This window comes from Schistocerca cancellata, chromosome 7 (genome assembly GCF_023864275.1).
Source record: "Schistocerca cancellata isolate TAMUIC-IGC-003103 chromosome 7, iqSchCanc2.1, whole genome shotgun sequence".
Classification (NCBI taxonomy): domain Eukaryota; kingdom Metazoa; phylum Arthropoda; class Insecta; order Orthoptera; family Acrididae; genus Schistocerca; species Schistocerca cancellata.
Window position 1 is genome coordinate 493,289,997 of NC_064632.1, and position 144,179 is coordinate 493,434,175.

At 43.7% G+C, this 144,179-nt stretch overlaps 1 protein-coding gene across 1 annotated transcript; it reads left to right on the forward strand.

Annotated features, from left to right (window-relative positions):
- The first annotated feature begins 3,762 nt into the window (after window positions 1-3,762).
- On the forward strand, window positions 3,763-96,852 carry LOC126092007 (tubulin beta-1 chain-like). The gene is made up of 5 exons (XM_049907383.1): window positions 3,763-3,819; window positions 35,700-36,037; window positions 54,823-55,149; window positions 59,946-60,413; window positions 96,699-96,852. The coding sequence occupies exons 1-5, from the start codon at window positions 3,763-3,765 to the stop codon at window positions 96,850-96,852; spliced, it is 1,344 nt and encodes a 447-aa protein (XP_049763340.1).
- Window positions 96,853-144,179: the final 47,327 nt, after the last annotated feature.

The following is a 144,179-nucleotide window of genomic DNA, read 5'->3' on the forward strand; positions in this document are numbered from 1 at the left end:
TGAGTTGTCGCACGAGAGACTTCAGCCTCTTACTATAATCACCGTACTGATTTGTTGCACTCCACAACATGAAGTCCGAAAGTCAATCAACATTCTGTTGCCGACCGCTGGTGGCCGAGCGGTTCTAGGCGCTTCAGTCTGGAACCGCGCGATCGCTACGGTCGCAGGTTCGAATCCTGCCTCGAGCATGGATGTGTGTGATGCCCTTATGTTAGTTAGGTTTAAGTAGCTCTAACTTCTAGGGGACTAGTCTGGAACCGCGCGATCGCTACGGTCGCAGGTTCGAATCCTGCCTCGGGCATGGATGTATCTGATGTCCTTAGGTTAGTTAGGTTTAAGTAGCTCTAACTTCTAGGGGACTAGTCTGGAACCGCACGATCGCTACGGTCGCAGGTTCGAATCCTGCCTCGAGCATGGATGTGTGTGATGTCCTTATGTTAGTTAGGTTTAAGTAGCTCTAACTTCTAGGGGACTGATGACCTCAGATATTAAATCCCATAGTGCTCAGAGCCAATTTGAACATCCTGTTCTGCAAGATTTGTGGGTCTATCCGTTCGTGCTGCATCAAGAACTCAACTGTTTAGAATTTCCGAGTCTACGTAGAGTATTACGATGTGGACTCCTCAAAGCAGGAAAATGCAGTCTAAATTGCCGCCTCATACGCTTCGTAAAATTTCCTCCTGCACGAAAAATGTATTCCACTAAAAACGCTCTCTTTGCAACAGCAAGCGTTCTCACCACACTCAGCTTACGCACACAAGAACTGGACACCCACAACAACTAGAAAATAACACAAATAATAGCTGCAATGCACACACAACACTACTACCCCCAACCTACCGCTGCTTGTTCACAGAACACGTGCAGGTGAGACTTACTCGAATGTGCTGCCATCCTTTGCGCTCTGCTGGGCGAGACACGCGTGGCTCACCGCTGCGGAGAGACTTCCACGGACGCATGGTATGAGAAGCGTTGAAACCAGGCGCACAAACCCGCTGTCTCTAATAAACCGTTCATCCTCTTCATCGTTAATATTGTGTTGAAGCCATTACCCAACTTGGGAACCATCACCTTGAAACCTTCCCGTCTCCTCTACATCTCTTTTGTTACGCAACCTTCCCTTCTACAATAACCTATGAAACCTTCCCTAAGGGTTTCTATCGCTTGCTCAATGATAACCAACGAAATATTCCCTTTGAAATTAATTCTCTTTCTCAACAAGTGCAATCTTCGCATACAAATTTAAATGCTGCTTATTAAAAGTGATTTGCTGATTATTTCGACGAAACATAGAATGTGTCGTCGTCGTGGCCCTCAGTCGTTACCTGCAATAACCCAAAACTGTTATGACACTTCCCCTTAGAACTATTATATAAGACTGTGCTTAAACTGACACACAATATTGTTTAGCGCAACGCAATCTGACTTTCAAAAATCCCTACAAAAGAATGGCCCTGACTAACATTAACCAATACGTTTCACAAATCACTTACCTCACCAAAAATCTTCGTTACTCGAACTACTGCAATACAGCGAGCGCCACTACTGCCAGCTAAATAAAAGATTCAAACTACTGAAGGCACTAACTACTAGTAGGCATAGTTAGCAAATGAAAGATTTTAATAGAGAACAAACAATGTATTTACCTTAATAGTCATCAAAAGTCATAATATATACAGCAGTTCATGACATCCATTTTTACACATTTCAAAACTCCGCCATTTCTCTCCCCACATCCACCACTGCTGGCGACTCACCTCCAACTGCGCAACGCTACGCGCTGTTCACGTTCAGCTGCCCAACACTACAATGACAGACAACAATGCAAACTAGCCACAGACTGCACACAGCACAGCCAGTGATTTTCATACAGAGCGCTACGTAACATTGCCAATAAGAAAACATAAACAGCCTAGTTACACTGTTCCTTACCTTTTTTACTGTTACTGGATCGCCATCTGGCTGCTACATCGAACTGCGACATGAATATACTTACTCTGTTTTACTATACTCTATTAGCTGATGGTCGGCTGTCATAACAAGTGGCTGTATTTATTATCAAATCTGACGTTATTCTTTAATTAATTTGACTGAAGTTACGTAATTCATAGTTAAACTTTTTCTTGATAACAATCAAATTTTGCATAGTTTTACGTTGATGGTTTTTGGGATGGATTATAATCAGTAATGCAATATTGCTGGCAAAAATTAATTATATTCTGAAAACGATTCTTCAAATATTTACTGTTGTTAGTAAATGATTTCACAAACGTTCAAATGGGACTTACTTTTTACAATAATCTGACAATCAGCACTGAGCAAACATACCTTCAGTAGTGTTGAGTTTCTCAAAAAAAAAAAAAAAAAAAAAAAAAAAATTCAATAATATTAGTTCCTCTTATGATAATAGTTAGCTGATGTCTCTGTACATCCGTTTATAATCTTTTGTAAATCATAGCTGGTGGCTGGCAGGCACACAACTTCTCTCAACCTCTCGCTTCAGACCTGCTACCGACTCGCTTCACATCTCGCTTACTACTGACTTCCTACGAACGCTAAAGTGCGGTCTCTCCCGCCAACAATGCTTCCTGGTGCAGACAGTCCATGATACCATTACAAAATGTATCAATGCGCGATCTTTCCCGCTCTTTTCTTAAAATGTATCCATACGCGGTCTCCCCGGCCGTTTTTCAAATTATATCAATGTACGATCTCTCCCGCCAACATTATTTTGGTGCAGACATTCCCTGCTACCACAATTATTTCCAAAATGACAAATATTAATTACTCCTACTTAATCCTGTTAATAAAATATAAACATCTTTCATAAATAGACAATAGATAATAGCCAATAGAAATATACAAGTTCTCCAAGCTGACAGTAAAAGCTCTTTGAAACGATCTCAATTTAGCACATGTAGACAAGTGATTACACTACTGAATATGGCTTTGTAGATATTATGGATTTTAGTTTACATATGAGACAGTGAGGGTACCATTTCCAACTGATTTCTTCCTTTATTGGTCGTTTCATTTGTCACTCGTCGGAAATCTTTTGAATTACTTAGTGGTAACTTGTAAAGATCTCTGCCTGCCGTCTCCACTTCAAAAGCGGTGGTACAGCTTTGCAGATGTTGATGACAATGCCTGTAGCTCTTTCCAAACTCAAGTACTAACGATGGATGTGGCACATCAGATTTTCATTCTGTAGAAGCGCTTTCTGAGCGTTCTCGGAGATCTGATATCTGTGCAAATGCATTAGCAGTTCCTGCTGGGGAAATCATTGATAATTGCACTCCTCGGGCAGTTCTTCCGTCTGCACATAGCCACTTCCTCGGTTTCTTCCCCTTCGGCGAGCTTCGTTAATGGCGGTGATAGCGGGAGCTCTTCTTTTGTTTCTCAAGGAAGTTCCAGTTGCTGGAGGTTTAATTTGGCGTGCCCCAAGGCCGGCATTCGGCTACTCCCTCGCTTCGGTCTTTGCATGCTTCCGACTCGCTAATTCGAATGATGACGGAAGGGTAGCCTCTGCCGTTGCCCTTACGCAGGTGATAACAGCTCACTCTGCGGGACACCGACCAATGGCAGCACGCCATTTCGGCGCGCATGAGCACTGGGTCCGCGCCGTGGCAGCTTGGGTATAAACCCAGTCGAGGGCGTCCTTGAGCCTCAATCGCGTCCTGCAGTCCGGTGTCTTCCCACAAGACGAAAGACGTTGTATACTGCTTCCACTTGTTCGTGAGACGGAACCTCTGACACCCGAAAATGAGGGAGATAGTACACATCCAGGCGGGCCAATGTGGAAACCAAATCGGCGCCAAGGTGAGTGCGAAACTGCAGTAGTACAGCGGCGCTGTCTCCTTTGTTCATCCTAATACGTGCCACGTACTTCTACAGATAGCGTAGAGAACAGCCATCCGCTACGGACTTCATGTTGTTGCATTCAACCATACGAAACGCCGCTCCCTCTTCGCGTGTCTCGATGGCGAATGAGACCATTCCTCTACTTTAGCTTTGTTAAGTCGGCCTCCCGACCCCTTCTTCGTTCCTTCAGCAACTTGTGACGTCTAACAACGGGATCGTACGAGACTTGCCCTCACCGATCTGCTTCATACTGACAGGCTGCGTAGGGCGCGACTTGAACATACGTAAATAGTAAGACGAAACACTCAACTGTTTTCGAGAATTTCGAGTTTGAACATTTTAAGTTCGCTTTCGTACTTCGTACGGTCGCTGGTAACTAAGGATTTCGCAGAAAAGGGAGAAAGCACTTAATCGGTAGATACGGCCGAGCGGTTCTAGGCGCTTCAGTCCGGTAGTGCGCTTCTGCTATGGTCGCAGGTTCGAATCCTGCTTCGGGCATGGATGTGTCTGATGTCCTTAATTTAGTTAGGTTTAAGTAATTATAAGTCTAGGGGACTGATGGCCTCAGATGTTAAGTCCCATTGTGCTTCGGGCCATTTGAATCACTTTTAATTTTTTTAATTTTATTTTTTTGTGAGTAAGCACTTAGTTTCATAAGCGCGAGTTCTGTTGATCGAATCTCGCTTCGGTACTCTTTTTTTCATTCCCTCTTAATTCTGACAACAGATATTCGTGGTACGCCGCAAAATTGTGTGATGACGGTGAACCGCTTACGAGTGTAACCCAAGAGTATTTTACAACAGACACGTTAAAAATCCACGCACATGGAAAGATTCGGCGTACATTACAAGTGATGCACGTCGCAATAATTATTGATTTACATGTTTCTATGATCAATATCGGCCTCATTCGTACAGTGCTCCATGTGTTACAAATTGTACTTCCTACGCATGTTTGTGTATGCCGCCTGGAAGGCGGCGCGTGAGTTGGATCAGAAAAAGGTAAAACACGTCGGTACTGCTGTATGAATTTGAATCCCCTTTACTCAAGTAATGAGAATACATAATTTTCAAGGTGGTGCGAAGTTGAAGCGATGTTTGCTGGCTAGCTGCACCTGATGAAATGCGCAGAATCTGTAGGGGAGCTCGTAGAGCTGCACAGCACCAGCTAGAGGGCGCTGCCGTCGGTGTCTCGTGGTAGTGCCAAACTTTGAAACTATGTGGCATCCTTACCATCGATACCACACATGTAGATGAAACAGTATAAATAAAATGGCTATACTGATTTGATTGAAACTTATTACGATCCTTTTTTTCAGTCTCACTGTGAAAATTTTTTTCTCTTTTTTTTCCGGATAAAGATTACGGAAACAATAAATGAGTCATTCAATAATGAAATTGTGCGCAGTCGTAATAATTAGGTGGGAAGAGAAATACAAGGAAGTGCAGGCAGGGATGCTTGGCTATGCACCTCACACCCCTGAAACTAAACGCTTAGTTCTACAGACAATGCCAAACATATATACAAATTAGCATAAAATTTTGAAACTAGGTTTTCTCGTAAACGACTGCGAGTTGCGTCAGCCTATTTACTTATATTGAAGTCGAAGTCGTGCTCTACACAATCTGTGAATATGAATCGAATCGGTGTCCGGTCCCCTAGTTAGCACGCTTCTCACCTACCTGTATCTCGTACTCCCGCCGCCCTTCATGCGAAGCCATTGAGAAGCACTTACGCCGGCAAAGCATTGGCTTAAATGGGCGCCTTTTGACGTGCAGCGCCACAGCGCTTCAGTGGCGGACTATTGACACCGCTGAGGGAATATTGCTTTCAAAAGCAGCCTTCACACGCCGCCACTTGGAGGCGCTGTTGATCAGCCAAGCAGCGTGTCGCCGCATATGAACAACCGGCACGTGACGTCAGCGCAGCAGTAGCAGTAGCAGTAGCAGTAGCGGCACCATCAAAGCTGCTCTTAGCAACAGCCGCTGAAGTAGTCAGTGGCGGCGTTCCGTGCCGCGCCATTTGAAGGCTCTGGCGCTGCAGAGAAGCACTTCAAATGGTTCAAATGGCTCTAAGCACTTTGGGACTTATGTCTGAGGTCAGCAGTCCCCTGGAACTTAACAAGCGGAGGCCACGATGTTTGGCACGCTGATTTACTGCAAACATCGTACACTCGTAGTACTCCACGATGACAACAAAATGTGTAAGCTGTAGCGCGTACTTCTCAAGCGTTACTGAGAAAATTGCAAGGTAATTTCGGTCGTCAAATATATACCTGTGCGTGGACATTTTTACCATGAAGCGCCGGCAGCCGAGTGGATGTTCGGTCAGAGGGTTAGCTGCCCTCTGTAATAAAAAAACTGAATGGATCAACGACGAAATAAAACGGGTGTCTTGCGGCGTCGGCCCCGAACAGATACAACGAACGAAAACGAGCAAAATGAGATAAAAAAAAGTGGTTAGCGTTAAAGCCCCGTTATCGCAGGGTCGCTGGATAGAGTCCCGCTCATCAGTTTTTTTTTTTATTTCTAACACAGTAATTTTCTTTACTATTTATATTACAACTGATGTAATGGGAAAAACACCTGTAATCGGACTAACTTTTATTAAATTTACCATGTTATTTGGCAGTCTACAAACTTTTGTTATCCCAAATAATATAATATTCATAACTACTGACTATTAAACGGCCAAACGCATAAAGTAATACTGAAAATGACTGCTTGTCCGTGATTTGAGAAATCCCTTATCCCTGGAAGGAGCCTGAAACTAATTATTACCTCCAACTTTTTACCGGCACAGATGTCTTTCGAAAAATGAACAGTTAATCGTCGCATTCGACATTACGAGTACAATTTGCGGGATGGTATTTTTCGTAAAAGCATGAAAAACAAAACGAAGGTTCCTGGCAGATTAAAACTGTGTGCCCGACCGAGACTCGAAGGCAAAGGTCCCGGGTTAGAGTCTCGGTCGGGCACACAGTTTTAATCTGCCAGGAAGTTTCATATCAGCGCACACTCCGCTGCAGAGTGAAAATCTCATTCTGGAAACATCCCCCACGCTGTGGCTAAGCCATGTCTCCGCAATATCCCTTCTTTCAGGAGTGTTCTTTCAGGAGTTCTGCAAGGTTCGCAGGAGAGCTTCTGTAAAGTTAGGAAGGTAGGAGACGAGGTAGTGGCAGGAGTAAAGCTGTGAGTACGGGGCGTGAGTCGTACTTCAGTAGCTCAGATGGTAGAGCACTTGCCCGCGAAAGGCAAAGGTCCCGGCTTCGAGTCTCGGTCGGGCACACAGTTTTAATCTGCCAGGAAGTTTCATATCAGCGCATACTCCGCTGCAGAGTGAAAATCTCATTCATGAAAAACAAAGTTAAACATCACCAGCTGCATTGAATAAATGCTGTTTCCGCACACGCAAGGTTTTCCATGGAAACACAAACCTCGTTAACGTTTTCAAAAACCTCTCTTTCAGCCGATAATTTGGGAGGAAACCATGCATAACGCAGCATTTCCTTAAATATCGGCACTGATCATTGGTCATGCAGTATCGAGTGTATTTTAATAGCGTCTTCACGAGAAGCAATTTCTCGTTCTCTTTCGATTAAATACGACCAATTTTGAAGACACAGACAAGCATACATTTTCAGTATCAGTTTATGCGTTTGGTCGTTTACCAGTCAGCAGTTATGAATATTATATTGTTTATGATAATAAAAAATTGTAGACAGCAAAATAACGTTGTAAATTTAACAAACGTTTATCCGATTACACGTATTTTTCCCATTACATCAATTGCAATATAATTAGTAAAGAAAATGACTGTTAGATATAAAAAAAACTGACGAGCGGGACTCGTTCCAGTGACCCAGCGATTACGGGGCTTCAACGCTAACCACTTTTTTTACCACTTTTTTTTATTCCACAAAAACAGTAACAAAAATTTCTACAATGAAATGACATAAATAAGGTGACAAATAATTGCAGCCATAAATTACAGCATTCAAAGAATGAGTCTTTAGCAGTAGCACAATTAAGCACCTTCACTGTCACCTTCAACTGGTGGCAGTACAGCATGCACATTTTCTTCTTCAGCCTGAGGTTCCTCATCATCATTTACCAGACCCAAATTAATCATTCAGTAAATCCTTTATGTGTGTTCCTTCCAGGGTAAATTCCGTGGACAAAAGAGCAGTCCCGAACAGCAACATCGCAAAATCATTCTTCACTGCCTTGTTATTTTTGTCAGTTACAGTCTTCTAAACGCATCCATAGGCAGTTCAAGATCTCACTCGGCAGCCGGCGCTTCATGTTAAAAATGGCACCCGCTACTGGTTACACATTTTGTTGTCCTAATGTAGTACTACGAGTGTACGAAGTTCGCAGTAAATCCGCGTTCCAAACATCGTGGCCTCCCCTTGTTAGAACTACTGTAAGTAGGCTGTTTAGGTTTTTATATTGGTAACGCCACGGAACTCTCTGTATGAAAATCACTGGCTGTGCTGTGTGCAGTCTGTGGCTGGTTTGCATTGTTGTAATATTCGCTATTGTAGTGTTGGGTAGTTGGATGTGAACAGTGCATAGCGTTGCGCAGTTGGAGGTGAGCCGCCAGCAGTGGTGGATGTGGGGGGAGAGATGGCGCACTTTTGAGAGCGGATGATATGGGCGTGTGTCCATCAGAGACAGTAAATTTTTAAGATCGGATGTCATGAACTTTTGAACACTATTAGGGTAAATACATTGATTGTTGTCTATCAAAATCTTTCATTTGCTAAGTATGCCTATCAGTAGTTAGTGCCTTCAGTAGTTAGAATCTTTTATTTTGCTGGCAGTATTGCAGTAGTTCGAGTAACGAAGATTTTTGTGAGGTAAGTGAGGTATTGTTAGGCAGGGCCATTCTTTTGTAGGGATTATTGAAAGTCAGATTGCGTTGTGCTAAAAATATTGTGTGTCACTTTATTGATGATCTGAATAAGAAAGAGAGAAATGTCTGAGTACGTTCAGTTTTGCTCAGCTGTTTGAAAATCAAATAACGTAAGGGGTTTATCAGCACAATCATTCATGAATTTTTCTAAGGGGAGGTTTCACTACTTAAACCTAACTAACCTAAGGACATTTCACACCTCCATGCCCAAGGCAGGATTCGGACCTGCGACCGCAGCGACAGCACGGTTCCGGATTGAAGGAGAAGCACTTCTCGGTGTCATCGTATGAAGGGGCCCTAATAGGCTTTACTTCTGATCGTACAGAGGGATAGGGACAACACAGTATAACTTGGAGCAGGGTTGTCCATTCCTTGGCCTGCAGACCGCATGCGGCCCAGAGCAAGTTTCAGTGCGGCCCCAGAAGCTGGAATCCATCACTCGAACGTTTTTCTTTCTTTTTTTCTCTTCTTTTTTTTTTTAAAAAAAAGAAAAGAAATTCCATAAAATTCCGTTTGTGTAAGGTACGATAAATTGATTATTTTCAGTCTGAAATTCCCGTCATACGATGCTGTTCTCTCTTCTTAACATTGCCATCTACGCTATACTGAACCCTCAGTCTCGTTCTTATAATCGGCCAATTCGTCAGACGCGTTGATCTGTTATCTTACGGCTACTTCAGTTGCAACTACGAAACCAGAGATGTAGTGACGTATAAGGTACCTAATTTGTGGAAATACATGGCAGTTCTCTGTTACTTCTACAGTAGAATTTAGAAATTTTCATGTGGATTGCAATTACTGCCAATGTTTGCTCTCTGATAGTACTGTAATTCTGTCACTATCGTAATTCAAATGTCACATCAATTCCACGATTTGTAATTACTTTTACCACGTGTGCGAAATGAAAAAAAAAAAACAGCGACAAACTTTAGCGGCAGGTTCCTTATACCAAAAGAAGAAGGTAAGTCTGGTAAACAATGGCTCTAAAACGTATACCAGTACCTCAAGAGATATGAGATCGGTACTATGAAACAAATCTTCTCTACTGCAAGCTCTTAGCTTTTCTTAATTTGGGAGAAGGTAGTAGTGACCAAAACAAGAAAAAATGTCCAGTAAACAGGCTCTTTAAGATGCATACCTTATGCGCTATGAGCACTTGTTCAGCAAAAGAGACATGTTTTACACTAGCGAAGATGAACGAGAGCCCATGTTAATTGGACATTTTTTCTTATTTCTGTATAAGGAACCTGTCCCTAAAGTTATTCGGCTTTTTTGAGGACCCCATGCAAATAAAATTACTAATCAAATCTCAGGAATATAATAACAAATTAATTCCAGCTTGTTTTTTAGAATAAAGCATCGTTAATAGTTAATAATTACCTACATGTGTTAATTATACATTCTCATCGGACACAACCCTTTTTTGCCTCAACATGTATTGTTAGTGCTAGGTGTATTATGTGCGACCAGAAATACTCGTTTTCTTCCGATGTGGCCCAGGTAAGCTAAAAGGTTGGACACCCCTACGTGGAGTGTACATTGTACATACAACGCCATTTTATTCCCGGATAGCTATTACTGGAATAGCGTTCCCATCCATTTAAGTTGGGATAACAATAGAGCATAATGGATATTCTCGCGTATGTAATTTCCATATTTATTAGTCACCGTCTGCAGAAATAGCGTCTTCAACATGGGCGACAAGGGTTCCAGGTCGCAAAACTACTCGCCTGAATTATACTCTGAAGCTAGTAGATGCTAAAATGAGTTTAAGAGCGTAGCACAAAACGCGAAAACTGCTGAGGTCTCAAGCAATGAAAATGTTAATGCAAAATATATATTTAAATAAGCTTGTAAGATACCTGTATGTATAAAACAGCGATCTGTGTTAAAATTAGTTAAAGGTAGATTTATTGTTTGACCAATAAGAGACCTTTCTAATAAACTATGGAAAAAGTAAGCAACAACTGTTGTTGTTTAAATGTACACAGATATACAGTTTCTTGCAAATAATATAATCTTTCGAAAAATTTCGAAAGGTTGTGGAACCAAACATGACAAAACTGTAAGTAGTATCTTTAGAAAATAGGTAGTTGGGGTTAGAAAGGCGTTGTTTTTCTCGTTCTTTTCTTTTTCTTAATGCAGGGCGTCCCAACGTGTGGTCCGCGGACCCCTTAGGGGTCCGCCGGCACTTTCTAAGAGGTCCGCGGCCATCCTTCACCAAATTATGTAAAATAATGAGTAAAATTATTGAATAAAAATGTGAAAATCAAATTCATCACTATTTTTTTTCGTGTGAAAAACATGTGTACTTTTACTTCAGGTCGTATTCCCAAGCAGCCTTTGCGGTTCCTAAGTGAGACCGCATTCATAGTTTAGTGTCGGAGAATGTGGCTTCTCTGATCGACTGTTTCGCAACAATATGGGGGTCACTTGTGGGACGGCTCACAGCGGTAGATGCGCTGAAACCTTTTACGCATGCGCGGAGCGAGCTTTGTCGACCAATCACAGCGCTCACTGGCACGTATGCTTGCTTCGTCAGTGCACTACCTATTTCATAAGTCGATTTTTGACCTTCAAGTTGTTTTCATTCATCTCTAAGCTTTGGGGGGGGGGGGGGTGTCATTGGGCACATGGAACTAGCATTAAGACACTTTCAGTTTCCATGGGTTTCGCTCTGAAATTTAAAGTTACTGTGCTCTTGACTGACTAGGGCTCCGCCATGGATTTTCGACTGAAAAAGGGGTCCACCAGCTGAAAAGGTTGGGAAGCCCTGTCTTAATGTATGAAGTCCCATCATGTGCGGGCACAAACTCCACACATATAAAATGGTAAGAGTTTCAGGTGTGCTAGAACTTATAGGAGGTAAGGCTTCACTTGTTTATTACTCACTTTTTGTTTATATATTCATAGCTTATTGGTCATCCATTTCTCAGAATTATCGATGCACATCCGATCATTATAATGTTTACTACTTTTTATATATATTCACTTACATAAATGTTTTTCTTGATAACTGTGTCTATTTCCCAAAACTTGTGAATATTGTTTAAGACGTGTTAGGAAACGACCAACAAGCCAAAGTTGTAAATTTCACTTTACTTATTCACTCAATGACTCGTTTCGGTCCACGACCCATCGTAACAGATATTCAAAATGGTATTTTCGAAAATGCAAAAACCATGACAAAAATGAGCAAAGAAGCAGTTACGCCGTGTAATGATTTACAATTATATCAGTATGCTGGAAGTTCATCAACGATCAACCAGTTGAAAGAGTAAGAAACCACTGGATTATTTGATGATCTGTTTGGTACACTCCCTATTTTAATATGAGCATAGTAGGTCGCAATTCTCAGTCGTCATACCATTACAAGCAACATCATAACTGTCATGAATGGTGCTCTAGTCAAAGATCAACACATTAAGCATATTCCCCCCACGTATTCGAAATAATGCACCGTCGTTGAACTGTGTTATTGCATTTTTCTTCTGTACAATCTAGATTTTACGGCTTTTACACCATTATCGAGTGCAGTGCTAAAAGTTCTTAAACCGTTAACACGTCATATCTGGTAAAGTCAACCAAAGTATGTAAACAAGATTAGCAAATGCCTTTATGATGTGGCTATTAAGGTGATGGATGTTTCTATGCCGCAAACAATTTAAGGCACCCAACAATGTTCTCGCCAAATCAGTACTAACGCAAAATTAAGCAGTTTGAATCTGTGGCGGAGACTTGATTTTTGTTTCGAATTAGATCAAAATATTCTGTGTCTCATTTACATTCTAATTTATTTTAAATTGTTAACTGGTTGCGGATTTGCAGTCCGGATACTGCTCATTGTCTGATTGACTTTTATAAAGTTAATACTAGTAACAAAATGCTCTTGAAGGGCTGTTCGTTCATTTCTGCAAACATGTTAATATTTACGAGACAGCTGATTTACGAAGACAGTCATGCATCAGATTTATTACACAGTTACATAAAATCTCAGAGAAAACACATGGGGGAGGAGCGCAGTGAAAATTCTCTTGTAGATTTCTCTTGAATCTCTCCAAAGGAAAGCCGGTGTAATTGTTTACACAAAGTCAACACCAGACCCACACTCTTTTTTCGTGCGGTCGAAACGATACTTAAATCTAACAGGTACGAAATCCATGGGACTTAGAGGGCAAGTACGTTGTAGAAATATGAAATATTTTCATACTTATAGATCAGCTACAATCGATATTCAACAATAATTTAACAACTCGGAAAGAATGTAATCAGTCTGCCCATTCCTGGGGCTCCGCTGTTTCCGATTCAGCTGGTGAATTTTTCTGTCAAACCTATCCCGAAACATAAATATAACTTGGAAATATTTTCATAGAAATTGCGAGGACAGAAATTGTTACCTGTTTAGTGGTAAATGTAGACGTCTTTGTAAGTAGGCTGTTTAGGTTTTTATATTGGTAACGCCACGTAACGCTCTGTACGAAAATCACTGGCTGTGCTGTGTGCAGTCTGTGGCTGATTGGCATTGTTGTAATATTCGCTACTGTGGTGCTGGACAGTTGGATGTGAACAGCGCGTAGCGTTGCGTAGTTGGAGGTGAACCGCGAGCAGTGGTGGATGTGGGGAGAGAGATAGCGGAGTTTTGAGAGCGGATGATCTGGACGTGTGTCCATCAGAGACAGTAAATTTGTAAGACTGGGTGTCATGAATTGATATATATATATATATATATATATATATATATATATATAAAATGACTTTTGAACACTATTAAAGTAGATACATTGTTTGTTCTTTATCAAAATATTTCATTTGCTAACTATGCCTATCAGTAGTTAGTGACTTAAGTAGTTAGAATCTTCTGGCAGTATTGGCACTCGCTGTATTGCAGTAGTTTGAATAACGAAGATTTTTGTGAGGTAAGTGATTCATGAAAGGTATAGGTTATTGTTAGTCGGGGCCATTCTTTTGTAGGGATTATTAAAAGTCAGATTGAGTTGCGCTAAAAATATTGTGTGTCAGTTTGGTGTTGATCAGAATAAGTAAAGAGAGTAATGTCTGAGTACGTTAAGTTTTGCTCAGCTGTTTGAAAAACAAATAATGGAAGAGGTTTATCAGCACAGTCATTCATAAATTTTTCTAAGCGGCCGTGTTTTATCTTGTAACACGATCTTCGATCTTTGGTTATGTGGGTTATGTTTTTCGTGAAACTTCGTGGAAGATTAAACGTCGGACCGAGACTCGAACTCGGGACCTTTACCTTTCGCGGACAGGTGCTCCCCCTTCTGAGCTACCCAAGCACGACTCACGCCCCGTCCTCACAGCTTTACTTCTGCCAGTACCAAGCCTCCAACCTTCCAAACTCAGAAGCTCTCCTGCGAACCTTGCAGAACTAGCACTCCTGAAATAAAGGAGATGGGGGATGGGGGATGTTTCCAGAATGAGATTTTCACTCTGCAGCGGAGTGTGCGCTGATACGAAACTTCCTGGCAGATTAAAACCGTGTGCGAGGTACTGGCAGAAGTAAGTGAGGACGGGGCATGAGTCGTGCTTGGGTAGCTCAGTGGTAGAGCACTTACCCGCGAAAGGCAAACGTGTCGAGTTCGACTCACGGTCCTGCGATATATCAAGCTTAGTATTCGTGTTAGTTTCTGGGATATATGGCTTCGTGTTGTACTAGATGAGACACAAACTGCAAGTGTTTTGGTTTCCCCACTTCAGTTAATCGTTACCTCTAACATCAAACGTGACTTCTAATTCATTCTGTCTTTGGGTTATCGGAAAATGATGTCTCCCATCATATGTGTACATTACTTGTTGCTCTGTGTGCGGATATGGAGTACTCTTTCTCCTCAGTAACATCTCCTGTTTGGCTGAGGATCTTCACTTTACTCGCACATTGCCCCACAACTTTCCAGAGTGCTAATTAAGTAAGGTCCTCTAGCAAGCCAACCGGTAATTCTGAAATATAATATTAATAAATTAACTGTTGAATGAGAGGGTCGTCGCTAGCTGAATTTAATGTCAAGGACTGATCACTAAAGTTGCGCACCTATTATGGCATTATGACGGTCGTTCTACAGTGAGATACAATAAAAATTTCGTTACTCGTGAATAAAATGTGTATTTATTACTTCCAGACCACAGAAAACGTAGGAAAGTGCTGTGATAACAAGCGGATCTAGGCGCTTCAGTCTGAAACCGCGCGACCGCTACGGTCGCAGGTTCGAATCCTGCCTCGGGTATGGATGTGTGTGATGTCCTTTGGTTAGTTAGGTTAAAGTACTTTTAAGTTATAGGGGACTGGTGACCTCAGATGTTAAGTCCCATAGTGCTTAGAGCCATTTGAGCTCTGCTAAAATTATCCAAATAAGTTCATATTGACTCCTGTAACGAAATATATAGTGGCAAAAACATCGAATGAGTGTTAGGTTCGTGCATAAATTCGTATTGATTTTGTTTCGTATGTTGGTATTCCGGTTGCTCTAGGTTTATTTACAGATTGCCACTTTCTTATTTGTACTTCTGTTGCTATTTGAGTTTACATATTGTCATATTGTCATTTGGAGATAGTGAGTGTAGTTGTGAATGCTAGAAAATGGAGTGAGAAGTGGAGAAATCGGAACATTTCCGACGCATTCTTCGGTTTGAGGGGTGGCAGCAGATTATTCGGCCAGAAACGTTTGCGCCGTGTATCAGGATAATGCCACTGGACAGAACACGTCAAGAAAATGTTTTCCTCGTTTTAAGGAGGATCGTTTTGATATTAAACCGTTTTGCCATTAAAGACTCACCACGTTCAGGAAGACCTTCGGGGTTTGATGGAGATCGTTTAAACACTTTCATCCACAATGATCTACGTCACTGCACTCGAGGGCTGGAAAACGTGATGAGCTTTGATCACTACACCATCGTGCGGCATTTTCATGCAGTGGGAAAGGTTAAAAACTCGAGTGTATGGGTACCACATGCTGTAAGCCAAAATAACAAAAATCAGCAGGTGGCCATATTTGTATCTCTGCTTGTTCGCCATCAGTTGGCATCTGAAAAACACCGACCATTTCTATCATGTATCGTAGTGCCTTTATGCTAATATAAGGAAAAGAAAGGAATTGCTGAGCCCAAACAAAGCGGCGATACCCGTTCTAAGACCTGCACTCGTCCACAAAAGATAATGCTAAAAATTTGGTGGAACAGTGACGGTGTGGTTTTCCCCGAGGTATAACCATAACTGCTGACATTCACAACTGAGACGCCTTGCAGATGCAGTCTAAGAACAACGACCAGGAAGACTTCATGACATAATGCTCTCCAAGCATTAATCCCAATTTGGGGGTCTGCTGTTATGGTTAAAAGGACGTGGCATGTTAATTTTAAGGGGTGGCCAGATGCCCTCCCTGTCGCACCCCGTACCCCCAGGGACGGAAGCAGTGTACCCCAGCTGTCTGCATCTCGTGTAAGCCATGGAATAGTGTGAACGTTTTCAAATATATGCGAGTAATGTAACTGAGGCTGGACGTGGGGACCAGCCCGGTATTCACCTAGCGCGATGTGGAAAACCGCCTAAAAACAACCTCCAGGTTGGCCTGCACACTGGCCCTCATCGCTAGTCCGCCGGGCGGATTCGAACCAGGGCCGGCGAGCCTATCTGAGTCCAGGAAGCAGCGCGTTAGCGCTCTTTTTTTTTTAATTTTTTTGGCAGATTTAAACTATATGCCCGACCGAGACTCGAACTCGGGACCTTTGCCTTTTGCGGGGAAGTGCTCTACCAACTTTTTTTTCCTTTTTTTTTTAAATTTTCCTCTGCAAACCTTTTTTTTAAATATATAGATGGAAAAAGGCGTCTTTCTGTTACGACAAACAAAATTAGAATGTACATCCGTAGCAACAAGAGTTCCTTCTAAACTATGAAATAGAATTTGAAACCAATAGTGGGATGATAGATAATAAAGAAAGAAAAATGTAACCAAATCCCGCACGCCATTCCATGTGCATGGCCAATCTGCGGACAGATTCCATGTTCCAAATTGGTACAACAGTTCGCAGCGTGTGGAGCCCCATGAAGGCGGTCATCCTCTGCCCGGTACTCCCCAACTGTGAGTCGGGTTATCGAAGACACTGCGCAAATAGTATCGGGGTGTACACTCAAGTGTGCTATGACTGTCCTGGAGGAATTGCCAGTAATCAAGCACCATCTTCCCATCATCTCGAAAGAGGTAATATATGGACATGCCTTTAAACCATGTGAGAGCGTGAGTCTTCGCAGGTGGGAAATAAGTATCCTCTGGACAAAGGAGGAGCCGTGGCTCAATTGTGCGAGGCGCGATACGTAGGTAGCAGGCGAGGATCTTCTGCACTAGCAGCCATACCTCTAACGCCGATCAACATGTTAAACGGTGTTCGTCAGTATCCACGAGGTGACAACGTGGGCAAAGGGGAGAATCCGCCATCAGCAATAGCGTGCAGCCTTTGTCGTGTTACAACCTTCCTGTTCACCACCTGGTACCACGCGGCTCGTACCCGCGTGGGGAGGAACGACTTCTGGACCGCTCTCCACACTGCAGGCCATAGGGTCGTAGGGCTCTTCCTCTCAATCACATTGCGAGGGATGGACCTTAGCAGCAGTCTGTAAAAGTCTCTCGCTTTGGGAGTGCGAGTGTTGGGAAGGTCAGGGTGCAAGTAACTATACTTAAGAATAAATGCCGAGAGGTGCGAGAGTGAGGGTGTAATGTGCGCAACCGTGTCAGGTGGCAGAAGAGACGCCGGCAGCAATTCCTCTAACAGACGACCCGTAAGGGAAGCATCTTTGTGGGTCCACAATTTCATCATTGTGCACAAGTATAATGCTGTAGCCCTCGCTCGTACATTTTTAAGTCCCAGTCCGCCATCAAGCGGAGGGAGGGTGAATGTTTCGTAGTGGACTTCGAATAGGTGTCCAGCGGTAAGGTAATATCCAAACGCTGCTTGCAGTCTTTGTGCCATCGCTGTCGATATCGGTAGGACCTGGGCCATGTGGATCATCTTAGTTGCCACGTGAAGGTTGAGGTATTCCACACGCTGTAGGAGGTCCATCCGTCGAAGTAAGTTCCGGCGAACTTCTGTGCGTATTGCCTGTAGTAATCGTGCATAGTTCATGGCAGCCGTGCGGCGCCCATCCTGTGTAAATGTTATGCCCAAGAACCGTATCTTGTTAACTAGTGGGAGTGGGGCTAAAGCGTCCTCCTGTAGACCTCTCCCAATGGGCATCGCTGCCGACTTGGCCACATTCATGAGGCTGCCCGCTGCCAAACCATAGCGATTGATCCATTGTATCACCGAGCGCACCTCGTCACCAGATCGAACAAGTAATAGACGGTCATCAGCATATATCCTGCAGTGAACGGTGTGATCCCTCAATGACATGGCCGAGAGCCTGTTTTTCAACCCTCCGACAAGTGGTTCGAGTGCGATCGCGTAAAGGATCATGGAGAGTGGGCATCCTTGGCGAACGGACCGTTGGATCGGAAAGGGACCCGCAATCCGTCCGTTCACCAGTACACGGGATGCAGCTCCACGGAAAAGGCGCTGAAGGATGTCGAGAAAGTCAGGCGGGAAGCCCATGCGGGCCATAACGGACAGGAGGAACTTGTGGTGAACTCTGTCAAAGGCGTGGTCGAAATCAGTGGAGATCAGAGCAGCTCGAAGGCGACACGATGTGGCGATGGCTATTAAATCCCTGCATTCACTGGTTGCCGTTTCCATGTTAGTCACTCCGCCCTATGGCGTTTGCTCCATTGAGAGGAGTAGGGGCAGAACCTTCTTTATGCGGCTGGCGAGTAGTCGGCCGACGATTTTATAGTCCGAGTTGAGCATTGTAATTGGCCTGTAATCCTCGACCGTCCGACCTCTGGAAGGTTTGTGTAACGGTATAAGGAGACCTTCCACGAATGGAGGTGGCACGTGAGAACCGGGGGTCATCAGTTCTTGGTACATGACGATCCATCGGGGCATCATGAGATCGCGGAAAGTACGATAAAACTCGAGCGGCAGTCCGTCTGGCCCGGGAGATTTGTTGAGTGCTCCCTTGATAAGCGCGTCCTCGATGTCGTCTCGTGTAATCCCACCTAACAGCGTCGCCGCTGCTGCATTGTCGGGGGTGTGCGACACGTGCTGCAGTATGTCGTGATCGTCCGCGTCCTCGTCCTCTGTATTCACCTCGTCGTAAAACCGGCGATAGTGATCTGCGAAGGCTTCTGTTACCGCCGCCTGAGTCATTACGACCCTATCACTTGGCAATACGAGGTCCGTGATCAGCTGCTGTCGGCGTCGGCGGCTGTCGAGCACGATGTGATGCACAGACGGGTTTTCTCCTTCCACTCTGTCTTGACGTCGCGATCGCACTACGACCCCCCTCCAAACGTTTCCTCGTAAGAGACAATATTTTACCTTTAATTCGGCGGCTTTCCAATTGTCGGTTTGGAGATGAGGGTTGGCTGTCGAGTTCGCGAAGCATCGTGTAATAAAAGTCCAATGTGTGACGATGCCAAGCTGCGATATCTTTTCCGAATTGTGTTAGCACACGTCGAAAAGCTGGTTTTGCACAGTCCACCCACCATGCTAGAGTCGATGGGTATCGGGAAAGACGACGTTCGCAATCCAGCTATGTGTTGGCGATAATCTGACAGCATTCCGGGGCTTGAAAATGTGCCACATTCAGCTTCCAGGGTCCTCGGCTGCGCCATATCCGCTGCTGTTGTAGAGTGAGTGTGCATATGAAAGCGGCCAACGTTCGGCGTCCAATACTCACGGTGCTAGAGCTCGTGAGACATAAAAGCGGTCTAGGCAACTGGCTGAGTGACTAGTAAGGTATGTCAGCCCGGGACGGTCACCGTGCACTGTCTCCCACGTGTCGGCGAGAACCAGATCTCGAACCAGGAGCCGAAGTTCTTGACAAGTCGAGAAATGTGGGACTTGGTCTTTGGGATGGAGCACACAGTTAAAATCGCCGCCGAAGATATATTGCTCGAAGCGGCTGATAAAGAGGGGGGCGATATTCTCCGAGTAGAACAGCGATCGTTCGCGGCGTTGGTCGGTTCCTGATGGAGCGTAAATGTTAATGATGCGCGTGCCCAGTGCTGTGATCGCCAGCCCCCTTCCTGACGGAAGGTAAGTCACTTCTTCGATGGCAATTCCGTCGCGCACTAGTATTGCCGAACCGCTGCCATTCCGGTCCGCCGGTGACACATATGTCACATAACCGTAGAAAACGGGGAGGACCGCTATATACACTTCTTGCAACAGAGCAATGTCAACATCCGAAGAACGAAGCATCTCACGCAGCAACTGGATCTTCACTGCCGTTCGTATCGTGTTGAGGTTAATCGTGGCGATACGATAAGCTTGTTGCCGAACCGCAGGTGTGAAGTTATCCATTAAGACTGGAATTACCTATGACGCTTCTGACTGTATTGACACCTCCGCATCCCCCCAAACCTCACCTGCAGTCCTTTCTAGAGAGCCGGCGCCAATGCCGTGGGCCCTGTTGGCGTAACTTGCATGGTTCCGTTGTCGTGGTCATCCGCCCACGTCGGGGAACTGAAAGCAAGATCGGCCTCCCTAGATTCCTCAGGACACGGCATGGGTGCTTGCACTCCAGAAGGTGGTGGGCAGCATCTGTCCTGCATCTCGGCATCCGATTTTGTCCCTGTAGATGTATGTGGTTTGTCCTCAGTTTCGTTCGACGGTTCCACACTGCAGCAAATGGCGGCTGCCTCTGTGGTAGCGTCGTCGTTGAAGGTGGAATCGTCATCCTCTGGAGGCTGTGTCGCATCCCGTTCGGAAGTTGCTCTACGCCTCCGCTTCCGCCGCTTCGGAGAGCGTTGCTTCCTGGTGTGTCCTTCTGTGTCAGACGATGGCAAAGATTCACGACGTTCCGGCACAAAGGCAGCCGTAGTCACAATAAGGGAGTCTACGGCCATGCTATCGTCATGTATGTTGTTATCCGTCGACGGGGGTGGCGGCATCGGAGTTGAATCCGTAGCTTGTGGAACGGGTGTGTGCGGTCTCGGCTAACCTGGCGGATCGCGTGAGGGAATGCTGCTTCACGACAAGGCTCGCCCACAATCTGCTAGTCTGACAAAAATCAGTGTAGAGTGGTTCGGTTCTGAAGTTATTCAGCACCCACCTTATTCACCTGAGCTTCCGCACTCAGATTTTGAGCTCTTCCGCACTTAATCAAACAACCTTCAAGGAACTTCTTTGGCCGGCCGCGGTGGCCGTGCGGTTCTAGGCGCTCCAGTCCGGAGCCGCGCTGCTGCAACGGTCGCAGGTTCGAATCCTGCCTCGGGCATGGATGTGTGTGATGTCCTTAGGTTAGGTAGGTTTAAGTAGTTCTAAGTTCTAGGGGACTGATTACCACAGCAGTTGAGTCCCATAGTGTTCAGAGCCATTTTTGAAGGAACTTGTTTCCGGGTGAAAATGCGCTGCGAACATAGTACGACGAGTTCTTCGCCTCAAAACCAGATGCGTTCTACAATCGCGGAATCGTTGGCAGACTGTTGTAAACAGTGAAGGACAATATGTTAATGCAGACTAAAGTCTCTGTTATGAGTATCTGTTATGTTTACTAAACTAATGAAAACCGCTACAAAGTTATGCTCGAGCACAATAATTTACATGCTATCAAAGACCATTAGGATACGTAAGTATTGGCTTTGTAATATTTTTCATGGAGGTACGGTAGCACACATGGATGAGTAACTACGACAAGTAATGGTAGTTGCTCATCCTTGTGTGGTACCGCAGTTTCATGAAACGTATTACGTAGCTGAGACACAGCAATCATCTGTCAAGCTGCAGTCAAGGGTGAAGTACTTGTTGCATAGGTTTCAGCAGCCTTATTTCGAAATGAGGAAACAGCTAATCGCCATATTCCCCGCCATAAGCCAGGGCTCTTCCTCTTGTTACAAAACAATAACATTTTATTATTTTTAGCTCCAGAACTCTATAGCTGTATTTGTTTTGCATTTTCGTACTACTGTAAATAACTTTCTGTGCTAATTATTTGTTACTTTAGGGACTCGCAATTTCATGCCATGTTCTAGTAACATGGTTGCCCTCTCTCTCTCTTTGAAAACCTCCATCCCCTCGACTGTGGCGGCCGGGAGAAATTACTTGCCAGTCCCGCAACGGCTTTCTACAGAAAAACATTTCTGGAATGCGGTGCCTGGGGTTGGCCGGAAATTGTTCCCGCCTTGCTGATCCTATAGCTCGTTATGTATACCGCAAGCACATACCGTGATCTCATTATCTCGCAAAACCCGTTCTTCACGAAGAATTATCAGTGTATCAGTCTAGCGAAGTGTGCAGTTAGACTCTTACTGTGTACTTAACACTAATAAGAAACCACAAGCAGACCACAATCAGCATTTACAAGTACGTCTCAACATGAAGTTCGAATGAGCTACTCCAGTACCAAATAAGATGCTAGAGATGACTACCAACTTTAGGGTACAATGACATAATTCGCTGACACCTTAAACAAGACGAAAGTTCTCTTAGTACACTCCGTTAGGTGATACAAGGGCTACGACAGCTGGCAGCACAGTCGCTATTGTTGGAGTCACAAACAATGGCGGTCGCTTTTAGGCTTGTTCTGAGCACATACGTCACACATTCTCCGAAAGCCAACGGGCGTCAAGTAAACATTGTGAGCACTCTGCTGTTAATGCCGTAACTATTACGAGCATTAAACGTGATCGTAGCGAGTTATTTAGTGAATCTCTATTCTATTTGTTGTGAGCTGTCATCTCTGATAGTGGTGGTATGTGGTAAATTCTGCAGAAGCAAGCGAGAGACATAATGTGCAGCATATACGCTTTCTTCGAGCGAAGCACGCGCATGTGCTTACCGCAACTGTCGTTTGGAATCGTCAGTAATGCAGTACGCGTCTATGCATCGACGCGTGCGAACCGTCATCGCCGGCCGGGGTGGCCGAGGGGTTCTAGGCGCTTCAGCCTTCGGTCGCAGGTTCGAATCCTGCCTCGGGCATGGTTGTGTGTGATGTCCTTAGGTTAGTTAGGTTTAAGTAGTTCTAAGTTCTAGGGGCCTGATGACCTCAGATGTTAAGTCCCTTACTGCTCAGAGCCATTTGAACCATTTGAACCGCCATCGTTCGTGGATGATACTATAGTATTCGCTGTGGAAACGCAGTGGGCCACCGAGTGGCGTGGCGGGGAGTGTGGTGACAGACCTTCCCCTCCCACTCTTCTGCCCCGCAATAGCCAGGTCTACAAAGTCTAATCATACCGCATTATTCATTGCAGCATTTATCCTGGCAGCGTTCTACTGAATTTCCCGATTAAATGGTTCAAATGGCTCTGATCACTATGGGACTCAACATCTGAGGTCAGCAGACCCCTAGAACTTAGAACTACTTAAACCTAACTAACCTAAGGACGTCACACACATCCATGCCCGAACCAGAATTCGAACCTGCGACCGTAGCGGTCACGCGGTTCCAAACTGAAGCGCTTAGAACCGCACGGCCACAACGGCCGGCTCTCGATTAAATGTTTCCTCTCATGTACTAGCACTGTTCACCTCTTTACACAAACGCACACCAATAGATTTTCGACACTGACAACGTACAGGAAAATGTACAAATATTACATGTACAATAGCGAATAAAGACATTAATTTTATTTTTCGTACGGGAGAACAGACCACACAGGCTTAGCTTTCTTCACTGCACCTATCGTCATCGTCTCCTAAGGAAATTACGATATTTTGTACGGAATATTATCTTACGCCTTCTTCTATGTGCGACCTTGTAATCTCTTTCCATACGTGGTTCACGACGTTCTTCCAATTTTCTGGCGTTGTTCATTTCCAGTCTCTCCGTGGCTCACACCGTGAAGATTTTATTTCACTACGCGAAATCTGCTATTATTTTACCCTAGATTGATTTCTGATGGCACTAGTACGGTGGAATACGTATAATTTTGTGGCCGTTTTTCTCTGCTAACGTATCAATTACATAGTGCATCTTCTGTGGCTTGTATCACTTCACTAATTCCACAAGTTACGCTTCTCACATGTTCTGTTCAAAGCCTCCTTTATTATTTTTCAATCAAGTATCAATTTTTCTTTCCTTGCAGTAGCCGTTGGTGCTATATTTAATTGTACAGAATGGTACGACGCGTTTTCCATTACAAAAACACTATGAGAAATAGCATTTGGTAGCAAACGAGTAACTAATTAGTCTTTAAATGTATCTGCATTCGGCTGCTGGTGGCCGAGCGGTTCTAGGCGCTTCACTCTGGAACCGCGCGACCGCTACGGTCGCAGGTTCGAATCCTGCCTCGGGCATGGATGTGTGTTATGTCCTTAGGTTAGTTAGGTTTAAGTAGTTCTAAGTTCTAGGGGACTGATGACCTGAGATGTTAAGTCCCATAGTGCTCAAAGCCATTTGAACCATTTTGTATCTGCATTCATTTCCTCGTGGTAATCAATTTCTCTTTTCTGAACCAGCGTGAACACTAATTAGTCGCCTTTTCTTACCAGATGGTACACTCACAGTTTCATGGCGCATGTCGTCTGCTAGCAACTCAAGCTGGAGACGACATCTTCATGCCACAATGCCTCCGCGTTCCATTAGTGCCTTTCTTCCTGAGAATTTTTTACACCGGAAACCATTTTTTTAAACATTGAAGTGACTTGTCGTTTTGCCTGTGAACAGACCACTGTCCGATAGTGACGCCATCAGTTATGTAGGTGTCGGGTATTCCTTTCTGCTGTAGGATGTGTATATATGTTGCCTGGTAGCACTATCGTCGAAGTAGTCTGTTCCAGTTACACGACACGATCTCGTCCATGACTTTCCGGGTGTCACAATAACAGAGCTTTCAGCTGAATTGGCATCCTCTTAGTAATTTATGACCCTCTCCACTATCGCTGTACAGATGTTCAAATGGTTCCAATGACTCTGAGCACTATGGGACTTAACATCTGAGGTCACCAGGCCCATACAATTTAGTACTTAAACCTAACTAACCTAAGGACATCACCCACATCCATGCACGAGGCAGGATTCGAACCTGCGAACGTAGAGGTCGCGCGGTTCCAGCCTGAAGCGCCTAGAACCGCTCGGCCACAACAGCCGGCACAGATCTTCAATGTTTCTGCCACCCTGTCAATCATTGTACTTACTAGGGTCAGAGTTTCACCATTGCCCCTTTCACTTTCAAAGTAAACATGTAACCTTATGCAAATTGGCGTTTTTGAGATTTCAGCGTAGTTCGTATTCCATAAGACCTCTTCTCTGCACTACAGGAAGCCATTTTCCACACACACTGTAAGAAACTCACAGAATTAGTGGACTGCACACGTTCACACGCAAATTTGGATGAAGCACGTGGAACAGATGACTGAAAGCAGTGGTCGCCTAGCACTAACGCAACACCGGGCTGCCGGCCGGAGTGGCCGAGCGCTTCAGTCTGGAACCGCGCGGCCGCTACGGTCGCAGGTTCGAATCCTGCCTCGGGCATGGATGTGTGTGTTGTCCTTAGGTTAGTTAGGTTCAAGTAGTTCTAAGTTCTAGGGGACTGATGACCTCAGATGTTGAGTCCCATACTGCTCAGAACCATTTGAACCAAACACCGGGCCGTTGGCGCGGTAACGTAAACAAAATCTCATGATTCGCGTCTTCGACGAGCAAAGCAAGAGCGCCAAGGCCACTTCAACTGGCATAGTTCTTCTCTCGCTGGACGGAGTATAGCATACATAGGCAGTTATCTTCTCGAAAATAAAACAGGTATCTTTATGTAGTGTCACGCCCCTGCTGTTCAATCTGTACTTCGAAGAAGCAAATATGGAAATATAATAAACGTACAGTAGTGGAATTAAAATTCAAAGTGAAAGGACATCAGTGTTTCGATTCGATGATGACATGGCTATCCTGAGTGAAATTGAAGAATAATTACATGATCTGCTTAATGGAATGAACAGCCTAATAAGTACAGAGTATGGATTGAAAGAATTCGAAGAAAGATGAACGTAATGAGAAGTAGCAGAAATGAGAGCAGCGAAAAACTTAACATCAGGATTGGCATTCATGGCCAAGAGAAGGCTATTAGTACCAAACATAGGCCTTAATTTGAGGATGAAATTTTCTAGAATGTATTTTTGGGGCACAGCATTGTGTGGTAGTGAAACTTGAACTGTGGGAAAACCGGAACAGGAGAGAGTCGAGGCATTTGACATGTGGTGTTACAGACGAGTTTTGAAAATCAGATGGACTGGTAAGATAAGGCATGAGAAGGCTCTGCGCAGAATCGGAAACAAAAGGAATATGTGGAAAATACTCATAAAGAAAAGGGACAGGATGATAGGACATCTTTTAAGACATCAGGGAATGACTTCCATGGTACTAGAGGGAGCTGTAGAGGATAAAAACTGTAGAAGAAGACAGAGATTGGAATACATCCAGCAAATAACTGAGGACGTAGGTAGCAAGTGCTACTCTGAGATGAAGAGGTTGGCACAGGAGAGGATTTCGCGGCGGGCCGCATCAAACCAGTTAGAAGACCGATGACTCAAACAAACAAAATAAAAAAAAAATCATCTCACCCTGAAGAATTGCCCAAGATGTTTGTCAACAGGTATCTTGTCATTGCCATCATAAATGTTCCCTAAATGGTATCCACATTCAGTCTTCAAAACCAGCTCTACTATTACCAGTGTGTACAAAAAAATGGCTCTGAGTACTATGGGACTCAACATCTTAGGTCATAAGTCCCCTAGAACTTAGAACTACTTAAACCTAACTAACCTAAGGACATCACACACACCCATGCCCGAAGCAGGATTCGAACCTGCGACCGTAGCAGTCCCGCGGTTCCGGACTGCAGCGCCAGAACCGCTAGACCACCGCGGCCGGCCATACTGGAGCACAAATACGTCCTTGTTCACCTCAACATATTTTAAAATGACAATTTTTCGGCAAGTGTACCAAGCATTTATTTGCTCCAAAATGAGCTTATCTGATCTGAACATAACAGGTAAGTTTGTTTACAGTTACATTATGCACGCATATCTTCCATCGCCCTTGCCCATGATTATGCCTGTGAAATAGTGTTTCATTCCACATCAAATACAATTGTCTTAGGCAGTTACAGCCTCTAACTTTGGATCTGTCGAATATGTTTTGCCGCACAGAATCTTGTCTCTTCCTCCACGAAGTTGCCAGATGAGATTCCTCAAGAAATTTTCGTAAGGAACACGCCATCTATGTACAGTAGCCTTACTTTATACCCATAGTACTGTAAGTGCAGTACCCCTTCTTCCACAACCAGTAGCTTTGATAGGGAATCGACCATCACATTCTCCGTGTCTTGAAGATGGTGAACTGAAACAGCGAACTTCTGGAAGGTCATTACCCATCACATTAGGAGTCCATGAGTGCGTTTGGCTTTCATCAAGAATTCAGCGCCTTATGATCATTCTGTAACTGTAGGTGTGCGACCTAGAAAAAAAAAACTGGACTTTTGAAACTCCGGACTTCAAGATCAGGTGGAGAATAATTCCTCTAGCTCTTATTGAGCATCTGAATCTCGAATGCTGTTATCTTGTGTTCCCATCCATTTGCGTATTTTTCTACATCATACAGTAGAGCAACGTTTCCGCAATAGAAATGGTTAGTCGCAAGATCAAATGGTGGAGTAAGATTAGGTTGAGCTAAAAGTCTTGCATTTACCAACTATTCCTTGAACCTGTCTACCTCATATTCGCATTGCTTCCATCATTTCCGAGATATATTCTTCCTTGTAACCGCTAAAATCAGTGGCGCCCTGGATGATTCTTCCTATAGAATTCTACCAATTTATAATATTAGGTGCCAAGATCATTTCATATGAAATAGTTCATTTCATGACCAGTTTCGACAGCAACTAGCTGCAATCGTCAGATTCTCAGATCTGCCACAAATACAATCACGCATCAGTCTTGTCAACATACTGGGAAGTGCGATATGATATGTCTTAGTGAAGGAACGTAGCTTGGGTTTCACTTTAAACTCTTATTCTAACTGTGTAATTTCATCCAGATGCAGCATAAACACATGGTAGTAGTGGTACAGCTACTGGCTTTACTATTTTCTTTTCGCCTGGAGTGGTTCAAAATGGTTCAAATGGCTCTGAGCACTATGGGACTTAACATCTGTGGTCATCAGTCCCCTAGAACTTAGAACTACTTAAACCTAACTAACCTAAGGACATCACACACATCCATGCCCGAGGCAGGATTCGAACCTGCGACCGTAGCAGTCCCGCGGTTCCGGACTGAGCGCCTAGAACCGCTAGACCACCACGGCCGGCGCCTGGAGTGGTATCTCCATTAGTTCCACGATATCTGCTTCCGTTTTCTGGCCTGATTCATTTATGAGACTGCTATGAATTACTGCCTCTTCTGCTACCAATTTTGCTCTTACATTTTCTATTATCGAGTACTCTTTTTCGTATGTTGCACACACGTTTAGTACTTCGGAATTCATTGCACTGTCGGACAACAACCTCTCTCCCTCTCTTTTAGTGCCAGTTTCACCTGTTTCCCATCAGATATAGCCTTGCATAGCTGCTTCTCTACATCTATTTGCAGTTGTGCACTTCTTAGCCTGTCTCACCGCAGTAGAATTGGTATGCGTACCTGCGGAAAAACAATCATGTTGTGTCTAAACACGCTGTTTCCCATCGTAAACTCCAGCCAGAAGGTAACGTCGAAGGTTTACTTCTCTTTCCGAACACACCTGCAATTCTGGCACCTGGTAGTAGTAACGTCGGTAGCTGACCCTTTTCTACCAGAGATTTCTAAACAAGTTCTGAGAAAGCGAACACATCCCTCCCTGAATCCAGAACAGCAAGTATTTCTCTATCTTGAACCACAATTGGCACCACTGGTTGTAACTTCTCTGTTGCTTCCGTCTCGTTTTCCGACAACAGGACTTCAAACATCTCTTTGTGATAACTCAGCATTTGAATTCTATTTGACCCCTTCCATCTTTATATGTTGCTGACATGGTCAGTCTGGGTGCGATGTGTAATATGTGATAACTTGAGAAAACTTCACAAGCCTAGATCGCTGAAAAGGGACTTTATTGGATGACCGGCTTCGACAGAGTTATACTGTCATCACCGGATCTTATGGTTTAAAATTTTTGCATAATATCCGTTGATGAGAGTGCGGCTCTATCACAACCGATCATCCAATAAAATGGCTTGTGAAGTTTTCTTCAGTTATCCGCCATTCGCCTGGTCATTCCTGATTGCCCACTCTAGAAACAAATCTCTGTTTCCTCTAGACTGTGGTGCGGGCTCTTGTTCTGCTCCTGACCTTCTAGACGGCTTGTTTGCCCTGACTCTTCTATCCAGTTCGATATCGTGAACACGGTTGTTATCCGGTTTATCTTGGCCCCTCGCCCGTCATCTTGACGGGAAAAAGACAGTGGTCTTGGCCTCCACCTTTGCACTTGACACCTTCTGTGCATGGTCCACGTCCTCTCATCTCGACTAGGTGCTGTCTTCTTACCTCAAGCCCCTGGAAGGCATTACAGGTTCGTTATCAATATGAAGGGAGAGACGACATTTTCCCGAAAATAATTTTTTTCTCCATGCGTTGCCTCAGTTAGAGTAACTTCGGGTGCAGACGAACGCACTTAACTGCTCGATTGACCCAAATTTCCGGCCTTAGAATAGGAAGCATACGAACTAAATGGAGCACTGGCGAATACGATGAACAAATGCCAGCCAGAGACAATACTTCATTCCAGAATCTCTTACTTGATGTCTCACGTAATATTTAATCGACAATATGTGAACGAAAAGTGCTGTTGTATGGATACTGTCGGTGTACTTTCAAACAAACAGTTACCGATTCGCGAACTAAAAGGAGTTCGCTTTTTTTTCAGACTTCAGGTAACAAAATATTTCTGTCCAGAATAGCGTGCAGGACCTCGATGGAGATGTGGTAGAGGGGAATGTTTTTCCAATTAAAGTTTTCCGTTTCAAATATATCAGAAACTGAATGGGAAAACTATTTCATTTATAAAAAGTAATCCGGACATTTTTGCGAATCTGTTTATTTATTTCTTTTGCTGTCCATCTAATATTTGTCTGCAACTATCCTAAATTGTGCAATTCGACCTATATACTAACAATAGTGTTTGCTTCAGTTAAGACTTCCTGGCTAAGAAGTCATGGTCGATTTACAAACCTATTTGTCGCTTCTTGCTGGTTTTTATCAGAGAACGTCTTCCCAAACAGGGGCTGGTACATTAATAAATAGTTTTATATATGACCACAGCTCATCTTCCCGATAGTTTTAACTGACGTAACTTGAGAAATTTTATTTCGATTCATTTCTGATATCACTCTTACATTTTTTAATTCATTTCGTTTCTCGATGCCTGTTTGCTCAATGGGCAAACATGTTCTCAGAAACACGGAGGTTGTTCTGATATTTACCACTAATATTATTCATCCTTTATTTTCATAGTTCAAGGATCTGCAAGCTTCTTGTAAGGCTGTTCATAAAAGTTCCAGTGATACTGACCACTTTGTCAGGTTCCTTTCTCAGTTTTGAATCTCCCTCTATGCTGATTCCGTCACATGAAATCTGTATAAGTAAATTGTTTGTAGAGGACGGTCAGTATGTATTTTCTTCATTATTCCTGTGCAGGAATTTTTAGCATATTGCAGCCCCGTCAGCTACTGTGATTGACTAATATTTTGAAGAATCACTCTCAGTTGTGCAAATTTTGTGATCTTGACCAGGTTTCGGCTAAATTAATCTAGCCTTCTTCAGAAGCATAAAATTACTATAACATGCCAGAGTAAGGCACAGTCAACATTAAAATTAAAACCTATAGTACCGTGGTAGCATGTCGAATTCTTCAAAATATTAAAATATTAATTTGGAAAGAGTTGTAGTAATGGTCTAATAGTACTTCCTGACATTGAAACTGTGTGCTAGTGCGTGAATCGAACCCGGGACCTTACCCTTTGCATGCGACGCTCATACCGACTGCTCCGTCCGGCCACGACTCTGGATCCCTCCTCAAAGCTTTGTTATCACACTACGTCTGTTTTTCTTTCGAAATTTCACATTTCACCTGCGTACCTTACTTCTCTAACACTCCTGAAAGACGTGATATAGCTGAGAAATAGCTTAGTGTTAGGCCACGATAAAACAATCGGGAAACCATCCCCTACGCTGTGGCTAAGCCGTTTCCCCGCAACGTATTTCTTTCCAGGAGTGCTCGTCCCACAAGGACTGCAGAACAGATTTTGTAAAGTTTGGAAATAGAGCTATGAGGACGAGACGTGAGTCGCTCCATAATAGCCTGGACGGTAAGAGCGTTCCCCTCGATAAGCGATTTTCAAGATTCGAGTTCCGATCCGGCAAACTGTTTGAGCTGCCAGGAATTTCTCATAACAGTGTATACTCCGCTGCAGAGTGAAAGATTAATTCTAAATGTCTAATGCTTTACAAGGATGATCCCTTCGCGTTCAGTTAGTTACTTTTGCAGACACAGTGTGGTGTGGCGCTTGACTCTAGCTTCGTTGTCATTATGTATTGTCCACCATGCAGCAGGGCCTGTGTGTTACTCGGGTAGGTAACATTACAATAGCAGGCGTCTGGCGTCTGCATTCCATTTGTTCACATTTCCAGTTGTCCGAAAACTCTTACTTCATACTGTGAGGTTGCGACGAAGTACCTCCTGAAACCACGTAACTCATTTGTCACGAAGAAATCAGTGTATTCAAATTTTCCTTACATAATACGCACAAAATCTAATACTTCAGCAAAACTGTTTCCTGCCGTCAGCACCGTACCACAGTTCGGAATCAATATGCTATTCACAGCTCTACAAACTCTGTGTCTGCTCAACATAAACTCGCCTTAAAAGCGGAGAGCTCAATGCCTACTCGCCACGCGGATTTCAATACGAGTGGGTTACAAAAGCTCGCGAAACCGGAACGGACGAGGCAAATGCTTGCCTAACGTTCACACAAAAGTTAATTTCTATACAATGCGAATGAAGTACGATTCGCATTCAAGTTTGCAGCTATCGTTACACACACAGGCTCGTATTTAGGACTCATGGCGCACCTGAAAAAAAAAAGAAATAAAATTTCTGCTGCTAACCCCCAAAACCCTTCCGCCACACTTGAAATACAGATAATATTATAGTTTGTCAAGTATGTGGGTACGTTTTTTGTCTGTGAAATATTTAACTATGAGTTTGCAAACCTAAAGCAGTGCTTTTATGAGTATTACAAATGTAGAAACTTAATATAGCGTCGTACAAGGAATTTAAATCTAAATTCTATAATCCAGCTTTCATTACAATTACCCAGAAATAATACAGACAACTTACATTACACTTAGAAAGGTATCTGGGACAAAACAGGTATTATTTAAATAATGAGGGTTTTTTTCCTTGCCCTGTCACTTGCAAACAAGTTTACATATTGTTCACAGTCCAGTTTCACTGTCAAGTCTGATTCAATAGCATGGACATCAAGGTAGCTAAGACGATCCTGTTTTATGATGCCCTTGAATAATTATTTGTACGTCTTACAGCAGAAAATTATCTTACTCTTGAGCAAGCCGAAGCGGGAGTACTCAAGTATATTTGTGAAGCTGTGTGTTATAACTTGCTACCTTTTAGCATCTGTCACGATTTTGGAAGAAAGTATGACTTTTTCATTCTTTTCGTAAGGCTTGTAGCTTTCGAAATCTAAACATTCAGATACATATGCTGAGTGTTCAAGATCTTGGCATGGAAACTGATAAGAACTACTGATATATATCACTTCTTCACTGTGAGCGGGAGATTCAAATTTTAGGAACTTGTTTCATGCCAATGGTTTTCGTGATGTTTTCCGCAAATATTGCCACCCCGTAAAAACTTCAGATTTGGAGCAGTTGCCCAGTTTGCTCCCACCCGTCCCCACCCTTACTTACGGTCATGCACACACGAATACATTTCGAGTCTCCGATAGACTGATATTTGCACCGTGACCGACTGCAACACACTGTGCGGACAACGAGCGAACCGCTCGGAGCCGGCCGGGGTGGCCGAGCGGTTCTAGGCGCTACAGTCTGGAACCGCGAGACCGCTACGGTCGCCGGTTCGAATCCTGCCTCGGGAATGGATGTGTGTGATGTCCTTTGGTTAGTTAGGTTTAAGTAGTTCTAAGTTCTAGGGGACTGATGACCTCAGAAGTTAAGTCCCATAGTGCTCAGAGCCATTTTTGAACCACTCGGTTTTAGATGGTCAGTGCATCTAACTACATGCTTGGAATGCACCCTCCTTGCCAAATTATATTTTAAGTATCTGTCGCACTCATTACTGTATCTACTTTCTATTTTTCCAATAGATAAATGCTTGAGGAACATCCTGTTTAAATTTCGATTCTCTATTCCAGTAAATGTAGCTTGCACGATTTTTAAGTAGAATATTTCGGGTAGACATTCTCCTCTCAACTGCGCTTTCTGTCATCGCTGTACCCTTTATTAGCACTTTGATTTCTTTGGAACTTTGTACATCTCTATCACTTCAAAGTCAGAATATTGTGCTGTAGTACCTAGAACTTAATGCTGAAGAGTAGATGATCTGTTACACTCTACTAAATTCTGTATTTTTAATTCATAGCTTCTTTGATAATATTAAAAATGACAGTATAAAAACTTCCATTCACTGTTTTTGTGGTATACACATCTAGTATAATTATTTCAAGTCTGTAGATTCAAATTTGAGTGGATGTGACATTTCGAAAAATCTTGATCATTTGCGAAGTATTTAATTCCACAGAAAAATGTACGCAACCGTTTTACACAGGATGTACGAAAATTCCGTTACAGACTTCAACGACTTGTAGATGGGAGTGAGAACACAATATTTTGAACAGAAACCCATGTCCGGAAAGGTACCGTTTAAGTTTTACGACGGTTTCCATTCAGAGGTGTAACTCATCCACTTCTGGTTGAGAAAATGAATTAGGTGTTATGTAGTGAAATTGTTACACAACATTTCGAAAGGAAACATAACGAAACATCCATTTATCACACAAGCACATTTGTTTATATTAACAATTGAAGATTACATGTTACATTACTCCAGAACAAAAAAGAACCCAACATTCCGTACGTATCGAATAGTACTGGTGCATTACAACATCAGGTGGTCGCCTTATGTCTTACACGTCGTCCTGTCTACCCTACTGCGTACCGGAACAAGCCACTGTGAGACGTAACTCTTTCTCTGACCATACGTGGAAGCGTTACACATCTGAATTGAAGCCGTCTTGGAACGGAAACGGTACGTTTCCGGACATGGGTTCCTATTCGGAATATTGTCACGTAGAAGAAGGTATAATTAGATGAATGACGAACACTAACTTCACTTAACGAAGGTTTATTCAGCACTTGCACATACAAGAGGGCGGAGCGAACTGCCTCCGGCCAGAAACACATACAGCATATATACGGCTACAAAACATTCCTATCCAATGATTCTTGACATTCGTAGATACTTCTAGTATGACTCGAATCGAATATAGAAATTAAAATTCTACAGTCCACATGAGTTTTGAACTCACGACACTCCATGCAATAGTGTACTATCGCAACCACTACATCACTGTGCTATTCGGCGCCACCTGCGATAGTATTATATACTCACTCCCTTTTACAAACCCTACAAGTTTGTAACAGAACTTTCCGAACACACTGTAGGAAACTTCGTATGCTATTAAAATGTCACCTTAGCATTTTCAAACATATCGGACGTGAAACTTGCGTAAAAAATCGATTTTTCTGGAAACTAGTTGCCTGAAGAGGCTCAAACATAATATTAATTATGAGGTTCTGAACCATTTTGGTAAACTAAATCAACTGACGTCAGAGTAGGAATTTTCTTCGGGAGGCTGTTGCACAAAAATATGGCTACGCGCAGAGACCAGTCCGCGTGCTCGTCTCAAAAGAGTACAGCAAAGGAAGGGTTGTGGTTGAAACATCCTGGCCGATTACAACTGTGTGCCGGACCGAGACTCGAACTCGAGACCTTTGCCTATCGCGGGCAAGTGCTCTACCATCTGCGCTACCCAAGCACGACTCACGCCCCATCCTTACAGCTTTACTTCTGCCAGTACCTCGTCTCCTAAATTCCAAACTTCACAGAAGCTCTCCTGCGAACCTTGCAGAACTAGCGCTCCTGAATGAAAGGATTTTGCGGAGACATGGCTTAGCCACAGCCTAGGGATGTTTCCAGAATGAGATTTTCACTCTGCAGCGGAGTGTTCGCCGATATGAAACTTCCTGGCAGATTCAAACTGTGTGCCGGACCGAAAGTCGAACTTGGGACCTTTGCCTATCGCGGGCAAGTGCTCTACCATCTGAGCTACCCAAGCACGACTCACGCCCTTCCTCACAGCTTTACTTCTGCCAGTACCGCGTCTCCTACCTTCCAAACTTTACAGAAGCTCTCCTGCGAACCTTGCAGAACTTGCGCTCCTGAAAGAAAGGATATTGCGGAAACATGACTTAGCCACAGCCTGGGGGATGTTTCCAGAATGAGATTTTCGCTCTGCAGTGGAGTGTGCGCCGATATGAAACTTCCTAGCAGATTAAAACTGTGCGCCGGACCGAGACTCTAACTCGAGACATTTGCCTTCCGCAGGCAAGAGCTCTACCACGAAGTTCGAGTCTCGGTCCGGCACACAGTTTTAATCTGCCAGGAAGTTTCATATCAGCACACACTCCGCTGCAGAGTGAAAATCTCATTCAGGTGCGTGATTGTCCCGCTCTCGCACCTGCCGACAGCTGTCCACTGTGCTAGCTTCCCCCGTGGCAGGTCTTTTAAAGAGCAACTTGTCTCGCTGTTTCAGTTCTGGGAAATCATCTCCGACGAGCACGGCATCGATGCGACGGGCGCCTACCACGGCGACTCGGACCTGCAACTGGACCGGATAAACGTGTACTACAACGACGTGTCGGGCGGCAAGTACGTGCCGCGCGCCATCCTGGTGGACCTGGAGCCGGGCACCATGGACTCGGTGCGCTCCGGACCATTCGGCCAGATCTTCCGGCCGGACAACTTCGTGTTCGGCCAGAATGGCGCCGGCAACAACTGGGCTAAGGGCCACTACACCGAGGGCGCCGAACTCGTGGACTCGGTGCTGGACGTCGTGCGCAAGGAGGCCGAGAGCTGCGACTGTCTCCAGGGGTGAGTACTCCGTGGCGGCGCCTCTTCCAAATCTGGTGACATCGAGGCCGTACCGAGATCTCGCACTTTGGGGATCGGGGCGACAACGACTCACGATATTTTCGCGGTGAATGACGAAATACACTATGCAACAAAATGAAAAGCCGATTTTCTTGCTGGCCGTTGGTGCCGAGTGGTTCTAGGTGCATCAGTCTGGAACCGCGCGACCGCTACGGTCGCAGGTTCGAATCCTGCCTCGGTCATGCATGTGTGTGATGTCCTTAGGTTAGTTAGGTTTAATTTGTTCTAAGTTCTAAGGGACTGATGACCGCAGATGTTAAGTCCCGTAATGTTCAGAGCCATTTCAACCGATTTTCTTCTTTTTTTAAATCTTGCCATTTTCTGCCAGAACGAAATATGAGTGGGAGGTGCTTACAACCTACCTCTGTAGTACTTGGATACTGATGAGAAAACTAGCGGCTGTATCCGAACCCAAGTCGTTTATTCTCTTTAAAACATGCTACCAGTTTCGACACCAAATGCTGTCATCTTCAGGCCCCTGCATATGGAAACACACATAACAAGACATTTTTTATTCTGTAATTTTATGATGTGATTTATCTCGTTTTGGTTATGAACTATGGTTTACGTTGTCTGTGCTCTCACACTCTTCAGTCCTGTTATGCATATTTCCATATGCAGGGGCCTGAAGATGATACCACTTGGTGTCGAAACTGCTAACATGTCTTAAAAAGAATAAACGACGTTGGATTGAAATACAACCGCAGGTTTTGTTATCAGTATCGGGTCCGGCTGCAGTCCTTTCCTTGATGGATTTACAGAGTTTCTCTGTAGTGGTGCAAAAGCGTGACACCCAGCAAAATCACCCACACGCTCGGCGACTGTTCAAAAAGCAAGGTGTCGGCACACGTACAAAATATACGACAGTACTCTGAAGTTAATATAAGGTATAAGGTGGGCTAGTGTTCTCACATTGGCGCCAAAAATTCTGCCCAACGCCACCATCTACGAATCACAATGTGGAACGATTGTCTAATGACTCTCATCTCACCCCTTTCTTGCCGGCCGCAGTGGCCGAGCGGTTCTAGGCCCGTCAGTCTGGAACCGCGCGATCGCTACGGTCGCAGTTTCGAATCCTGCCTCGATCATGGATGTGTGTGATGTCCGCAGGGTAGTTAGGTTTAAGTTGTTCTAAGTTCTAGGCGACGGATGACCCCAAATGTTAAGTTCCATAGTGTTCAGAGCCATTTGAACCATTTTTGAACCGATTTTCTTCTTTTTTTCTAAATATTGCCATTTTCTGACATTGTGACGCAGAACAAAATATGGTTCGGAGGTGCCTACAACCTACCTCTGTAGTACTTGGACACTGATGACAAAACCAGTGGCTGTATCCGTAATCAAGTCGTTTATTCTCTTTAAAATATGCTATCAGTTTCGACACTTAATGATGTGATCTTCAGGCCTCTGCATATGGAAACACACATAACATGTGTAAGTAGGCTATATAGGTTTTTAGGTTGGTAAAGCCACGCAACGCTCTATATGAAAATCACTGACTGTATTGTGTGAAGTCTGTGGCTGGTTCGAATTGTTGGAATAGTCGGTATTGTAGTGTTGGGCAGTTGGATGTGAACAGCACGTAGCGTTGCGCACTTCGAGGTGAGCCGCCAGCAGTGGTGGACGTGGGGAGTGAGATGGCGGAGTTTTGAGAGCGGATGATCTGGACGTGTGTCCACCAGAGAGAGTAAATGTGTAAGAATGGATGTCATGAAGTGATTTATATATTATGACTTTTGAGCGCTATTAAGGTAAATACATTTGTTTGTTCTCTATCAAAATCTTTCATTTGCTAACTATGCCTATCAGTAGTTAGTACCTTCAGTAGTTAGAATCTTTTATTTAGGTGGCAGTATTGGCGCTCGCTGTATTGCAGTAGTTCGAGAAACGAAGAATTTTGTGAGGTACGTGATTCATAAAAGGTAGAGGTTTTTGTTAGTCAGGGCCATTCTTTTGTAGGGATTTTTGAGTCAGATTGCGTTGCGCTAGAAATACTGTGTGTCAGTTTAGTGTTGATCAGAATAAGTAAAGAGAGAAATGTATGAGTACGTTCATAAATTTTTCTAAGGGGACGTTTCATATGCATATGAAACGTCCCCTTGGAAAAATTTATGAATTACTGTGCTGATAAACCTCTTACGTTATTTGATTTTCAAAGAGCTGTGGCGTTACCAACATAAAAACCTAAACAGCCTACTTACACATGACATATTTTAGTCTGTAATTTTACGATGCGCCGGCCGAAGTGGCCGTGCGGTTAAAGGCGCTGCAGTCTGGAACCGCAAGACCGCTACGGCCGCAGGTTCGAATCCTGCCTCGGGCATGGATGTTTGTGATGTCCTTAGGTTAGTTCGGTTTAACTAGTTCTAAGTTCTAGGGGACTAATGACCTCAGCAGTTGAGTCCCATAGTGCTCAGAGCCATTTGAACCATTTTTTATGATGCGATTTATCCCGTTTTGGTTATGAACTATGGTTTACGTTGTCTGTGCTCTCATACTCTTTAATCCTGTTATGTATTTTTTCATATGCAGGGGTCTGAAGATGATACCACTTGGTGTCGAAACTGGTAGCATGTTTTACAAAGGATAAACGACGTTGGATTGAAGTACAGCCGCAGGTTTTGTAATCATTACCGTGTCCGGCTGCAGTACTTTTCTTGATGGATTCCCAGAGCATCTCTGTAGTGGTGCAAAGGTGTGACACCCAGCGACGTCACCCACACGCTCGGCAACTGTTCAAAAAGCAAGGTGTCGACACACGTAAAAAATATGCCAGTACTCTGAAGTTCATGTACGGTGTAAGGTGGGTTAGTGTTCCCTCATTGGCACCAACAATTCTGCCCAACGCCACCATCTACGTATCACGATGTGGAACGGTCTTCTAATGACCGCATCTCACCCATTTCTTGACACTGTAATGTAGCAGGTTATTTTGTGTAACCATAGGTGCAGTAAAGTATGAATCTGTGAGGGCCTCTGGTACGGTAGCTGTAGGAGATCCGTTCGTTTTTTTAGAAAGCAGCTTACGCACCTATGTCAGTCGCCCCTAGTGGCACTGACAGACTGCCAGTAACATTTACCAATATTTAAAGTCCCCATAAATCTAAGTGAACTACATTACTTATTCTCCGATTTAGTTCAAACTTTATACACTGCTATTTCTTACTGCTGAAATGATACCGTCGAAATTTCATTTCCTTATTTATCATAGTTTAGAAGATAGAAAATTTTATCTAAAATCACAAAAAACCCTTCTGGTATTTCAAAAATGATCTAGTAACGGTTAATAGATTAACTTTCAACACCATATGGAGCTATTACGAAAAGTTCAGCTCCTGAAAATCAATAAATTCGAATATTTCATTTTATAACATTTGGAGTTTTTATTTGATGGAATAGTGGAACCTTTTAAAATTTATATTCAGTTATACATTTTTACATGAGTCCGTGGGTGTAATTGAGAAACTGAATTAGGGACATATGAAAACTCGAAATTTTTTGTTTTGTAAAGGTCTATGTGAAATCCAAGTAGTGGGAAAAATTTCTGGGGAGAACCACGGGTCATGTGACATATGTCTGAGTGAGCATGCTTTTCTAACAGGCAGCCAGAAAAGAAGCTAGTAACTGAATAAGTTTGTTATTTAATTTGGGAATTATTCGGTTTATAATTAAATCTAGTGTAATAAATTGAAGTTTTGCTTACGTAAAATTGCTTTCTAAATTGCGACTGGATAAGAGAGGATTTTGCCGCGAGAATAATCTAGAAATAATGTTCTGATTGGTCATTCAGATCAACAGCAAATCAGAACTGACAGCTTCCGGCACGAAGAGAGGGATGCCATCTGTACGAAGACATGGCATAGGGAAGTCGCTTTCGAACCGTTGTACTGAGCGCATCATGTTAGATCGCTTTTGGCAAATAATATGTAAAATGGAGAATTAGAGACGTAAATTCGGTTCGGTTATCGCAAACAGAAAGCGAATTGAGTAGGAAGCATTTTAGTGAATGTTTGTTAACATTATGTGTTTCCGTGTGAAAGATACCCGAGTGTGAAATATTCTAGTGAACTAAGAAAGTTCGTAATGGCAGGTTGCGCATTCGTGACGGAATAGTATGACGGGCACTTCTGTAAGGAAAGGCTACTGAATCTACCGATTGTTTAACTCGCGTATAGTTGTGGTTCAGTGACTATTTAGATCGTAATATTCAGGTCGAACTTTCTGGTTGCTTTCGTGTGGCTATGTGTAGCACATCTTTATAACTGTGAACGCGCAGAGAAAATATTAGTGCAAACGTAAATACAGATGTGATAGCCATTTCCTGATTCTTAGTGGCAATAAATAGCGAACAGAACTTTAAAAATCTCGCTACATGAAGGTAGAACCCGAACCCTCGATGTTTACCATGAACTCATTTTTAACTAGAGTTCTGAGGCCTCTCTTTGGTAGGTATTAGGTGGAGATTTTTTTAACGTTGCTTTGCACCAGCTGGCTGGTACCTGCTACGACAGAGTGAAGGGAAAACGAGCAGAGAAGAAGCCTGTCGAGGTAGATGGATTGAAGAGTGTGAACGTGATAAGAATGCGAAGTCTCGAAACCCACCTTGTCGCAACGCCTTTGCCACGCAGGTCAGATTCCAGATGCGCACAATCGAAATCAGGCGGCGTTCTTACGGGTGCTCCAGGAAAACTTTTCGGATGGTGCGAGAACTCCTCAGGAGGTGTAACAAAGGACAAGAACTAAACAACCTCTTGTTTTCACACATTTCGCGGTAGAAAACGTTAGTTAGCATTGTGATATGCAACCGGACGAAGTAGTTGACGACCTTTGAAAGTACTGACCCCCCTCCGAGAATTCAACCCTTCAAACCTTCTGAGTCGTGCGTGGCTCGTGTTCCCGCCATCATGTATTTTACACCCGGTTTTTAACGTACTTCCACCTCACTACGTTAGTTTAAATTACTACTGGCACTGAGTTGCTGCCTTGCCTGACCGTGACCAGCGCTAGCAGCGCGTTTCGATATAGCCCCTATCCTAGTATCTTTGCTCGACTGCTATTACTTCCCGGTCGTCGTCTGTTATAGTCAGTTCGTATTGCGAGTTTGGGTCTGCCAGTCAGTTGGAACGCGTCTGGAGCGCAGTCCGGACTTGCCAGCAGGGGAGTTGCAGTGCGGCACTACTGCAGTCGGACTGGAGCAGTGAGGTCTGCGTCGACATGGCTCACCCGACTATTGCCGCCACGCATCACTTGAGCCGGGCCACGGTCTTGGTGGATCGTCGGTCGGTCGTCCTACCGAACGATGCGTTTTGGCTCGCCGATCGTTCATGAGTAGGCTCTGTGTGTGTGTGTGTGTGTGTGTGTGTGTGTGTGTGTGTGTGTGTGTGTGTGTGTGTGTGTGTGTGCGCGTGTGTGTGTGCATCGACTCCCGATTTGCCTTCGTGCGTGCTTAGTTACTGTTGGGTATCGTTCAGGCCTGTGTGCAAGTGCTTTTCAGGTTGTGTGTGTAGTTGGCGTTATTTCCTCTGACGACTATTTTAAATGTTGTCGGCATTCTGAGAGGAGTCGGTCGGTTGCTGCGGACCAGGGAAGTTATATCCGCGCGGTGCATTCCACTGGGTCCGCTGGCGGTCCCTTTGCAGTGTCGGAGCGTGTGTGGAGCTATCCGATCGCCGCTACGAGCGTCGTGGTTCATGGACCCAGGACGTCAAAGTTGAGTAGTGGTTTTAAGTACCCAAGTTGTGTGGTTCTTTTCGGTGGTTTGCTGTTGGGGAGGTTTTCCCGTGAGCAACACCGAGTGTTTGGATTGCTGAAATTCAGCCGGCATGCGGTGAAATTAACTATATTGGTTGACTACAATTAAAGTGCACCAGCGGAATTTTACTGCCTTGTGGCCGTTAGTGTTCTGGCTACCTGCCCTGGCCACTAACGTAATTGCAGGCAGTGTCCTTTCCTTACCTGTTGTCGCTGTCCAACATGGTGTGTAATTCTGACAGATTAATAATGTGGATAATCACGCCTGTAAAATTTTGTGTTTGAATTCTCGTGTACCGATTGGTGGCAAGCAACTCGTTTGTCGGTCTGTCCGTGGCTATCCCATCGCTGGGTTCTGACGGATCAAATGTAGTTGGGCTCACCACCTGTCTCACCTAAGTGAACGAGGGCAGACCGACCCGCTGGAGGCTTCTGAGTGCTGTTGTCTTTACTGTCTTTCTCAACGGTGTTTAATTGTCTGTTTATAATCTATCATAGCCAATGATAAAAGAAAAATAATTGGTTTTACTATGTTTCATGTAATTAAGTTTCAATTCCGACAAGTGGATATTTGCTGAAAGGTTATTGCCGTTGTGTTGTCTTTTCTTTTAATCCAGTTTCGGCTACTTAAAATTTAAGGCTTATGGTTATATTTTTTTTTAATTTTGGAAAATTATTTGTGGGCCTTCAGCCTTCGAACCTTACTCTTAAAATTACCTATCGAGCTTAAAATTGCGGCTTGGAACCTTATTCTTCAAATTACCTTTCGAGCTTAAACATTGCAGCCTCCCACCTTTGAAAGGTTACGGTAATTTATTTTAAAATCTTGAAAATTTTATTGTGGGCTTTCAGCGGATTGTATTGCATCTTGTTTGTTTGTCTATCCACCCTTGCCTTGAGGTTTTCAGCCTAGCTGTACCGTATATATTTTAATTATTTAATTTGCAATTTTAACTACATTTTATCTTGTTGCCTTTTAAGATTTCTTGTGTGGAGGCCTTCAGCCGTGAAAGAATTGCATTTTTTTGAAACTCGTAGTTGTAAAGGTTGGGCTATGGCCGGTTGCTTGTAAATGTGTAATTAAATTATAATAAATTACAATTTTAAAGGCCCGAATCTCGTGGTCGTGTGGTAGCGTTCTCGCTTCCCACGCCCGGGTTCCCGGGTTCGATTCCCGGCGGGGTCAGGGATTTTCTCTACCTCGTGATGGCTGGGTGTTTTGTGCTGTCCTTCGGTTAGTTAGGTTTAAGTAGTTCTAAGTTCTAGGGGACTGATGACCTCCGCTGTTAAGTCCCATAGTGCTCAGAGCCATTTGAACAATTTTAAGGTGAAACTGACCCCAACCTTATTTGGCCCTTTCCACAATCCTAATCACCTGTTCTGCCCAGCGGGTTTAGACGGGCGTCTCACCTTCTCTAAGGACGTCATGGGGTTCAACCGCACTGAACGTGAGTTCACAGTGTGAAGCACCTAGGACCATTCAAAACCGTTTGACGAAATCTGAACGTGATTCGAAGCAGAAAAGGGTGGGTTTCTTCTTTTTTTTTCACCTAGGGTTTTTCGCGTTCGGCTTTGACATGTGCAAGCTGTCATGTGCCAATAACACGCACGTGAATAAAGCGGCAACCCGTCCCTCAGTCTGGAAAAGCCCTCCGTGGCACCTGTGCACCTTTCCTGGATATTTTATTAAATATCTCTGAACAGAGACGCCAGTGCAACGATCACTACATGCCGCGTTGGCCGGTTAGGTAGCGCTCTCGACACTAGCACCTACTGGCCGCATGCGATATATGAGGGATTTCTGCTCCCGATCATGTTCAAATTTCGGTGGATGGTTTTGAACCGTCCCTTGTGGTTCCATCTCGGATACCAGACCAAAAATTGCGTTCACGCTACGCTCCAGTGAGGTTAGTAGTGTCAAAAGTTGTCCTGTGTCATATGGCACGGCAAACTGTCACTTTAGACCACGAAATATGTGACATGAACGCCCCTAGGGAAGAGGTGACTTCATTCACGTCCCGTATGACACCCCCCTGAATCGTTTTCTTATCGATCTGTTACGTCCTAAATGTTTTCCTAGGTCACCCGTAAGGAAAGCGTGAAATTTGAACGCTGGGCGTCGCAGTTCTTACCTCTGTTGCAGAGGCTTCAAGGCAAGGGATGAGGTATGGGTCATAAAGTCAGACATTTTTGAACAGTGTTACAAGATAATGCCACTAACAGTGTACTAGAAATCCTATTTGGTGAATGAGTGTCGGAATGTAGATGCATTTGGTCACGTTGTATGTTTTTCATAAATAACTAAAATACTGTGGTTCCAGTGAAAACAGCGAGAGAAGACGAAAATCTAGCGCGTGGTTTATGAAGGCCCACATAGATCATTTTCGGTTGCACAAAACGACAAAAAATGGTTCAAATGGCTCTGAGCACTATGGGACTTAACAACGGAGGTCATCAGTTCCCTAGAACTTAGAACTACTTAAACCTAAGTGACCTAAGGACACCACACACATCCATGCCCGAGGCAGGATTCGAACCTTCGACCGTAGCGGTCGCGCAGTTCCAGACTGAAGCGCCTAGAACCGCTCGGCCACCAAGGCTGGCTGCACAAAACGACGTCGGTGACGGCAGCTAAATCGTCCTGTGTGTACAGTATGAAGGGGGAAATGTTTAAGCAAAAATCTAGAAAAATTCTTGATCGATTAACCTCAAATATGTGTGTATGTGCGTGTTGTACATAAAGGGGAAATGGCGACTGCCAAAATCTCGAGAAGTTCTTCACCGATGTAGTTAAAATTACACTCTAATACATACACAGACGGCCATAGACTACACTTTTTTTTAAATTTCAGTGCATAGGTTTCCAGTGGGAAACGACGGCGTTTCACGTTCTTTCCCGCAGTCAGTTTTAGCCACAATAGCGGCGTATTTAAACATCAGACAAATAATTCTCATACACAAATCCTAATTTACTCCACGACTTTGCCTAATATTTGTTTTTTGCTTCTCCTGTAAAACTTTTGTTTGTGGACTAATAGTGTTTTGAAAAGTTACGCCTCAATTGTTTATTTCATACGCATTCTTTCTCTTTATACATAATATTATACATAAGACGTATACACAACTATGTGTTTTTTTCCCGCAGTCGGTTTCAATGAAAAACAGTAAAGATGAATTTATGACTAACCAGCATACGATTAGAATACTACTATGGGACCTGAATTGTACGAAATTTGTAATTTTACCCATTAGCAAACTGAAACTATGCGAATTAATGTCTCTTAAGCTACTAATCTCTCAAATGCAGCAGCACGGGAGGTCTGAGGTACACCGTATAAGATTTATAGATTCTTCTAGCTACTTCAATTCTCAATGAGGGATAAGCTGGCGATATGAAAAGAAAAGCTCATGACAGAGAAAGAGGAGGAGACGGACAGTGGCAGTAGGGTGCGGGGAATGTATGTAGAGAGGGAAAGGGAAAAGATGGACAAAAAGAAGGAAGAGGAAGATGTAGACAGACACAGGGAGAAGATGGACGGAGAAAAGGTGTTCGAGATGATCGACAGTGAGAGCTGAAGGATGAGGAGATGCACAAAGAGGGGGGGGGGGGAAGGGGATATGGACAGAAAGGAGGAAAAAGATATTATGACGTATATCCAATTTCCATACATATTCAGCAACTGGAAACATTGCCGGGTTCGCTAGTAGAGTTTATAGTAACTGTACGGCATATGGTACACGCTGATGGGAACTAGAAGTACCGTATAAGTTCTGAGAGATCAACATTTACTTGCTCGTGAAAATACATACATGGAAAAACACAGCAAGTAATATTGAGAATTCAGTACAAACCAGTTTTTCGGTACATCCTACGTGTGTTGTTTTCTTCCAAATTGTCAAATTATGTCGAATACATGTGTTTTTCTCTGTCAGCGCGCCTCACGTTTTCAGTGTCGAAACAATTCTCATTAGACTTTTATCTTTCTACGTTCTTATTTAAGCGCAATGAAGACTTTTTCTTTGTTCAGGCAATGTAAAACCTGAATATTTTCGCTTTCTTAGTGTAGCCATGTATGGAAGTGAAACATGGACGGTAAATAGTTTGGACAAGAAGAGAATAGAAGCTTTTGAAATGTGGTGCTGCAGAATGCTGAAGATTAGATGGGTAGATCACATAACTAATGAGGAAGTATTGAATAGGGTTGGGGAGAAGAGAAGTTTGTGGCACAACTTGACCAGAAGAAGGGACCGGTTGGTAGGACATGTTCTGAGGCATCAAGGGATTACCAATTTAGTATTGGAGGGCAGCGTGGAGGGTAAAAATCATAGGGGGAGACCAAGAGATGAATACACTAAGCAGATTCAGAAGGATGTAGGTTGCAGTAGGTACTGGGAGACGAAGAAGCTTGCACAGGATAGAGTAGCATGGAGAGCTGCATCAAACCAGTCTCAGGACTGAAGACCACAACAACAACAACAAGTGTCTTCCTTAGTGGGAGAACGCGCAGGAAAAATTACAAGTCCTCATAAAAACGTCAGTGTTTCACGAACACAAAGCAAGCAATAAAACAAAGTTTGACACCGTACAAAAGGGAAAAAATACCGACACTGTAACATGCGGGGGCGGGCGACAGCGGGTGAACTTCCGATTGTGGCAAATATTCCTCCCTGGGAATCTTTGACATTCCGGTTCGTTCGGACAACGGTCTCTGTGTGCCATATGAAGTGTATTGTGGAACGTTTTGATATTCATTTCGGTGACATACGAAAGGTGATCCTCACGCTCAAGCTGATCATCAGGGGAGACTGGAATTAAAATTCCAAAAGATTACGTTCCAGGAAAAGCCAGTGAAACATATTAGTCTTTCCCACATACATCCCAGTCCGCCTCCGTGACTGCCGTGCTGAGGACCAGGGTTCGACTTTCGGTACTGTCAGAAATTGCTTATCGGTGGGAGGACCGGAACGGACTGCACTCAGCGTCGTGATGCCATTTAAGTAGTGATGCTATAAGAAATAGTGACATCAGGTCTGCTACCCCGACGACGACCGGGAGAGCGATTTCGTTACACTCACCGGTTCATACCGCATCCAATAGATGCTATTGCTAGAGGATGAAACGATGGTCGGTTGATCCCGATTGTTCCATTTGTTTCCAGGACGACTCTGCTTTCCTTCACGTATAAATCTCGCCCAAATTACCGCAATGGGAAGACCGGAGTTATAACAGTTCACATGGGGACTTATCGGCGGTCATTCCTCTCACGCACTATCGTAAATATCACGAAAGGAGCAAATGGCTGTGGATGACGCACCCCCGCCTGACGCAGTAAAGTAGCTTTCCAAGGAGATGTATTTGATTATGATAGGCCTCTACTTTTTAATTTTATGGAAAGTAAATGACACGGCCTGTCAAAACAACATACACGTTTCTTATCAAAATACGCCTTAATCGAAACAAACTAGATATTCGCTAGACGAAGAATGAGATGAGCTGAACTTTCATGTGATTGACATTTAGGTATAACGATCGGTTATTTTACAGAACAGCTCCAAAGCCAAGCACGCGAACTTTCAGCAGATGAAGATAATTAATATAGGTTGCGGTATCACCTTCAGAGCGCCAGCAAACTGAAAGTGCTTCGGGCGTTCAATAAATTTCAATATCCACAAATTCGGATAAAAAATTGGGGATGAGAACAGCGTATCGCTAATATACTCAGACGGCTAACTATGGGTGAAGTTATGCTGAATCTTGTGCCACTTGGAATAAAGGAAATCCACGCTGTCTTCTTCGGGCCAGTTCTGTATCGCACATGCATCATGGCTCTAAGTTAGTTGTGATCTTCATAGAAAGATTGGATTGATTAGTTATTTAAAAAAAAATACGTCATTTGCAAAAAAGGAAAACGTAAAGCCTAGCATCTGTCCTTTTCAAATTCATACAAACTGTTTTAATACACCGCACGACAAATAAACTGAAGTACCCAGAAGACGTGGTAAGACGTCAATGTAACTTCGTACACGTGCATCAGAGTAAGAATATGAAACACCTACAGCTGTCCTTATGGTGCCTTTTATTTGTATGGCTACCAGCTTCGGTGCTTCATTGCAACATTATTCAGGCTTTGCCTGATTCAAAAGGGGCTAATACCATCCATCAGTGGCCAACATAACCAGTTTACGCAGACTGCCTGTAACTGTGATGTTGGCCACTGATATAACGCATATACGGATGGTGTTAATCACTTTAGCATCAGCTAAGGCCTGAAGCTGGTACACTGAAACAGCGAAACTGGTAGGCATACAATAAATGGCATAATAAGGATGGCTGTAGGTGTTTCATCTACATCTCATCTACATGATACTCGCAAGCCACCTAATGGTGTGTGGCGGTGGGTACTTTCGGTACCACTATCTGATCCCACCAACCCTGTTCCACTCGCGAATAGTGCTTGGGAAGAATGACTGTCGGTAAGCCTCTGTTTTAGCTCTAATTTCTCGAATTTTTTTTTCCTCATTGTCAAGTAATATATGAAGTAATGTGTTGTTCGACTCATCATGAAAAGTGCTATCCCGAGATTTCAGTAGTGAATGTCTCCGTGATGTACAACTCCTCTATCTCGTAACGTCTGCCAGTGGAGTTTGTTTAGCATCTCGAGTAACACTCTTTCGCCATCTAAACGATCTCGTGACGAAACGCGCCGCTCTTCGTTGGATCTTTTCTATCTCCTCTATCAGTCCTACCTGATAGGGATCCCAGATATATGAACAGCACTCAAGAATCTGGCGAACAAGCGCCTTATAAGCCACTTCTTTCGTATGTGAGTTACATTTCCTTGAGATTCTTCCGATGGATCTAAGTCTTGTCTGCTTTTCCCACTGTCTGTTTGATGTGGTCATTCCATTTAAGGTCGCTCTGCATAGTTACGTCTAGAAATTTTACGGCAGACGCTGTTTCCAGCTGTTTGTCATCGATAGTGTTGCTGTACAGTAGTGGGTTTCTTTTCCTATGTATGCGCAATATGTTACCTTTATTTACGTTCAGGGGCAACTGCCAGAGCCTGCACCACTCATCAATTATCTGCAGGTCGTTCTGCAAATTCTTACTATCTTCTGGCGTTGCTACTTTGATATAGACAACTGCATCATCTGAGAATAGCCTTAAAGAGCTTCCTACGCTTTCTATTAGATCGTTTATATATATATTGTAAAAAGCAGCGGTCCTATCACACTGGTACTTCGGACATTACCTTTACATCTGTCCATTTTGTTCCGTTAAGAGCGATGTGTTGAGTTCTATCTGCAAGAAAGTCTTGAATCCAATCGCATGTCTGCTCCGGTACTCGGTAAGCTCTTTTCTTTTTCTTTTTTTTTTTTTCGTTAAGCGGCAGTGAGGGGTGGTGTCACTTGCCTTACTGAAATCAAGGAACACGGCATCAACGTGAACGCCGTTGTCCTCTGCGCTGTGGATCTCATGGAGGAACAGAGCGAACTGTGTTTCGCAGGATCTCTGTTTGCAGAATTCATGTTGATTTTTATAGAGGAGATGTTCATTTTCCAAAACATCACAATTCTTGATCATAAAACATGTTCCATAATTCTACAAAGCATCGACGTCGACTATATAGGTCCATAATTGTGTGGATCTGTCTTACGGGCTTTCTTAAAAACCGGAATGGCCTGCGCTTTTTTCCTGTCGTTAGGTACCTTTCGTTACTCAAGAGATATACGATAAATAACTGATAGAAGGGGAGGAAGTTCTTTCGCGTAATCTTTATAGAATATAATAGTTATCTGATCTGGTCCTGACGCCTTTCCACTACCAAGCGATGGTACCTGCCTTTCAGTTCCGCGATAGGTTATCTCAATATATGCCATTTCGACGTTCGTGCGGCCGTTGAAAGGAGGGAAAGTGTTACGATGTTCCGCTGTGAAACAGCTTCGGAAGACCGAATTCAGTATTTCGGCCTTCTCTCTGTTCTTCCGTTTCGGTGCCGGTGTGATCGCTGAGACAATGAATAGAGGATTTTGACCCACTTACTCATTTTACATACGACCAAAAATCATTGAACCCTTATGTAATTGCGCTCCTTACGCTCATTTTCACTTCGTTCAACTTTTGTTTCTTACGTAAGTGAACGGCTGAGGTCCCCCTGACCTTCGATCACAAGAGGCCGCAGCTCGTGGTCGTGCGGTAGCGTTCTCGCTTCCCACGCCCGGGTTCCCGGGTTCGATTCCCGGCGGGGTCAGGGATCTTCTCTGCCTCGTGATGCCTGGGTGTTGTGTGATGTCCTTAGGTTAGTTAGGTTTAAGTAGTTCTAAGTTCTAGGGGACTTATGACCATAGCTGTTGAGTCCCATAGTGCTCAGAGCCATTTTCCCATCACAAGAATGGACATACAAAACCGTGCATTAGTGTTTTTCGTTTATAACGTCACCAGGTGTGGTAGTTTTCAGGTGTGGTAGATTATATGAAGAGCGTAAACACCGTCGGGGGTTAAGTGATCACTGGAAGGACGAAAAATGTTCAAAGGTGTTGAAATCATAAGGTACCAAACTGCTGAGGTCGTCGGCCCCAAGACTTACACAACTTAAACTAACTTATGCTAAGAACAACACACACACCCATGCCCGATGGAGGACTCGAACCTCCGGAGGGAGGAGCCGCGCAATCCGTGACATGGCGCCTCAAACCGCACGGCCACTACACACGGCTACTGGTAGGACAGGGAGGTGTCGCGTGTTCGTGTGAGACAGCGTTATCAGAATCTGACACACTTTGCGAGGGGCCCCTCTGGTGTCTCCATTTGGCCACCTTAAAATAGTGCTAAAATCTCGTTTCCTTCTCTTTCACTTGCGAACTCAGAATACTGCGATGTCTTTTTTTTTTATGAATGGCGATTTCAAGTTGCTCCAGTAAGTCGAGTCATCTCCCGTTCTTTTCCTGCCCAAGATTTTTACGTCTTCTTCTATTCCCCTATTTCGTTTACATGGATCGCAACAGCTGATTTATCGTAATTAATTTGAATGCATTTTTATCTTTCTTGTCTCTGGTGGAAAATGTTCTATATATATATATATATATATATATATATATATATATATATATATGGTGCCGGGCATCATGCATTGTACATCATTTGTAACAGTTGTTGACAGTTATCTTCTGAATGATGTTTGGTGATGTTTATTTCCGCCTCTTTATTCTTCCTGCCCATTGACACCTTGTCTGCTGTTTGTACAAAACTATGGAAAGTAGCTTTTTTATAAACCTATGGATGGCACGAATCACTGGAAATTAAAGCCTCATTTCTCACCGGTTTCCTGTCAACGATAAATGTGTGCTTATATTCCTTCATAGTAGTGGTCAAATTGAGGAACTACAAACTGCTGGCAGTTTCCTACTCCAATGGAAACTCCATTTTTCTACTGACGTCGTTCGAGTATTTTACTATTTGTTCTGTTCGGATGGAGCCTTTTTATGTAAGTTTAATAAACATAACAAAGACATCATTGACATATTCTCCTTCACTATTTACAACAGTATGTCGACGCTGGAGTGCCTTTCCGATTCCGCTACTGTAGAGATCACGAGGTTTTGAGGCGAAGAACTCGTAGAGACATGTTCGGAGCACATTTTCATCCAGAAAGGAAGCTCCCTGAAGGTAGTTCGATAGTGAGCGGAAAAGGTGAGAATCTGAGAGCGCAATATCAGTTGAATAATGTGGATGCGGAATGACTTCCGAATCCAACTCCTGTACAGTGTTTTCTGTCCGTCTAGCAGAATGCGGTTGTACATTATCGTATAGTAACATCACTTCACGCAGTCTTCCTGGTCGTTGTTCTCGTATTGCCGCTGCAAGCCGTCTCAGTTGTTGACAACAAATGTCAGCAGTCACGGCTGCATCTCGGGGAAGCGATTTGTAGCACACTAAACCGTCGCTTTTCCACCAAATGCATGGCATTATCTTTCGTGGTTGCGCTCATACCTTAGCACGGCGAGTTGCTGTTTGTATGGGCTCAGTAATTCGTTTCTTTTAGTTATGTTAGCATAAAGACACCATCGCTCGTGACCAGTAGCGATACAGGATGGGAATGGTCAGTGGAGATCACAGCCGGCCGTTGTGGCCGAGCGGTTCTAGACGCTTTAGTCTGGAACCGCGCGACCGTGGCGACCTCTCCTGTGGCAAGCCCTTCATCTCAGAGTAGCACTTGCAATTTACCTCCTCAATTATTTCCTGCATGTATTCCAATCTCCCTCTTCCTCTACAGTTTTTGCTCATATTCCTTTTCTCTCCGATTCTGGGCAGAACCTCCTTATTCCTTACCTCATCAGTCCACCTAATTTTCAACATTCGTCTGTAGCACTACATCTCAAATGCTTCGATTCTCCTCTGTTCTAGCTTTCCCACAGCCCGTGATTCATTACCATACATTGCTGTATTCCAGACTTACATTCTCAGAATTTTTTTCCTCAAATTAAGGATTATGTTTGTCACTAGTAACAGAATTCCTTAACTTCATCTACTTTGTGACCAACAGTCCTGATTTTAAGTTTCCCGATGTTGTCATTCCTGCTGCTTCTCATTGTTTTGATCTTTCTTTGATTTACTCTCAATCCATATTCCTTACTCATTAGACTTTTCATTCCGTTCAGCAATGACGTAATTGTTCTTCACTTTCACTCAGGATGGTAATGTCATCAGTGGATCTTATCACTGATATTCTTTCACCTTGAATTTTAATTCCTCTCCTGGACCTTTCTTTTATTTCCATCATTGCTTCTTCGATGTACAGATCGAACAGTAGGGGCGAAAGTCTACAGCCCTGCCTTACACCTTTCTGAATCCGAGCACTTCGTTCTTGGTCGTCCTCTCTTATTACTCTCTCTTGCCTCTTGTATATATTGTAAATTACCCGTCTCTCTCTATAACTTATCACTACTTTTCTCAGAATTTCGAACATCTTGCATCATTTTACACTGTCGAACGACTTTTCCATGTCGACATATCCTATGAACGTGCCTTGATTCTTCTTTAGTCTTGCTTCCATTATCAACCGTAACATCAGAATTGCCTCTCGGGTGCCTTTACCTTTTCTAAAGCCAAACTGATCATCTAACACCTCCTTAATTTTCTGTTTCACCCTATAACTTATGTTCGCTTATTGTACAGCAAACTCCTGTTTTCACATAATGTAGAGGTTCTTAATTTAACTGGTGAGTATTTTCAGAACTTTAATGTCGACTGTGTTTCGTTTTCCCGTTTTCCAATGAATACAGCTGAAACATGACAAGCCGGCCGCTGTGGCTGAGCGGTTCTACGCGCTTCAGTCCGGAACCGCGCTGCTGCTACGGTCGCAGTTTCGAATCCTGCCTCGGGCATGGATGTGTGAGATGTCCTTAGGTTAGTTAGGTTTAAGTAGAACTAAGTTCTAGGGGACTGATGACCTCAGATGTTAAGTCCCATAGTGCTCAGTGCCATTTGAGCCATTTGTAGTTCACGAGCCAATTGATGACGTGCATTCAGAGATGCATATATCGCCACCCGCTGACTTTATTGATTCTTGCTTAGAGCATGCACTACCCATGCACCCGAGTTTCGAACATTACACATTGCATGCAAATGTCGCACGATAGTGCGATGATGACCGTTCATCACATTTGTCAATTCTTGAGTATAATGACGTGGATCATTGTGGATTAATGCGTTTAAACGATCTTCATCAGAGCCCGAAGGTCTTCCTGTAAGTGGAGGGTCATTAATGTCAAAACGATCCTCCTTACTGCGATAAAACCATTTTCCTGCCGTGCTCTGTCTAGTGACATTATCCCCATACTCAGTACCGCTTGAACCGTACGCGAGCTATGTGCCGGATATCCATCATTTGTGAGTGCCTCAGCTGCTGTCACCCCTCTATTGAAATCAAATAGAAGAATATGTCAGTTATCTTCGAACTTCCATATTTAAACTGGATGAAGGTGCGACACAGCTGGTATAATTTTTATTAAAAATGAAATTCCTCAAGCTGTACTTTAGATTTTATATTTACTTCGCTACTAGTTCCGGCGTTGTGTCAACGCCATCTTCAGGCCCGTACACTTTGATGAAGTTTAAACTTCGAAAGTTTAAACTTCACACTAGTTACTTCCCGCCATCCGTGTGAAGCACGTGTTGGTCTCACCGCGCACTGCTAGACTCAGCCACACACATCTGATTTCATCAAAGTATACGGGCCTGAAGATGGCGTTGACGCAACGTCGAAACTAGTAGCGAACTAAATATAATATCATAAGTACAGCTGGAGGACTTTCATTTTTAATTTAAAAAAAAATATCAGTAATGTCATGATTTCTCCACCCGGCACTCCATTTTCTAGTCTCCACAGCTCTAATCACTATTTCCAAACGAAAATGGGTAAACTCAAATAGCAACAGTAAACTACAAATAAAAAGTAATAATGCATAAATAATCGTATAGAAAAAAACAAACTAAAAACTTTACGAACTCATGCAACTGCCTAATATATCTTCCTCGGCAACAAAGTATCGTCTACGTCGTAACGTTTATTACAAACAGTTTTACCCATAATAGCTTGGTCAGCCATCAAAACTTTCTTTTCTAGGTGTCTGATAAAAATGTCAACCAAGGTCCCTGAACCGCTGCACTCCACGGCCAAACATCTGATTTGAATATAAAACTTATGATTCAAAGTGAAATGAGTAAAACTTATAATCAGCTGTAAAAGAACATTGAATTCTACGGTCTCTTGCCTTGAAATTTTCCAATATTCAAGGGAATTTCTGCAGATCGCTTTCTTTACGGGAACACTGAAGTACAGATTCTTAATATTCAGTGAAACCAAACTGGAGGAGATGCTGCCCATTATTACTGCTAAAACATTACGACCCTTACCTCATATCCTTGGAACGGACCTGTTTTACATCTGTTGTGGTGGTCACACTGGCTGCAGGTTCCAGCTGACGCACTCCCTGGGCGGCGGCACCGGCTCTGGGATGGGCACGCTGCTCATCTCCAAGATCCGAGAGGAGTACCCGGACCGCATCATGAACACCTACTCAGTGGTGCCATCACCCAAGGTGTCTGACACCGTGGTCGAGCCCTACAATGCGACGCTTTCCGTGCACCAGCTGGTCGAGAATACCGACGAGACCTTCTGTATCGACAACGAGGCTCTCTACGATATCTGCTTCCGTACGCTGAAGCTCGCTACACCCACGTATGGCGACCTCAACCACCTCGTCTCGCTCACAATGTCGGGAGTGACCACCTGCCTCAGGTACGTCCGATGCTGTTTCTCCGCCGATCCTAGCGATATTGGCGCCTCTCCAAACAACTGAAAGATCTTTAGATCGCAGTTACTGAGAGGCTCTGGCCGTTTTCGTCACATCTTTGGGTAACCTGGAATGTATGACAGTAAAAGCTCTATGATACAGTATAACCTAAATCCTATCTTCAAATAACTTTTGTTACAATAGATAGTCTACCTTCTCAATATGTTAACAGAATAAAAATACTCTTCAGGTTACTGTAATTTCTTATTTACTACACGACTGGTTTCGAATCAAAAAAATGGCTCTGAGCACTATGGGACTTAACATCTGTGGTCATCAGTCCCCTAGAACTTAGAACTACTTAAATCTAACTAACCTAAGGACATCACACACATACATGCCCGAGGCAGGATTCGAACCTGCGACCGTAGCAGTCGCGCGGTTCCGGACTGAGCACCTAGAACCGCGAGACCACCGTGGCCGGCAAGGTTTCGAATCCTAAAGCTTCAACTTAAGGTGGCACCGAATAATTATGGTAAGAAAAAAGGTTCGCGGTCGAGCTAGCCAGTCATGGATAGTACGATAACCAATAACCGGGGCTCCCGCCTCAGTTACATGTCTTGGTGTCGAAATTCTATGGTGGCACCTGAATTTGCAGCTTTAGGCTTAGAAACCGGTCGTGTTATAAATAATACATGATGGGCAACTGATGCGCATTTTTATTCTGTTAATATGCCCAGTGACTTTTGCAGCTGTCGTCTTCTTATTTTTGGTCACAATCCCCTTGAAATAGCCGACCACCACGTTCACTCAGCGCACACTTTTGGCAACGTTGTGGCTTAGCGAATAATGTTCTCCACCTTACCGTATAAATCTTCGATACGGTGCCTCTTGGAACACTATACATTTTGGCTACCTTGGTTACGGTAGTATCCACCACACGAACACCAACGATTTGCCAACGTACGAATTCACTAAGATCCGGTATAATGCACTCACAACACAGATCACTTTTCTGATGGCAAATGATACTTCCAACTTATTGAGGACATTTCACAGGTGCCATTTATGATAAAATAAAACAGCGCCGCCGGCCGTTGTGGCCGATCGGTTCTAGGCGCTTCAATCCAGAACAGCGCTGCTGCTACGGTCGCTGGTTAGAATCCTGCCTCGGGCATGGATGTGAGTGATGTCCTTAGGTTAGTTAGGTTTAAGTAGTTATAGGGGACTGATGACCTCAGATGTTATGTCCCATAGTGCTTAGATCCATTTGAATCATTTAAAACAGCGCCACCTGCAGAGTTGGCTATAATTTGCATTTACGTTCAAGCCTGTGTCTCCTGTGGAGTCCCCATATTTTTGTATTATGATGATGAAGTAATGGATTCATCAAACGTGTACGTATTAGTCTGCAGTTTTCATTGCATCGCGTTTCATTATCACACTTAGGCAATTTCCCATCCACTGTTTGTGGCACCGAGTAGCTTCGCTGATGCGTTGATGTACTGGGGCCACCAGCTTTCGCTTCCATACTCCCCAACCGCTGCCAAGGTCACGAGTAGGAGTGTTGATATTTTTAAAAATATCCGGAATCCGATATTTGATAAGGTATCATTATCGGCACTCGATATATCAGAAGAAACTATCGATACATAGACGAGAAAAATATGGAGCTACCCACCTATAAAAATATCGGGATCCCAAAAAACAATATTTTTAATTAAAATACTTGAGCAAATTAAACAAAGAAATAGTCACCCTTCAAACAAAGAATATTTAAAGGTACGGCACATTTTAAGAATAAGGTTTTAGATCCGTATATTTAAGCATTGATTTGTTATTAGATATTCTGCACATGAACAAGGTAGCTGCCTGCTTATGCCCCTTAGAGCAAGAACTGGAGTGCCACTTACACGCAGTTACCATAGTTAGCAAAGTGGTTATCCCAAAGCGCGAACTTGCATCGTTTAAGAGGTGACCGATGGGTGCGTCGTTCGGTTTCGTCACATATCGGATCTGTCTGAACACTTCATGCCTACTTCCCAGATTTTTCATTCTGCAAACTCCAGCGACCTAGCAGTTGTAGTGTCAACCTTGCGTGGTGATGTTAAACGTTCCGATTTTTGTTGGTAGCGCTGAGCGCCAATTAAGTCAGCATATCGCCTCACACGTCCCCGCGCACCACAAAAATCTTGAATGAGATTTTCACTCTGCAGCGGAGTGTGCCCTGATATGAAACTTCCTGGCAGACTAAAACTGTGTGCCGGACCGAGATTCGAACTCTGGACCTTTGCCTTTCGCGGGCATGTGTTCTACCATCTGAGCTACCCAAAGCTGTGAGGACGGGGCGTGAGTCGTGCTTGGGTAGCTCAGCTGGTAGAGCACTTGCCCGCAAAAGGCAAAGGTCCAGTGTTCTAGTCTGGGTCCACCACACAGTTTAAATTTGCCAGGAAGATTCAAAAACAAATCTTGTCATTTAAATTAGTCACCTTTTCGAGTAACTGTTTTAGAAGATTTCCGATGTGGAAGAATAGCACACTAATTGCGTTAAAAATCTTTTTTTTACGCAACTGGTGTGATATTTCTCCACATCGGAAATGTTGTTATTCCATTCACACTGCCAGCCCCCAGTGCAATCGGAATTCTTCTTTGTGCCATGTATACTTGCTTCACACAGTCAAAGAGGAACACTGGACGGGATGGAAGGTCAAAAAATAGGAAGATTCTTTCACACAGTAAAAGTAAAATTATGTTCTACTACAAAATTTCGAAGCATATAACATAATATAAAAATATCGTCAGACGATATTGCCATTTCGATATCAATATATCGGGGGAATATATATATAGGGTGGTCCATTGCTCGTGACCGGGCCTAATATCTCACGAAACAAGCCCGCTAGATGGCGCTGTCATAGGTCAAACGGAATTAACTGTGTTTTTTAAAATAGTAGCCCCCATTTTTTATTACATATTCGTGTAATACGTACAGAAATATAAATGTTTTAGTTGGACCACTTTTTTGGCATTGTGATAGATGGCGCTGTAATAGTCACAAACATAGGGCTCACAATTTTAACGAACAGTTGGTAACAGGTAGGTTTTTTAAATTAAAATACAGAAATAAGGCACGTTTGAACATTTTATTTCGGTTGTTCCAATGTGATACATGTACCTTTGTGAACGTATCATTTCTGAAAACGCATGGTGTTACAGCGTGATTACCTGTAAATACCACATTAATGCAATGAATGCTCAAAATGATATCCGTCAACCTCAATGCATTTGGCAATACGTGTAACGACAGTCCTCTCAACAGCGAGTAGTTCGCCTTCCGTAATGTTCGCGCATTCATTGACAATGCGCTGGCGCATGTTGTCAGGCATTGTCGGTGGATCACGATAGCAAATATCCATCAACTACCCCCACAGAAAGAAATCCGGGGACGTTAGATCCGGTGAACGTGGAAGCCATGGTATAGTGCTTCGACGATCAATCGACCTGTCATGAAATATGCTACTCAGTACCGCTTGAACCGTACGCGAGCTATGCGCCGGATATCCATCATGTTGGAAGTACATCGCCATTCTGTCATGCAGTGAAACATCTTGTAGTAACATCGATAGAACATTACGTAGGAATGAGCATACATTGCCCCATGTAGACTGCCATCGACAACATGGGGGCCAATTATCCTTCCTCCCATAATGCCGCACAATACATTAACCCACCAAGGTCGCTGATGTTCCACTTGTCGCAGCCATCGTGGATTTTCCGTTGCCCAATAGTGCATAGGCCTATTATGCCGGTTTACGTTACCGCTGTTGGTAAATGACGCTTCGTCGCTAATTACAACGCGTGAAAAAAAATCTGTCATCGTCCCGTAATTTCTCTTGTGCCCAGTGGCAGATCTGTACACGACGTCCAAAGTCGTCGCCATACAATTCCTGGCGCATAGAAATATGGTACGGGTGCAATCGATGTAGATGTAGCATTCTCAACACCGACGTTTTAGCGATTCCAGATTCTCGCGCAATTGGTCTGCTACTGACGTGCGGATTACCCGCGACAGCAGCAAAAACACCTACTTGGGCATCACCATTTGTTGCAGGTCGTGGTTGACGTTTCAAATGTGGATGAACACTTCCTGGTTCGTTAAATAGCAAAACTATCGGGCGAACGGTCCGGACACTTGGATGATGTCGTCCAGGATACCGAGCGGCATACGTAGCACACGCCCGTTGGGCATTTTGATCACAATAGCCGTACATCAGCACGATACCGACCTTTTCCGCAATTGGTAAACGGTCCATTTTAACACGGGCAATTTATCACGAAGCAAATACCGTCTGTACTGGCGGAATGTTACGTGATACGACGCACTTATATGTTTGTGACTATTACAGCGCCATCTATCACAAAGCGAAAAAAGTGCTCCAACTAAAACATTCATATTTCTTTACGTACTACACGAATATGTGATAAAAATGGGGGTTCCTATTTAAAAAAGCGCAGTTGATATCCGTTTGTCCTATGACATAGCCATCTGGCGGACCAACCATAGCGCCATATGGTTTGCCTCTTCAAGCTAAACGAGTTTCGTTCTGTGTAATTTTTTCGTTTGATATTTGTGAGATATTTGGCGCGGTCACTATCAATGGACCACCCTATATCTTTCTGGAAAGAATATAGATATATCGTTATCAACGGCCCTAGTGACGAGTAAGGAGCGTTATCTATGCCAGTGCTGCCCAACCTGTAGTAGGTGGAGCCCACAGTGACGGTTCGCCTGTTGCCGCAGGTTCCCCGGCCAGCTGAACGCGGACCTGCGCAAGCTGGCGGTGAACATGGTGCCGTTCCCGCGGCTGCACTTCTTCATGCCGGGCTTCGCGCCGCTGACGTCACGCGGCTCGCAGCAGTACCGCGCGCTCAGCGTGCCCGAGCTGACGCAGCAGATGTTCGACGCCAAGAACATGATGGCCGCCTGCGACCCCAGGCACGGCCGATACCTCACCGTCGCCGCCGTCTTCCGCGGCCGCATGTCCATGAAGGAGGTCGACGAGCAGATGCTCAACATCCAGAACAAGAACAGCTGCTACTACGTCGAGTGGATCCCCAACAATGTGAAGACCGCCGTCTGCGACATCCCGCCCCGCGGACTCGAGATGTCCGCCACCTTCATCGGTAACTCGACCGCCATCCAAGAGCTGTTAAAGCGAATCTCTGAGCAGTTCACCGCAATGTTCCGCAGGAAGGCTTTCCTCCACTGGTACGTGATTCTCAGTCACGCTGTTACCAAATAAAAAATGAATATGTATTCTCTAGTGCATTTTCCTTGTTCTTACAGATTAATAAAGAAGTATGGGGTGCTGTCAGAAAGTTTCCGAAATATACACTGCGGTGTCGAAAGTCGTGGGTAGCGATACAGATGGCAGTATTATCTCGTACACAAGAATAAAAGAGCAATGGATTGGCGAAACTGTCATTTGTGCTCAGGTCATTCATGTGAAAGGGTTTCCGACGAAGTAAAGAAGAAAGTGCATTGGCGGGGCTGTTATTTGTACTTAGGTGAGTCAAGTGGAGAGCTTTCCGACGTGATCATGGTTGCACAGCAGGAATTGACAGATAATATTCTTCTCGGGTGTGCAGCCGGATCATAACGTCATCTTGACACAATATTTCAGCGGTCCAACTGGACTCCATCTTCAGGTGAGAGTGCTGGTACACAATCTCGCCGGAATTGACTTCTCAGCGCAAGTGGCGGCCCCTGTATAGGCCGCAGAAGGCCCACAACGCATGCGCGAGAAGGTGCCGTAACTGCCCTCTAGCGCAAGTAAACATACCGCGCCGCCAGTGGTGGAAACAGGCGAAATCGAGATATCACTATCAAAAACTAAAAATTATTCCGACGTTCGAAATACAGACCGTTGGTTTATTAATGTGTGATAACACCGGGTTCCAAGTCTTATTGTCCGCCGCTCGTGGTCTCGCGGTAGCGTTCTCGCTTCCCGAGCACGGGGTCCCGGGTTCGATTCCCGGCGGGGTCAGGGATTTTCACCTGCCTCGAGATGACTGGGTGTTTGTGTTGTCCTCATCATTTCATCATCATCCAGGAAAGTGGCGAAATTGGACTGAGCAAAGATTGGGTAATTGTACGGGCGCTGATAACCACGCAGTTGAGCGCCCCACAAACCAAACATCATCATCATCATCATCATCCAAGTCTTATTTAAAAAGTAACCCTTGTCTCTATTAATAAGATTACCAGATAAACGAATCGCTATGGATTCTTTTGAAACACAGTCCCAATAGCGAGATGCAGGGGCAACCATTTGTGTCTCGTCATACAGCATTCTATGTCCCTCGGTGAGACAGTGCTCCGCCACTGCAGATTTCTCAGGTTGAAGCAACCGTGTGTGCCGCTGGTGCTCAGCACATCGGTCCTGAATGGTCCGGATTGTCTGACCAATATAAGCCTTCCCACAGTGGCAAGGGATCTTGTACACACCGGGCTTCCTCAAGCCCATGTCATCCTTAACAGAGCCAAGAAGCGCTCTAATCTTGGCTGGCGGACGAAAAATACTTTTGATATATCTTTTTAGAATTCTTCCTGTCTTCGAGGAAATGCTCCCAGCAAAAGGTAGAAAAGCCACCGATTTGCAGGTATCTTGTGTCAAGCTTTCTCCGTCTGAAATGGCATAAGCTCTTCTCGCCAACGTCCGCAGGACCCCCGTACGCTGGAACGATGTATGACAGATAGAAGCATGCAGGTAACGGTCCGCGTGCGTAGGCTTTCGATAAACACTGTGTCCCAGTGTCCCATCTTTGGGTCTGTGTTTCGATCGTCGGAATAATTTTTAATTTTTGATAGCGATATCTCGATTTCGCCTGTTTCCACCACTGGCGGCGTGGTATGTTTACTTGCGCTAGAGGGCACCTCCTCGCGCACGCGCTGTGGGCCAGCACTCTCACCCGAAGATGCGACCGGTTGGACAGCTGTAATATTGTGTCAAGATGACGTTAAGAGCGTGTCGAGAATACCAAATTTCAGGGGTTACTTCTCATCACCTACAACGTAGTGGCCGACGGTCGCCACGTAACAACCGACAGCAGCGTTTCCGAAGAGTTGTCGGTGCTAAAGACAAGCAACATTGCTTGAAATCAGTGGGACGTACGACGGAAGTTTCCGTTACGTCAGCGCGCCGAAATCTGGCGTTAATGGCCAAAGTGCTTTTGCTAACAGCACGGCTTCCCTTGGAGCGCCTCTCCTGGATTCGTGACCATATCGGCTGGACCCTAGACGACTAAAAAACCGTGACCTGGTCAGATTAATCCCCGTTCAAGTTGGTATGAGCTGAGGGCTCAACAGGGATTAACAATATTAATCTGCTAATAGTAAACTGCAGGAGGGTCTAAAGAAAGGTCCCAGAACTGCTCTCATTAATAAACGGTCACAATGCCCACATAGTACTAGGGACAGAAAGTTGGCTGAAACCAGATGTAAACAGTAATGAAATTCTAAACTCAGATGGAATGTATACCGCAGAGACAGGCTGGACTGTGAAGGGGGAGGCGTGTTTATAGCGATAAGAAGTGCAGTATTATCGAAGGAAATTGACGGAGATACGAAATGTGAAATAATTTGGATGAAGGTCACGGTTAAAGCAGGCTCAGACATGGTAATTGGATGTCTCTATTGGCCCCCCTGGCTCAGCAGCTGTTATGGCTGAGCACCTGAACGATAATTTGGAAAATATTTCGAGTAGATTTTCCCACCATGTTATAGTTCTGGGTGGAGATTTTAATTTGCCGGATATAGACTGGGAGACTCAGACGTTCATAACGGGTGGCAGGGACAAAGAATCCAGTGAAATTTTTTTAAGTGCTTTATCTGAAAACTACCTTGAACAGTTAAACAGAGAACCGACTCGTGGCGATAACATATTAGACCTTCTGGTGGCAAACAGACCCGAACTATTTGAAACAGAACAGGGAATCAGCGATCATAAAGCGGTTACTCCGTCATGATTTCAGCCGTAAATAGAAATATTAAAAAAAGGTAGGAAGATTTTTCTGTTTAGCAAAAGTGACAAAAGCAGATTTCAGAGTACCTGACGGCTCAACACAAAAGTTTTGACTCAAGTACAGATAATGTTGAGGATCAGTGGACAAAGTTCAAAACCATCTACAATATGTGTTAGATGAGTATGTGCCAAGCAAGAGCGTAAGAGATGGAAAAGAGCCACCGTGGTACAACAACCGAGTTAGAAAACTGCTGCGGAAGCAAAGGGAACTTCACAGCAAACATAAACATAAACATAGCCAAAGCCTTGCAGACCAACAAAAATTACGCGAAGCGAAATGTAGTGTGAGGAGGGCTATGCGAGAGTCGCTCAATGAATTCGAAAGTAAATTTCTATGTACTGACTTGGCAGAAAATCCTAAGAAATTTTGGTCTTACATCAAAGCGGTAGGTGGATCAAAACATAATGCACAGACACTCTGTGACCAAAATGGTACTGAAACAGAGGATGACAGACTAAAGGCCGAAATACTAAATGTCTTTTTCCAAAGCTGTTTCACAGAGGAAGATTGCACTGTAGTTCCTTCTCTAGATTGTCGCACAGATGACAAAATGGTAGATAACGAAATAGACGACAGAGGTATAGAGAAACAATTAAAATCGCTCAAAAGAGGAAAGGCCGCTGGACCTGATGGTATACCAGTTCGATTTTACACAGAGTACGTGAAGGAACTTGCCCCCCCTTCTTGCAGCAATGTACCGTACGTCTCTAGAAGAGCGCAGCGTTCCTAAGGATTGGAAAATGGCACAGGTCATCCCAGTTATCAAGAAGGGACGTTGAACAGATCTGCAGAAATACAGAACTATATCTCTAACGTCTATCAGTTGTAGAATTTTGGAATACGTCTTATGTTCGAGTATAATGACTTTTCCGGAGACTAGATGTCTACTCTGTAGAAATCAGAATGGGTTTAGAAAAAAAAAAAAAGATCGTGTGAAACCCAGCTCGCGCTATTCGTCCACGAGACTCAGAGGGCCATAGACACGGGTTCCCCGGTAGATGCCGTGTTTCTTGACTTCCGCATGGCGTTCGATACAGTTCCCCACAGTCGTTTAATGAACAAAGTAAGAGCATATGGACTATCAGACCAATTTTGTGATTGGATTGAAGAGTTCCTAGATAGCAGAACGCAGCATGTTATTCTCACTGGAGAGAAGTCTTCCGAAGTAAGAGTGATTTCAGGTGTGCCGCAGGGGAGTGTTGTAGGACCGTTGCCTATTCACAATGTATATAAATTACCTTGTGGTTCAAATGGCTCTGAGCACTATGGGACTTAACATCTGTGGTCATCAGTCCCCTAGAACTTAGGATTACTTAAACCTAACTAACGTAAGGACATCACACACATCCATGCCCGCAGCAGGATTCGAACCTGCGACCGAAGCGGTCGCGCGGTTCCGGACTGAGCGCCTAGAACCGCTAGACCACCGCGGCCGGCAATTACCTTGTGGATAACATCGGAAGTTCACTGAGGCTTCTTGCGGATGATGCTGTAGTATTTAGAGAGGTTGTAACATTGGAGAATTGTACTGAAATGCAGGACGATGTGTAACGAATTGACGCATGGTACCGGGAATGGCAATTGAATATCAATGTAGACAAGTGTAATGTGCTGCGAATACACAGAAAGAAATATCCTTTATCATTTAGCTACAATATAGGTCAGCATCTGGAAGCAGTTAATTCCATAAATTATCTGGGAGTAGGGATTAGGAGTGATTTAAAATGGAATGATCATATAAAGTTGATCGTCGGTACAGCAGATGCCAGACTGAGATTCATTTGAAGAATCCTAAGGAAATGCTATCCGAAAACAAATGATGTAGGTTACAGCACGCTTGTTCGCCCACTGCTTGAATACTGCTCAGCAGTGTGGGATCCGTACCAGATAGGGTTGATAGAAGGGATAGAGAAGATCCAACGGAGATCAACGCGATTCGTTACAGGATCATTTAGTAATCGCGAAAGCGTTACGGAGATGATAGATAAACTCCAGTGGAAGTCTCTGCAGGAGAGACGCTCAGTAGCTCGGTACGGGCTTTTGTTGAAGTTTCGAGAACGTACCTTCACCGAGGAGTCAAGCAGTATATTGCTTCCTCCTACGTATATCTCGCGAGGAGATCATGAGGATAAAATCAGAGAGATTAGAGCCCACACAGAGGTATACCGACAATCCATTCCACGAACAATACGAGACTGGAATAGAGGGGAGAACCGATAGAGGTACTCAAGGTATCCTCCGCCACACACCGTCAGGTCCCCCCAGGGGGTCCACAACTCTTTTGTGGATACGTGCGTAGCGAGCACGGGACCCCGAGCTAATGTGGCCTTCCTTCCTTTCCGGGCTGCATACCTTCCCATTCCGCATTGCCCCGGCGCCCCCCAGTTCCTTGGTGGAACGAGGCATGCCGTGATGCAATACGTGAGCGGCGACGTGCTCTTCGCATTTTCCGTCACCATCCTACTTTGGCCAACTGTGTCCGCTATAAGCAGCTCCGTGCGCGATGCCGTCGCGTCATCCGCGATAGCAAGAAGGCAAGCTGGAAATTCTTTATTAGCTCATTTAACACCTTCACTCCCTCCTCGGAAGTTTGGAGTCGGCTTCGACGGTTCTCAGGCGCGCCTAGTTTCTCCCCGGTCTCTGGGCTCACAGTCGCGCATGATACCTTAGTGGACCCCGTCGCAATTTCTAACTCGTTGGGTCAGCACTTTGCTGAGATTTCGAGCTCTTCAAATTACCCGCCAGCGTTTCTCCCGAAGAAACGTGCAGCGGAAGTGCGACCTCTTGCTTTCTCCTCTCAAAATCACGAAAGCTACAATACTGTTTTCTCCATGCGGGAACTCCAACATGCCCTCTCATCTTCTCGCTCCTCCGCCCCGGGACCGGATGGTATCCATGTCCAAATGTTGCTGCATTTACCAACCCCTAGTCTGCGTTACCTCCTTCGCCTTTATAATCGAATTTGGACCGACAGTACCTTTCCCAAACGGTGGCGGGAAGCTATTGTCGTTCCTGTTCCGAAACCTGGAAAGGACAAACATCTCCCCTCTAGCTATCGCCCCATTTCTCTCACGAGTAGTGTCTGTAAGGTTTTGGAGCGTATGGTGAATTACCGTTTAGCTTGGTGGCTGGAATCCCGCAGTCTTTTAACACCAGCCCAATGCGGATTCCGGAAGCATCGTTCTGCAGTTGACCATCTTGTTGCTCTCTCCACTTATATCATGAACAATTTTCTCCGGAAACGCCAAACGGTAGCAATATTTTTCGATCTGGAGAGAGCATACGATACCTGTTGGAGGACAGGCATCCTCCGCACACTGTTCTCTTGGGGCTTTCGAGGCCGGCTGCCCCTTTTTCTTCGCGAATTTATGGCAGAGCGCACTTTTAGGGTGCGGGTGAACACTACTCTCTCCCGTACTTTCTCCCAAGAAAACGGGGTACCCCAGGGATCCGTGCTGAGTGTTGTACTGTTTGCCATCGCCATAAATCCAATTATGGATTGTCTCCTTCCTGATGTCTCGGGCTCCCTCTTTGTGGACGATTTTGCGATCAACTACAGCTCTCAACGGACCAGCCTTCTTGAACGACGTCTTCAAGAATGTCTCGATCGCCTCCACTCGTGGAGCATCGAAACCGGCTTCCGTTTCTCACCCAGTAAGACCGTTTGTGTCAATTTTTGGCGACGTAAGGAGTTTCTTCCGCCCTCCTTACATCTAGGTCCTGTCAACCTTCCGTTTTCAGACGTCGCTAAATTCTTGGGTCTTATGTTTGACAGAAAACTGTGCTGGTCCTCCCACGTCTCCTATCTTTCGGCTCGCTGTCTGCGATCGCTTAACACCCTCCGTGTCCTGAATGGTACCTCCTGGGGAGCGGACCGAGTGGTCCTTCTCCGCCTCTATCGCGCCTTAGTGCGCTCGAAATTGGACTATGGAAGCATAGTCTACTCCTCTGATCGGCCGTCTATTCTTCGGCGTCTCGACTCTATCCACCACCGTGGATTACGTTTAGTGTCTGGAGCTTTTTACACCAGCACTGTGGAAAGCCTTTATGCTGAGACTGCTGAACCTCCGCTGTCCAATCGGCGAGCAGTCCTCCTGAGTCGTTATGCTAGCCATCTGTCTTCCATGCCTGCTAATCCAGCCCATGACCTTTTTTTCGACGCCTCCTTTGATGTAGGGTATGCAGGCCGCTCCTCCTCCCTACTACCCCCGGGAGTCCGCTTCCGTCAATTGCTCGATTCTCTTTCCTGCCGCTTTCCGAAAACCTTTTTGACAACTTGGGGTACAGCACCGCCTTGGCTCCGTCCCCGGATCTGCCTGCTCCGTGACCTTTGTCAATTTCCCAAGGATGGTACCCCTACACTTGTTTATCGTCGGGCATTTGCTGCTCTATGTGCACAAATGACGGACGCCACGTTTATTTACACCGACGGCTCGAAAACATCATTAGGTGTAGGGAGTGCCTATATTGTTGGCGACACCCCAAATCGCTTTCGACTTCCCGACCAGTGTTCGGTTTATACTGCGGAGCTTTACGCTGTTCTCCAGGCTGTCCACTACATCCGCCGCCATCAGCGGATACAGTACGTTATCTGCTCAGATTCTCTCAGCTCTCTCCTCAGTCTCCAAGCTCTTTACCCTGTGCACCCTCTGGTCCACCGGATTCAGGACTGTCTGCGCTTGCTCCACCTGGGGGGCGTCTCGGTGGCGTTCCTCTGGCTCCCGGGACACGCTGGTATCTGTGGGAATGAGGCGGCCGATATGGCGGCCAAGGCTGCAGTCTCTCTTCCTCGGCCAGCTATTCAGTCGCTTCCCTTCACCGATCTACGGAGCGGTTTATGTCGCCAAGTTGCTCATTTATGGCATGCGCATTGGTCAACACTTCCCCGTAATAAATTGCGGGAAGTGAAAGCCCTTCCTTGCGCTTGGACTTCTTCCTCCCGAACGCGTCGTCGGGAGGAGGTAATTTTAGCTCGACTCCGGATAGGGCACTGTCTTTTAGCCATAGACATCTTTTAAGCGGTGATCCTCCTCCACTCTGTCCCCACTGCTCTCAGCCATGGACGGTCAGACACCTTTTAATTGAATGCCCCTATTTTAATCCGTTACGCTCCCGTCTACAGCTATCGCCTGATCTATCGTCGATTTTAGCAGATGACACGCGCTCAGCCGACCGCGTTCTCCAGTGTATTAGTGACAGTGAAATGACGTCAGTCATTTGAAGTTTTTTTTTTTGGGGACAACCACCCCCTGTCTGTACTGGATTTTTAAGCATTCTTTCTACTTTTAGTTTCTCCAATTTTATGAGTTTGTTTCCATTGCTACTGGTTTTCAATTTCGGTTTTTTACTGTCTTAAGTCACGGGCTGGGCGCTAATGACCATAGAAGTTTTGCGCCCTAAAACCACAACAAAAAAAAAAAAAAACACCGTCAGGTGGCTTGCGGAGTATGGATGTAGATGGTAGGCTTGGGGTGTGGAACTGCCCCCACAAAGGCATGGATCCATGCCGGCACTTATGGTGTCTCCATAATGTTGTGGGCTGTGATTAGATGGAACGGACTGGTTCCTCTGGTCCATCCGAATCGATCATTGACAGGAAATGGCTATTTTCGGTTACTTGGAGACGTTCCCCAGGCAATAATGGACTTCATGTTCCCAAATAATGATGGAATTTTTATGTCACTGGAGCACAGTTGTTCGCGATTAATCTAAAGATCATTCTTGACAATTCGAGCCAGTCCATTGGCCACAAAGATCCCCTGAGGTGAATCCCATCGAACATTTATGGGACTTAATCGAGGAGTCAGTACGTGAACAAAATCCTGCACCGTTTTCGCAATCATAGACGGCTATCGAGGCAGCATGGTTCAGTATTTCCGCTGGGGACTTCCAATGGCGTGTTGAGTCCATATTACCTTAGGTGCTGCAGTACGTAGGGGAAAAGCAGGTCCAACACGATATTAGGAGGTATCCCATGGCTTTTGTCACCTCAGCGTAATAGCCTGGTGAGCAGAATTTAAGGACAGAGGTAACTTTCGCATCAGGTGACACAGCCAAGTAACATAGCTCGATAAAATTTTAATCATACATAGGAAGAACTGCTACATTATATGTGCACATTGGGAAGCAGTGCCGAATCACAACAGCTTTGTGTCATACTTGACAGTGTTACTGAGTGCAGTACGTGTTCTTACCTCTCGTCGCATGAGGGCACGTCCTGCAATGTAGAATACTCTGCTCAACATAGGAAAATGGTTATCAGTCAAAATACAAAGGCAATTTCACTGTGATCCCGAAACATCATGGATCACTCACTGTGCTGGGATAACTTCGGAATTCACAATTGTAATCATGGCTTAACAGTTCGATTACCGTTACTTTCTAGTTCACGTATAGGCGCGTCCACAAGGTCAACGAAGGTCAACGAGCGACAGAGATTCCAATCGGCCGAAGTTTGGTCGCCCATGCATTGGCGTCGGCTTCTCATCAACACCAAACGAAGGGGCTGGGCCAAGAGATTCGGCTCTATAGAATCGCAGTTGCCTCTGATAACTTGCCGACGACCCTCCATTTCTTTATTGTTGTGAAGTAGCATTTTGATTACAATTTCACCGGCCGACATTGAGAGAAGATGCGGATTTAGCAGTCGTCGCATGTGAGCATCTATTTTGGTGCAAGAAGCTGATCATCAGAAGCAGAAGAACAAGAAATAACGCTCGTGAATGAACTCTATTAATAAAACTAAGGGAGGAGTGTGCATGGACAAAATTAATGTCTGCCTTGAAGTTGAATTGCAATATGTACTATTTCATAATTTTTTCCTGCTGAATGTTATTTGTTTTGACTTGTTACTGAAATTTGTTTCCCTTAAAGTTTTCACAGATACATCTCTTTTAGGAGAGCAGTACCTACAGCAGAAAGTTAATAGTCACATCCAGTTTTGTTTGTTTCTCTTTGTTGATCAAAGCGAAAATATGTCAACAAAGACTCCATGTTCTCTTGCACAACGTGCACGTTCCTTTCTAACAGCTCACTTATTTCTCTCCATACTTCTGATGTTTTCGGTTTGTTTTTACAACTTTACCCTCGAGAAGATCGTGTGCGAGACCTTCCAAGAGAACGAAGGGATTGAAATCGAAGGAAAGAGACTGGCATACTTAACCTATGCAGACGACATCTGTTTACTCTCTAGGTCGGAAGAGGAGCTGGAGCAAATGACCAAAGCACTGAAGGAGGCTGCCAACAAATTGGGGCTAAACATAAACGAAGCCAAGACAGAATATCTCGTTATGACGCGTGGTCATTGTCAGACTGCCGATCATCTACAATCACTGCAGGTTGGGGGCAGTCCTACAAGAGAGTGCAAGAATTCAAATACCTAGGGGCACTTCTCTCTGAGGACTCCTCATGTGAAGCAGAGATCAATGCCAGAATACAAGGCGGAAACCGATCTTACCACAGCCTAGCACAACTGCTTCGGTCCAGATATCTCTCCAGACAGTTAAAGATTCGACTGTACAAAACCCTGATCCAGCCTGTTGTTCTATATGGCTGTGAGACATGGAGTATCCCGAAACAGGACTTCCATAAGCTCCTTGTTTTTAAGAGAAAAGTGCTTCGTAAGATCTTCGGTCCAGTTTTGGATGCAGATACCGGGAATGGAGGATCAGATACAACAAAGAGCTTGAGGAACTATACCAGCAGCCCAACATAGCAGTAACTGTAAAAGCCAAACGAATGCAGTGGGCCGGCCATGTGGCCCGGATGGAGGATCACAGATGGCTTCGGAAGCTCCTGGATTTTACACCTACAGGAAAGAGACCGCCAGGGAGGCCCAAGATGCGTTGGAGGGATGGACTCCATGAAGATTTAAACCAAGTGTCAATAGATGTGAACGGATGGCGGATAGCAGCAATGGACAGAAGACAGTGGAGGAGGAAACTTGTAGATGCGTGCGGTCCACTGGGCCTGATCAGGCAGTAGTAGTAGTAGTAGTAGTAGTAGTAGTTTTACAACTGCAGTTCATAGGGGCCCATAAACAATACCATTCACGATTAAACTACCAGATTTCTCCATATTCCATTCCGTATTCCGGTACTTTTAAACAAAATAAATACACGTTCTTAGCGAGAGTAGGGACTGCGTGCAGGGGAAACAGCGACTGTTAAAATGAGGACTCTCAGGACAGCAATAAGTCGCACTAAGTATGTTTTATTGACTGGTTTCGCTCTTTAACATTCAACTACTGCACTTTACACTGCAAATTCCAGAGTTTCTGATGACGATGATGTTATATTAAATAGCGAAACCGGTTAATAAAACACACTAAGTGCGAATTGTGATTGTCCTGAAAAACGTAAATACACAACCGTTCTAGAGACACAACATATGGTACTGAATCAAGGAACATTCCACGCGTCCTTTACACTAGATGAGGGATCCCGAAGCCAATCAACCGCCAACGCTTTCACTTCGCTGACTCCTGTTTGCCACTCGTACACACTAAGCCAATCTCGGCTAATGAAGCGGATGGCTACCGTTCGTTGGTCTTCGTTGGTCTCGTGTGTACTCGCCTTAGCTGTAGTGTTGCCACATACGCTGCAGCTCTGTTTAAGGTGACTCGCAAACATTGCTGATCACATCACATGTGCTGAAATGTTGCTGACCTGTGTGAGCAAACTCAAAACAGAAAAATGTCGGTTCACCACAAAAAGCGTGCTGTAATTTGTCATTTCATTGGTTACCTGAAACTATCCTCGCAGTGCCACCACGAGCTTACGCAATACCAACGGATAAGCAGTCCTGGTTAGCACTTGCTTACAGGTAGAACTGCGCTATACGAAAACTACGGTTATATAGTTTTGGCACACTACATAAATAACATAGTAAACGGTAGGATTACCGGTAGTATTGGTAGCACTGGAAGAGAAAAAAACCTAAATGAATGTGTGTGAGAGAAAGGGTGAGCCGACGACTTCTCTTTGCTTTCTGTTTGTTTGATTGTTTATTTTTCACATAATTAGAACTGCGCTTCACTCAGTGTTAGTCCACTGTGTATTTTTTATTCTTACAGAATATAAATTACAACGTGTAAGTAATAAAATAACAATAACACTTCTGCGCTATCATATAACCGAAGTAATTACTTTTGACGCAAGTACAGTTTACATGCATAAACATACATATATTATTTTAATTTTACAAATCAACTGCCACAGTTGCACAGATGACCTAGATTTACCTAGGTTTCAGTCCGGATTACCAAACATTCATCAGAATTAAAGTAACTACCGTTTGTCCATAGTGTTCATCGTCAAGCTAAAACCACAAATCCATAAATTATCGTCAGACTGTAAAAACTTATCTGAATCTGCCTCGGCCCCACTTCGCGACCACGATGCGGCAGCCACGAGTGCTGTACTGGAACTGACGGTAGCGTCATGAGGCCCGCCTAGGCGGACACAATACCGTACGCCTGCGCATAAAATGTGTGGAGGATATTTGCTGGGACAAGACGCAAACCTAACTCCTGACCTTGAATTTACTACTAAAGTGAAATAAAAGAAAGGTACAGCTGAAGAAAAGGGCGCATATGTTATCCTGTGCAGAACGTACTTAGATCCATTGCCTTAACATTTATGCTGGCCGGAGTGACCGCGCGGTTTTAGGCGCTACAGTCTGCAACCGCTCGACCGCTACAGTCGCAGGTTCGAATCCTGCCTCGGGCATGGATGTGTGTGATGTCCTTCGGTTACTACTACTACTACTACTACTACTACTACTACTACTACTACGTGATCAGGTCCAGTGGAGCGCACGCATCTACAAGTTTCCTCCTCCACTGTCTTCTGTCCATTGCTGCTATCCGCCATCCGTTCACATCTATTGACACTTGGTTTAAATCTTCATGGAGTCCATCCCTCCAGCGCTTCTTGGGTCTCCCTGGCGGTCTCTTTCCTGTAGGTGTAAAATCCAGGAGCTTCCGAAGCCATCTGTGATCCTTCATCCGGGCCACATGGCCGGCCCACTGCATTCGTTTGGCTTTGACAGTTCCTGCTATGTTGGGCTGCTGGTATAGTTCCTCAAGCTCTTGGTTGTATCTGATGCTCCATTCCCCGGTATCTGCATTCAGAACTGGACCGAAGATCTTCCGAAGCACTTTTCTCTAAAAACCAGGAGCTTATGGAAGTCCTGTTTCGGGATACTCCACGTCTCACAGCCATATAGAACAACAGGCTGGATCAGGGTTTTGTACAGTCGAATCTTGAACTGTCTGGAGAGATATCTGGACCGAAGCAGTTATGCTAGGCTGTGGTACGATCGTTTTCCTGCTTGTATTCTGGCATTGATCTCTGCTTCACATGGCGAGTTCTCAGTGAAAAGTGCCCCTAGGTATTTGAATTCTTGCACTCTCTTGTAGGACTGCCCCCAATCTGCAGTGATTGTAGATGATCAGCAGTCTGACAATGACCACGCGTCATAACAAGGTACTCTGTCTTGGCTTCGTTTATGTTTAGCCCAAATTTGTTGGCAGCCTCCTTTAGTCGGTCATTAGCTTCAGCTCCTCTTCCGACCTAGAGAGTAAACAGATGTCGTCTGCATAGGCTAAGTATGCCAGTCTCTTTCCTTCGATTTCAGTGCCTTCGTTCTCTTGGAAGGTCTCGCATACGATCTCCTCGAGGGCAAAGTTGAAAAGGATAGGGGACAGCCCATCTCCTTGCCTGAGTCGTGTCACAATTTCAAACTCCTCAGTTACGTGATTTCCCATCTTCACTTTTGCACGCGTTTCGTTCAGAGAGATCTTTATCAGATTGATGAGTTTCTGTGCTATTCCAAACCCCTTAAATAGTTGACCAGGCTCTTGCGATGTATGCAATCATAGGCCTTCTTAAAATCAACGAATAAAATATGCAAATCTTTATCATATTCACCCAGTTTCTCAGTGAGCTGCCGGAGACTGAAGATGTGATCCACTGTTGACCATCCTGGCCGGAAAACTCCCTGGTACTCCCCAATCACCGATTCTGCCACTGGCTGAATTATATGTATGAGGCAATTGGACAGGATCTTATAGCAGACGTTAAGCAGGGCGATTCCTCGATAGTTGTCACATTTGTTTGTCGCCCTTCTTATGTATTAGACAAATCAGAGCTGTTTTCCATTCTCCTGGTAGTTCTTCTTTGGTCCATATTGCCTGTATCAGTCGGTGTATTTTTCCTGTAGGTTTCTCTCCTCCTGCCAGGATCATTTCAGCCTGTATTCCATCTTCACCTGGACTCTTATTCTGTTTAAGGTGTCTGATGTCTGATTCTGGTCTTTCTCATCCAGGGTAGGTGGGGGATAGTCTGCATCGGCTGTAATTTGGTACTAGAAATCAAACTGCATTTCGAATTCATCACAATTTAGCATCTGACGAAAGTACTCTTTCCATCTCTCAGCTATGTCCCTATCGTTCGTCAGGATCTTATCATGGGAATCTTTGACAAATTTCTGCTTGGCCTGGTGACCTTTGGAGAGGTACTTCATCTTCAGAAACATTTCCCTAGTCTTTTGTCCTCTGCAGTCTGTTTCGGGTTCAATGATGATATCCCTTATGTATTTCCACTTTGCTCTTCTCAGAATTGCTTGTGTCGTCTTTCGTACCTCCTCAAATTGTGCTTTGCCCTGTGCCAGATTTGTCCTTTTCAGCCACTTGCTCCTGGTTTCCTTTCTCCTTTCCAGTGCATCTGCACATTCCTTTCTAAACCAGATCTTCTTGCCCACTGGGTTTCCCATGAGTGTTTCCTTTGCTGTATCCCTAACTGAGCTCTGGATGTTTCCCCACATTAGTTCAAGGTCCTGATTCGCGTCCATTTCACTGGGTGCTTCAAAGCGGTTACTAAGTAGCAACTGGTATCCGGTCTTCGTTGCCTCATCTTTTAGTTTCTCCACATGGTACCTTTCCACTCTTTTTAACTTAGGCCCCGTTCTTCCTTTACACTGTAAGTTTAAAAGACCTCTGACCAGGAAATGATCACTCCCACCTTCGGCACCCCGCGCTGTCTTAACGTCTAACACCCATCTCTTGGCTCTGAGATCAATGTCTACATGGTCTATTTGATTTACAGTTGTCCCATCTGGTGACACCCAGGTTCCTTTATGTATGTTTTTCCGCTGGAAGTTTGTGCTTGAGATGAACAACCCTAATGATGTAGCGAAGCTGATGAACCTAACCCCATTATCATTGCTTAGGTCGTCTAGACTGTGCCTTCCTGTTGTGTCTTGGAATATTTGTTCTTTCCCAACCTTGGCATTCATATCACCAAGGAGGATCCTCAAGTGTCCATTTGGTATAGCGTCCATCACTGCCTCTAGCTGTGCATAGAACTCGTCTTTCACTTCACTTCACTTTCGGTCTACTCCGTGTGAGTATGACACTTCACAAAAGTCGCCTTAATATGCTTTACGTCCAGTGTTAGAACAGATATTCTTGGGTTGACTGAAACGAATTCTGAAACATGAGTGACCAAAGTCTTACTGACGCAGAAACCAGTGCCTAACAGATGACCTCGTTCACAGGCTCCATACAGAATAATACAGTTTTCAACATCAATGGTGCCCGCATCGTCCCACCGGATTTCTTGCAGTGCAACTAGGTCTAGTTCGTACCTCTGAATTTCTTTCACCATAATGATTGCAGCTCCTGTCTTGTACAGGCTCCTTACATTCCAAGTTCCAAATCGTATACCGTTTCTTTGCCATTGACGTCGTCTATTTTTGTCAGTAATGTTCCGAGGCTTACTTGTAGTCTTGAAAGCATGTTCAATTTTTTACGAAGGGAGGGTGCTGGCCTCCCGTCCAACCTGCGGTGTTACCCTCACAGCTAACAGGACTGCTGGCTTTTCTTAAGGGGTGGGATGCCCTCAGGAGTTGGGTTAGAAGTGGGAATAAGAAAATTGGAGAGACACCCTCGGGCCTCGAAACCTAATACCGTTAGGGTCGAAAAAGCAAGATTTGGCCAAGGGAGGCTGACAGGGGAGGAGAAAGAAGGAGCCTGACACAAGTAAGTGGAATCAATGTCAGACTCAGCTCGGGTTCCCGCGGTCGCCACCAACGTACTTCTAGCTGAAGTCCCCTGGGGGGACTGATGACTTCAGCAGTTAAGTCCCATAGTGCTCAGAGCCATTGAACCATTTAACGTTTATGAAGTATTCGTTGGTCATATGAGGAAGACATCAGGTGCTGACAACGTGTGGCCTGCCTAGGAAAATTTTGTTCTTAAGCACGAAGTTTAATCACCTTCAAGAACTTAGGAGTGGGAAGGATAATATAATGCCAACATCATCATCATCATTATGACTAGGTCTAAAATTTCTTTTTAGATGTAAATGATAAGCATTTGCTTAGATATGGTTACAACGCATGAACATCCTATTGACTTAGAACACAAATGGTCAAGAATGAGTAGTGACCAAGTCAACATCTAATCTGTAACATCCGGCAATAAGGAGCCATATAATGTAGATGGACACTATTCAAGATTAGTATATTTGACCTTAAATGGTCAAAACAAACAAATGCACGTGCCTGATTGAGCTTCATGCCGAAGTTATTAGTATGAGTTACAGAAAAACACTAAAGTAGGGGATAATGTGGCGGCATTGGGGTACTCAATTTGTCTTCATGGAGGTGATCCACACACATATTGTAAAAACTGTGTGTGGAGCACTGCCATCATAATTCGGGCCTGGCGAAAGTTGTTCATGAATAACAGAAATATATTTCATATCATCTTGACGGTTTCATAAAGCCATGTTAGACATTTTTTTCTTATTTTACCTTTTTTGTGCAAATTGCGTTATGTACCACTAAATGATAAATCTATAGTGCTTTCTTTATTCTTACAACAACATTCGTCTGTTTCACTTCACAAATCAATCATTTGCTAATAAAACGTGAATGAAACGTTGACTATTTCAGTTTTTCTATAAATACTGTTTATTCTTAAATAACAAACGAGGATAACTTCCGGACCGAAGCATTCTGTTGGTTGCCCGGGCCTTTGTACATCCTCAGTCAGTTTCTAGACTGTTCACCACTTCCGGTTTTTAGAGGAAACTAGCTAGACAATGATCAAATACGTGAACAAAGCAATCGTTATGAGGTAACGCGCAACAAGTATGCAACACACCTAACATACAGATAACAGAGATACGACCTTAAGTGACCAAAGCCACTAGTAAAACTATCGTACTCTTCGCCTACTTACGGTAGTCTATAGTAGTCTACGATAATTTTACAACTCTAGGCACTACTAGGCCTGTGGCCCACTTGTTGCGTCTTTGATTAGCAATCAAAATGCTCTCGGTCCCGGGTTCGAATCCAGTCACTGTTTAAATTTTGATTAATAATCAGCATTGGCGGCCCGTGACTTCCGGCACAAGAAGACAACGTCATTCTGCCAACGGCCTTGTCACAGAGGGCAGAGGAGCGGACAGATACTCAGGGCACTCTCTTGTCCTAGACGTGGGATACTGGACCAAAATCAGTCTGCTTTCCGCAGCGCTGCGGCGAGGACGTCCTGTTTACGTCCCGTCCGCGTGGTCGCCAATATACGTAGTTGTTTACTGCTTCGTTGCCGCTAGTTTAGAGTCTATCACTACCGCCGTACTATGGCACATTCATACAAACCACCATCCCCCCCTGCGGGTCTGGGAATTAGAATAGGCCCGAGGTATTCCTGCCTGTCGTAAGAGGCGACTACAAGGAGTCCATCCCCCTCACGGGGGTAGTTAGCGCCTGCGTCCGGAGACGGACGGTTCCACGACCTATAATTGTGGTCTTTTTGGTTTTTCACTTCTCGTTTCTTCCTTCCTTTTGTTGGTTCCTTTCTTTGCTCTTCTCCACCTCACTGTCTTCCTTACTCTTTCCCTTGACTTCTCATTGCCTTCTTCTCCTTGCCTTCTCATTGCCTTCTTCTCCTTGCCTTCTCTGGTCTCCGCCTCGGCGTTTGAGACAGTCTGTCCTCTTTCTCCCTCTCTCTCTTCTTTTTCCTCTTTTTCCTTCCTCCCTGTGCGTGCCTGAAGGCCGACCCACGCGTTCGCACGCGTAGCCGGTGACGGGGTAACGCGTAAGTCCCCGCCCTGGGTAGACATGTAAGGCACGCGCGTACCCCCTGGTAAAGACCAGGCCCGGGGAGGGGTGATTGCCTGAGCTGAAACCTTCTGACCATGCCGATTGGTCCCTCCGTCTGTTTCTCGGGAGGTGTGACCTGAGGTGTAAAACATTCACCTAAGGCGGGAGTGCCCTCTGAGAGGGTCCCCACAAGGAAGGAGCGCGCCATCGGAGACGCTGGCAATCATGGGGGATTCCTCCGCAATGGATTCTACTCCATCGCTTTCGACTTCTGCCGAAAAACGGAAACGTGACCAGCCACCAGTGACAAAAGTACTACCGCCTGCCCCACAGTTCCTCGTCGTTTCTCGAACTGAGGACGGAAAGGATTTTTCCTCTGTCAACCCTTTCGTTATCCAGAAGGGCGTAGATGCCATAGCCGGATCTGTCAAATCTTGTACCAGGTTGCGTAACGGTACCTTAGTACTAGAAACTGAGAGTGCCTTTCAGGCACAAAAACTGCTTCGGGCCACACTCCTGTACACGTTCCCTGTCCGGGTGGAGGCCCACCGAACTTTGAATTCGTCTCGTGGTGTAGTCTATACTAGCTCCCTCGACGGATTGACTGACGAGGAGATTCAATCTTTCCTCGCTGAGCAGGGCGTGACGGCTGTCCATAGGGTCATGAAAAAGGTCAACAATGACCTTGTACCGACCCGGACACTTTTCTTGACCTTCGATAGTGTTAAGCTGCCATCGCGCATCAAGGCGGGCTACGAGGTTATTTCTGTTCGCCCCTGTGTCCCGACACCTACGCGCTGCTATCAGTGTCAGCGTTTCAATCACACTCGACAGTCTTGTTCCAATGCGGCTAAACGTGTCACTTGTGGCAGGGATGCCCATGAGGGTGACTGTCCACCTCCGTCACCTCGTTGGGTGAACTGTCAGGGTGACCATGCCGCATCCTCCCGCGACTGTCCTGTCTATAAGGAAGAACGCTGTATCCAAGAAATTCGGGTCAAAGAAAAAGTGTCCACCTCGGCTGCTCGCAAGCTATTGGCTAGTAGGAAGCCCACGCTGCTCCCAGCGGGGAAATACAGTACTGTCCTCGCCTCTCCTCGGACTACCAGGGAGGTGGCAACCCAGACATGCGATCTGACCTTCAGCACCACGGTCGTCCGTTCGGCCAGTGCTAAGATCGCGCGGTCGACGTCTCCTCTTCCTCCCATCACCCCACAGACACCAGCCCCTTCATCAGCTTCTGCTACGACGAAGACCCCAAAGTCAGATGCACGGGCCTTCAAGAAGGAACCGTCCCGTGCAGACTTCCTATGTCCCTCGACCTCCCAGCCTTCGACCGGTACTTCCACCAAACGTCCTTCCAAAAAGGCTCATAGGAAGCACAGTTCTCCTTCTCCGCCACGGCGCATTTCTTCTCCTCCGCCACCCAGCGGTTGCCGCCCCAGGCCGTCATCCGTTTCGCCTGGCCGCACCGCTGGTAGCCGTACATCTGGCCGTTCACCGGCGGAGGAAGCTCCCCCTCCCGGCCATCCTCCTGAGATGGCCGATGAACCTATAGACCCAATGGACGATGACTGTCCGCCTACTGATAGCGGCGGCAGTGCTCGCTGGAAGCCAGGCCCTCAGCGGCCTTCGAGGTGACCCCTTCTTTCATCTTCCTCTTCTTACGATGGCACTTATTCACTGGAATATTCGCAGCATTCGCTCCAACCGAGAGGACTTGAAGTTGCTGCTCCGCTTGCACCGTCCGCTCGTCGTAGCCCTCCAGGAAACGAAGCTCCGCCCATGCGATCAAATTGCCTTGGCACACTACACCTCTGTGCGTTTTGACCTACCCCCTGTGGTAGGTATCCCGGCTCATGGAGGGGTTGTGGTGCTGGTCCGGGATGATATTTACTACGATCTCATCCCGTTGCACACCGGCCTGCAGGCAGTTGCCATCCCCATTACTCTCCCCACTTTTACATTTTCCATTTGTACCGTTTACACTCCATCGTCATCTGCCGTTACCAGGGCAGACATGATGCAACTTATTGCTCAGCTACCTGTACCATTTTTGTTAACTCGAGACTTCAATGCCCACCATCCCCTTTGGGGCTCTCCAGCATCCTGCCTGAGGGGCTCCCTGTTAGCAGACCTTTCAACCAGCTCAATCTTGTCTGCCTCAATACTGGTGCCCCTACTTTTCTTTCGGACACATCTCACACCTATTCCCATTTAGACCTCTCTATATGTACTCACCAATTTGCACGCCGGTTTGAGTGGTATGCACTTTCTGATACATATTCGAGCGACCACTTCCCGTGTGTTATCCATCTCCTGCAGCATACCCCCTCTCTGTGCTCATCTAGTTCGACCATCTTCAAAGCAGACTGGGGGCTCTTCTCTTCCAGGGCGACCTTCCAGGATCACACCTTCACAAGCTGCGATCGTCAGGTCGCACACCTCACGGAAGTCATTCTCACTGCTGCTGAATATTCCATCCCTCACCCTCCTTCTTCTCCACGTCGCGTTCCGGTCCCCTGGTGGACCGCAGCATGTAGAGACGCTTTACGTGCTCGTCGACGTGCTTTACGCACCTTTAAACCTCACCCTACAGTGGCTAATTGTATCAATTATAAACGATTACGTGCTCAGTGTCGTCGTATTATTAAAGAAAGCAAGAAAGCCAGCTGGGCTGCTTTCACAAGCACCTTCAACAGTTTTACTCCTTCTTCTGTTGTCTGGGGTAACCTGCGCCGGCTATCTGGCACTAAGGTCCACTCACCAGTTTCTGGCTTGAAGGTCGCGAATGACGTCCTTGTGGCCCCTGAGGCTGTCTCCAATGCCTTCGGCCGCTTTTTCGCAGAGGTTTCGAGCTCCGCTCATTACCACCCTGCCTTCCTCCCCCGCAACCAGGCAGGGGAGGCTAGGCCACCTAACTTCCGCTCCTCGAATCGCGAAAGTTATAATGCCCCATTCACCATGCGGGAACTCGAAAACGCCCTTGGCCGATCACGGTCCTCCGCTCCAGGGCCTGATTCTATTCATATTCAGATGCTGAAGAACCTTCCTCCTGCGGGTAAATGTTTTCTTCGTACTTACAATCGCATCTGGATTGAGGGACATGTTCCCGCATGCTGGCGCGAGTCTACTGTTGTCCCGATTCCTAAGCCAGGGAAGGACAAGCACTTGCCTTCCAGTTATCGACCCATCTCGCTTACCAGCTGTGTCTGTACAGTGATGGAGCGAATGGTTAACTCTCGATTGGTTTGGCTGCTCGAGTCTCGACGCCTACTTACCAATGCACAATGTGGATTTCGTAGGCGCCGTTCTGCTGTTGACCATCTGGTTACCTTGTCGACCTTCATTATGAATAACTTCTTGCGGAAGCTCCCGACCGCGGCTGTGTTCTTTGATTTGGAGAAGGCTTACGACATCTGTTGGAGGGCGGGCATTCTCCGCACCATGCATACATGGGGCCTTCGCGGTCGCCTCCCTCTTTTTATTCGTTCCTTTTTAATGGATCGACAGTTCAGGGTACGTGTGGGTTCTGTCCTGTCCGACACCTTTCGCCAGGAGAATGGGGTGCCACAGGGCTCAGTTTTGAGCGTCGCTCTCTTCGCCATAGCGATCAATCCAATAATGGATTGCCTCCCAGCTGATGTATCAGGCTCCCTTTTCGTGGACGATTTTACCATCTATTGCAGCGCGCAGCGTACCTGTTTCCTGGAGCGCTGTCTTGACCGTCTTTACTCCTGGAGTGTCGCCAATGGCTTCCGTTTTTCTGCCGAGGAGACGGTCTGCATTAACTTCTGGCGCTACAAAGAGTTTCTCCCACCGTCCTTACGACTCGGTCCCGTTGCTCTCCCATTCGTGGAGACAACAAAATTTTTAGGTCTTACATTTGACAGGAAACTTAGCTGGTCTCCACATGTCATATTTGACCGCCCGTTGTACCCGTTCTTTAAATGTCCTCCGTGTTCTCAGTGGTATGTCGTGGGGAGCGGATCGAACCGTCCTACTTCGCCTACATCGGTCAATCGTCCGCTCCAAGCTGGATTATGGGAGCTTCGTATACTCCTCTGCACGGCCATCCATCTTACGCCGCCTCAACTCCATACAACATCGGGGTTTACGACTTGCGATCGGCGCGTTTTATACTAGTCCCGTCGAGAGTCTTCATGCTGACGCTGGTGAGTTGCCACTCACCTACCGGCGCGATATACTGCTTTGTCGGTATGCCTGTCGGCTACTGGCAATGCCTGACCACCCGTCTTATCGTTCCTTTTTTGATGACTCTCTCGACCGTCAATACGGGTTGTATGTCTCTGCCCTGCTACCCCCTGGAGTTCGCTTTCGTCGCCTCCTTCAACACCTTAATTTTTCACTCCCTGCAACCTTTAGAGTGGGCGAGAGCCACACGCCACCTTGGCTCCAGGCTCAGGTTCGCGTCCACCTTGACCTCTGCTCGCTCCCGAAGGAGGTTACCCCCGGTTCAGTCTACCACTCCCGTTTTGTCGAACTTCGAACGAAGTTCATCAACATGACTTTCATTTATACAGTTGTCTCTAAGACCAATGACGGGGTCGGGTGTTCTTTTATTGTCGGGGCACAAAGTTTCAAATACCGGCTCCATGGCCATTGTTCGGTCTTCACAGCTGAGCTCTTTGCCCTCTACCAGGCTGTTCTTTACATCTGCCGCCACCGACATTCTGCCATTGTCATCTGCTCCGATTCCCTGAGCGCTATCCAGAGCCTCAGTGATCCGTACCCGGTTCACCCTTTCGTGCACCGGATCCAACGCTCTCTTCAGCAGCTGGTGGACGTCGGTTCTCTGGTTAGCTTTATGTGGGTTCCTGGCCATGTCGGTATCCCTGGGAACGAAGCTGCAGATGCCGCGGTCAAGGCTGCGGTCCTCCAGCCTCGGACAGCTTCTTGTTGTGTCCCTTCGTCAAATTTTAGCAGGGTCATTTGTCGGCGCATTTTATCGCTGTGGCATGCCGATTGGGCTGCACTTACAGACAACAAGCTTCGGCCCTTGAAACCTCTTCCCGTGGCTTGGACGTCCTCCTCACGCCCTTCTCGGCGGGAGGAGGTAGTTTTGGCCCGGTTACGAATTGGACACTGCCGGTTCAGCCATCGCCATCTGCTGACGGCTGCGCCGGCGCCGTTCTGCCCATGTGGGCAATTGCTGACGGCCCGCCACATTTTAACGTCCTGTCCGGATTTTAACGCACTGCGTCTTGATCTTGGCCTGCCATGTACTCTAGAAGCCCTTTTAGCGGATGACCCACGAGCAGCTGCTCGCGTTCTTCATTTTATCAATTTGACAACCCTCTCTAAGGACATTTGATTATGCTGTTTTCCTTTTTTTTTTAATCCTATGCCTCAGTATGTCTTTTATCGTGTTTTCCGTTTCGTTGCTGTTCTAAACTTGACTCGCGGTGCATTCCTAACATAGTCTGGGCGCTAATGACCGTTGAAGTTGTGCGCCCTAAAACCACAAAAAAAAAAAATAAATAAATAAAAAAAAACCACCATCAAGTTTGCAACCCGATCATGCACGGCGGCAAGCTTTAGAAGTGGAACAGTTTCTAGGTGACGACGTAATAATTGACCGCAGGTCATCATTGGTATCCATCTCCCTACCACCAGCAGTGTTGTCTATGTCACCTTAGTAAGTGACAAGGTGTGCAACAGAATCGTACGCGCACATGCGAACGATCTTAAATTCAAACATCCTGACGGCCATATTGGGGCAGTCTCTATCGATTGGTCTCCGTACGATACGAGCCTTCCAACTCCCGTTCGAAGTTCCAATGGACGTAGTCACCGCGGCTTTCCAGCCTTACAGCAGAGTGGTCACCTACATGGCCGAAAAATAAACCACCTTTACTACGTACCCGGTCCTCAACGGGGTACGACAGATCAAAATTGAACTGACAAAACATGTATCATCCTATCTTGTCATCGGCGGACGTAGGGCGATTATTATGTACGACGGACAGCCACGCACTTGCTCCTGTTGTGGCCAAGGACACGTCAGGTCGGATTGTCTCCGACTACGGCTTGCTCAAATCCCATCAGGTGAATCTATGACTCTTTCTAAGGTGACGACCCTTCCCCTCAATTATGCAGGGGTTGCACGGGCGGTCACTCTTCCCGATACCGACCACATTCGTGCGATAGCCGCCCCCGATAGCGAGGCCACGATGGATTCTGCACTACCGGATCCAGCCACTATAACGGCGTCCCCTCCTGCGAACTATCACCTACCGACCTTGCAAGACAGCACGGATGACAGGATGGACATTGACCCACGCCGACAGAGGATTTTCTTCTAGACACTGGAGCAACTGAAGAGATCCACCCACATTCGGGTACCGAAACACACGTCCATAAATAGTGTCCCCCGCAGAACATAAAGAGACGGCGACGTGCTCCTCTGGACGAGTGCTTGCAGCGAACGTCTGACATGGACTGTGGACAGTCCGAGGACGGTACCGGCGATGCAGAGGCCGCAGTAACATCCCATCCAACAGATCGGCATAGTGACGGCTTCAGTCCCTCCGAACCCACATTACAGCAGGATCACAAGCAGGCAGCCACTGCCGATTACCAGCCAGTAGCGCCGAAGGAGTCTGCTCTGAGTGCCGCAGCAGCCACCAACAGCCGATGGTATTTCATGGCGACTGGCGGACGATGGTGACTGAAACTCCTTGCCCATCGTATCGGACGACACGCCGGGGAATTTACTCCACCAGTGTTGATCCTTTTCCGCCATCAGATACAGTGACGAGACAGTCTTACAAGGGTACTGATGGACAACACGGGTGCTATGGATGGACCTCAGACTTATCGTGTTGCGACTATAAACATCAACACTATACGGACGCGCGCTATGTTATCCTTGCTTCAGGATATGTTGAGTTCTACTTCCCTCGATATAGCCTTTCTCGAGGAGGTGTACGTCGACGACTTCCCAGGCATGTACGGTTATGACGCATGCGTCTCTTCAGATTCCCCCACGGGCTACGGAGTCGTTGTACTCCTTCGGGAAAGGATAGTGGCGGACGATATCCTCATTCTGCCTGGGGCAAGAAGAATGGCACTCACAGTACGGGGTTTTCACCTTAACAATATCTACGCACCTTCCGGAACGGCCAAAAGTCGCGAACGTTAATGATTCTTTGCGGAAGACGTCGCCCCGCTCTTCCAAGGCCACCACGACCATCTGGTGTTTGGAGGTGACAACGCGTACTGGCACGCAGAGACCAACTCCCACGACATAATGCGTGCCCGGAACTCGAGTCGCTAATCCGAGACCTGCAGATGGTGGACACTTGGGAACATCTTCACGGTCACCGACAGGGATTCACACACTTCACGAGTCACTCTTCCAGTCACATCGATCGGATTTATGTCACGCTGTCATGCCTCTGGGACACAAGATGCAGAACTGTGGCCTGCAGCTTTCTCGGACCATTCCGCCTACATCTGTGCTATCACCGTAAGGCGACATAAAGTGTGGAGAAGCCGCGGCCCATGGAAATTAAACGTCGCTCACCTGTCGTACCCGGATTGCCGCCAAGCCGTTGAGGATACGTGGCATTCGTGTGAAAATCTCCTCCGTGCATATCTCACAGCGATCCGCTGGTGGTTGGACTGCGTCAGACAGACACTGAGGTGAACGTTGATAACCTACGGTCGCGACCACGCTGCTTGGCGTAGACATAAACTCGATTTTTACTTCAGTGTCCTGCGCGACTGCGATGCTATGGCGCCGTCTCCGGAACGACAAACGGCGGTCCACCGTGCTATGCTCAGATCATCGCTAATATGAGACGCCACCTAGAGTGGGGTGGTCATCCGCTAGAGGGCGCAATATTGGATAGCGAGCGAACGCCCGTTTATGTTCCACGTACTTCGCGATCGTCAGTGACGCCAAAGAGCGCTGATACGATTCATCGACACGGAGGACGGCCATCGCCTCACCACACGACAAGACATAAGCATAGCGTTCTACGAACATTATTCCCAGCTCTGTTCAACTCAGACACCTGATTGGTTCAAATGGTTCAAATGGCTCTGAGACTTGGGACTCAACATCTGAGGTCATAAGTCCTCCAGAACTTAGAACTAATTAAACCTATATAACCTAAGGACATCACACACATCCATGCCCGAGGCAGAATTCGAACCTCCGACCGTAGCGGTCGCGCGGTTCCAGACTGAAGCGCCTAGAACCGCTCGGCCACACAGGCCGGCCGCAGACACCTGATCCAACAGCACTGGAGGACGTCTCTCATACGATATACGGCACCGTCACCCCGGCGATGGAAGCGGCCTTGATGGAAGAAATTACGGAAGAACGTTCAAATGTGTGTGAATTTTTGAGGGACCAAACTGCTGAGGTCATCGGTCCCTAGACTGACACACTACTTAAACTAACTTAAAGTAAGTTATGCTAAGAACAACACACACACCCATGCCCGAGAGAGGACTCGAACCTCCGGCGGGAGGGGCCCCGCAGTCAGTGACATGGCGCTTCTAACTGCGCGGCCACGCCGCGCGGCCAATTACGGAAGAAGAAGTGATCGACGCCATTAGAAAAGGAGCTCCTGATGGCTCCTGGTAGCCTCTACTTGGAATTTTACCGGACTTTTCAATATTTATTAGCCACCCGACAGACGGATATCTGTCGCGAACTGCTGTTCTCAGAAGTATCGCTTCCTGCTGCCCTTGTAGAAAGGATCATTATTCCTATTCACAAACCGTCGGTTGGGTCACGGATGCAGGACTACCGCGCGCTGACGATACTGAACTGCGACTTTAAAATCTTTTCTCTGCTGTTGGCGGCAGGAATACATCAGACCTCACAACACGTCATCTCACCCGATGAAACGTCATTAGGAGGCGACAATAATATTCAAACAGCACTCAGTGAATATCGTGACTCGATCTCACTGACGAGGGCATGTCGTCTCAAGGGTGCGCTGGCGTCAATCGCTTTCAGTCAAACTTTCGATCGCGTGGACCACGACTATTTGGGAGCGGTCCTCCAGCCTATGTGATGATCACAGCCATGTTTCACTTCGTCATGCGACTACTCCATGGCGCGACATCCAAGGTGATCGCCAACGCAGCCCCTCACCATTTCTCGATTGACCCGCCAAGGCTGCCCTCTGTCCACTTCAGTTTATGCTGTTGCCATGGAACCACTCCTATGCGACCTGCGCCAACGATTAACGGGTATGGCGTTACGAGGCCACACTTTCCGATGTAAGGCATACACTGACGACCTTGTGATTGTCATCCTCAACGACAACGATACCGTCAGCGCACTGAACTGGATACCTACAAATAGCATTGCCACTGGTAATCGCACCAATGTCTCAAAATGATGAACATGGGGGCCGGACTGCCTGAGGACAGCGTCAGCCCCTTACAGCTCAGAGATAATTTTAAATGCCTCGGCATTAATTTCGCAGACGAAGAAGACGTCAAGAAAGAAATACAGACAAGGAATTGCAGGTGAACTGACGATTTCTTGTGTCAATTAGGTAGCGGCAACTGTTCGGAGTGCCGCTGAATGCTCTGATAGAAGGGAACCAGCTGAATAATATATGGCATACGTGGTAATGCTTTCTCCTTTTGCAGTGGCCATTCACTCGTAAAGAACTTCTGTGGGCCTCTCTTGTTCATCTCCTCCCTGTAACATCCCAGAACTCATTGTGCAACTATTTGTTTACCGTCTGACCTGAAGTAACGAAATCTTTTGTGAACAATTCGGACGTGCATCGTCATGCTTCGGTTTCGAGTCGTTTGTACGCCACTCCTGTGGGCATTTTCTCTCCTTTCCTCGCTGAAAGGTCTGACTTAATGCTACTTGTGACTGATCTAGCTCTCTTCGATGACTTGGAGAAGCTGATCCTCAGCCACCAACGCATTAAAAATAATAGAAATGTCGTCGACATATTGACAATAGAAGTAACTTGCTTCGAACTACCCACTTTTCTACCGAAGTATTCACATTCTAAATGGATTACGAAGACGTCAACTGTAAAACCTGGTAGGCAAGTGCCCAAAGCGAGGCCATCAGTTTGTACGTGATAGGCCTATTTTCTGTTGAAATGGAAATGATTTCATTGACTCTTACAGCATAAGCCTCCTGTATTTCAGATTTTCTCGTATGAGGGAGATAGTTTCAGTGATGTGAATGTTAGTTTACATACTTTAAATGCCTAGTGACAGCAAAATGCAGTTCTGTGGAAATGCGCTATTACCAAGTGCACTGACCAATTTCTTCCTACTGTGAATCGAGAAATTCTCCTCAAAAACAAACTTCTGACGCAGGAACTTCTGTATATATTTTGAGGTAGGTTCACTCGGCTAACCGATGTCCTTGGACACAGGACGTATCGGATAAACTAGTTTATGTCTTGATCTGGGCACTTCACGTGGAGGCTTTAGAGTTCATTACTTTCTGACTAGCAGCTACGTCACCCCAAAGTATGTTTAAGCAATCTTTAAGACATGTCTTGAGCTCTTTTGCGTATTGTTCCGTTGGGTCATCCTCAATACGCTGAATGTTGTTTTCGGCAAAGAATGCTAGAACCTAGCCAATATAATCTCTTTTGTAAATAACTACCCTTGTCGGCGCGTAAAATAATTGACTCTTTTGACTTTAACTTATCACGGACGGTTTCTGCTGATATGGCCTTTATTATACTTCTTACGAGAAGCTATTTCTATAAGCTCCCTAGCTTTCGATGAGATTCTGAACTTCTCTTCTCTACAGCGCGGAATAGCGTCGATAGGTATTTTCAAATGTGCAACTAAGGATGTTGTCAATTTGCCGTCTAGTCTCGGTGTATACAAAGTTTTAAGCCTTTATCTAACAACCGGCTGTACTGTCGGTCAAAAACTATATTTGGCAAGTTAACCACCCTCTCAGCGAATGAAAAAGGAATGTCACCATTTCAGTCATCCCTTTGTCACGGGATAATAGATTATTTTTAGCTTTCTTACCTTACGAGAACGGCTTCGGGTGAATAGTTGGCTAGCACCCCAAACAACAAAGATAATTAATTTCATTAAATAATGTAACAGGTGATGCGAAAGAAATTTTACAGCTAAAAAGAAGGCATGGTAAGATAGGAGATTGATGTTACCTTTTTCTTTATCTAGCTAGAAGTAACTAATCTACCACATTTCAACAAGTCTCCAATGTGACATTGATTCTTGCGTGTTCTCACTTGCGCATGGAGATAAACGGGAATGAAATTTTCTCGAAGAAGATGTTTAGTGAACAGTATGCCAATAGTCATCTTCATTAATTTATTTCACATTTCCTTAATAAAAATGTGGCCAATTTGGAAGCCTAACGTGGCATTTATTTGTAGTATTCATTCCACTCCATCGTTGGATGACTAATACAGCAACCGGTTTTCATGTTTATATTGAAAATAAAAAAAAATGGCTCTGAGAACTATGGGACTTAACTTCTGAGGTCATCAGTCCCCTAGAACTTAGAACTACTTAAACCTAACTAACCTAAGGACATCACACACATCCATGCCCAAGGCAGGATTCGAACCTGCAACCGTAGCAGTCGCGCGGTTCCAGACTGTAGCGCCTAGAACCGCTCGGCCACTCCGGCCGGCTTGAAAATAAAACAGTCACTTTTGCAAAAGGTTGTTTTATTGAAAAACAACGCGTTTCGCCGTGGTTAGGCATCAGCAGATTATCTACAAGGAAATAGGAGGATAGTTAAATAACTATCCTATAAACGTTATGAGGAATGGTTCTAAGCTGCGCCAATAACTTAATTAAAACCGTAAACAACAGTTAAGTAAATCTGTCAAATAAAATTCGTTCCGCCAGCTACGAAAGCTCTACGTCAACCACACACACATAAAACCGCTTTGATAAAAATCCAGTCGTCAGAATAAGGAGCTGTAGGACCCTAGACAGGAAATTTCGAAACTCAGCCCACAGCCACAAGGTAAACGACTTCGGGAAAGAATCATAGTACGTCACGTAATCCGGATGGCCCAAATTAGCTATTCAATAATTATAATTTTCATTACATTTTAATCTTAATTTGATCTTTTTTCTAAAGTATAAGTTAATCACTTCCATATTCCCCTTGTCCAACACGTATACTAGCGCCGACTGTTTTGCTTTCGTTGAATTATTGCGTCTATACGCGGCCATCTGCAGGTTAGATCGCTCAGCTGTTTGGTATCCAGGCCAATGTGAGGTACGCAAGACGCTAGGCTGTGCTCTGCATGCTGCTTTCCTCTGATCAGTTTGTCAGACATCGTTTGCGTTATGGTCGTGAGCTGATTTCCGAAATTTTATGTCTAGGATCCCACAGTCTCTTTTACACGTAGTTACTCTGACGATCTTTCATCCAGACGGTTGTAAGTGTACAGGGTGGTCCATTGATCGTTGATCGTAACCCGGCCAAATATCTCACGAAATAAGAGTCAAACGAAAAAACTACAAAGAACTAAACTTGTCTAGCTTGAAGGGGGAAATCAGATGGTGCCATGGTTGGCCCGCTAGATGGCGCTACCATAGGTCAAACGGATATCAGCTTCGTTTTTTAAAATAGGAACCTCCATTTTTAATTACATATTTGTGTAGTACGTAAAGAAATATGAATGTTTTAATTGGACCACTTTTTTCGTTTTGTGATAGATGGCGCTGTAATAGTCACAAACATATGGCTCACAATTTTAGACGAACAGTTAGTAACAGGTAGGTTTTTTAAATTAAAATACAGAACATAGGTACGATTGAACATTTTATGTCGGTTGTTCCAATGTGATACATCTACCTTTGTGAACTTATCATTTCTGAGAACGCATGCTGTTACAGCGTGATTACCTGTAAATACCACATTAATGCAATAAATGCTCAAAATGATGTCCGTCAACCTCAATGCATTTTGCAATACGTGTAATGACATTCATCTCAACAGCGAGTAGTTCGCCTTCCGTAATGTCCGCAGATGCATTGACAAAGCGCTGACGCATGTTGTCAGGCGTTGTCGGTGGATCACGGTAGCAAATATCCTTTAACTTTCCCCACAGAAAGAAATCCGGGGACGTCTGATCCGGTGAACGTGTGGGCCATGGTATGGTGCTTCGACGAGCAATCCACCTGTCATAAAATATGCTATTCAGTACCGCTTCAACCGCACGCGAGCTATGTGCCGGTCATCTATTATGTTGAAAGTGCATCGCCATTCTGTCATTCAGTGAAACATCTTGTAGTAATATCGGTAGAACATTACGTAGGAAATCAGCATACATTGCACCATTTAGATTGCCATCGATAAAATTGGGGCCAATTAACCTTCCTCCCATAATGCCGCACCATAAATTATCCCGCCAAGGTCGTTGATGTTCCACTTGTCGCAGCCATCGTGGATTTTACGTTGCCCAATAGTGCATATTATGCCGCTTTACGTTACCGCTGTTGGTGAATGACGCTTCGTCGCTAAATAGAACGCATGCAAAAAACTCTGTCATCGTCCCGTAATTTCTCTTGTGCCCTGTGGCAGAACTATACACGACGTTCAAAGTCGCCGCCATGCAATTCCTGGTGCATAGATATATGGTACGGGTGCAATCGATGTTGGTATTGCATTCTGAGCAGCGACGTTTTGAGATTCCCGTTTCTCGCGCAACTTGTCTGCTATTGATGGGCGGATTAGCCGCGACAGCAGCTAAAGCACTTGCTTGGGCATCATCATTTGTTGCAGGTCGTGGTTGACGTTTCACATGTGGCTGAACACTTCCTGTTTCCTTAAATAATGTAACTATCTCGCGAACGGTCCGGACACTTGGATGATGTCGTCCTGGATACCGAGCAGCATACATAGCACACGCCCGTCGGGCATTTTGATCACAGTAGCTATACATCAACACGATATCGACCTTTTCCGCAATTGGTAAACGGTCCATTTTAACACTGGTAAAGTATCACGAAGCAAATACCGTCCGCACTGTCGGTATGTTACGTGATACCACGTACTTATACGTTTGTGACTAGTACACCGCCATCTATGATAAAGTGGAAAAAGTGGTCCAACTAAAACATTCATATTTCTTTATGTACTACACGAATATGTAATAAAAATGGTGGTTCCTATTTTTAAAAAACGCAGTTGATATCCGTTTGACCTATGGCAGCGCCATCTAGCGGGCCAACCATAGTGCCATCTGGTTTCCCCCTTCAAGATAGACGAGTTCCGTTCTTTGTAGTTTTTTCATTTGATGCTTATTTCGTCGGTTACTATCAATGGACCACCCTGTATATGGGTGAACTAGAGCTTTGGTAGCTGGCGCAATGAACTTCATTTGACAGTTTTACGCGGGTGTTGTTTAGTTAAATTATTGACGCAACTCAGAACCGTTCCTTATAATGCTTATAGGACAGTTATTTAAATAGCCCCCATTTTCCTTTCAGATAATCTGATTAGGCTATGACTAATAACGTCGAAACGCGATATTTTAAAATAAATATACCTTTGCAGTCATAATGAAAACCGTTGCAGTATCAATTAGCCAACGAAGGAATGGTGTGAATATAGAAAACGTCACAAAAATTCGATTGCCATGTGGTCTCCTTGTAAGGCCATTGTGTAATAGGAGTGACGTATTGTCAGAGGACAGTACGTGTTCTGTGTCTCCTCCACACTCGGTTCTTCTACGTTACGGATAGCAGATGTAGCGCAGTGACTGGGCTGGAAAATAGGAAACGTATTCCATAGCTAAAGTACGAAAGTCAGAACTGCACACAAATTTCGTAATAAAATTCAATGCAGCTCAAGGTTAGGTGTGAGGGGTGGACATGGGACACGGGCTTCTCGATTCAGCGTGTGTTCAGAGTGGCCATCAGCTTCTTTCTGCACTTCCCCTGTCATACGAGGGTCACTCCAAAAGAAATGCACTCTATTTTTTTAATCCATCTTTCATTCTACATGTTTGAAAGTTTTACAGTGTTTAGATGCATCCTTTAGGGAACAATATTTTCATTTCTCCACATAATTTCCATCCCTCTCAATTGCCTTACGCCATCTTGGAACCAGCGCCTGTATACCCGTACGGTAAAATTCTGGACCAACCTGTTGGAGGCACTGTTTGGAAGCGTGCACAAAGGAGTCATCATCTTCAAACCTTGTTCACGAACAGTCTTTCAGCTTCACAAAGAGATGATAGTGACATGAAGCCAGGTCAGGACTGAAAAGCAGGTGCTTCTGCGTTGTCCATCCTAGTTGTGTCATCGCTTCCTTGGTTTTTTGAGTGACATTGGGCCGTGCATTGACGTGCAACAGCAAAACATCCTGCTTTTGCCTATGTGGTCGAACACGACCCAGTCGAGCTTGAAGTTTCTTCAGTGTCGTCACATATGTATCAGAATTTATGGTGTTTCCACTTGGCATAATGTCCACAAGCAAGAGTCCTTCGAAATCGAGAAACACTGTAGCCATAACTGTAGCTGGCCGAGCCGTTCTAGGCGCTACAGTCTGGAACCGCGAGACCGCTACGGTCGCAGATTCGAATACTGCCTAGGGCATGGATGTGTGTGCTGTACTTAGGTTAGTTAGATTTAAGTAGTTCTAAGTTCTGGGTGACTGATAACCTTAGAAGTTAAGTCCCATATTGCTCAGAGCCATTTGAACCATTTGATCCATCAAGAAGTGTCAGCGTGCGAACAATTCAAAAAACATTATCGATATGGGCTATCAGAGACGAACACTCATTCGTGTACCCTGGATGACTGCACGACATAAAGTTTTATGCCTCGCCTGGGCCCGTCATCACCGACGTTGGACTGTTGATGACTGGATACATGTTGCCTGGTCGGACGAGTCTCGTTTCAAATTGTATCGAGCGGATTAACGTGTACGCGTATGGAGATATCCTCATGAATCCATGTTCCCTGCATGTCAGCAGGGAACTGTTCGAACTAGTGAAAGCTCTGTAATGGTGTGGGGCGTGTGCTGTCGGAGTGATACCGGACACCTGATGCGTCTAGAAACAACTCTGACAGGTGACACGTACGTAAGCGCCCTGTCAGATCACCTGCATTCATTCATGTCCATTGTTCATTACGACGGACTTGGGCAATTCCAGCAGGACAATGCGACACTCTACACCTCCACAATTGCTACAGTGTGGCTCCAGGAACACTCTTCTAAGTTTGAACACTTCCGCTGTCCACCAGACTCCCCAGACATGAACATTATTGAGCATATCTGGGATGTTTTGCAACGTACTGATAGGAAGAGATTTCCACCCCTCGTACTGTTACGGATTTATGGACAGCCCTGCAGGATTCATAGTGTCACGTCCCTCCAGCACTACTTCAATCCATGGCATGTCGTGTTGCGATACTTCTTTAGGTCTTCAGTGTATGTTAACAAATTGCAAAACCTTCTAAACAGTTCACGCTAACTAATTCCACATAAGCATGTTTTTTTCGAATTTACTTCTGGTCAAAAAGCGATTCTGGCATCTGGAATTCAAGGTTTTTGCTATACTTCCCTTTTACGTTCCTGTGATGAAACTTCCATAGAAACTTTCGCCTCCAGTATAACTTTCTTTATATCTAACAAAGAAGTGAAATAACAATTTCGATAGATCTAGCTTTACAAATTTTTAATGTAATGATATATTTGCCTAAAGATTTCATCGCCTGTTTTATCCCCTTAGGGGCTGCATTTCCAAAACCGGTGAGCTATGAATTTCTTATTATTTATAACAGAGAAACCAAGTATAAATTACCATAAAGTTATCTTTGAAAATACTTTAATATGAAATAATTTCATAGAAATTCTCATAGCTTGCTTCACTCCTTTGGGAGGCTGAACTTACAAAAAGGCTGAAACACGTTATTTTCTGTTTTTTGTTTTTTTTTTCGTTGTGACTGAGATACGAAACACCAATTTTCATACTTCTTACTTCAAGACTGAATTAATAGCTACATATTTTCAAAAAGCCTTTCATCCCCTATTTCACTCCTTAGGAGGGAATTTCGAACAGTTCAGTCGTAAACCGTACCTACAATACAAGACCGATACCTTCTCCAAATTTCAAGTTCTTGTACTTAGCGGTTTGGACTGGCCGATGACGAGTCAGTAAATGAGACTGGTCCTATTTCACCCCGTAGGCGTTGAATTTCCAAAAACTTCTGACTGAGAAGCCAAGTATTAGTTTTCACAGATTCAGCTTTAAAAATGGTTTCACAATGAAATACTTTCATAAAACTTTTAATCCCCTTAGGTGTAGAATTTCCAAAAACAACAAAATGCGTGACTCGTCCTGGCAGATTAAAACTGTGTTCCGGACCGAGACTCGAACTCGGGACCTTTGCCTTTCGCCGGTAAGTGCAAGAGCACTTTTAATCTGCCAGGATGTTTCATATCAGCGCACACTCCACTGCAGAGTGAAAGTCTCATTCTGGGAACGAAATACGTAGTTTTTTATTTCTAGCACAGAAGCCAAATACAGATTTCCACAGATGTATCCATAATGAAACATTTAATAAAACACTACATGCCATATTTCACCCTATTAGTGGCTGAATTTCCAAAAACTCTGAAATGTGGTACTGTTTAATTGTAACTGAGGAATCAAATAAGAATTTTCATAGATTTAGCTTTAAAAATGCTCTACTAATTCATTAACATGATTTATTTCCAAAAGAATTTTCACCCATTATTTCACCCCCACAGAGGTTAAATTTCCAAAGGTGCTGAGACATGTATTTGTTTATTTCTGGCGGAGAAACCAAATACCGAATTCCTTAGGGCTAGCTTCAGAATTGCCTTGACAGCGATACGTTTTCAAAAAGCCTTTCATCCCCTATTACATCCCCTTAGGTCTGAAGCATCGAAAAATCTCTGTGACCTACGAGTCGATGAATAACGTCTAGAAATCGAATGATTGATAGAACATACCTGACGTAGCGACTGCTGAAAAATTTTGTCATGCATCTATGCAACTCTGAAATGTATCTCTGCGTTCAGCAAAATTTACTTGGTATGCCATATTAATGACGTACTTTCTGAAGTCCCCTTCACTTCAGTGTCCATAATTATAATTCACTAGCGGAACCCAATATTTAGGTTGCGATACATAGGCCTACACAGATGTGGTCAGACTTCCACTAGTCAAACATTAAAGTTTTATTAAAAGCTGTTTGGCAAACAAAACAAGAAAGTAAAACAAAGGACATAGTTCGATACAAACGGAATAATTCATGATTTAGCAGACCTCTGCTTCTTTTAACATGTTTTGAAATAGAGGAATGCTAATGCAGTGAGCAATAACGTTCTGCTTCTTAATTTCAGGTACACTGGAGAGGGCATGGATGAAATGGAGTTCACTGAGGCGGAATCTAACATGAATGACCTTGTTAGTGAATACCAGCAGTACCAAGAGGCCACTGCTGATGATGACGCAGAATTTGATGAGGAGGAAGAAGTAGAGGTTGATGAGAATTAATCTTAATCACAAGACACAGAAAGGTAGCAGTCAACAACCATTTGTGGTGAAGGCGAATTGTGACACAGGTGGCATTACTGATAAGACTGCATGTCTCTTACAAACTCACTGGCGTTGTGATACTATTGCCACATCATTATACTGGTTATTTAAAAGATTCATAAGATGTTTCACTAGAATTGTCCTGGATTCTACTCAGAAGAAGTAATTTTAAGATTTTTCATCAGTTTTTCACAATTATACAGTTATACATATATACAATTATACATATATACAATTATACATATATACAATTATACATATATACAATTATACATATATACAATTATACATATATACAATTATACATATATACAATTATACATATATACAATTATACATATATACAATTATACATATATACAATTATACAATTATACAATTATACATTTATACAATTATACATTTATACAATTATACAATTATACAATTATACATTTATACAATTATACATTTATACAATTATACATTTATACAATTATACATTTATACAATTATATATTTATACAATTATATATTTATACAATTATATATTTATACAATTATATATTTATACAATTATATATTTATACAATTATTCATTAACTGTCCTGGATTCTACCCAGAGCAAGTAATTTTGAAGCTTCTTCTATCATGTTTTATACATTTATACAATTACAAATTTATACAACGATTTATTCATACAGTTATATAATAACTGTCCAGGATTCTATCTGTAAGTAATTTTGAACCTTTTCAATCATAAGCTATACATTTACATAATTTTTCACTTACAAAATAGTGCATGAACCACCTCGATTGTACACAGAAGAAGTAGTTTTGAAGATTTTTCAATCATAGTTTATAACTTTATGTAATTATACATTTATACAATTATATATTTATACAATTACACATTTAAACAATTATACATTAATTTTGTGAGGTCTAAGTGCAAGGTAGAAGTGATAGTTTCAAGTTCACAAAATCTGAAAATTGATTTTGTACTTTTAATGTACTGATTAAAGTCACTATGTAGCAATTCAAAGGTGAACTTGTTATTTAAATACCTTGAAAAATACGTCAGCACCAACTATGTACCAAACTGTTTTATTTTGTTCTCAAAATGAATTTTATAATGAGGCATCGAACAGTTGTACACAACAATACAAAAAATAGTGTTCTCTCAAAAGATAAAATAATAATAAATTAAATAAAATAAATAATTAAAATAAAAATGGAAATTTAAATAAATACCTGAAAATGTAATTGTCATTGACACATATCTTACAATCGTAATATTATAAAATTGTACAGATCAACACACTGGAATGTAGTCATTACAATATTGGAGCAACGAAGCAGTTTCAACTAATCAACTGAACATTTAATTATGACATACAATGACATTATTTATGATCTAAGTGAGCGGAGCAGTACATTTAAGACATTGTGCCCAGAAAAAGAAAAATGGGTATAAAATTGTCTGACTGTCCTGCTGTTGGTTACCGAAGAGTTTCACTAAAGTTGTTTAAGTGACTACTGAAATAGTTTCTGTAGAAAAGACCAAATGAAGTTTTTGGCCTCCCTTTCTTCTTGATTTGTAAGACTTCGCAATGTCTTGTGGTGAGATTAAGTTTAAGGAAAAACTGAAACAGAAATTGGTGAAATACTTTGAGAAATGTATTGTATAAAAGTAAGAAATAAAACACATTAGATAAACATTTGATGTAACTTTGGATAATGATCGAAACATATTCAGCAAATAAAGTTTCTTTCCCACAAATTGAATAAATTTTGCATCTGCAGGTTGATATTTATTTTAGTGAACTGTCGTCGTTTTGGCTTTTATCAATCACTGTGACACAGATACACTCAGATGAAAGGCCATCAGTTTCTGCATTGTCAACACAAACTTATTTCCAGATATTTGTTTTGAGTCCACACTAACGTTGAGTACTAGTTGTGATTATGTTTTCAGCAGTTACTATGAGGGCTGTATTTGCCAGGTATTATTTAAAACTGTCAGCTTCAATTAATCACTCATAACAGCTGCGGTTTCTTTCTTTTCTTCATACAGGCCGTGAATATTTTGTATATAGGCATATGCACTCTCACATTGAAATAATCTGCAGGGTTAAAGTTGATATTTATTTGTGGATGTAAGTTGCTATGAGAATGTACATCCTTATATTCTTCTTGGAGACAGGTTACAGACCTATACATGCTGTAAGCATCCAACACATAACTTTAACCTGGATACAAATAAGCTAGCAGCTAGAATTTTCTAGCACTTCCAGACTGATATGTGCACCAGAAAAAACTCAGTCAGACCGCTGCAAAAGGAATTTTCACCAAGCTCCGAATGACTCAAGAAAGTAATAGTCTACGAATAAAGTTGAGAAATCTCGTCCTCAAAAATTTGTTTCATGTATTCCAGTTTCTGTCTTCCCCTACAGTTTTTACCCTCTGTAGCACAAGTATACATGTCGTCGCAAGCCGAAGGTAAAGAGATAAAGGAAGTATATGAGGATGCTGAACGGTTAATTCATTTCGTGAAGGGAGGTGAAAATCTAATAACCATGGGGAACTGGAATGCGGTTGAAGGGCAAGGAGTACAAGAAAGGGTTGCCACATAATATGGTCTTGGTACTATGAATGAGAGGGGAAAAACTAATTAAGTTCTGCATCAAATTTCAGCTGGTAATAGCGAATACCCTGTTCAATAATCACAAGAGAAGGAAGCATAATTGGAAAAATTCGAGAGGTAAGGTAAAATATAAGTTAGATTTCATCATAGTCAGGCAGAGATTTAGAAATCAGGTAACTGATTGTAAGGCGTACCCTGGAGCGGCTATAAAGTCAGAACTCAATTTAGTAGTGATAAAGTACAAGAGACTAGTGAGGAAGAATCAACGTGCAAAGAAGTGGAGTATGGAAGTGCTAAGGAATGAAGAGACACGCTTAAAGTTATCTGAGGCTATAGATACTGCGATAATGAATAGGTGAGTAGGAAGTTTGGTTGAAGAGGAATGGACATTTCGAAAAAGGGAAATCACAGAAGCTGGAAAGAAAAAAATAGATACAAAGAAGATAACTGTGAAGAAACCAAAGGTAAAAGAAGAAATACATCAGCTGACCTACGAAAGAAGGAGGTACAAAAACATTCCGAGAAATTCAGGAATATAGAATTGCCGGCCACTGTGGCCGAGTGGTTCTAGACGCTTCAGTCTGGAACCGTGCCTCTGCTACAGTCACAGGTTCGAATCCTTCCGCGGGCATGGATGTGTGTGATGCTCTCGGGTTAGTTAGGTTTAAGTAGTTCTAAGTCTAGGGGACTGATGACCACAGACGTTAATTCCCATAGTGCTTAGAGCCATTTGAACCATTTGAATGTAGAAATAAAATGAAATAAATAGGAAGTGCGTGGAAGCTAAATCGAAATGACTGCTAGAGAAATGTGAAGAAATCGAAAAAGAAATGCTTGTCAGAAGGACTGACTCAGTACACAGAAAGTCAAAGCAACCTTCGGTAAAATTAAAAGCAAGGGCGGTAACATTAAAAGTGCAATGGAAATTCCACTATTAAATGCAGAGGAGAGAGCAGATAGGTGAAAAGAGTATGTTGAAGTCCTTTGTGAGGGGTACACTTACCTAATGACCTGATAGAACAAGAAACAGAAGTCGATATAGCAGAGATAGGTGATCCAGTATTGGAATCAGAATTTGCATGAGTTTTCTAAGATCAAGTAAGGCAGAAGGAATAGATAAGATTGTATCAGTATTTCTAAAATCGTTGTAGGAGTTGTCGACAAAACGACTATTCAAGTTGGTCTGTAGAATATACTAGACTGGCAACATAGCATTAGCCTTTCGGAAAAACATCATACGCACTATTCCGGAGATCGCACTAGCCGAGAAGTGCGGGAATTATCGCAGATCAGCTTAACAGCTCAAGCATCCAAGTTGCTGACATGGATAATATACAAAAGAATAAAAACGAAATTTGAGAATGTGTCAGGTTACCTTTAGGATAGGTAAAGCCACCAGAGAGGCATTTCTGACGTTGGGGTTGATAATGGAAGCAAGACTAAAGAAAAGTCAAGACAGGTTCATAGAGTTTGTCGACCTAGAAAAAGCGCTCGACAATGTCAAATGCTGCTACATGTTCGACATTCTGAGAAAAGTAGGGATAAGCTATAGACAAGGATGTATAATAAACTATTTGAACAAGAACCGAGAGGAAACAATAAGATTGGAATACGAAGAAAGAAGTGTTTGAATCAAAATTGACACAAGAGAGGGATTTTATCTTTCGCCCCTACTATTCAATCTATACATCGAAGAAGCTATGAGTGGAATTAAAATTCAGTGTAAGAGGATATTAATGGCTACATTCGCTGATGACGTTTCTCTCCTCAGTGAAAGTGAAGGAGAATTACAGGATCTGTTGAACGGAATGAACAATCTGATCAGTACACAATATGGATTCAGGGTAAATCGAAGAAGCGTGAAAGTAAAGAGAAGTAGCAGAAATGATAACACTGAGAAACTTAACATCAGTATTGGTGAACACGAAGTCGGTGAAGGTAATAAATTCTGCTACCTAGACAGCAAAATAAGCAACGACGAACGGAGGAAGAACAACATAAAATGCAGGCTAGCACTAGCAATCCTGACCAAGAGAAGTCTACTAGCAGCAAACACAGGCCTTAATTTGAGAAAGACATTTCTGATATTATATGTTTTGAGCGCAGTATTAGATGGTAGTGAAACAAGGGCTGTGGGAATATCGGAACAGAAGAGAATCGAATCATTTAAGATGTGGTGCTACAGAAGAATGTTAAATATTGAGTATTTTTTATATTTATTTTTTTAGTTTTTCTATACACTCTAAAAGCAGAAGGACAACGAAATCAGATTATATACCAATCGCAAACTAAGCCTTCCATCTAGAGAAAGATTCGAATTTAATTCCAAGGATTATATATCTTCATCTACTTCATTATATACATCATTATATATCTTCATCTACACACGTGATACAATACAAGGTGCATTCAAGTTCTAAGGCCTCCGATTTTTTTCTCCGGACTGGAAAGAGATAGAAACATGCGCATTGTCTTAAAATGAGGCCGCGTTCATTGTCAATACATGCCAGAGATGGCAGCACCATACGGCAGATGGAATTTTACCGCCAGCGGCGAGAATGAGAACTGTTTTAAATACTTAAAATGGCGACGTTTTCCTTACTTGAACAGCGTGCAATCATTCGTTTTCTGAATTTGCGTGGTGTGAAAGCAATTGAAATTCATCGACAGTTGAAGGAGACATGTGGTGATGGAGTTATGGATGTGTCGAAAGTGCGTTCGTGGGTGCGACAGTTTAATGAAGACAGAACATTATGTGACAACAAACCGAAACAACCTCGGGCTCGTACAAGCCAGTCTGACGACACGATCGAGAAAGTGGAGAGAATTGTTTTGGGGGATCGCCGAATGACTGTTGAACAGATCGCCTCCAGAGTGGGCATTTCCGACATTGTGTTGAAGAACAAATTCCTCCCTGCACTGCAACAAAAACGTCCGGGAAGGGCTGCGCATGTGCTGTTTCACCAAGACAACGCACACGCACAATTAGCTAACGTTACGCAACAGTTTCTTCGTGATAACAACTTTGAAGTGATTCCTCATGCTCCCTACTCACCTGACCTGGCTCCTAGTGACTTTTGGCTTTATTCAACAATGAAAGACACTCTCCGTGGCCGCACATTCACCAGCCGTGTTGCTATTGCCTCAGCGATTTTCCAGTGGTCAAAACAGACTCCTAAAGAAGCCTTCGCCGCTGCCGTGGAATCATGGCGTCAGCGTTGTGAACGTAATGAAACGCTTTTAGCTGCCTTTGAGCCTGAAGAAGTTGACAAACTTAGTGTAGAATCGTCTAAAAAGACCCCGGGTCTCGATAGACTTCACAAGGAATTTTACTTGCGCCTTTGGCCGCTGCTTGGTGCTGCCTTTACGTTTCTTTTGAATGAAGTCTTACAGGGAGATTAGTGCCGACCTTGTTCAAAGTGGGGAAAATTGTTTTAATTCCGAAACGCCCTAGACTTTCGGCCCCTGATGGCTTTCGCCCAATTACTTTGTTAAAATTTGATTATAAGACTGTGGCGAGGGCAGTTAGTAGTAGGATGTCAGCTCTGATGGAGACGATTGTTGCAAGGCATCAAAGCTGTGTACCATTCTTATCCCCACAGTCGATTGTCTTGTAGTTTCGGTCGCTTGTGTAACGTCCCTCCCTTCTGCCTTTCCTTTTCTAGACATTTATAAGACATTCGACAGTGTTAATCACTACCTTTTGATCCGGATTCTTGAGACACTTGGCTTTACTGTTGACACACGGTAGATACTCTCATATTTTCAAATCCGTTTACGGATACTTCAGCTTCGGTGGTTATTAATGGCCAACTGACACCCCCAGTAAATATCTGTCGTGGAGTGCCTTAAGGAATCACACAGTCAATAAAATTGTGTTTTCTCTGGAGCCCCAACTTCGGACGCTGGCATCCCAGCTGGAAGATTGGATGCTTTCTGTGGTGTCACCGCCAGACACCACACTTGCTGGGTGGTAGCCTTTAAATCGGCCGCGGTCCGTTAGTTAGACACTTCCTAGCACTCGCCCCAGTTGTACAACCGATTTTGCTAGCGATGGTTCACTGACAAATTACGCTCTCATTTGCCGAGACGATAGTTAGCATAGCCTTCAGCTACGTCATTTGCTACGACCTAGCAAGGCGCCATTACCAGTTACTATTGATGCTGTAAAACATGTACCGTCAAGAGCGATGTTCACCAATTATGGATTAAAGTTAAGTATTCCAGAAGATAGGTACGTTTTTTGCTAGTTTCAATTCCTTGTCCTGTTCCAGACCTCACGCCAGCCTGCGTGAGCTTAAACGCGTGCCTTTCGGCTTCCTCATGGTGGCTTGGCTGTCTTGCCAAGCCACAACACTTTCCAGAGAGACGATAGCTTTTCGGATAACATGATGGTTCTACTCCACGATCCTGCGGAGATACCTCTACTGAAGACAGTAAACGATTATTATTGTCGAAGTTCAGGTGCACAACTTAATGTAGGTGATTGGAGGCTTTTTACTTTGCAAGGTCTTGATGACGCGGTTGTACCATGGCCTCCTGCAGTGGTTTGGCGTACGTCTTTCCATATGATCATTGATCGTTGTCCACTCAAAATGGGGACTCTCAACTGGAAGTCTGTTACGGAAACAAAATTCAGGGAACGATACGAGAACGTGAGAGGCGTTCTCTTATTCTGCTCCAGAGAATCCGAATACTGGATACATATGTCTCATGCAAAGCTTATTAAGTGGCCCAGGTTTATCCTCCTCCCTGGATGATGGCAAAGATAATTGCTGTCTGGTGGTTTTCTATGGAAACAACATCTTTCGCTTACTGTATGAGGTGGTGGCAGTTGACCAAGGTTGATATACGAAGGACGATGGAGGCGCTGTATGTGCGACGTTCTGTTTTGACGATAACTCCAGATACTCATAAATTAGAATTTAAAGAACATTCGTGACTTGCAGTGAGCTATATAGGAGCTGACATTTTATGGAGACCCGGCCTCACCATGAAATTCCTAAACACTCGCAGGAAAGAGTCCCTTGCCCGAATCTCATAGAAAGAGATTCCTGCAAACAACCTGTACAAGAATTTGATTCAATGTCTTCCGATTTTGACGAGGGGTGTAGCGTCCTCGTGGTATAAGGAAGTAAATAGCTTGGTTCCAACGAATGAGCTGCTTTCCCATATTGGGCTTAGCGACACGGGTTTATGCAGTCTGGAGATACGATACGACATATTTTACTTGCGGAGGTCATATGGCAAACTCGTCTTGGATTAGGACACACTTGACCTTCCTTACTCGATCTTCTGAGACTGTATACACTACGGCCATCATATTGCGCCCAGACTCTTTCTTCTTTCCACGGTCGAAAACCCATACCATAATGTGGCTGCTGGGAAACTTCGTTCATTATGTCGTAGAAGACAGGGGGGAAGATCAGATGGCCTTCAGGCAGTACATGGCCACGGCTTATTCGACGTGCTTGCGAATGCCTCGATGCCGAGACCTCTTCGCCATCATGTCGGCAAGGTGTTGGTTAATTTCATATTTCTGATGATAGGTGTTTTCTTTGTTATGTATGTTCCCAACTGTTTTGCTTCGGCTTGTTCTCTCCCAATCTCATCGCTCGTTTTGTTTTGTGTTTTACCTCAGTATCGCTACGGTTCTACGAGGTGCATTCAAGTTCTAAGGCCTCCGATTTTTTTTCTAATTAACTACTCACCCGAAATCGATGAAACTGGCGTTACTTCTCGACGTGACACTACAGAAAGCATCCAATCTTCCAGCTGGGATGCCAGCGTCCGAAGTTGGGGCTCCAGAGAAAACACAATTTTATTGACTGTGTGATTCCTTAAGGCACTCCACGACAGATATTTACTGGGGGTTTCAGTTGGCCATTAATAACCACCGAAGCTGAAGTATCCGTAAACGGATTTGAAAATATGAGAGTATCTACCGTGTGTCAACAGTAAAGCCAAGTGTCTCAAGAATCCGGATCAAAAGGTAGTGATTAACACTGTCGAATGTCTTATAAATGTCTAGAAAAGGAAAGGCAGAAGGGAGGGACGTTACACAAGCGACCGAAACTACAAGACAATCGACTGTGGGGATAAGAATGGTACACAGCTTTGATGCCTTGCAACAATCGTCTCCATCAGAGCTGACATCCTACTACTAACTGCCCTCGCCACAGTCTTATAATCAAATTTTAACAAAGTAATTGGGCGAAAGCCATCAGGGGCCGAAAGTCTAGGGCGTTTCGGAATTAAAACAATTTTCCCCACTTTGAACAAGGTCGGCACTAATCTCCCTGTAAGACTTCATTCAAAAGAAACGTAAAGGCAGCACCAAGCAGCGGCCAAAGGCGCAAGTAAAATTCCTTGTGAAGTCTATCGAGACCCGGGGTCTTTTTAGACGATTCCACACTAAGTTTGTCAACTTCCTCGGGCTCAAAGGCAGCTAAAAGCGTTTCATTACGTTAAGGTGTATTTTTCGCATCCAACGTACTGACTACTGGGTCGTGTACTGACCACTGGACTCATCGATGTCGTAGGTGTCTACAAAGTATTGGTTTAAGACTCGCACTATATCAGCTAGCGCCTTTACGATACATCCATTATCTGCCTCGAGAGAATGAATATAAGCGCGCCGGCGACGGATCTGACTTCGAAGCAAATGATATAAGGAAGTCAGTTCTTCGGTCAGCAATGAATGTGGCTTGGATAGCATTTTCCAAACGTTTCATTCATATACTCTTCAAGGTCAACAATTTTGTCTTTTCACGCCTAACATCCGCAATTCGCAGAGGGGGCGTGATTCGCAGTATCATAAAGTTCACGCAGGATGGAATAGTAACATTCGTAAGTTCTTCGAAAGTCTCGCACTTTGTCAGCACAGAAAAGTATCAATGCTTGCCTGATCCTCGGATTTGCCAGTTGTGTCCATCAGGCAAGAATGGAAGAGTACTTCCTAGTGGGCGGGAGAGTACGCACCATGTCATCGAGAGAGGGATCAACTATGTGAGCGACGTTTAATATCCACGGACTGCGATAGAATTTGACTGGTTGCTGTTCAAGAGTGAAAGTTGTAGCTACGGTGCTGTGATCCGTAAATGAAGCAGGAATGGGTTGAGCATTAAGCTATCGCAGATGCTGTATGATAGATAAAACCTATTTTATCTGCTATTAGAAGTCGCAGTAAAGTGGGTAAATGCAACTAGTGTCGGGTGTTTACATATCCAGTCGTCTTTCAGGCATAAGGAGCTGACCAATTTATGTAATTCAGGACAGAAATTAAAATTTGGGGACTGATCTACAGGACGCAGCACACAGTTAAAATCACAACAGAACAGAATACTCGGAGGACAATTACATAACAGATGAACAATCTTCTCTTTTTAAAAACGCCAAAGATCCACTTTGCGACCAGTGACAGACGGGGCATATAAAATAACCAAAGTAAGATTTAAAAAAAGCCAACCTATGCCCCTCCCAGAATCCAACACTTCCACCTCAGCAATACGAATACCTTCGCGAAAGTATAAGGTGGGGCCCGTAGAATGTTCGGGTGGTATATTAAAGATAATATGAAAACCAGGTAAAGAGAAATGCCTAAATAACACCCCCTGTAAGAATACTATGTCCACACATTAATCGTAAATGAACTGACTCAGCGAAGCAAATAGCAGTTCTGAATCCATACGATTAACGTTTAAGGAAAGAAACGTGTAGGCTTGGGTCATTGACCACAATTATACAGGGATGTATGGAACGTACCGAGCAGAATTATGTAGACAGCAGAGCGTCTAGGTCCATTGCGGAGCCCACGGATGAATCAGACATCATGGGACCAGAACCCCCGTCGTCGTAACCTTTTTTCTTAGATTTCTTACATGCCACCGCACGGTCAGGTTTTATACGTCGTTTTTATCGGCTACGTCGCATGGCAGCCTCTGCAGAAGGAGGCGTGGGAGGGATCATAGGCACAGCTTCCTGCCCTTCAGAATAAGGGATATGTAATGTAGGTCCAGTCACTAAGGCGCAGCATTCTGTGGAACCACCAACGCAACAAACGATACTCTGTCGCTAATTTTATTCTGCTCTGGAGTTACTGTAGGCGGCAAATTCAGAAAACCATCGGCGGCTGAAGACGGAGCAGGAGGACTGTAGGTGGGGAACCCTCTCCCTCTCCACCCACCGGCAGCTCAGAAGGAGCCACTTCGCCAGCAGGAGGAATGCCAGAGAAAACTTCTTCGCCACTCACCTTACCACGGACGGGAGGTATCGTATTATCCTGAGGATCAGTAGACAAAATCGATGCGGAGGAGTTTGGTACAAAAGAGGGCACAGCCAAATCCTCACCCTCACCATCGTGAATGTGACGTAGCTTAATTGTCACTATTGTAGGTTCTATCGTGGGGGTGACACGATTCTGATCCTGTCGCGAAGGTAAAGGCGGAAATTTATTTATACGATCAGCAGAACTAGCCTTCCATTCATTATTATCCGAAGCAGAGGTAGGTCGACTTCGCGAGTAGAAGGAACAAGATCAGCAACCGTTGATTTGCGACGCTGCACTAAGGACGATTTTAATACACCCTCCGAGGGCAATTAAACTGACCGTGTCCACTTTCATTACGTAGGACGCAGGTCACGTATACATGACACGAACGCGGTAACCGCAACCTTGTAACTGTGATGGAATGTTGCCTTTGACATGAATTTCCCCTGCAACACAGTCATCTGTGTTGTATAGAACAACGTTCACGACGGACGTTTTCCACGGTGCCAAAAGAAGTCAATATGTCCTGTAGAAAGATGTCATCTGCCTCTAGCGGTAGCTTGAACACTCGAACATTGGTATAGTCAATTTCAGAGTCTGCGAGTAACGCCACACTAACGGAATTGTCGCGATACTTGAACGAGACTTGAGAATCATGTCCGGACAATAACCTTTCAACGTGAAGTGGATCCATAAAGTTCGCGTGAAAGACGCTCTCGTCTGCGCCAAAATAAACGGTCTAGACCTGATCAGAGTTGTATCGACAAGCCAATCATGGATTTCTAGAGACCAGGGCTGCACGTATCGCCCTACTTTATCGAAAGTAAAGCTCACAGCTAGGCCTACGAGGAAGACAGGCCTCGGTGCGTACGTCACGAAGGTAGTCCTACGCTCTCTCCCTCAAATCAGCAAATAAACTACGTTCCCATACCTGTTAACTCGTGACTAGGCGTGTCCGTACAAACGAAAATTGAATCATCTTCTGGAATCCGCTATTATGGAATCTTACTGTTATTGGTCCTATAATGATGGGAAGTCCATGGGCCTACTTATAATTCTTACGGCTGTAATGGCGTAAAATGATTGTCAGTTGCATAAGGCACCACTTCTAGCATGTAACGAGTACTGTTAATCAGAAGAGACTAATGCTATAAACAAGCCGTTATACCATTTATATCGAGTATTGATCATAAATTAAATTTTGCTGCAGTACTGTTAATCAGTAAGACTTCATAATAGCAGATTCCAGTGGAAGATGCAATTCTCGATAGTTCTTACACGCTCAGTTGCGAGTTAACAGTTGTAGAAACGCATTTTGTCTGCCGAGCTGAGCGCGCGAGCGAGTTCAGGACTACCTTCGTGATGTACGCGCCGCGGCCTGTCTTTCGCGTGGGCCTCGAGCTCACAGTACCTTTCGTAGAATACCCGTGGAAACCACGGTAGCCACAGCGGAGCGGCCGACGCTGCTGGAAGAAGACGAACACAACCAAACAGTAAGACGGTGCGGAGGCGCTACGATCCACCCGGCAGACAGACCAACACTAACGAGGAAAATTTCACACAAACGACATTGCAGCAAATGAGATAAAGGAAGCTTCCCGACCGGTGCTCGAAGCCGACGCAGCACTTACATGAAAATGCGCGGACTATCTCGGCACACTAACGACCTACACTCCCATCTAGCACCACCACGGTGTGGCCGTGCGGTTCTAGGCGCTTCAGTCTGGATCCGCGTGACCGCTACGGTCGCAGGTTCGAATCCTGCCTCGGGCATGGATGTGTGTGATGTCCTTAGGTTAGTTAGGTTTAAGTAGTTCTAAGTTCTAGGGGACTGATGACCTCAGATGTTAAGTCCCATAGTGCTCAGAGCCAGCACCACCACTTTCTGCACTCCTCGTGCATGTCCCCCTCCTCGCTAATGTTAGACACCCGCTGGAGGTCGAACGTTAATGTTCATCCACACTGATGACTGTGGGTTCATAGTCCATCAAGGGAATCAATTACATTAATGCGTGGTGTCTGCTCTTTCGGGCATGTCTGAAATAACAGACACCACGCAATCACATCAATGAGCGAAATAATTTAAAGAAACGTTATAAACAGCAAATTTTTCTAAAAAGAAAGTAAAGAAATCACAGTGTGGTCAATGTACATGATCTGAAGTCGAAACTCTAGAAAAACTCGGAAAGTACTTGTTTTCAATCTCCGGTTCCTGACAAACTACTTACAATGCAGGAGATGATGATAAGCTAGAGTCAACAACATTCCGGATTGGAAAGATATTACTTGAATTTATAATCAGCTTCAGAAAACGAAAAGTAAGCTGATTATAAGCCCTTGTGTTGCCACGTGAACGGACAAGATTTCATATTAAAAATCGCTGCAGGTTCTGATCAAGGAATAATCGCAAGATAAGTGTGCGAATATTCAGAACGCACTATCAAAAGTACAAAAACAATCTACATAGACAGATTGGTCCTGTCATGTTTAAAAAAAAAAAGTTCAAATGGCTGTAAGCAGTATGGGACTTAATATCTGAGGTCTTCAGTCCCCTAGACTTAGAACTACTTAAACCTAACTAACCTAAGGACATCATACACATCCCCGCCCGCACGGTTCCGGACTTAAGTGCTTAGAACCACTCAGCCTCAGCGGCCGGCTTATCATGTTTCAGCCTCATTCATTGGAAAACGGCAAATCGAAACACAGTCGACATTTAATTTCAGAAAACTCTCACCAGTTAAATTAAGAACCTCTGCATTATGTGGAAACAGGAGTTTGCTGTACAATAAGGGAACGTAAGTTACAGGATGAAAAAGAAAATTGAAGAGGTGTTAGACGACTATCAGTTTGGCTTTAGAAAAGGTAAAGTCACCCGAGAGGCAATTCTGATGTTGAGGCTGATAATGAGAGCAAGACTAAGAAAAATCAACACACGTTCATAGGATCTGTCGACATGGAGAAAGCGTTCGACAGAGTAAAATGGTGAAAGATGTTCGAAATTCTGAGAAAAATAGGGGTAGTTATAGGGAGAGACGGGCAATATACAATATGTACAATAGCCAAGGGGGGAAAATAAGCGTGGACGGTCAAGAACGTAGCGCTCGGATTGAAAAAGATGTAAGGCAGGGATGTAGTCTTTCGCCCCTACTGTTCGATCTGTACACGAAGAAGCAATGATGGAAATAAAAGGAAGGTTCAGCAGTGTGATTAAAATTCATGGTGAAAGGATATCAATGATACGATTCGCTGATGACATTACCGTCCTGAGTGAAAGTGGAGAAGAATTACGTGATTGCTGAACAGAATGAAAAGTCTAATGAGTAAGGAATATGGATTGAGAGTAAATCGAAGAAAGATCAAAATAATGAGAAGCAGCAGAAATGACAACATCGGGAAACATAACATCAGGACTGATGGTCACAAAGTAGATGAAGTTAAGGTATCTGTTACTAGTAACAAATGGTTCAAATGCCCCTGAGCAATATAGGACTTAACTTCTGTAGACATCACTCCCCTAGAACTTAGAACTACTTAAACCTAACTAACCTAAGGACATCACGCACATCCATGCCCGAGGCAGAATTCGAACCTGCGACCGTAGCGGTCGCGCGGTCCCAGACTGAAGCGGCTAGAACCGCTCACCACTCCGGCCGGCTATTTAGTTCAAAAATACACAGTGTTGTATGGTAGTGAAACATGGACTGTGGGAAAGCTGGAACAGAAGAGAATCGAAGAATTTGAGATGTGGTGCTACAGACGAATAATGAAATTTAGGTGGACTCATAAGGTAAGGAATGCGTAGGTTCTGCGCAGAATCGGAGAGGAAAGGAATACGAGCAAAAACTGTAGAGGAAGAAAGAGATTGGAATACATCCAGCAAATAGAGTTCTTTCCACCAGCTCACTGATATTAAGAAAATGTTCTAACCTATTTTCAGAAAACTGACAATGAAAATACCCTTAGTTACTTAATGCAGGACAACGCAGCAGCACACGCAACCAGTGTGTCTACGTACTGTGTTTGAGTACTGGAGCAACTCAGCAGAGTGTTGGTGAGTAGTATTGTATTGTAATCTGCGACAGACTCATCAATAGCACACAAACAGCAGCAAAGTAAAGCTTCACGTACCTCGAATGGGGCATGTGTATCATTAATAAAGTGTAAGCTGAAATGTGGGTAGATCTACCCAAAGGACTCGTCACTCTAATATATAACGAAAAAAACTTTAGAATCGGATGTACTTAGTTGCTCTTACTGCATTTAGCTGACCAGTATGTTCAGATAAACAGGGATTTACTTCCTGTTACAAATCCTCACTAAAGAATACTTTATTTGGGCGTTTCATGCGTTAGATTTCATTTGGCCGGCAATGTTTCGCACTGTAGTGATGTCAGATTTCGTTCAGTCCAAAGCAGGTACATAAAATAGTGGAAAATGAAACTCTTGTCGCAGTATTTACTGCTCTGCTTTGAGCGGACAAGAATCCAATTGCCACAACTGCACTGTGACAGAAGTCATGGGACAGCGATATTCACAAATACAGATGACAGTAATATCGCTTACGCAAGATGTAAAAGGGTACTACGTTGGCGGAGCTGTCATTTGTTCTCAGGTGATTCGCGTGGAAGGGTTTCGAACGTGATTATGGCCACACGACGGGAATTAACAGACTTTGAACACGGAATAGTATTTGAAGCTAAATGTATGGAATATTCAGTTTCGGAAATCGTTAGGAAATTCAGCATTCCCCTATCCTCAGTGTCACGAGTGTGGCGAGAGTACCAAATTTCAGGCATTACCTCTCACCACGGACAAAACAATGGCCGAAAGCCTTCACTTAACAACCGAGAGCAGCGGCGTTTGCTGAGAGTTGTCAGTGCTCACAGACAAGCAAAACTGCGGGAAATAACCGCAGAATTCAGTGTGGGACGTACGACGAACGTGTCCATTATGACTCTGCGACGGATTTTTTCGTTAATGGTCAATGACTGCACACGACCGACGTGAGTGCCTCTCCTAACAGCACGACATCGTAATTACTTCCCTTCTGTGGAAAAGTTTAAGTTTGTAAGTTAAGTTCGCCGCTGGCCGAATCTACGATTTGCAAAGCAGTTCTACAGAGAGGTTGACTTGAGTAAGTTGCTACTGGCTAATCATGGTAGCTCCTTTCTAAGCTACTTTCAAAAATATGGACTGACAAAGCTAATTACGAGTAATTATGAGATTTACCTACTGGTAGAGATAGTGGATTCCGTTAAGATAAAATCATTCAGCTCGCAAGTTACGTTGTATTTTCAGTAAAATGGCTAGTTAAATAGTAGTCAGGGAATGAACAGCAGACAGATGAAAGTTAAACAGCGACATCGTGTGAATACTGCGCATACAGTGTTCTGTACAGAAAAATACCAGCTTTTAGTCTTTAACGGAGTGCAGATAACTTTTTAAGTACTGTGATGACACTCACTCTAGTGCTGGTGGAATCTGATATCGCAGCACCAATTAAAAAATAAGAAGCCTTTCAGGCCGGAAATAACATTTGATTTCTGTTAATTTTATGTGTGATTAGAAGTAAGACGAGAGTTACGAAATAGGTAGTAATAATACCTAAGTATAAAGACTTTTCCTATTCTTTTTGTGGATTGTTATTCCGCTTCATTACGAAGTTAATATTTTTGGGCAAGATTGGAATTTCCGTTAAGTGCAAGCTATTATGGAAACTTGGGCGGTGCCTGAATACATGAGGCAAACGACTTCTGGAACGTTAGATATCTGAGCAGCCTTCCCAAAACTGTGAAAACTAATCCATTTTGACTGTAATAAGTAGCACCTCTCTCGAGATCCGAATGTTTCATTTGAGTGTCGAGGTTCTAAATAGCGCCTAAAGCTAACGTTTCGTGTCACTTTGCTGGTGTGATATTATATAGGCAACACACGTCTTTCACGGTTAGCCCTCATCCTCCTGCCCTTACGGAACTATACCTTAATCAGCTTAGCTGAGTGAGTTGGGCCTCAAAACTTCTAGGAAACGGCCGGTATTGTCGAGCACAATAGTTTACAGTCTAACTGCTCACTGGTGGCTGCATTTAGATTCGTCATAATTAATATGGTAACTTGCAATTACGACCATATCGGAGTTACAGAAGCCTTTATGCAGCAGTTCTGGTAACCTTCGACGTTCTTCTCCAATGCACCATCACTTGAGAATCTGATGTCTAATATCTGCACCCATGATATCTTGTACGTCGTTTCCCCTTATAGACCGACAGCTGTCTGCCGGTCCTTTAAACACTGATTCTCTACATTAACAGGACACCTGCAATTGAATTCTAATTTATTAAATGTCTGAGAGATCGTGGAAGTGTACTCATGGATTTTAATTTATGCATGATTGATATGAAATCGGAATTGTTAAAATACATGTTGTGTTGTGGGCTCAACCAGTATGCAAAAGAACTGAAGCTGACCCATTTCGAAGGAGCAAGCGTCCATCAGCAGAACTATTCTATGAGGCAGTCAGTCAAAAAAAATATTCGAGGTAGGATTTCAAAAATAAAGGGAAAGTTTTAATGTTCAGGAGTTCTACTAGTTCCTCCCCCAGTGGCGTACAATGCAAAGAACTTTCATACAGCCCTGTGAGACTGCCAGGAAAGGACTTCTTTGGGTTCTTGTTCAACTCTCGTATCACAATCGCTATGTCTCTGGTTACAATACAGAGTTAAAGATTTATATTTCTGTTATTTACCCCATTCCCTTAAAAGGCACAAAATGCATGTACTATATTTATATATTTATTTATTCCTATTCAAGAATTCATCTATGGTATCGAAGGAGTTGTCAAGGAAATACGATTTCAATTTATTTTTGAAGGTATTACTGCTGTCTGTCAGACACCTTATTCTCCTGGTAATTTGTCGAAAATTTTTATAGCAGCATATTTAACATCTTTCTGTGCTAAAGATAGGTTGAGCAAAGGATAGTGTAAGTCTCTCTTTTTTCTGGTATTATCATCATGAATGTCACTGTTGTTTTTAAACTGGCCCACGTTGTTGAGAACAAATCTCATTTGTGAGTAGATGTATTGTGAGGCTGTTGTAAGAATTTCCAATCTTTTAAAAAGATGCCTACAAGATGTGCAACTATGAACCCCACACATTATTCTAACTACTTTCTTTTGAGCAGTGAATATTTTTTGTCTAACTATTGAGTTACCCCAAAATATTATTCCGTATGACATTAGAGAGTGAAAGTATGCAAAGTATGTTAGCTCACTAATTTCTATATCCTCAAAATTGGCAGTTATTCTAATCGCAAAAGTTGCTGAAACTAGTAGCTTTAGGAGATCCAAAATATGAATTTTCCAGTTAAGATTCTCATGTATATGTACACCAAAAAACTTAGTATGTTCTACCCTGTCTACTGACTTCTGTTGAAGTGTTATATTTGTTACGCATGACGATTTTTTCCAGGAAAGAACTCTCTGCTTCTTTCATTTGAGTCAAGTATCAGCAGGCGTCCACACGTTGTCGTTTTTGTTCACGAGTCGAGGTGTGCGGGACAAACTTTGCACACACTTTCCTCGTTAACCGCCTGAGGCATCTTGTCACGGTCCGCGCGGCTTCCCCCGTCGGAGGTTCGAGTCCTCCCTCGGGCATGAGTGTGTGTGTCGTCCTTAGCGTAAGGTAGTTTAAGGTGCATTAAGTAGTGTATAAGCTTGGGGACCGATGGCCTCAGCAGTTTGGTCCCATAAGACCTTACCACAAATTTCCAAATTTCCTCCTCATCAAACCCCCGTGGATAATGTCTAGAACACTTGGTGCAAAGAAGGTGAGCTTTCGTGAGCGTAGTCAAGAAACCAAAGATACTTAGAATACGCACACAAAGTGCTTAGTTGCACTGCGTAGGAGTTTCTGTCAACGTGTATCTCATCAGCACAAGAATAGATACTACTGTAGCACTACCTATATTCACCTACTGCGCCCATCGACTCATTTCAGTTTATTTTACCGGTTGAGAGGATGACGCCGACGTATATCTTACGAAGACACAGTCACAAGGGAACTGACTAAGAAATCTTTATTTTTTTATTTACGCTACCTGACAAAGAAGTTCAAAGGTGCATGTGTATGTATAGCATTAGTACCTCTCAGAGGTAATGACGTGCAAGATTTGATGTTATTTTAGTATGCAAAAGGAAATTTTAACGGTCATGAAGGAATTACTAACGCTATTTGATAATAACGCCTCAAAAGTAGTTACACAGCACACGCTTCCATGTAACTTAACGTAACGGGATCCAAAGTGCCTGCGTATGTCAGTATAGATTAGAGTATACACTATGTGATCAAAAGAATCCGGACTCCTGACTGCCGGCCGCAGTGGCCGAGCGGTTCCAGGCGCTTCAGTCTGGAACCGCACGACCGCTACGGTCGCACGTTCGAATCCCGCCTCGGGCATGGATGTGTGTGATGTTCTTAGGTTAGGTAGGTTTAAGTAGTTCTAAGTTCTAGGGGACTGATGACCTCAGATGTTAAGTCCCATAGTGCTCAGAGCCATTTGAACCATTTTGACACCTGGCTGAAAATGACTTACAAGTTCGTGGCGCCCTCCGTCGGTAATGCTGGAATGCAGTAAGGTGTTAGCCCACCCTTAGCCTTGATGACAGCTTCCACTCTCGCAGGCGTACGTTCAATCAGGTGGTGGAACGTTTCTTGGAGAATGGCAGCCCATCATTCACGGAGTGCTGCACTGAGGAGAGGTATCGACGTCGGTCGGTGAGGCCTGGCACGAAGTCGGCGTTCCAAAACATCGCAAAGGTGTTCTATAGGATTCAGGTCACGACTGTGCAGGCCAGTCCATTACAGAGATGCTGTTGTCGTGTAACCACTTCACCACAGGCCATGCATTATGAACAGGTGTTCGAATGAAATCGCCGTCCCCGCATTGCTCTTCAACAGTGGGAAGCAAGAATGTACTTAAAACATCAGTACAGGCCGGTGGTGTGACAGTGCTACGCCAAACAACTACGGGCGCAACCCCCCTCCATGAAAAACATGACCACACCCTAACACCACCGCCTGCGAATTTTACTAGTGGCACTACACATGCTGGCAGATGACTTTCACCGGGCACTGCCGCCCGGCCTGTGTGACCGAGCGGTTCTAGGCGCTTCAGTTCGGAACCGCGCTGCTGCTACGGTAGCAGGTTCGAATCCTGCCTCTGGCTTGGATGTGTGTGATGTTCTTAGGATAGTTAGGTTTAAATAGTTCTAAGTTCTAGGGGACTGATGACTTCAGATGTTAAGTCACATAGTGCTCAGAGCCATTTGAACCATCACCGGGCATTCGCCATACCCATAAACTGGCATCGGATCGCCACACTGTGTACCGTAATTCGTCACTCCACACAACGTTTTTCCACTGTTCAATCGTCGAATGTTTACGCTCCTTACACCAAGCGAGGCGTCATTTGGCATTTACCGTTGTGACGTGTGGCTTATGAGCAACAACTCGACCATGAGATCCACGTTTTCTCACCTCCCGTCTAACTGACATAGTAGCTGCATTGGATCCTGGTATTCCTGTTTGATAGTCTGGATAGATGTCTACCTATTACACATTACGACCCTCTTCGACTGTCGGCGGTCTCTGTCAGTCAACAGACGAGGTCGGCCTGTAGCTTTTGTGCTCTACGTGTCCCTTCACGTTTCCAGTTCACTATCACATCGGAAACAGTGGACCTAGGGATGTTTAGCAGCGTGGAAATTTCTCGTACAGTCGTATGACACAAGTGACACCCAATTACCTGACCACGTTCGAAGTCCGTGAGATCCGCGGAGCTCCCCATTCCGCCCTCGCACGATGTCTAATGACTGCTGAGGTCGCTGATATGGAGTACCTTGCAGCAGGTGGCAGCACAATGCACCTAATATGAAAAACGTATATTTTTGGGGGTGTCCGGATACTCTTCATCACACAGTGTACAAGAAAAAATATTTATGAAAGCTACATGTGTTACTTTCACACTTGTAGCGATCCACAACAAATGGCGATCGTTTTAGAGTCTATTGATGCATTCTCAGTGAATTTAATAGCAAAGCATATGAATGAGAACCGTTACATAGTATTTTCACATGTGTGAGATATGAAATGATTGTGATTCTGTGATATACTGTTACTACATGTAACAACCTGTTTTCCAGCAACAGTAATCAGTGCGGCCTTGCCTTATTTGATGGCTGAAAATTACTAACCACCATGCAGACATTATTTGCCTGATCTTTCATCTCATTTCAACCTTGCTCCATGAAACGTAAACAGGATAACTTCCTTTTCGGCCACTGTTTGCCTAACCTTAGGTCAAAATGTGGTGGCACCCTATGTGTTCGGCACTTTCAACCAAAACATGCAGAAGGAAATGATCCAGCTAGAAGGGCCCGAGGGACACTGCGCCACGCACGTGCGACGTCGTCGGCCCCCGGTTACTGACTGTATCTGCCCTGTGTATGTCTCTGCCCAATTTCTGGGAAAATGGAGGAGACGGCCCTCAGAGGGCACGTGAGCAGTAGGGTGTGGGTATGTAGGAGCATCCGAGGCAAGCAGAAGGGTGAGCACCGAGCTGTTCTAGGCGCTTCAGTCCGGAACCGTGCGACTGCTACGGTCCCAGGTTCGAATCCTGCCTCGGGCATGGATCTGTGTGATGTCCTTAGGTTAGTTGGCTTTAAGTAGTTTTAAGTTCTACGACCTCAGATGTTAAGTCCCATAGTGCTCAGAGCCATTTGAACCATTTTTTGAAGGGAGAACAGTTGCTGGTCTCATTGTGGAGGACTGAAGGTTCGGCACTACCCAAGATGTGTGAGTACTCCGTTAGGCGGTTCATAGCTGGAAGGAGGAGACCTAGTTTGTGGAGTGATAATGGCGCCATGTCGTCGGTTGGATTTAACTGTCACCTGCTCGACTGTTGGAGGAAGCTTGAGGAATCATTGTGTGCTTATATAGTTCACTTTATGGTGAGCCGTTTTCTGCAATAGGCAGTAATGTTGTTCCTAGCTGACGTGTGGCCCTCTGCGTTCCGATTGCTTTCGGATCTAGCTGGTGTTTGTGGTCATTCTTCCGAAATTCTGTTGTGACCGAAGGCTACCAGGCTGTGTTTAGCCGATATTCTGAGCACGTATTCGCAGTTTGTAGTGAACGTGGATTTTTGTTTGGGTTTCGATTCCTACGTACTACGCTACTTGGTAGCGTTGCTTAATTGATTATGTACGCTAGCCCACCCTAATAGTTAATATTTTTCTGTAAGCTACTTGTCTGGCTTATTCAGTGCTTGGCAGCCTGGTGTTTTGCTTTTTACCAGAAAAGTGTTTTTAGTAGGACGGGACAGATTAGCCATTATTTAACACCTTATTTATTGAATTCGAGAGCGAACCCGAAACGGTGCCTCACTGTAAGCTTTTGTTCATCTTTTGACTTTTGTCATATCTTTTTTGATAGTGTGAATTCCTCGTTAATCCCTGAAAAGTGTATCAGTTTCTGTAAGACAACTGGCCAGCTGATTCTTGCAGGTCCGCATTACCTGTTATTAGTTACTTGTCGAACTAGGCACCTGTGTAGTAATTACAATACGATTTGTTTGTTTGCCATTTTTGCCCACTGCGATTAGCCAGTTCTTTCTGTATACGAGGGATATCCGGTAAGTAACTTCCGATCGGTCAAGAAATGAAAACCACTGTGAAAATCAAATAAAGCTTTGCACATGTGTGTTCGATAGTGTCTCTAATATCCATGTCGGTTGCATCACTTCGCTCTTTTCAATTCTGAGCGCATGGTGAGCACATAAAGATGCATAGAAAATAGTGTTCCCCCCCCCCCCCCCCCAAGTATGAGGTCCTGGTGAGAGATTTCGCCTGATGTTATGCAGCCCACATTACAGAACTGTCATACGGTTCCTACTTCGTGACAATTCTCGGTCGCAGTCTGCAAGGGCAATGGAAATGCTCCTGCACCGTTTTCTATGGGAAGTGTTTGATCACCCGCATTACAGCTGGTAATTGGTTTCCTCTGTGTTTCATCTCTGCTCGCATTAACTACTGGCTATGAAGACAACATTTTTGCACAGACAACGAGCTGCAGATGAGCGTAGAGAATTGGCGGGAAGCACGGGCGGCTGCCTTCTATGGCGAGGTTATTGGAAAGTTGGTATAGCGGTGTAACAGATGCCTCGCTGGAGCGGCGACTATGTAGAGAAGTAGCTGGAAGGTGGAGCCAACTATCGCAAATAAAACATTTCTGATTTTCAGTGTAGTTTTCATTTCGCGACTGATCGGAACTTACTTTCTGGACAAGTCTCGTATTTGATCGGCTACTGCCGTTGTTTGTTTGCCTGTAAACCCCTTAGAGTTGCTCTTTGCCTAACTTCGGCGTTCTGTATTTCATTTCTATTTCGTATCGGCCAGGGCGCTTTTACATTTACAGTTACTTTCTCTTACGATTAGCTGCAGCTGATGCCTTGTAAATCCCTTTAAGTAAGTCTAAAAAACACCATCTGGAGGTGGCTTTTGGTACAAGCTTGTTTCCACCGTTTGCGGCGGTCTGTATGTTATAGGCAATTTTCTGTTAAGCTCCGACGAACTTTACGCCTTGTATATGGTGTTTTCATCGGCCACCTCGCCGCGAGCTTCACAATGTTTACAGGCCTGATAGCCTGCCTGCCTGCAGAGGCGCGTTTGGAGATGTGCTTAAGGCCCCTTAAAATAATTATTAACAGGCATTTCCAGTCTTAACCATATTTCGTGTAAATCCTAAAGCAACTTCGCTGCTTGTAAAACTTGTTTGCGTGGCCGCCAGCCGTTGATTCTGTTATCCTGTGCTGTCCCAAATGTTATTAAAGTGTTTTGAGCAGTGACGTTTTGTTCACTTAAGATTGGTCAGTGTTGCCGCAAACTGGTCTTAAGGAGCGAGGCACATTGTTCCTTAAGGAAATTTGTATGTGAAATTTAATTACTTGAAACGTCCTTGCCGTAGTAGGCATTTATCATTGGGCCTTAGTCGTTAGTGCAGACTACAGCCTTGCACCCACGCATCTTAAAGATTTACTGATGTGGTGAACCTTGGGTTTAACTGTCTTATTTATTGATCATCAGTGCTCCCATTATTAAGTTGTGCATTCAACTATTGTAAAGAGTTCATTTTTTACAATAAACTATTGTTTAACTGTACGCAATTATAAGATAATTCTTATTTGTTATTCAACCTCATTTGCACATTTTTAATTACATTTGCATGTTGTCGAAGACTCATGATCATCTTCATATCCAAGTAGTCCCATCAGAAGCCCGTCTTGTCTATTCGGAAGCACTTACCAGAGAACTTTGAAATGTGCTTCTGAACAGGTAAAACGGATTACTGAAGTAACTTCTTAAACCTGAAGGTGGTCCTGAGCCAACGAAACATATAATACAATTAAAAATGTACAACTGAGACTAAAGAATAAATAAGAATCTTTTCGAGTCAGTACAAACTTTAATTTTATTAATGTACTATATATCTAATGTTTTAGTTCAGTTAGTCTAATTCTGAAGACGACGCTCATAGTAGCGTCGAAACCAGGTCAATTTTTGACTTAATATTTGTGACCGAGGGCTTATTTGTTACAATATAAATAAGAATTATCTGAAAAATCAATACAATTGATGATTTTCACGAAACAAATACGTCATCTATAATACACACAACAAAAAAACGTTTATATCACCTGGTTCCCAGAACTCCTGCATATAGTCGTTTACTGTGGATACTGTATCACAGACACAGTCCCTTTGAGTGTTCAGAGGCCACGCGGAGTGGCCGCGCGGTTAGAGACGCCATGTCACCAATTGCGCTGTCTCTCCCGCCGAAGGTTAAAGTCCCCCCTCGGGAATGGGTGTGTGTGTTGTCTTTAGCGTAAGTTAGTTTAAGTTGCGTGTAAGTCTAGGGACCGATGACCTTAGCAGTTTGGTCCCTTAGAAATTCACACACGTCTGAACATTTTTGAACTGTTCAGAGATTTCACTAAACCCGTCCAAACATGGAAACAACCATGCATGAGCAGCGTCTATTAGATGAAGATGGTCCGACAGCCGATCAATTCCAGCCAATACACCAGGAAGGAGGTACACGGTTCGTGTTCTCTTTAGTTCAACCATGCCTAGATGGTCAATACCGCGGTTCGATCGCGTCCGCATTGTTACTTTACGCCAGGAAGGGCTCTCCACAAGGGAAGAAGTATCCAGGTGTCTCGGAGTGAACCAAAGCGATGTTGTTCGGACATGGAGGAGATACGGGGAGACAGGAACTGTCGATGACATGGCTCGCTCAGCCACCCAAGGGGTATTACGACAGTGGATGACCGCTACCTACGGATTATGGCTCGGAGGAACACTGACAGCAACACCACCATGTTCAATAATGCATTTCGTGCAGCCATAGCACGTCGTGTTACAATTCATACTATGCGCTATAGGCTGCACGATACGCAGCTTCGCTCCCGACGTCCATTGCGAGGTCCATCCTTGCAACCATGACACCACGCAGCGCGGTACAGATGGGCCCAACAACATGCCGATGTACAGCTCAGGATTGGCATCACGTTCTCTTCACCGATGAGTGTTGCATATGCCTTCAACCAGACAGTCGTCGGAGACGTATTTGGAGGCAACCCGGTCAGTCTGAACGCCTTAGACACACTGTGCAGTGAGCGCATCAAAGTGGAGATTCCTTGATGTTTTGGGGTGACATTATGTGGGGCCGACGTACGCCGCTGGTGGTCACGGAAGGCGCCGTAACGGCTGTACGATACGTGAATGCCATCCTCCTACCGATTGTGCTACCATATCGGCAGCATACTGGCGAGGCATTCTTGTTCATGGAAGACAATTCGCGTCCCCATCGTGCACATCTTGTGAATGACTTCCTTCAGGATAACGACATCGCTCGACTTAAGGAGGCAGTGTATTCTCCAGACATGAACCCTATCGCACATGCCTGGGATAGATTGAAAAGGGCTGTTTATGGACGACGTGACCCACCAACGACTCTGAGAGATCTACGCCGAATCGCCGCTGAGGAGTGGGACAATCTGGACCAATAGTGCCTTGATGATCTCGTGGATAGTATGCCACGACGAATACAGGCATGCATCAATGCAAGAGGACGTGCTACTGGGTGTTAGAGGTACCGGTGTGGACAACAAATCTAGATCACCACCTCTGAAAGTCTCGCTGTATGTTGATACAACATGCAACGTGTAGTTTTCATGAGCAGTAACAAGGGGGGAAATGATGTTTTGATGGTCTCTATTCCAGTTTTCTGTACAGGTTCCTGAACTCTTGAAACCAAGGGGATGCAAAACTTTTTTTTGATGTGGGTATAAAATTTTGTAAACTCAGCACCTTACTAATCTCCAGCAATCTCCCTACCGCCTGAAACAGTTGATATTATAAACGCACAAAATACAGACACAAATTACAGATTTACAATGAGAATCGTGTGCATATTCAACCTTACAAACCACACTTACATCGTCGATTCTCATACAACTTAGGGCGGAGGAACTGAATACGAAATAGAATGAAATGAACTTACAAATGACGCAATAATCAGCTTGTCAGTAGTTGATAAATTCGCACCCTCGCCCAGTCTGCACCACTGCAAGTGAATATGCGTGAGTGAAAGCTGACGGTGGGAAGAATGCAAAGTCATGACCTAACTCAACTTAAACAGTAGCACATAACTCGGCACAATAAAATAACTGGGAATAGGCTTAAGGGTAATCTTGTACATCGTATAACATATTCAGCGTCCTAACACCCCTATCAGGCAAAAGTAATTTCATCTTAATAGTATTCTATGTCATATATAATTCCAATACCAGACATATTTTAACCCTCCAAGCACTATACACGAAAAGGAAAATGGCTGACTACTTTCGAACAAAAAAGTCACTCAGATTCTCTACAGTCAAGGCACTTGATTGGCTGACGGCCAAGAGATCACCAAAGACAAGGTTCCCAACGCTGTGATTATGCAAAGAGTTTAAGTACGGATCAAAATAGATATGTATTGAAGCTGGCTCGCTTAGTATCTTAGTTGTACAGTAAATACTATAGATCTTGAAAAAGACAAGTGGTGACACAATGGAAGAGCCAACAACAGGCACCTTTGAAAGTGAAGCACCCAGAAGATGACAAGGGAACAAAATGAAACTTCACTGGTTGAGAGAGCATCTAATGTTATTTCAGTGATGACAAATCGATTCAAATTTACGAAGAACTTGACTGTATGGACATACTTACTATTATGACGACGCATCCCCTCTGGCGTGGATGCAAGCACTGATTCGGTTGGGAGGGTGTCATGAATCCGTCGTGTCTTTTACTGCGGCAGTCTGGTCCACAAGTGTAGTAACCGGTCCTATATATCCTGAACACTGACCCTATAATGGAGTTGGCGTCCGAGATCTTCCCTTACACGTTCTATCAGGGAGAGATATGGGGATGTTGGTGGTCATGGGATTACGTCAACATCACGAAGAAAATTCAACGAAAGAGAATTCAAAGAAACATGTGTCTCGCGTGGACTGGTATTGTACTATTTACAATTGGCACCGCGATACTGACACAAGAGGTAACTCGTCAAGACCCATGATGTCCATGACGTACTGGTGCACTCTCAGAGTTTCTCAATCACTCCCAGCCATGATCTGAAGTCATACGCAATGGCTCCCGACACTCTGCCAGCTGCGACTCTCTAAACATTGGAAGAATGGGACATGGATGGCTCCCCAGGTCACCGCCATGTTCTCCGACGATGATAGTCGCTGTAGTGCGGAACCGCACTTCATTGCTGAACACAGTTATTTATACAGCTCCTCAGCATTCCATGCTTCCCGTCGCAGCGTCACTCCTAATGCAGTTTGTGCCGTGATTTTACCGGCAATTTGAGCTTGGGTCTGTTACTCACTGCTCAGCATCCTGATGGTCTCCTATCAGTGGTGACACGTAATGGAGTCCATTATTTGCTCTTAACCTTTTATCTAGTATCGGGCGTAAGGTGCCGTCCTTGACGTTTAATATCTTCTCTATTAGTGACTATACATTTCATTTTAATGAAATTTTATGACTTTTTCTAGCTTGTCAAGTTAGTCATAATTTTGTAACAAATTATAAAAATTGACCTATGATTTTGTGTTAAAGTGTTGTTCCACGTCTCCTCCCGTACGGACCTCGCAGGCCCGTGCGTATAGAAGCAGTTTTTCAACATATCTTCTGGTAAACCTTCCGGGATGTAAGGTCGTGGTCCATGAAACTCTTCAGCTCCTAATGTTTCGTCCAGAGCTGCGCTGGACATCTTCAGAGGGGTGTTTTTCCTCCGGTGAGTCTTGCCGACAGTCGGCAAGACTCACCGGAGGAAAAACACCCCTCTGAAGATGTCCAGCGCAGCTCTGGACGAAACGTTAGGAGCTGAAGAGTTTCATGGACCACGACCTTACATCCCGGAAGGTTTACTAGAAGATATGTCATCCGGTCGTGAAAGCCTTCATACCAGTTTTTCAACAACCAGATGACTATTAGTGCGGAGTTGTTATGTCATTTGTCACTGTTATTCTTTCAGTGTTCATCAGTCCTCCCTGTGATAAGCACACATTTATGTTGGTGCATGATTTAATAACAGTTGTCTGTTCTGCAAACTGAAAATGTTACGCAGAAGTAGACTATTAGCTGAGGAAATAAGGAAACTTTTGGAGCAGTCTGTGTTTCTGAAAACACACCTGGAGAAAGTGAATATTCCAGTGATGATGATAACCAAGTAGATATCGCTGAAAACTCAGATCTGATCGAGGGTGATGATCATTAAGAATCCCTTTACGAAGATGGAGAAGGACTTAGTGCAAATTCTGTTGAGTAGGAACGAAACATGGGCGACAGCTTGCCAAGCTAGAAATTCAGGTTCAAATGGCTCTAAGCACCATGGGACTTAACATCTCACGTCATCAGTCCCCTAAACTTATAACTAAGTACCTAACTAACCTAACGACATCACACACATCCATGCCCGAGGTACGATTACAACCTTCGGCATTAGCAGCAGCGCGGTTCCGGACTGAGGCGCCTAGAACCGCTCGGCCACGGAATTTCAGGTAGACGGAGCAAAAATGACGTACTTAAACAAGACTAGGGACCTTAACTTATTCGATTAGGAACTTTGATAATGAGGAATCTTGTATTATGTTGTTCTTTTTGTGTCCCCTTCTCTGACAAAGTGTATATGTGGAGCAACAATGGAGGTCGAATCGTTTACGAGGACTGGGTGAATATAGATATGCCTGAATTGAAAATGTTTCTTGGTGTTCTGATCCTGACTGGAGTTTAAAAGTCAAGGCATGAAGATATCTGCCGGCTTTGCAGTGTTGAAAAATGGCCGACCAATGTTCAATGAAATTATATCTCGCAACCACTTCATGCTATTCTGAGGGTGTTGCGCTTTGACAATGCAACAGACCGACGTGAACAGAGGTCAAGTGACAAGTTGGAACCAGTCAGAGAAGTTTTTGAGATATGGTAAATTATGCATAGCGATCCCTACATTCCGGAATGGCGGATGGCTGTGAATGAACAGTTGGTCACATATCGAAGTCGCTGTCCATTTGACAATACAGCCCATCTAAACCTGGTAGTACGGAATAAAGTTGTGGGCAATTTGGGACAGTGGAACAAGCTACTGCTCGAAGGTGAAAGTGTACTTAGTGAAGCAGGAAGAAAGCAGAGACGTGCGACTTGCAGAGAATGTTGTAACAAGCCTGGTGATTCAATTTGAAAAGTCTCAACGTAATACTAATAATTTCTTTTTTATTTGTCTCTATTTTGCTCAGTATTTGTTTTCAGAAGGTCTGCCACTTGACACTATCTGAAAAAACAAACGTGAACTACCTGCCCGATTTTATTACGCCTAAAGGACGTGAAATATGCGCTACATTATTTGGTTTTCGAACAGATGTGATGTTAGCTTCTTATGCACCTAAGAAAAAGAAAGTTGTTACCGTCCTCAGCTCTCCTCATAACCAACCAACGGTGTCATCATCACAAGTAGAGACGCCTGCATTTATAATGTCATACAATGCCATAAACGGCGGCGTTGACACCATAGACCAGAAGACACGATACTACAGTGTGGAGAGAAAAGAAAGCGTTGGCCATTGGTGATTTTCTTCAACACAATCTACGTAGGTATAATGAATGCTTACATAATTTGGATGATGCTGGCTACCAATAAAGAAAAAAGAGACGTCGGACTTTCATTATCAATTTGAGGAAGCCAGTAGCAGGTGTAAAGAAGTCAAGGAATTCATTACTAGGCCCGGATCATTTTGGTATTGTCTGTAGACACTGCGTAATTTGCAATAAGAATAAAAGCGATCAATAAAAGTATAAAATTGTATCTTTTAATGTATGTAAGCGAGGTTTCTACAGCTGCCGCCGCCTCTCGCATCCCAATCTCCATCGCACGGTCATTCCAGTCTCCTTCATGAAGACCTCTCGCCGCCATTGCTTCGTTGACGTCGTCTTTCCAGCACCTCGCAGGTGTACCGCGCTTTCTCCTTTGATGTGGAGTCCATTGCCGTACACGTCTTGGCCATCTTGTGTCTGGCATACGCTGTAAGTGACCACACCAGAGTAGGCGCTTCGTTTCTATGTAGTCTAGGACTGTGCTTTCGACATTCATAAGCTCTCAGATCCTATCATTTCTAATATGATCAAGCCTGGAATATCCACAACTCCGTCTCCAGAACTCCATCTCGACAGCCAGCAGGCGATCTTTCTACCTCTTAGTTAGTTCCCACAACTCTGCACCATATGTTGTGATTCTTTCAATAATTGTGTGGTAGATGATATGATTTGTTCTGCACGCTATATTTGTGTTCTAGAGAATACCATTTAGTTGCTTCATGGTTCGCTTGCCCTGGCCTTTTTTATTGTTTATATCATCCATACTCCTACCACTGGACGATAGTGTCACTCCCATGTACTTAAAATGTAAGATCTTAAAATGTAAACTATAAATAAATAAAATTATTTTAAAAGTATATGTCCAAATTCATTTGCATCATAAGCAGCCAAAGCAGTGTCAATTGATCACCGACTCGTAGGCAACGCTATACGGATTTTTCTGGTAAGCGGAGGGTTAAATAGCAGGAGCGGATGTCATAATTTTTAACATTATTATGCAGCGACAGCAACTGATATTGTTTATATAAGAATATACAGCCTACAGTTGCAGGTTAACTTTATCGTTTACCTAGGTTTCGACGTTAGTAATAACGTCATCTTCAGAACATAAAATATTATTTAAATGTTTGCCTAAAACAAGCCATGTCCTAAGTCAACTTTATAAAACTTGATGCATAACCATAAGGTTTTGTCACTTCTATTAAACAAGCTGTAGCAAATTCACTTTAATCCCGTTGTATGGGCCTCGTCGAGTCACATACAAGATAATGGAAACAGACATTCCGAGCACTACTTCCTGCAGGGGGAGCTCGAGCCACGGCCTGCAGGAAGTATCACTGCTCCAAAACCTGAATGGCTGGAGACAGCTATTTAGGGGCTAGAACCAGTCCTACATTTCAGTTCAATCCGGATGTCTATAACACCCCCATCTGCTACAGCTACACCACAACCTCGAAGCTGGACGCAGGTTGTGAAATAAAACTATCTTATTAAAGCAATTATGGTATAACGCAACAGAGCAGTGTTACCCTCTGAGAGCAATTTTGCTAGGTTGACCGTGTTGTTCCTAACGGAAATGGCTTATCGGAAATGAAAGTCAGAATTACGTAAATATTTGAACAGTAACAAACGAATTTTTTGCCTATTTGCACTGTTTAATGCATAAAGAAAACGGTCGCCAGCCTAATTAGGCAAGAGAATGATTAACATTCTTGTTCGAGAATATAGTTATTAGTAACTTTAACGGATAAACTTAACCTATACTTTGTCGCACGCGAGTGCAGTGAACTCCGACACATACATATGTTTATTGTAAGATTGAAGCTAATAACTAGAGCAGCATTAACTATTTGCAAAAATATAACAGATACCGAAACACTCTATTACTTTCAGAACTTGTTCAAACTGAATGGTCTTTATAACATTACTATTAATATTCACTGCAGGATCATAAATTGGACATAGGTTAAGTCTCTCTCAAATAAATACTTTACTGTTTGAAACGGAAGTTAATTGGAATCCACTAACAGGTTGCTTCTCACTATCTTTTGAATAAAGAAATTATGGTTTTCATAAATAGTGGTCTTCCCATTACTCTTTACCTAGCATAACTTTCTGTTTAGTATGTTCAAGAGGCATCAATTAGCAAAACACTGGGCTTTAATATTCTCTCAGTAAGGACACTCGGAAATCACTTTAGTCAAACGGAGAGGAACCTGAGAGGTGTTATGATAAGGAGAAAAATCAAGGTAGGTACATAAATTCAGTTACAAATTACGTTATATTTGAGCACACTAACACATCCATTAAGCTGATCCTTCACTGTACATTACTATAGTGCTCCATTACAGTGATCGCGCAATGTGGTGGCGATTGCATGTTGGTAGGTGGAATTGCAGGTAGAATTGCTGGACTCTGTCATTTCTTGGTGGCGATGATAGATACAAATTCCAGAATGGTTCCAGCTATTTATCCATCCATCCGAGGCACTGGAAAGCGGCAGGAAAAGCCTCTCTCGGAACCAGCACAATATGCAACATTTACATGACAGTGCACAGTTTGGTAGCTCGTCCCCGACTCGTAGCTCGTCCCCGACTGACTATCAGTTCCACCTTTTCTACCTAGGCCAACCACAATTTGCGCGCGCTACACAGTTCCGTTCCCGAGGGGAACCACAGCAACTTTTTACGCACAGAATAACTAAGAATCCCAAGTGAAGGTCAGCAGTTTACATAACAGCAAACAAACACATTAAATAAAACTGAACATTTGCACATATTGACATTTCTACAAAAAATTATTCACACAGAAATTACAATTATATATAGTAAGTTTTGCTCCCTCCAAATGGGACAAAGAATTTAAATGACAGATATACTACATTGCATAGAATCAAACCATGACATCAAAGTTTGAACAAAGAAAGGAGTATACCATTTTGTGTTATCGATTCAATTAAACAACACTTACAGAAGCTCAACGATGTAACATTAAATTAAAAAAAGGCAAAATAAATCAGTAGAGCATTAGAGCTATGGTGTTACATGACAACCTCGTGGGCTTCGACCATATTACGTCTTCGTCTCTGAATTTGACTTTTACTAGTGTTTGTATCTGTTACGACGAACCCTTGTGGAAAATTAGAAGTGAACTTTTGTTTGCCTCAATTAGAAGACTTTTACTGGCATCGTTACTGTTACTTTTCGTTTGTTGTTCAGTCATCAACCTTGTAAATTTACATAAATAAAAGTTGCGTTTGTGAAATATTGCGAATTGTCAGTTACAACACGATCCTTCCCTGTAATGTCCAGACGTGGTTGACGGGAACCTAGACAACGAGTTTGCCGGCCCTCACTTTCTCATGCAGTTCAGCATTCGGGCACTGTCATTTCTGAATGCCCTACAATTGTGAATACTGCACGATTCCACCGTCTGGCCGAATGGAGACCCACAATGAGTATGAATCATCTCCGTGTCATTCACATTGACCACTCAACATTTGAAGCTGTTCATGCTTCTTATATACCATACAAGTCATGGTAACAACATTATATACGACCAATACTAATGCACTCCGCTAGTTGTTCTGTCACAGAGGATCCCAACTCTGAATTATTTACATATGCTCCGACGGTGTGTGTGAGTAAATCCGAAAATGTCTTCTGGGTGCTTTCTTTGTAATGCAGTGTGTATTTCCATCTCAATTGGCTTTGTAGACTCTTGTAGAACTGTTCTTATGATGAAAGCTTGCTCCTTCCAAGAGCGTGACCTACCTAGTAAAAAGTTGCTGAACCTACGTTTTAACGTGATATACCTGTTTAATTTAGTCTATAGTTCATTCTTATTTAAGTAGACCTTAATTTTCATCGAAGATGGTGACCATTACTGCAATCAAGCATGACTCCAAGGTGAATTAACACTGCAGTAGGAAAAGAATTGATGCTTAAGGCAACGGTGAGGATATCTGGCTGAGATGGTAGTGGTGCTCATTTTCAGGCACTCTCGTGTCTGCAGACCTCATTTCCATAGTATCTCCTTTTGTTAATCATCAGAAGCATTTCGTGAGCTTCTTCCGAGCGCTACTGGTGAACTACACTACTGGCCAATAAAAATGCTACACCAAGAAGAAATGCAGATGACAAACAGGTATTCATTGGACAAATATATTATACTAGAACTGACATGTGATTACATTTTCACGCAATTTGGGTGCATAGATCCTGAGAAATCAGTACCCGGAACAACCAACTCTGGCCGTAATAACGCCCTTGGTACGCCTGAGCATTGAGTCAAACTGAGCTTGGATGGCGTGTACAGGTACAGCTGCCCACGCAGCTTCAACACGATACCACAGTTGATCAAGAGTAGTGACTGGCGTATTCTGACGAGCCAGTTGGTCGGTCACCATTGACCAGACGTTTTCAATTGGTGAGAGATCTAGAGAATGTGCTGGCCAGGGCAGCAGTCAAACATTAACTGTATCCAGAAAGACCAGTACAGGACCTGCAACACGCGGTCGTGCATTATCCTGCTGAAATGTAGGGTTTCGCAGGGATCGAATGAAGGGTAGAGCCACGGGTCGTAACACATCTGAAATGTAACGTCCACTGTTCAAAGTGCCGTCAATGCGAACAAGAAGTGACCGAGACGTGTAACCAATGCACCCCAGCATCACGCCGGGTGATACGCCAGTATGGCGATGACGAATACACGCTTCCAATGTGCGTTCACTGCGATGTGGCCAAACACGGATGCGACCATCATGATGTTGTAAACAGATCCTGGATTCATCCGAAAAAATGACGTTTTGCCATTCGTGCACCCAGGTTCACGTTGAGTACACCATCGCAGGCACTCCTGTCTGTGATGCAGCGCCAAGGGTAACCGCAGCCATGGTCTCCGAGCTGATAATCCATCCTGCTGCAAACATCGTCGAACTGTTCGTGCAGATGGTTGTTGCCTTGGAAACGTCCCCATCTGTTGACTCAGGGATCGAGACGTGGCTGCACGATCCGTTATAGGCATGCGGATAAGATGCCTGTCATCTCGACTGGTAGTGACGGCGTTCCGTATTACCATCCTGAACCTACCGATTCCATATTCTGCTAACAGTCATTGGATCTCGACCAACGCGAGCAACTATGTCGCGATACGATATACCGCAATCGCGATAGGCTACAATCCCACCTTTATCCAAGTCGGAAACGTGATGGTACGCATTTCTCCTCCTTATACGAGGCGTCTCAACAACGTTTCACCAGGCAACGCCGGTCAACTGCTGTTTGAGTATGAGAAATCGGTTGGAAACTTTCCTCATGTCAGCAGGTTGTAGGTGTCACCACTGGCGCCAACCTTGTGTGAATGCTCTGAAAAGCTAATCATTTGCACATCACAGCATCGTCTTGCCGTCGGTTAAATTTCGCGTCTGTAGCACGTCATCTTCGTGGTGTAGCAATTTTAATGATCTGTAGTGTATTTCAAGATCCAAAATTGCCGTTTCGCCTCGTTACGCGGGGGTACTGCTTTACGCAGCAGGGAGCAAGGGTTTTCCCGTGTGAGATGAGCCTGGCCCCGGAGGTGCGGAACATCCAGCTGCGGTACGAAAGCGAGTCAGCTCGGACGGAGCAGCTGTCGTAAAACACGGCAGATAGCGCGGGACGCGTTGCTGAGATAGCGGGCATCACAGGCAGGTGGCCTCCCACGCCTCACCCCTAGTGGGCCGACTGCAGGCGAAGTACTGCTGGCTCTCGCACTCTGCTCACCACATAGAATTAGGTGCCTGGGAGATCTACGCCGTAGCGCTGCGGATCGCTGCAAGTTTGAAGCTAAAATAAATTAGTTCCACCTGTTACTTTCGTGAATTTGTTTAGTTACGTATTCCATCCTGTACTGAGACATGCTAGACCTTCATTACGCTTTGCGTTGAATTAGGTGGAAATTTTTATTATGTAGGTACTTCTGGAGCATTTTGATGAGTCACCATCATTAGTAATTCTTTCCTGACTGCTATAATTTTATTTTTGTATGTCTCTATAATATTATGGCTTGCACAGCACTACTTCTGAATACGATTTATCCTCTAAAACAAACATATGCACCTTCCAATAGCGCTCAGCCAGTGGCCTTGACACGTCTGAAATATAATGGGTGCTATCCATTCTATACGGATATGAGTATCAGAAGAAGTCGCGTTGGTTATCCAGCGCAATTTCTTGCCAGTATGACAAGTTCTGCTCACATATGACAACAGCGAATTCAAACTGTATCTATCGTTCTCCTCGTACCTCTGTTAAAAAGTACCTCTACCGTGATACTGTGTGCAAAACTGTTTTGTTGTGGAACAATTTCTTGGTTGATATTGTGCACACTGCTGCTTCCGCGACATTCCCTGCTGCCGAATCACGAGACATGGCAAGACCGATCGCCGTGCTGACAGTTCCTGGTGCTCCGTAAGTCATGGGCACTGCCCTCCTGGATATTTGTCCTACTGCAAAAAAGCTCATTTCCTGACCCGTGTATCACTCGGCACGGCTGATGAATATGCTCTGCTAACCCTACAAATTCCATGTTCTCATGTCAGTTGTGGGACCTCGATCAACAGGATCTGCAGTATAGCGGAACGATCGACAGTATTCTCGGTAGAATTCCAATGGCAGACAACACAGGAGACGGATTGCACATCTCCGAGATGTTCAGAGTTAAATTTTCTGTACCGTACCTTCCAAAAAATGTCGGACAACATATTATTTCTTCCAATATCAGTTTTGAGAAGCAGCCGCAACGAAAGAATCTGAAATTCTGGAGCTGGTACGGAGATTGTCGACAGCTGTTTTTCCCACGCACCACCCGTTAATAAACCAGGGGAAACGATAGTGACACTAGACGTACCCTCTGCCGGACACCGTAAGATGACTGATTATAGGCTGGCTCTAACAAAGACTTCGGATGCTGTTAAAAACAGTGATTGTGACATAGCTCCCGCAAACTGTAATGTGGTTATCCATGTATATTAGACGAGGTCGTTAAAGATTAGTAAGATAAAAACTTTGCGTACAGAATGGCAATTTTAAAAGCAAAAAAGATTGTGGCGCCACATACTGTAACAATCAACAGTAGGTTTATTTTCATGATGAAAGCTAGCTTTCACGACCTAAATAACAGCATCCACTGACGAGATTTCTGAAAATTAACGAGAAAGGAGTGCGTTGTGATTTCCTGGAGAAGTATTTCGTCAAGTAATGTTTAATATGCTCGGTCTATCTAAAATACCTTTGTCGTGCCAGTACATCTTCTACACTTCCCGTTTACTGCTCTTTTTTCTCTGTTACTCACCTCTGTCTGTCTCAGTTCTATCATGACACATTTATAATACGTAGTGCCTGGCATGAGATACCTAACTACTCACTTTCATCTAACCATATGATTTTTTTACTTACATCACGAGCACTGTAAAAGACCCACCATCAGTTGTAAGTAACATATCGCATTCATGTGTATACTCATACTATAGAATGACTTTTATCTTAATAATATGAATATTTATATATGTGTTTGGAGAGAGAGAGATTGATTTTTGATTGAGATTTGTACTTTAAGTCGTATCGGGTATCTGAATTTTGGTTGCTGCCTCCTTGAATGATCAGCTTATGCTTATTATAATTTGGAGGAAGTTATTGTTCTTTAAGGTTTAAAATACGACTCTGTTAGTTACTTGGACCTATTGCGGGTAGCTTTGAGCCCAAGTTTTCGTAGCTTTTCATACCTAAGGGACCACTGTTGTAAGTAAATATGATCAAACAGCAATGTGCTTTTCGTGAGGAAAGGAGACTGCTTGACACACAAACTTTCTTCAGACTAAACGTCCTGCTGCATCAAAATTGGTCAATGGAGTCCAGCACCATACTATTTTTCCAAAACATTATCCAATTACTGCAATTAAGAAATTATGAGAGGTTGTTAGGTACTGAATGTAAACTATAGAGCATGCATTTCCTTTCTTGTATTTTAGTGAACTTTGTACACTTACAGTTCTGTCGATTGATAGCCAGCGACGACAGCGAAGTTCACCTCCTTTTCCCAAACAAACAAGATGTTTCTGTTCTTCACTTCCAGAAAATTTGTATACATAAATGTTTGGTAGCTATTACACATACTCATTCGGTTTTATCACTGAAATACCAATTTTCATTAAATTTAACAAAACGTTCGGAGCGATGGCTTAGCAACACGTCCTCTTTCCACAAGATACAGATTAACAGTCCTCTTTTTTTTAATAAATCAACTGTCTTTTTTTTTTGTAGAGTCCATAGTGAAAGATTCACAACTACTATCGTTGCGGGTATTGCGTGCTAAAGAGTTTGTTGCTGTCCAGCTGCGCATCACTTCACTTCAAGTACTTTTTGAATCAAATTTACATTTACGGTATTTACATACATTGCTGAGCTTCTCAGAATAAAATCCGTCACAAATTAGTTAAAAAAAAAGGCAGTGCGGCTCACATAACATTACAATATGGTATCAGGTTTTTCATTAAAATCGTCGAAACGTTACCAGCGATTGCAATTTTCTATTAATATTCACTTACCTGTCCTCATCAGTAATCACCATATTGGTTTTACCATTATTCATCATGGCTGCTACAAGAATATTGTTAAATGTGAATGTAAGCTTTCACTGCGAACTTCACTAGTTCTTCTCAGGATATCACCAGAGTAAACTAATTGACGTGGATCCGCGGCCTTGCCAGTATATGGCAAGTGGATAACTTTCCGATATGTCACTCCACAGCGACCCATTTATCTGGCTTGTATCTCCAAAAAAATTCGCAAGTGAAACACTTTCTCAAGAGATACTGTGATGTAAAATCACTGAGCGTACGCAGTGGCAAGTTAGGTGCAATTCAGTATTCTGTCATACTCTCTCCATGTATGACCTGTGTTACAAACAATATAACTGACAAAGATACTTGGCAATATTGCTGAAATGTCTTTAAACGATGGGAACAAAAAGCTCACAACATTCATCTCATCAGTTATTCTCACCTAGTAAAATCATTTGATTATTTAAGCCGTGAACATCAAAGACAACTGTTTAAAGGAACTACTTTCTTCTTCAGTGTATCTACTCAGAACCGGTAATTTAAGAAGGGTACGCCAGAACCAGTAGACATGAAACTTTCCCTCTCGCGCCGACATGCGCTTCTTCGCGCCAACAACCAGCGCCATGACGTGGAAGTGCATCGTCGTAAACTCATTTCGCCGTTGATCCTCCCCCTGGGAAATCAGCAGCTGCTACGGCTACGGTCGAGTTACACGGCATCTTGTAGTGGATTATGGGTGTCAGAGGGGCCAGTAACATTCTCTAATATGTTATTATTAACATACTCTCAGCAGCACTATGGGACAGGTCCTCTAAATATTCTTGTGTTACCAAGCGTTTTTTTTTTTTTTTTTTTTTTTTTGCAGTTATTTTTATATATGCTTCACCGGGCGCAGAATAGGAGACTGCCGCAAATATTGAAAACATTGTTTCGATTAAGATCTTTAAAAATAACAACACATCATGTTATCAACAAATTAAGGGCGTCATTAACTATCGTACTCGGACAGTGGACGTTACGGACGTGTGCCTACAGGGAGATGAACGTACAACTCACTCAAATTTTGTGTTAATGTAGGACAGCGTCTACACTGGCGGATTTGGTAAATGCTGTACTATGAACCACGAGACTGATGTTCATGAAACTTTATGGAGATATTAAACACATAACGAGAAGTAAATGGCTTGTCTTCTATTCTGAACTGGTGTCCACCCTCCACTTCAGAATGAGCTGCAACACTAAAGAAGTTGACGCATAGACGCAAACAACCTACGAATCTCACCTTGGGAAATATCTTTCCGTGCACGATATAATGCGGCAGAATAGGACGTTATAAAAGGCAGCGTACGATTCGGTGCATTTCAGAGATTGTGACGCTATCAAGTGAACTTTACTCGAAGAACACTGAATCATATTATTACTTGGTTACTGTATCTACGAAAAACAGCGACTTTTGAGGAAATTAAGCCAATAATAGTTTTCAAATATCACCATTTTATACAAAGACTAAACTATAAACAAAAAATATGTTAACCAAATGTAAATATGGTTTAGCGTACACAGATGCCACAACGGACTGAAACCGGGCTTAGTAGGAATAATTTACAAAGGAGCAGCAGTATAAACGATAGATCTAAAGGGAAAGATACGCAATTTATATTCGGACCAAGTCATCGTGTCACTATGAACTAACTTACAAAACTAACTGAAGTAAGTGTTATCAATGCATATTACACGAAATTTCAATATGAAAACGAATATATTCCAACACATTTTGCTAGGTTAATGTTGGTAACTATTTTTATGAACGCACGTAAATTCCAAATGTAAGTTTAATTATGTTCACTTTGAAAAATAGGTAGAGAGACTTAGTAATTTTTTCACGTTACACAATGCACACGAAGCCCAAGCCTACCACAGTAGTACAAGTTTATATGTCAACTAGCTCCGCAGAAGACGAAGAGATTGAAGAAATTTATGACGAGATAAACTAAATCATTGAGATGATGAGAAGGATGAGAAGGAAAAGTAGTACGTGAATGTGGAATGGGGGTTAGGAATGAAAGAGGAAGCCGCTTGTTAGAATAACTTAATCATAGCTAACACTTGGTTTCAGAATCACGAAAGGAGGTTTTATATGGGAAGAGGCCTGGAGACACAGCAAGGTTTCAGATAGATTATATAACGGCAAGACAGAGATTTAGGAGCCAGGTTTTAAATTGTAAGACATTTCCAGGGACTGATATGGAATCTGACAACAATTTATTGGTTATGCACTGTACACTAAAACTGAACAAACTGCAAAACGGTAGGAATTTAAGTAGATGGACCTGGATAAACTGAAAGAGCTAGAGCTTGTAGAGAGCTTCAGAGAGACCATTAGGGAATGATTGACAAGAATGAGTAGCTTTGAGAGATGAAATATTGAAGGCAGCAGAGGATCAAGTAGGTAAAAAGACGAGGGTTAGTAGAAATCCTTGGATAACAGAAGAGATATTGAATTTAATTGACAAAAGGAGAAAATACAAAAATGCAGTGAAATGAAGCAGGCAAAAAGGAATACAAACGTCTCAGAAATGAGATCGACAGGAAGTGCAAAGTCGCTAAGCAGGGATGGCTAGACGAGAAATGCAAGGATGTAGAGGAAAATACTGCTAGGGGTAAGACAGATACTGCCTACAGGAAAATTAAAGAGACATTTGGAGAAAAGAGAACCGCTTGTATGAATATCAAGAACTCAGATATAAAACCAGTTCTAAGCAAAGAAGGGAAAGCAAAAAGGTGGAAGCGGTACATAGAGGGTTTATACAAGGCCATGTACTGGAGGGCAATATTATGGAAATGGAAGCGGACGTAGATGAAGATGAAATGGAAGATATGATACTGCGTGACGAATTTGATAGATTACTAAAAGACCTGAGTCGAAACAAGGCCCCGAGAGTAGACAAAATTCCATTAGAACTACTGATAGCCTTGGAAGAGCCAGCCCTGACAAAACTCTACCATCTGGTGAGCAAAATGTATGGGAGAGGAGAAATAACCTCAGACTTCAAGAAGACTACAATAATTCCAATCCCAAAGAAAGCAGGTCAGGAACAATAACCTCAGACTTCAAGAAGAATACAGTAATTCCAATCCCAAAGAAAGTAGGTGTTAACAGGTGTGTAAATTATCGAACCTTCAGTTTAATAAAGCACTGCTTCAAAATACTAACACGAATTCTTTGCAGACGAATGGAAAAACTGCTAGAAGCAGACCTTGGGAAACATCAGTTTGGATTCCGTAGAAATGTTGGAACATGTGAGCAAATACTGACCATACACTTATCTTAGAAGACAGATTAAGGAAAGGCAAACCAACGTATCTAGCATTTGTAGACTTAGAGAAAGCTTTTGACAATATTGACTGGTACACTCTCATTCAAATTCCGAAGGTAGCAGGCGTGAAATACAGGGAGTGAAATGCTATTTACTATTTATACAGAAACTAGATGGCAGTTGTAAGAGTCGATGGGTATGAAAGAGAAGTAGTGGCTGGGAAAGGAGTGAGACAGGGCTGTAGCCTATCCCCAATGTTATTCAATCTGTATATTGAGCAAGCAGTAAACAAACAAAAGAAAAATTCGGAGTAGGAATTAAAATCCATGGAGAAGAAATTAAAACTTTGAGGTTTGCCAGTGACATTGTAATTCTGTCAGAGACACAAAGGACCTGGAAGAGCAGTTGAAGGGAATGGGCAGTGTCTTGAAAGGAGAATGTAAGATGAACATCAACAAAAGCAAAACGAAGATAAAGGAATGTAGTCGAATTTAGTCAGGTGATGCTGAGGGAATTAGGTTATGAAATGAGACACTTGAAGTAGTAGATGGGTTTTGCTATTTGGGAAGCAAAATAACTGATGATGGTCGAAGTAGAGAAGATATAAAATGTAGAATGGCAATGGTAATGAAAGCGTTTCTGAAGAAGAGAAATTTGTTAACATCAAGTATAGACTTTCTGAAAGTATTTGCGTGGAGTGTAGCCATGTATGAAAGTGAAACATGGACGATAAATAATTTAGACAAGAAGAGAATAGAAGCTTTCGATGCGGTGTTACAGAAGAATGCTGACGATTAGATGGGTAGATCATGTTACTAGTGAGGAGGTACTGAATAGAATTGGCGAGAAGAGGAATTTGTAGCACAACTTGACTAGAAGAAGGGATCGGTTGGTAGGACATATTCTGGGACATCAAGGGATCGCCAGTTTAGAATTGGAGGGCAGCGTGGAGGATAAACGTTGCAAACGGAGACCAAGAGATGAATACACTAATCAGATTTAGAAGGATGTAGGTTGCAGTACGTACTTCGAGATGAAGAGGCTTGCACGGGATAGAATAGGATGGAGAGCTGCATCAAACCAGTCTCTGGACTTAAAACCACAACAACAACAAAATTGTTAAGGCTTTCGAGGCCACTTGTTGACAAACTGATTATTTGCTTATGTCTCGGGTTCTTCGTTCGACGTTCATCTGATGATTTTACTGTCGTTTCGCCAGCACAAGTGGCTGGCATTGTCAAAGCTTCACCCTACAGTTCACCATCGAAAATGGAGGGTGAAACTTTGACAATGCCAGCCACTCGTGCAGGCGAAACGAAAGTAAAATCATCCGACTTACGTCGGCCGTAGAACCTGAGACAGAAGCAAATAGGCAGTTTGTCAACAACAACAACAACAAGAAACAACGGCGATAGCCGTATTGTATCAATATTGCTTCACTATAAGTCAGTATGGCCTCAGTATCACTGCATTTAGTTATGTGATAGTCTTACGCCAGTTTTGTGTTAGTCTTGGATGAGATTTTGGTGCAAAACTGTTTCGACATGCCGATTGAATTACAAGGCATGAATCATAATGGATGGATTATATATTTCATGCACAGTTACATCAACCATTCAACGAGAAATGATTACAGAATCGCAGAATCCAAGATTATTCCCAAAAGCATATAAACATTATAACATAGTTTGAGAAGTTGGTGTAGTTGGAATATTATAACATGGTAGTGATGAACTGGGAAGTGCGGAATATATCAAGAGTTGTATACTAATTATTTTTCAGATACAGGTCTACATCAGAAGAACAAAAAATATATTTTGGTCGGCAGAAAAACAATTTCGTGGAATGAATTCGAATACTGAATTACTGGTCGAGAAGGTGATGTACAAGAAAAAAAAAAAATGTGATGAATTTAATTATTGAAAATCGATTACAAGTGACTTTGTTATTGACGACAACAAACAAGATTAGTAATGTAATCTTCATATTTGCTGTATACAATAACGGAAACACTGGTTAGTTAATGTGTACTCTAAATCAATATGTTTATTGGGGTCTCAGGTGAAACTGTTCAGCACGGAAAAGAGAAACAAGGCAGCTAAACAATGTAGAGGTTTAACTACTTTTGAACATGTAAAAACTTGAATAGTTTCGTGCAAGTACAATTAAAGAATGTCAATAAAGAAATGGCTAAATTAAAAATAATTCAAGTAATCAGAACAAAGACCGTGGTGAAAGGATAAAAGCATTAAAGAAGATCTGAAAAGTGATTCAGACAGAAGAATTGAGGTCCATCAAGTGATCTAAGTAACAGTCACAATGCAGTCTAAATACATCATTGTGGGCTAAATTTCATATTATGAATAATGAAGTAAAACAATTGACAAATGAAGAGTTAAACTTTAGTAATCAAGTTGCAAAACGTAAAAACGAACTTGCAGTGGTACTGGAGCATAAACAATAAATTGCAAAGGGTGGTCTAGTCAAAAATAATATTTGAAATGTAGAATTAGATCAGATAAATGAAGTTGAAGTTGCACAGTAGAAAAGTATTTTTTTTTTTTTTGGTAAGACACAGTAAATGTAATTTGCGATGTGGGTGGTTGCCAGTAATGGGTATTTGGGTATTGTTTGTCAAGAAACAGTGACCAATGGCTGAAATGGAATAGGATTTTGTATACATGTTTTACCCATATTTTATGCGAATAATATATTAGCCAGTGTTATTGAATAACTAAAGCAAGATCTAAAGAAGAATATGAAAATAATTTATACAACATCTAATATTTATACTGTCATCTTATTAATGCTACTTGATAAACTGACTAAACGATGCAACCCATTCTAGTTAGTAAGATATTTGATTAGAACATTACTTTGTAAAACTTCAGTCGACTTACATTACATGCCTCATCGATGCTACAACAAGATATATTAGTTACTAAGAACCTACATATTTGAATAAGTTATAGTGAAGCACTAATGATTATATCATATATTTGTGCCATTTAATAATGCAACTACTGAAGACTTTTAACTTTCAATTGCACAATATTACAAACTGTAAAACCTAATTATGCAATGTGATCATTCAGAATTGTTTACAATTTTCAGTAGTTGTGCCCTGGCTAAACTGTTGATAATAGAGACTGTGTGTTGTTTCAGAGAATAACAGATCATTGGAGAGATATTGAGGAGATATGAGACACTGAATCCTCACACCTCAAAGATAAATTGTGGTTGTGGATGGGAGTTCATAGATAGTAGGAGGGGCAGTAAATATACATTTATAAAAGCAGAACTTTTCTTAATAATCTATGTAAAGAAGTATATGTTAAAATTTTGCTTTGTGTAAAGTGTCTGTCTAACAAAAACAATAGATTAGAATTTATTACAAATTGATTTCACATTCATATACAGATGCTATAAGTATTGTATAACATTTTTCACATTCTGGTGAATACGTGACACTGCCAATTCTCACCTACAATTCTTATGTGTGAGAATTTGTGGGTTGGAGGGGGATGTAATGCAGCACAATATGAGAGTGTAAAACGCATTGCATATTTTAGTACTTTTTGGAGATTAAGATAATATCATACCAACTTGCACAAAGTTATATACAAGCAGAAGTTTCAAAGAAATTCAACCAATAGTACACAAATATGATCGTTTTATGGGATGATTGTCCTATAAACCAAAAGTACCTTAAGCCAAATGTCAACACAGACTAGAGGCATTATTTGTAGGCAAAGTATATGAAAGAGCAGTAGTAATAGCTTTATATCCCAGTGAAAAGGCACAGAATTCATGTTAGTACCAAGAATTATTGTATCTTTAAGATGTAACTATCAAAAGTAACCAGAGCATTATTATATATGTATATTTAATGAAATTTCAACATCGACACTAAGATATTTCAATTTACTACATATTTGTTGAACTAAAATTTGTAGCCAGTTTTATGAATACACATAAATTCCAATTGTAGGTTTAATTATGTTCAATTTTAACAATACATAGAGAGAACACGTAATTGTTGCTTTGTTATACAATAAACAACGACGGTAGCCGAATTGTGTCAATAAGGAGTCAGAGCAGTACTGCTCTGTATACAATTTGCATTTGGATGTTTGCTTTTAAAGTCCTGTGTCATACCTTTATATTCATGAAACGCACTACACGTTTTAAGCAATGACTAACGCAATATGGAGCTTTAAATCATTTTAACCTTTCATGCGTGAACATATTCCAAGACCGGAACTCAGAGAATTTGGGTTTAAAATAAAAACAGCTCATGAATTATATATGCATTTTATACATTATTTAACGGTTGTTGACAGTAATTTACCAAAAATTTTGGAAAAATATCATCGACACAGTTCCAAAAATAAGAGGGGCGGGATGGGTGCAAAAATTATCGCACAATCAGCTTAACGACTAATACATCCAAGTAGCCTACAAGAACAATATACAGAGGGATATAAAACAAAATTTAGTATGTTAGACTTTAGAAAAGGTAAAGTCGCTAGAGAGACAGTTGTGACTCTCTCTTGATAATGGACGCTAGACTGAAGAAAAACCAAGATATGCTCTCAAGATTTATCAATCTAGAAAAGGCGTTCGACAGTATCCGCCAGTGCAAAATGTTCGAAATTCTGAGGAAAACAGGAATAAGCTACAGGTAAAGACGGATGAGATACAGTATGAACAACAACCAAGAAGGAGCAATGAGACTGGACGACTAAGAACGAAGTGCTCGTATTAAAAAGAGTGTAAGGCAGGATGCAATCTCTCACCCCCGCTGTTCACTGTTTAATCTGCACATCGACGAAGCGATGACGGAAATAAAAGGAAGTACCAGCATTAGGATTAAAATTCTGTGTGACAGGCTATCAGTGATAAAATTTACCGATGACACGGCTGTCTTCATGAACGTGTAGAAGAGTTACGCGTTGTGTGGAAGGAATGGACAGTCTACTGAGTACAGGAAACAGGTTCAAAGTAAACCGCAAAAGATAAAGGTAATGGGAAGTAACAGAAACGAGAATAGCGAGAAACTTAACGTCAGTGTTAATGGTCATGTTGCAGATGACGTTAACGAATTCTTCTAACTTGGAAGCAGAATAGCCCATGATGGACGAAGCAAGAACATAGAAGCAGTCTAACGTAGGCGAAGAGGACCATGAGAATTCTACTGGTATCAAACCCAGGCC

Excerpts from the sequence above, each read along its gene's own strand:
- LOC126092007 (XM_049907383.1), top strand. The coding sequence starts at position 3,763 with ATGAGGGAGATAGTACACATCCAGGCGGGCCAATGTGGAAACCAAATC. Across the intron at positions 3,820-35,699 it reads GAAACCAAATCGGCGCCAAG|TTCTGGGAAATCATCTCCGA; the intron begins GTGAGTGCGAAA and ends TCGCTGTTTCAG. Across the intron at positions 55,150-59,945 it reads GGAGTGACCACCTGCCTCAG|GTTCCCCGGCCAGCTGAACG; the intron begins GTACGTCCGATG and ends CTGTTGCCGCAG.